We start from the raw sequence: 124,599 nt of genomic DNA on the forward strand, positions 1-124,599 counted from the left end.
TCTCTGCCTGCTAACCATGACAAAAACTGTTAACATGTTTATTTGTATCCCTTTAAAAAAAAAGAAATACTTTTTGCCAAATGAATCGTATCAGCCTATCTTTTGTTTTCAAATGGCACACAAAGATTTGGTGATTTGGCAATTATGCCAGCAATTTCACAGATTATTAGTTTAATCAAGAGATACATTTTCTTTTTAAATGAAAACAAAGTCACAGCTTTAGCAGTTCAAAATCCACATTTGGTTGCTCTGTAAAATTTGTGTGGACACAGATTCTACTTACTGAAACAGCCAGTGGAATCTCAGTATTTTACATTTACTACATTTAATACCACAATTTTACCATAAAAACTGAAAACTGATGTTTCAACAGGATCTGTTTAGAAGAAACACAGTAACAGGGAACCCCGAATGGGCGACTTTGGGAGCTTTTCAGGCAGGTTACTCTAGCAGTGTTTTACAGGTTAATACCCTAGGGCGGTCCAGTTAATCAACTCACCTGTTCAGCGTCCTATTTAAGTCCAGGTGTGCAAGTTGTTCTCTTCCTTTACCGCAGTGGGGGGCTAGTTATTACCCTAAAGTTTTATGGAAATTTTCTTTCATGGAATTGTACGGAGCCTTATGCCAAACTAAAAGAATGTGAAATAAAAGAATGGCAATGCCAAGCTACAAGAATGTGAAAATAAATATGTTTTACTGCATGAGTTGTCTGACTGAAAGGATGTTTTACTTCTACTAAATACTGACACTTACCTTGGTAAATAAAAAGTTGAACTCTGTCTTACTTTACTGCATTTTTCCCACGAGCCATAATGTTTTCCATATAACCACACAGTAAAATACAGATGTGTCGACCCCCATTAGCCTTTTGTTGCTGCTAAATCACATCTCTGCTGATAAAAAGGAAAATAGTTTTGCACATTGGAAAAGCAATTGTAGAGGCAGAGATGCTTGATAAATTTGGACTGTTTAAAGTACATACATTCATGGACCAAATATGACAGTTATTTACTTCATCGCTCAGATAAAATTGGGTTGTGTGAACCTAAGTTCACATTTTCATAACTTTGTGACGTTTGTGTGTCTGTTTGTCTGACCTTTTTTTTTTCATTTAGAGTCAGACTTGTGTTATTTTTATCCAGGTTTGTTAGCCGTGCCGGAGCTAAAAGCAGAACATGTCAGAAATCTGCATCCTGAGAGCTGAAGAGCTGCTTTTCTGTCTGTGTAACTTTACTCAAGGATTCATTTGATCAAACCGTGAAGCTTTCAGGTTTTCGGAAATCTTACATTTTAGATGGCAAAACCACAAAACGTGAACTGCTGTTTTAAACACATCTCCATCAAATAGTTTGCTCCGGCAAACCGTCTCAGTCTCTGAGGTCCTTTAAGGTCCATTGTCATCGTTCTCTTTGCTAGGCGACGTGAACCGACTGCACAAATGAAAGTGCATGATTTTAGCGCTCTCTTATCATTGTCTGAACCTCATTTATTAAACTTTTTTTTTTTCCAGCAATTGATGCTTTGGGAAGGGGATTATGTAAAATGAATAACTGTGAATGTTCTGTCAGGGGAAAAGTTGCAATGAAGACAGGGGAAAGCGATTGAAGGAGTAAATGAGATTATATGCCCCAGTCCCCCTCAGATTAACTATGTTTTATCATCTCACACAGGGATTCGCACACATTTATCCCTGTGGATTGGGGCTGAGGGAAGAGAGCCTGGTTGATGTCTGAAGCAGATGGGTCCAAAGAAAAATGTTTTTTTTTTAAAGGAAAGAAAAACAGGGATGAGACAAAAATGCAATGAAATTTGCTGCGTGAGAATGTAAACAGCTGTTCCTATGCATGCCTGACAACCAACAGTAGGATCCAGATGAGGGGCTGGACTTTAGAAGTTCACCTAAAAAAAGCAGTTTCTTCTGTTCTAACTGCCAGTAGGGACATTCATCTCATCTTTGAGCTGAATTCTTCAAAAGCCTGGCACAGACTTTTACATAACTAGATTGTGACGAGAAATGCAAATGTTTCAGTTCCTCTCAGGATAACCAGAAGCGCAGAATGTGTCCGCTTCACATTTAGCAAGAGAGCAAGTTTCTTGCATGGTAAACAGAAGCTTGAACAATAGTGTTTATGTTTTTTTATTTTTTTATTTGGGCCACATAGATGGTCAAAGGACCTCACGAAACAATGAGGTCAACAATGACTTTTGAGGGTTTACAGAAACTGTAGCCTCTGCATCTCACCGCTTCTTTTCGGATCAGTTTTTCAAATTAATATTGTGTGTTGAAACATGAAGTCGACTGCAAAACAAGTCCAATTTTTGGTGTTAATGGATTTAAATGCAGGCCTAGTTGGGGCTGGCAGTTCAAATGGTTTGAGAGTGGTGTCGCTCGACTGAGTTCCTGTTTACAAAATTGAGGTCAGTGTAAACAACATCTGCGGCTGGCGCCGTTCAGAGGTCAGCCAGTCACTGCTGGAGTAGATTGCACCTTCAGAGCAGGCGTGTGCTCGTGTGCGGGCTTTTGTTTCACAGAGCAGAGGGTCGTATGTGCAGCATCCACAAAGCTGATGGGAGGTGGTGTCTCCCATCTCAGGAACGAACACAGAAGCAGCATCTCAGACTGAGTGGAAAGGTGAAGTGGGGCAATGCCTCTTTAGCTTGGCGTGTGATTGAAAATGGACGAGTGCATCCTGAAAAAAGCTCTGAATCTTTGTGACGATCCTCAAGTTTCATTGTAAAGATATTCAGATGATGCAGAACACACATAAGAAATACTGTAACGACATAATTATAGGCCGAGGAGGGGACAGTAGTAACTGAGGGTTTGTTATCATCATTTAAATCAAGACATCAGTAAAAAAGAGCAGTTTTATCTGGAAAAGAGAAAGGCTTCATTTATGTTTGAGTCCAGAGTCGCAGGTGGCCTGCACGACTGCTCTGTGAATCTGTAGATCAAACATATTCATGCACATATTCAGTGAGACTTAAATTTTTCATAGAATCTTTTTCATATTTACACTCATTTAAACAGAAATCTGTCATGTTATTGCGGCTGTTTTTCAGCAAAAGGGACCAGGACTCATGCAAACATGTATGAAACATACACCTGGAAAAAGACATAAAAGAAGAAAACCTTGACTTTTTGTATGGACAGTATTTTTATACTTGAACTACATATAACTACATATAATACATACTTGAATACATACTACAAAGACTACAGTATTTTTGACAATATTTCCCACTTTTCAACAGGGAAGAATGTATCTTGCATAGTTGTAGTAGGTGGTTAACCCTTGTGCTATCTTAGATGACCCCCCCTTACATTGGCGTGTTCTCCCTACCATGACAAAGGTGGGTAAAGGTGGAAAGATTTCATGTAATCCATGGACACCAGTGAAGATCACAAATCATTGAAGAAAAAAGGTTCAGCGCACTGTCTAGTGGGTCTAGATGACCCAACTCCCAATGTTAAAGTGCCTAGGATAGCACAAGGGTTAAAAAAAGGTGAAATCCAGCCCGAAGTTACGCTACTAATACAAGATTTGAAAAAATAATTCTGTTACTTATATGCAGCCGCTTTTGAAAATGTCCTAACGTTTTTTCTAAGGAATAAATTTGGAATAACTTTACAGCATTTATGGACATATCTCAGTGTGTAAAGTCTGCAATAAAGTTGTATCAATACTTTGGGAAATTGATGATAGAGAGACATTTGATTATCATTACGAGCCAAAAAAAACCATTTGTGTTCTCACGCTGACATCAAAAAGTATGTCATCAGTTTGGATGATTTGTCATCAACAGATACATGGTTCCATTCATTCTTTTCTTTACACGGATCAGTCGTCCTGGTCCCTTTTCTGAAAAACAGCCCAAAACCATGATGTTTCCACCCCCATGCTTTACAGTAGGTCTGGTGTTATTTGGAGGCAACTCAGTACTCTTCCTCCTCCAAACACGACGAGTAGAGTTCTTACCAAAAAGCTCTTTTTTGGTTTCATCTGACCACAGGACACTCTCCCAATCCTCTTTTGGGTCATCCAAATGCTCTCTAGCAAACTTTAGACGGGTCTGCACATGTACTGGCTTTAGCAGGGGAACACGTCTGGCTCTGATTGTCAGATTGTCAAATCTTCCCAGTTAAAATGTGGGAAGGTACCGGTATTTTTGCTACAAAGCTGAGGAACCTAACACTATGGGGACAAGCTCTCTGAGAGTCACTTTCTCCAAAATAACTTGATGACATTTGCTTTAATTTCTCTTAAAGTAGTCACATACAGTAAAATTATTTTGTACAAGTTTGATTCATATTGGGCAAAAAAGACGGAAAGCACAGAGGAAGAAATTTGACAGTAATATATTACTGACAATATAAAAAAACGACAATCAACTCAATCAAACCGTCTCATAGAAATGATTCTGAATCCATCATCAGAGGTTTTTCTGTCTGTGGTTTGAGGATTTGATCTTCAGAAAACAGTCCCCAGTCCCCAGTCCATCAAGAGGATTTCCATCATTCCAACTGAACTTTCAGGGTCATTAAAGGCTCTTTGCAGAGAAAACACCCTAAGGCATCAGAGCAACACCAGATCAACTCACACAAAATCTATACGGTTGACTGCTTTGAGTCACACAGCAATCACAGAAAAGCAACTAGTTCTTTCTGCGTTTGTCTGTGTAGAGAAATGAGGGATCAAGGTTTTCATGACGTCAAACAGCAGCTCATGCTTCTGTCAGCTGGACCTGCATAAACCCTGTCAGCCATGCTAACAGTTGCCTCAGTCTCTCCACTTCATTCTAAACACCAAATATAGTAGAGGAAACAACTAAATTGTATTAAAGTTAACATCTTAGTGGCTAAAATACAACTAAAAGTGGTAGAAAGACTAAATAAAACTGTTGTGAGAACGTCTGTAAGGGGCTAAACCACATTGAACAGCAATGATCACACAGTAATGTCATCAATGCGATGTTATTGTTTCAAAAGACCGCTGTACCAGCTTTTTCTGTGTTTAATAAAGAGAGACACGACATCATGAACAGGCTGCTAACTTCCCCCCTGTCCTTGAACCCACATCTTAAAAGTGAGTTCATAAATTTCATGTCAGGGTTAATTCCTCCAACATGTTGTTACATTGAATTCGGTCCCCTTTTCCTTGAACCCCAACCTCGGTGATTGTCGAATCTAACAGGGAAGAAGGTCTCAATATTTATTAATTTGTGCCTCAAACCTAAAGTTTAGCTCAACGAGGATGACGAGCTGGAGATGTGAAAGCTATCCCAAAGCCGTTGCATAAACTCATTCCGCAATCCCTGTTGCTGAGATTAAGGGGCTAACGTGTTTTTTCTTTTCACGTTTGTTTTAAAGATTATGGTCTAAAGACACATTAAAGGGTCCTTTTTCTGTCTTTCTGTCTTGCCATGTCAGACAGCCACAACATACATTCTGTACATACTGAACGGAGAAAAATTGGTCGTAGGTGAATACATGTGGAAAAATGGAGAAAAGTTGTGGTCTTAATGGGAAATTTTCACAGGTGTATCAGAAATGAACCGGATTTAAGTCATGAAAGAAGTACGAATAAACCCCGCAAAGAACACTTAAATCAACGTACAACATGAACCGTGCGATTATTGTGCTGTTTATATGCAATTCATTAGTGATTTGTCATTGTAATGTGATATGTGCGCCGTATACGTGGTATAAAAGTTATACATGTGTGGTTCATGCGCAAAACTCTGTTAGACGTCTGTGGAACGGTCGTGGAAAGACAAACATTTGCCCATGCATCTCGCAAAAATCACTAACAATTGCGTACAATTTATGTACTAATTGTGATTAAACCACGTAAAATACGCAAAAACTGCGTAATTCTCAACCGACCAAAAATGTTCAACAGCTCAAAACTGACCCGTCAGCTGAAACCGTCAACAGACATCTGAGCACATCAACCAATGACGAACACTTATGAATTAAGTATGTCACCCATGTAAAATGGCATGAATGGCAGAAACCTGTGCAGTGCTTTTTCTACCTTTCTCGAAGGCCCAAAGCTCTTTACAGTCACCGTCCCATTCACGCTTTTTTACACACTGATGGCCGCTCTGCCGCCGAACACTGGCGCCAATCTTCAACCAGAAGCAAATATCAAAAAAGTTTGAAATTTCATACGTGCAATATGCACAAAATTTATGAACTGTCAGAAGTCAGAGCTCTGTCTCCCCCTCTGGTCATTGGTGGGAACCATCTCTAGAGTTCTAAACACCCTTCGTTTCCCAGCAACCCCAGCGCAAAATTCCTGGATGCCACATGTGCCGTCTCTCATGTGCTAACACTTACAGTCTACTTAAGCACTGCACTGAGCCTCACACAGGGTGAAGTATTGGTTGTGCCGCTCTGCCTGCATTAGCGACTGTTATATCTGGATCTGATCTTCTGATTTCCTGACCCTGTTTCTGTTTGCCCGCCGCCTGCCCTGAATCTCTCCTGGATCCTAACTACTCTTGTTTCCTCTCTGATGCTCCCATGCTCATTATCGACCCCTGCCTGCCTGACCCTGATTCAGCTTTGTGGACTTTTAGCTGAGCTAAGAAAACCTGCAGCCGTCTGCCGGTTCTGTGACACGTAGTGGCTGTGTGACATGGCTTTTAGCATAAACTTTCTAAATTTTGATCTAAATCCCACAAAGATTTTGCAACTAAATCCTTTACGTGACATTTTCTTCATAGGATCCTATGCTTTGTGAATGATCATCATGAGTACGAAGGCGTTAGCAAAGCTCTCTGAAAGAGACGAAGCCAAACAGAACAGCCTGAAGGCACCTTTTGGACTTGCTTCAGAGCTTTCTAAAGTTAGACATTACTTTATAAAAGTTCAAGTTTAAGGATGATTCTTTGATGACAATACGTTGACTTCAAACAGATTTTCCGTTTAACAGCCACTAAATAAAATTCAAATTTTATCCAAATTGTAGTAAAACGAATAATTAAAAAACTAGGCAAAACAGGATTTTTTGTATTTTATTGATTGATTTTCTGATTTTTTTCCAAAAAGGATTTTATTACTGATTAAAACACTCTTTGAAATTTCATTTTTTATACTTGACCATAGAGTTTTTGATGTAAAGCTCATTGAAATCAGCAACGATTTCATAAGCCTACTGTCCCGACACACTGAGCAGCAGAAAATCATCGATTGCTTTTGGCCTCTCTGGAGGACCTCTACTCCTCTCAACGCCTGTTCAGAGACAGGAAAATCACAACTGACCTCTCTTCTGCCCCAGTCACTCATGTTTGGCTGCACTCTCAACACTTTGCTGCCCTCGGGGTCGTGGTTTCAGAGGCACGCTAAGCTGAGTTATAAAGACTTTCCTTTCCTGGATGCTTAGAACTTACAGAGCTCAAAACTATCAGTTTGGAAAAATGTTACTATTTATTATTAATACATTTTTGTGGAATGACTTTTTTTCATGGAGAGTAAATATTCATTGTTTACGGAGAATTGATGTGCTTTTTTTATCCTATTGTCTCAGCTGAATAAAATGCAGACAAATGTACACACTTACAAAATCCCATCATTTGTTTCTACATGTGGTAGTTTTGAGATTCATTTCCCTTTTTTTGAGTGCGGCCTGCTGTTTATGTGGTGGAAGCCTGGAAAACCATCTTTAAAGAATAACAAAAAAATTACCTTGAGCTCAACCAACAATAGAGGAAATAAGTATTGGATCCTTGCTGGTTTAGTAGGATTGCCCATGTTTAAAAAAAAGAAAGAAAACTGTCAGTCTGTCATCTTCATGGTAGGTTCATTTAAACAGCGAGAGAAAGAAAGATTTATTTGGATTCCATTGAGGGAAATATGTATTTGAACCTTCTTGCCAAGAAAACTTGGTACTTTGTGGCAAACCCTCATCATCATCCTCATCATCATCAGCAGCAGCAGCAGCAGGTCAGAGGTTTCTGGTCGTTGATGATCAGGTTTCTGCACAGATCAGGAGGAATTCCGCTCCACTCTTCTTCACAGATGATTTCTAAATCATTCAGATTTGGTGGCTGTTGCTTAGCAACCCAGAGCTTCAGCTCTCTATAGGTTGAGGTCCAGAGACCGACTGGACCGCTCCATGACCCTGATCTGCTGCTTCGTTTTCGTTTCTTGGTCGTTTTGTATGTTTTGGGTCATGATCCTGTTGGGGGACCCATCCACCCCCCCATTTAATCCTCCTGGTGGAGGGAAGGACGTTCTCAATCAGGATTTGACGGTCCATCCACATCCTCCATCCACACAGAAAAAGTAGCACTGTGAACCCCCCCCCCCAAACCAAAATGCTTCCACCTCCATGCTTGACAGTGGGGACGGGGTTCTTGGGTCATTGGCAGCATTCCTCTTTCTCCAAACATGACGGGTTGCGTTGACGCCAAAGAGCTCCATGTCTCATCTGACCACAGCTCCTTCTCTAAATCATGAAGGAGTTCAAACTGTAAAACCAGGGGGCGGCAACCTGGGGCCCGCAGAGGGAAAGACAGTGGCACGTGGGGGGGTGACAACAATAGCTGCTTGATCTGTCATCTGTTTGTATTTATTAGATTTGAAAAAACAAAATTGGGTTTAGGTGAAAATCTCTACGCTTTTTTCGGGGCAGCCATCCACCCGTGAGCTTTTCCCCCCATGGGATCACAAGGAAATCCAGGTCCAGCACTGTTACTATATAAATACTGACACTTTCCTAAGTCAGGCTTCCTGAACGGCTGATTTAGAAAAACGGTGACTTGAAAACGATGTAATGATGATCCTGTGTTGCCGGTGAGATGGCCGGGGGTGTGTGTGTGTGCGTGTGTGTGTGTGTGTGAAATGAGCTTCTGTGGATGGAACGGAAGCGCATGTGTTAGTGGTGGCAGTGGTTCCAGCTGCTTTGAGATCTTCAACTAACTCCTGATTTCTCTGTTCTCATGATCACAGAAACCCCACCAGGTCAGATCTGGTTTGGAGACCCAGACCTCCAGGTGGGTTGATGGTGATGTTGCACCAACAGTTGCTGAGGGGTTTGTAGTCCAGTCCAGTAGTTCTCCCTTAAATCCACTGAAAGCTCTTTAGTCTGTCCATGTTGCAGAGTTTAGAGTCTGACTGATGGACTGATTCTGTGGACAGGTGTCTTTTCTACAGGTGATCACTTTAAACAGGTTCATTAAGAGAATCTAACAGAGTCTGTGTGAACCAGAACTCTTGATGGTTAGTAGGGGTTCGAAAACTTTATTTCCATCAATGAAATAAATGCAAAAGAATTTGCATTCATTTTTTCAAAGGGGATTTCTTGATTATTATTTTGCAATTTTCTGTCTCTCATTGTTCAAACAAACCCACCATTAATATGACAGACTGTCAATTTCTTTTTAGGTAGGCAAATCTACAAAATCAGTATCAAATACTCATTTTCTCTACTGTCAATGTTGGCAAATATGCACAAATATATAAAGTCAGAGCAGAAAAGGTTGGATATTTATGCATTTTAAAGTAACTCAAGCTAATGGAACCTTGTAGGATAGGATCCATATACAGTCCCAACCATGCTAGAGGAGCTTGCTCAGCTTTATGTGAAGTCTTTAGACACTGCCTCAATAAAATTCGGAGCTGACATGAGAATGGCGAAGGTGCAAATGATGGAAAAAAGGGAGAAGGCCACCAGACACAACCGATCCACAACGGCTGCCGCAAATTTCCATTCGCTGCAGATTTCCTCGCCCTCGTCCTGCTCCCTGAAGCGCCTGGCGATGTATTGCACCTCTGCCAGAATCTGCGTAATTTCTGGAACCTGCTCCAGCAGCAAAGTCCTCGTCTGGTCGAGATCGAGCTGGGAAGAGCCGTTGAGGTGGTTTCCTCCGTCGCCACCCCCGCACACCATCACACTGGAGTTGGAGCCCAGGGGAAAGGCCGGGTTTTCCGTGCCCATGGAGTGGTAGCCAAAGTACAGGTTCATGTTTCCATTGGTTGAGGTCGCTTGGGTGGATGGCTGTCCCGGTATGGTGCTCATCTGAATGCTGCTGGAGCTGGTGTGATGAGGAGAGCTGCAGTATTTGTAGGTCTGGGAGCTCACAGCTGTTTTTCTATCTTCCCCAGGTTTCTTCATATGGAGGAACCAGGCACACCAGTTCAGTAAAACAACTCTGACCTACATTCAGAGAGGAAACATGGACAAAGGTAAGAGAACCCGAAAGACAAACAGCAGGGATTAATAAGATGTGGACATTGTTAACCTACCCACTTAGGCATCTTTCCTCCTCGTGGGTCGTGGTGGTGGAACTGAAGAACCAGGACTGTTACCACCACAGACAAGCCAACAATCATCATGGTGCTGGCAAAGTACTGAGCTGAAAGGTAATCACAATCATGACCCCAAAGGAAAAAATAGCCATCAATAAACCTTCACACTCAAGAGCCCTGGCAGGATGGAGAGGATCCTGCATGCATGCATGCATGCATACACTCTACCCTGTCTGCACACATCTGATGCAGCTGTGACCCTGGGGGCAGACAGACGGCTCAAAATACTCCACATACATTCTACTTCAAAGCGTAATTTAAAGCTGCGTTCAAACCTGCCAGTCTGAATGTTTTCAGGACTTTTGCTCCAGCTGTAAGTAACCTTTCCGTCCTGGATTGTAAAGGGAGCCCAGTATAGATAAGCATCTATTCCATCTGAAACTCTCCCATCCATCCAGCTATTCTTGTCTCATGCTTTGCAGCTAAGTCTGGCTGCAGTGGTTGCACGATACCCTCCCCAAGCCTCTGCTTCTCACACAACACATCGCTGTGAGAGGAGTTCTGTCAAGTCACGAGTAAATGTTTTGGCACTCAGAGTAATGTGACAAAGTGTCCAGTATGAATAGGAAAAGAACAGCCATCCTGCTGCTCCCAGTAAGGGATCCCTTTTGGGTCAACAAGGATGATCAGCAGGGATTTCTTTGTGCAAAAAGAACCAAATTGTTAGAATTCCAAACTGTACGTTTGATGTACTGTAATGAGTATTCGAGTACTCGGATACTCGCAATCTGCTCCTGAAAATGCGAGTACAAATATTTGCGACATCCAAAATCGCTGATTCATGATCTTTATAAATATAGCAGAGTATAGTAAAAATACAGTTTGGGAACAATATGTAGAAAAATGTTGGATTTTAAGTTTATAAACTAAAACAAATCTGGATGTGCAGCGCTACCGTCACCGGAAGTAAACAGATCTTCCAGATAAAGTGTTGGTGAAGCTTCGCATTTTCAAAGTAAAAATATTGAAAAAAAACTAGACTGAAGTTCCGTTTAATGACATAAGTTCTGAAAAACTGAACTTGTTTTAACTTTGCAGCTTTAGCTCCAGTGTTTACATTCTTCTAAATACGGTAACTCTTCAACAGTTGACGCAATTGACGTAATTCCAGTGGATTCAGCCTAAGGCTGACTTGCTGCACCAAACAGTAGTAAAACGATTACGTAATTCCCTCAATCAGCAGAGAAAAGGGGCTTTTCATAGCGGCTTTGCACCGATGTGCACAGTTTGAGAACATAAAGTGTTGCAGAACTTTGAGGATGGAAAAAAGTGTAGAGAATATTTTCAGGATTTGTTGTTAAACGATCCAAAACAACAGTGACGTTTCTATGTTTTATGGTTCTGTTTACTGCTGAACTTAACCAGAGGGTTGACAGAAAAAAAAAACTTGTTTAAAGAGACAAACGGTGAAATCTTTGGGTTTTCTGTCGGTTTCACTGATTCTGATCTCCTGTTTTAAAAAAAGAAATAAGTGGTGGGGATTTAAAACATATAATTTTATGTTTTCACGTAAAAAGACAAAAACAATGCAACTCTACAAACATATTATATTAAAAATTAAGAATCTAGGAATTATTGAGCTTTATTCGTGAATCAAAGTAATAAGTAATAATCCACAGCATGATCATCAGACATTTGAAGTCGTTTCTTTATGACTTGGTCACAACTACCTGTGGGGGGGAAAACGGGCAAACCTGTACGGGGGGGCAGGCAGGTGGTCCGCAGGAAATATTAAGATCGCAGACCGCTCAGGGCAAAAATGTTCACGCACGTTTTTTTGTGTGGGCGTGCTGCAGGCGACAGGTCGTAGAAACACTTATACAGAGTGTTGCCTAAGGACATCGTACAACAGTATCCCCTGTACGTCCAAAGTGCGTGCAACTTTCATAAACCCTACAAACACACAAAAATCGTACATTCCATTTTTGTGACGTCACTCGAGGTGGAACTGCAGGACACGCCTGCGCTCTCCATGCGGCGGCTCCTGTCTATCACCTTCTACGGGCCCAGACAACCCAAAAACCATAAAGCCATGAAGGAACAGATTAGTTTATGATATGAGACACACAAACAAACATTTCCATAGCTTTAACAGTGAAATGATTCGAAAGAGTACAAACTTAAGCAGATAAAAGTCTGTTACCAATCAGAGGGACCGAGTCCGAAGTGGCAGGCATGATCTCCGCTACAAGCAGCATGAACACCGTCAGAGACAGCAGGACTGTAATGCCTGAAATCAGAAACACAGGAGAGAAATTATTCCCTTTTTTCACCACAGTGATCTGAGGAATCTCAAATGTAATTTTACTCAGGAAAATGTTTGGATTTTCTGACCATTCCCCCCAAATGGCATTTGAAAACAGATGGCCTTTTCAGGTCTGGTGTTTATAACAGGGCTTGTCTTTATCTGGCTGAAACCAGAAATGGCCATTCTCAACCTTAATGTCAGCATTAGCATACGGCAATGACCGATCAGAGGCTCAGACAGCAGAGGGATGTGATCACGCAGACGTGTCGATTGCTGTGTGTCGTTGTGCAGACATGAGGTATGCTGGTGAGTCCCGCTCTGTACCCAGAGAAATCTTCTCTCCGGAGTCGGCGGGGAGCAGGAAGACCAGCAGGGCCAGGCCGGAGATGAGCACGCAGGGTATGAGAAGGTTGAGGCCGTAGTAGAGCGTCCTGCGGCGCATCGTCACAGTGTACGTCACATCAGGGTAGGGCTCCTTACAGCAGTCGTAGTACAGCTCGTTACGCTTTGCCGGCACTCCTGAAACACAAATGAAGAAAAATGTCAAAATCCTAGATGTCTGACCGGAGAAATTAGTCCTGCCTTATCGTCTATTCTAAAAAATGTTAAGAGAAGTATTCTGTACTGCTGGACTACATACTTGAGAAAAAATATTTATGATCACAAAGGCACTTTTTAAAATGAGTAAAATGAAAAACAAGTTATCAAACACACTTTAGCACTCTGTTGGTGGAAAACAGTGTACCAACTCTGCAGTCAGTACCATTGTACTGCACAGCATTTGTGTTCATATCAACTGCAAAATCAACTTTTTGAGCTTTTAAGTTTCTTATAAGGTTCATTCCTCATGAAAAGAAAACCCAAAGTTGTGTTTTGATCCATTCATGCATTTCTGAGTATTCCTCTAAAAACCTGCACTCTGAGCACCAGCCCCTCCCAATCCATGAAAACGAGGGATTCCTCACATTGTGACATCATAAAGTGAAGCACAGGCCCTTCCAGGAAGAGTCTGTGCTGCTAGCCCCGCCCCCTGGCTAACTGACACGCCCACTTTCTCAGTGAATTAGCGGTGATCAGCTGCACGCTGTCATTTTCTATGCACATCCATCTCTGCTAAAGTTCAGGTGTTTGTTTTCGTGGGAGAAACGCAGACACGCTGCAGAGGCCGGCTCTAGGATGAGGTCATCAAACGGGCGGCACCCACAAGGAAAGAAAGGCGGAGCCTCAGAGATCGAGTCATCTTACTTCCGTGTAGGAAAATGACCTTCCAAAGTAACTCTTATTTTATTTAAAAAAATCGTTTGTTAGTTGCCAAAGGTAACATATGATCATACATATGGATATAATTTACTCTGAAAGACTGAAGAAAAGCAGGATACAGGCGCTGTATTGTTACAGGGATTCAACAATGTGTTTTATTGTCAACATAGTTAACAACAAACAACATCAAGTTGATCCACCGACTCACAAAAAAGAGGAATTTTCCTCATATTTCATTATAATTATAAAAAAGTGAGAAAAAAATAGAAAGATGGTTACTAAAAACCAAACATGTTCATCGTTTTAACTTGGCCTAGCCGTCCACACTGTGTTTCCCGAAAAACATCTTTGAGGGCGCAGCTCTGAAAACGGTCACCTTCATAGTGTCCAGCCACACATCCACCTCTGTTGATCCTGGAATTGATCTCCTTTCACTTGGCCATCATCCTTTCATCACCAACAGAAACCATTGTCTTTGGCCACAGTGATAAAAGTCCAAAAGTAAATGTGATTTGTATAACACATGTAGTTATATTAAAGAATAAATGTGTCTTTGATTGATGCTGTAATCACTTCTAAATGTAATTCTGGCCCTCTTCTCTCGTTATCCTGATTGAAATACAAAGTCGGGGTCACAACTGTGTGTGCACATGTATGTGTGAGTTTGTGTGTGTCTGAGGGAGCGACAAGCGTGTGAATCAGCAATCAGGAAAAATAAAACCTCAAGCCCTTAAGATTTGATTAACCATGTCGGCCATTTCAAATCTGTTATTTATTTATTTTTGGCTTCTTCGTATTTCTGTGGTGCTTGTGACAGAAACTCGACGGTGACACGGCCAGGAATGCAATCAAAACAGAATTATTGTGCTGCTTTTGCTCATGTCACACAAAAGAACTGATTGTCCTCATCCCTGTCAGTTGGTATCAAAATGTTGTTCAAATGAATTCCACGGATCCAATTTCTTTCATTTAAAGTCTGTCACCTGGAAGCCGAGGAGAAATCGTCTTTGTTAGCCACCTATTAATTTGATGGATTGCAGACTTGCAGATGTGTCATCCTCTGCGTGTGTGTGTTTGTGCGTCGGTTTGCATTCTGTGTGTGTGTTCTCCAGTTTGCACATAGGCATGTGCGTAGGCACCAGGATGGTGTGTGTTCTTGGCCAGCTTGCTGCCTGACTGGCCTGAATTAAGTGAATCATCCTTAGGCCAGCTGTCACCTCACACAAACCCATGCCCCCTCCATCCTTGGTTTCCCAGGCCAGCTGGATGGACTCCCTTCAGCTGGAACTCTGTTTATGTCAGTGGAGGTGAAAATTTCCACTGACTTCAAACAAGAGCGTGTGTGAAATGTGACACATGCAGATGGAAAATGTCAAAAAAAATACAAATAAAAACAGAAAGACAGGTTTTCTCAATCCGTAACATATTATAGAATATGACACAGTAACTCAGGTACAAGCAGAAGTCATCCAAAATATATAAGTAAAAGAAGTGCTGCAAAAACTACCTAAGAACAAACATTTTGAACTGACTTCATTAAATATTCAGAAATGATTAAATAAGTCAGACACGAAAGGTTATTATACAAAAACGTGTGTATTTCTTACCTACAAGGTCCCATTCTCCATTTGGAATGTAGGTGGAGATGTCAGCGTCCATCATCTGGAGGTCCAGCAGCCAACCGTTGTGGGTCCAGGAGCCAAACTTCAGGTCACACTTCTGTACATCAAACGGGAACCACCGGACATCAATGTAGCAGGTACTCTTCAGGATACCTGCAAAATTGCATCATTCCAGGTGACAGAGTTACTTTTGTGTCACTAGTAGGAAATTACATACCACAGAAAAAAGTGTGTCAAAGTGTTTCATTTGAGGCAAACATGAAGAGTCATCTTCATTTTATAATCTAATCCACTAATCATTTGCTATCTTAACACTGTAAGTCAGCAACAGTGTTTTCAGTCAGAGGTGTCTTTGAATCCACTGTTACATTCATCACTACAGGAGATCCTTCCTGCCCACAGCTTTACAATGACTTCCATGCCGGGTTTCATGAATCATCATTCAGTGGAGCTGAACTGAGTGGAGAAATTATACAAAGATTAATCCTGTTTGTTGATGACGCCTGAACTGATCTTTGACAGCTTGTTCTTCTGTAGGTTTTAGTAGCGAGGTTGAAAAATATATGCCAGAAGGTGAAATTAAAAGTAGTAAGAAGTGCAAAATGCATGTGTAAAAGCTCACACCTGAAGATGATCACAAACGCTATGCTTAAAAGCTAAAGGAAGGTCACACAAAAGTACTTTTTTGCTAAAATTAGCTGTAGAACAAACAAGCAATAAGTGTAGTTATATTTTTTTTTGACAGTGGAAGTCATGCTCTGAAAAAAACCCACGATACACAAAATGTGCAAAGTAGATCTTCAAATTAAATCTTCAATCGTCATGAGATCATTGTTGTCATTCTATGAAATTGGACTTGTTTTTCCATGAAAGTTTGAACTTTGAGAGTTTGAGACAGTGAACTCCACCCATCCCCTCCACCTGCTCCTGGATCAATACAGGAGCTCACCATCAGCGAGACAAAGACCCCCTAACTGGATCTGAGCGCCACAGAAGGTCTTTCCTTCTATAAGAATCATCTTACCTTATAAATCAACATGACAGTACTATGTATTTCATTTTCCACACTGTTAACTTGAACACTGCAAACTGCACTGCACTGTATATTGTAAATAGCTTACTCTCTTTGTTCTGTATTTTTATTTGACCTTGTAGAATTTTGGTGTTTGGAGCTCTGCTGCAAATCCAATTTCCCCCTGGGATGAATTACATATTCTGATTCTAATTAAACAAGAGAGAAAAGTGTAAAAAGGTTAACGTCTGTCTGAGAAAACATGTAGAATGTGTAGTGAGTGGTTTTACAGCCTTAAACATAAATTAAACCTAAAAAATGAAGATGACTTCTTTGCAGATTTTAGTTATCGCAAGTTATTTTCAGAAGGTAACTCGCGATATAGTAGGTACCACTAGAGAAACCGATGTTTTAAGGCTGTTAAACCCCGCAGTTCACACATTATACACATTTCTCAGACAGACATGAATATTGTCACACTTTTTTCTCTAGTTTCAAAACTCAAAGTTCAAAACTCAGAAAAATGTCAAGTTTTATAGAATGAAAACAAAGATCTGATCGATATGTGTATATGTGGTGAGCTGAACACATTCTCTGAAGCCAACATTGCATGGAGGAGATTGATAGACAATGGTCTACAGCCAAACTGGGCGCAGAACATAATGTGCTGTAGAAACATCAAGACCATGAAAGATGAACAGCGTTTTAGCAAGGGAACACTATTTAAAATTCTAATGTTCTGAAAGTTGAACCAAAGACTCTAACTTGTCTAAAGAAGTTGTAACAAAATGAATACTTACAAGTTGTGCTAAATTTGGTAGGAGGAATAGTAAATGTCTAATAAGGTGGATTAGCAAAGACTGCTTCATTAGCAAAAGTTGAGAATATCTTTTGTATGCAGGAGTTTCTGACCCTTCACGATTTCTTTACAAAGAGCATTACAATCCATCATTCCAAACACTATTAACGAAAACAAAAGAAAAAGACCCGGAAGGCAATGAATGTTGTTAATACCAGAAACGCTGAAGCAGCAGAAAGCATGGGGCAGATTTGATAAGCAAAGAAAATGGGAATGTGTGAATGCTGCATTGAAAATACCTGCACTGAATGTGTTCATTGACCTTCAGGACAGGAAAATCTCACCTGGTGGCAGGTACTGGCAGTATCCGGAGGAATTGACCAACACATTTGTGTGGAATGTGGCATCGAACCTTTCATCTGCACTGTGTGGAGGCAAGAAAGGTTGGACATTAAAAGCACAATTTGATCAGTTACAAAAGCAGTCAAAAAATGACTAGAAAGAGAGACTGACATTTGAGGCTAACGAATAGACGAGACCAACTCTAGGGGTGATCTTTGTGACAGAACTTATAAAGCAGTAAAGATCATTTATTCACATGTGCACAACAAGGACACTGTTATATCACACGTTTAGATGCTGTGACCTGCATTAATAAAGCAAATGAGGAACACTGTTAACTAAATGCAGCTCATTTTCTCTGATGAATCGATCCTCACCCAAAGTCAGACTTGATCTTGACTGAAACTGTTATTAGTTATTGTCTGTTTGGACATTTCTGCCTCTCAAAGCACACGACTGCAGACACTCAGAGAGTGTGGGGTATACTTAAGCTCTTCCAAGTAGGGGTTTGCTTGACGAGTAGGACATAAATCTCTGCAAAGTGCGCTGGTGCTGAGCCAAAAAGGCTCATAACGGGACAAGGCTTCGCCCGGTGCCGGCACATGGCCTCTAAATCAATCACTTACATCCAATCAGTCCATTCACTTGGCACAGAGAGGAGAAACAAGGAGGCTGGGAGAATCCTATTAAACAGCAATAATCACTTCCATTCAGTGCGTAGAATAAATGAGCTATGGTAGCGTTTGGCTTTAAATGGTGTTTGGAATGCTTTCATCTGATGTGAACATTGAAAAGTCAAATGAGAAGGTTTAATCCCCATATTCCTGAAGAAAACATCAATTACAAGTAATGTTGAGAATAAAAAGGATTCAAATGACATTGATTTAAACATGGGCCTGAGCTACTGTCATGATAAATGCTACCACAGTTAAGAAAAAAATAAAAAACCTCACCAGGACTGGCATCTGTGTCGCTGATAACCCCCCACGTACATGTGACCTTGTGACACAATTTCAGTCTCCCAGCTTTTTACCAAACAGCAGTCCTTAAAAGGAAGCATGCTGACTGCAACACCACCATCCTAAAATTGTCTGTTAAAAATCACAATGAAATGCCCACATGAAATACACTTTGTCTGCTTTAAGCACAGAGCACAAAACAGGTGGAAAAGAAGCGTGCGGCCTAACCCTCCTTACACAGTGCACGAAGTTTGGGGGGATTGAAAACATAAAAAGCCTCCACGATATGGCTGGGCTTGTCTTACTTATCCTTGCATGTTTAAGTGTTCGCTATGACCTGTCGCCCGCAGCGTGCCCATGGAAAAACTTTTCATAAACATTGTTGCGTTACAGGCTTACAGAGTGATCTACAACCTTAAAATCTATGCAGGACACCTATGTCGCGGAGCTCAGCACATTTTTCACCCGCAGACAGGCCGTATCTACCCAATATCCACCTGTAAGGGCAGTTGTGACAATTGTAAAGCTGCATCCTCCGCCTCTGTTTAGACACGCCCCGGGGCGGGCACTCTCCCTCTTTTGACATTCCATCATCCACCTCAGCAGAACATAAACACCCACCTGAGCAGAGGTGTCAGCTCACCTTTGCACTAATAGTATGTGTGACAGAATGAAATGGTTTGTATGCATATGTGTGTGTGAACTGCAGTTGTGTTCAGTACAAGTTGGCATAATTGTATGTGAAGATTTTTGGAAACCAACAGGTACGTTTGTAACAACTGAGTATGTGTGTGGACAGGCCCCGCCCCTTTTGACTAACATTTTGAGTCCGGTCCAACAAAAAAAGAAAAGAAAGTCTAAATTAAAAAAGGGTTTTATAAAAATATACACCTTGTGTGTCAGAAGATCCACAACCCCCCGTAGTAACAGTAAAATATGTCCAACACAAAAGGCCTTCAGCTCCTATCTGTGAGCTCAGCTGTTAGACAGGACAAGTAAAAAAAAAAAGACACAAATGGCGTTGAGAGATCAGGTTGATTTATTTTAAACAGCTCTACAAAAGTGTTGGTAATCACGTCTGCATGTCTAGGTTCATGACATTATTCAGAGCTTCACCATCTACTGCAGGAGCTGCGTCCGAATGACACGTTCTGCAGTGTCTTAGTCTCTATCTGACCCAGTTTGACGACTTACTGTCCCGCAATTTCTCCTTACAATAGGAGAAATTCGGAACCATCAGATTCTTCGCCATATCGGTTTCTGACTCCACCAACTGATTGCGTCACCAACACATCATGGACCAAAGGTAAGTCCCTGATTGTTTGATGAGAAGTCAAAATTTTAACTGCATTGCAAGTCACACCTTGTAGTCGTGTCGCCCAAAACATGCTGTTGCCAAACTGCCTATTCATGGCCGATGCTCAAATTGCACCGCAGGACCTCAGCTGGCGTCTATACGTTGACTAACATTGAGACTGGCTACCCCAGCTGCGTGAATCGCGTTTGGCGTGAACGCAGCTTTAAACACAAGATGGAAGACCTGCTTTGTTTACACCCACCAAAAAAAAGCAACCTTTTGGATCCTCCCAGTAGGACTATATGAACTCTGTCTTAGATGTGGTGATATTCCATTACAGGTCTGCAGAAACATGCTCAACAATAGGATACAGTGCAAATTCACAAGTGTGTCATACAATTCTGCATTCAAATTGACTGCATGCAAACTTAAAAGTTCAGTGGTGTAATTGTCAAGCTATGGCTGAAATCCCCTTACACTTTTCTTCTAATGGGAGCTTTAAACCTTAATGCCTGAGGACTGTGCTTCATCTGACTGGTACCTTCAAACAGCAAAAAACATCAAAGTTGATCGCTGATCTTTGTCCAAAGATGTTACTGTACAAGTTAGCTCAACATCAAACTGAATTTCTGTCCCTAAACAGGCTTCTGCTCTGAACCCCCCCCCTGGGTTTCTTCTTTGAAATGCAGTCTGTTGTACCAAGACAACAACCAGAGCCTCCCGCTCCACATATGCACCAAAACAAGCTCTTTGAAACTCTGTAAGCACTGCTGAGCCAAAAACTGAACTCTTCTGCTGCAGAGCCAGAACTGCTTTCACAGTAAAAGGTCTTCTACTCTGATGCTGACTGCTCCAACATCTTCATTTCTTATTGATGCACGAACGATTAGTCACTTTGAAATAGTCTTTAAGACTCTTATTTCAGTTTAATTGTTTTGAAATATTAAATTGTTGTTATCAGATAAAGGCTTAGTTTACAGCAGATTATACAGAACAATTGAGCACATCTTCAAAGCTTCCTCTCAAAATCTTTACTAGATTTTGCTTCAGTTTGTATTCAAATCCTTTTTTAAATTCATTCTCAAGTCTTGCAACTGACCTCATCTCCCAAAGCAGATCATTAGATCGTCACGTGATAATTTTTATCTTCATCTTCTTGATTCATAAAAATGGGGGCAGATGAATTTATCCAGGATTTACAGAGAATGCATAAAGAACATCAGATTCTATCTGGGTCTGTGTCAGGAGTGTTGTCATTATCATTTGTGAACGGTGGTCCTGACAGTAAGCAGCTTAGCTCTCTGTGGCATCTCTGCTCAAAAAGCAATCGTCATGCATCTCTGCTTCGCTCTCTATCCTTTCCTCACACACAAACAGAAATCTGCCGCAACCGCCTCCTCTCAACTCAGACATCCTTGAAGGTGCTGGCAAAGGTCAGATCTGTCTTTTCCACGCACTGTTCCGTCATTGCCCATTACAAGCGCATTACTCAATGTACAAACCGGTATGTAAGACAAACAGAAGGGTGTGCTTTGTGAAGGCATGACAATAATTAATGGATTAAAAGAAGCCGTTTGGCACTTCTGGAGTTTCTTCACAAACCATAGACTTCAGCACTTCATGGAGAAGCTGTCAAAGACACAAGAACGTAACTGGCAGACATACCAACGTGGTTCATCCTCAATGGATGTTCACTGCCACATTACTATGATTGATGCTCAGCAATAAAGGGTTCTCTCTGTCTGACGATAACTGCAATCCATCACCTATTTACAGTAAAGATGAGTTACTTTGGTAGAAACCAAAACATACCATTTCACATCCTTTTCTCCGCTTATAAACAGAGTAAACTAAATGAAGTTTTCAAATGAAAACAAACAAAAGCAGCAAAAGGAAGGATAATTACATTCTTCTTTCTTCAAGATGTGTGAGCACTTCATTGACTTTTGTCCCCATAATGTCCTCTGGGACAACATGGTCCTCATGTGTGCCAAAGTCTCAGCACTCCTGGGTAATTTCTGCTGCGACTTCCCCAGGTCCCAGCTGTTTGCAAATGCCCTCACGCTCCCGCTGTTCCTTGTTTTCCACATGTGCACCTGTCACTAAATGTTGGGAAAGCCAACAACTGTCCTTGCTGACATTATGTCAACTTTAATGAAAAACTGCATGTCTTTGCAATATTTTTCTTGGTGTGAAGGGGATTGTGCTGCAACTTTACTAGTTGTGATTTTTCAAATGCATCCTGTTTGTGTCAGTGTTAAGTAAAAAGTGACAACAAAACAAGACCAAAGATCTATATTTATCTCAAGATTAAGGGTCCCTCTTCTTCTGCTCTCATGTATACGATGACTGTAGTTGTTTTACTTGCTCTTACATACACTCACTGGCTACGTATTTAGACACACCTTGCTAGTGCTGGGTTGGACCCATCTTTTAGCTTCAGAACTGACTTAATCATTGGTGGCATGGGGAAAGGGATAGACAGGGTCAGCATCAGTACTCAAGTAGGCTGTGGCGTTATAACCATGCTCAGTTGGTACTAAGGGGCCCAAAGTGTGCCAAGAAAATATCCCCACACCATGACACGACCACCACCAGCCAAAACCATTGATACAAGGCAGGATGGATCAATGCTTTCATCTTGTTGATGCCAAATTCTGACCCTACCATTCGAATGTGGCAGCAGAAATGGAGACTCATCAGACCAGACAATGTTTTACAACTTTCTTTTATCCAGTTTTGGTAGGTTTGTGTGAATTGTAGCCTCAGTTTCCTGTTCTTAGCTGACATACAGTGTGGTCTTCTGCTGCTGTAGCCCATCTGCCTCAAGGTTGGACGTGTTGTGTGTTCAGAGATGCTCTTCTGTAGACCTCGGTTGAAACCAGTGGTTCTTTAAGTTCCTGTTGCCTTTTTATCAGCTGGAACCAGTCTGTGCAAAGCTGACATGAAAAGCATTTTCTCTCCGTGCCAGATTCAGCTGATTTGCATTGATCGCCTAAATGATCAAAGATTTACTGTATGTCAAAGAGCGTGTGTTATTTAGATGTTGTCTGCAACATCTCCAGTAAAAGAGTTAAAAGCTTAAAAGAGATGCTATAAAGAATGTGTAAGATGTCAATAACTGTAAAAGTCTGTGGATTTTGAATAAGTACCAGTCAGGGAGAGAACCAATATTTTCAAGTGGTTGTTCTTAAAAGTTACTGGTTATTTTTTGTCTTTGTAACTTTCTTTTTTAATAAATTATGTAACAGAAATATTCCTTTACTGGCCTTTATTTTTAACTTTTCTCTTTACCTGAGAGTAACTTACCTGTTATAGAGGAGGATATCTGGAACCCAAACCATGTTGGAAGGGAAACGGAGGTTCTGAACACCTGGGTAGCTCTCTGGGCTCCATGACAGGTAGATGTCTGTCCAGTACTAAAAACGACATTATAGAGAGAGCACACACACAAATTTCCTCAGATCACACCTGGACTATCAAGAGTCATTGAACTGTTGCACAGACACTGTTTTTCTACATAACACCATCAAATGTTTTGCCGTAGGAACTCCTGCTTTTCTTCTTTTTTCAGAAGTCCTGAGAGCAAAGTGTCATAAGTCAGACATGTTCCCCCGACACACACTGTTAGCCGTTGGCTGCTACACTCTTTCTCCCGCTCTGATAATGAATGTTGGCAGTGAAACTTTGCCAAGCCAACAGCTGCTGGCCCAACTCAGAGAGCACGGACCCACTGGGCAAAGTGCAAGCCTGGTCCAACATCAAAGCACTTAAAAGCACCATGTAACTGTGCTGATTCTGTGCCACCAAAGAAGGACTATTTGGGATCTGTTGAGACCAATGAGTAATTTACTTTTACTGGCTTCTGTGTATCTTGTCTTCTGGGCTGTAGAAGTCAATGTAAGCATAGCACATGTTTGCTGTTGGCATTTTTTTATAAAGATGAATCTTTCTTTAGATGTTTGGTCCCCCTGAAGTGTTGTCAAAAGTATTGGGCTCAAAGAAGGTTTACAGCAGTAGTCCCCAACCTTTTTAACACTACGGACTGGTATGACGTCACATAACGTTTTCACGGACCGGTCTTTCAAATTTAGGCTAATGAGTAATATAGCAACACTACAACGAAGGGGGAAGAGAGATGTGACAAAACAAACTATGAGCTTTTATTTTGACATGCATGACATTGTACATCGCACAGGTGTCATCATCCTCTCCCCTTCCCACACTCATGGTGCAAAAAAGAAGTGCTGTCTATTAAATGGCTCCTCTTCTGTCTCCTGGCTGGGCGTTTTCCCCTTGGCAAAGAAACTTTCCAAAGATGTTTGTTTTTTACTCATTTTGCTCCTTGGTTTTATTTTAGCGGTAACCTATCACGTAACCGAGAAGAGCACCTTGACCTGCGTCTAGAATGACATAGTAATGATTTAAGTAATTTTCTTTTTCTTGTGCTTTATTGATACTTCAAGATTCTTAATCCTGTCTGATATAAGTTATGAACCGGATATTGATAAATCATGTAATAAAATGGTTACGGTAGAACAGGGGTGGGATTATATAAGTTCACGTCCTTCCACTCCCTTTCAAGCAATATTTATTAATATGTCTAATTATCCTAAGTTTTATTAGTTACTGTATGAATGTATAACTGATGATTGTATTGTTTTTATGTATTATTTCTATTTGATTGCTTGAAATATACCATTTCAAATAAAATAAAAACATAGACGGATGTAACAGACAATTGGGCAATTTTTCAAAATAAAACATCTTTCAGATTCTGAAATAATAAGACGGAAGTAGTGTAAGTTATTTATTCTTTCTCTGCGGCCCGGTACCAAGTGACCCATGGACCGGTACCGGTCCACGACCCAGGGGTTGGGGAACACTGGTTTACAGCAGTGTTATTGTTGTTCTGCAGTGCATGTTTTTTCTCGTCCTTTTCCAGTTTCCTACTAACTACATGATGAGCCACAACCTTAATTGAGTCATGTAAGGCATTTGCTTGTTTCTATGTTGTTCTGCATCCCCAATGTTCTTGTAGTCCATACAGTATAGTTTGTAGGGAAGATTCCCCACTGTTCTGAGTTTTCTCCATTTGTGAAGACTGGTCTGTGGGTGACTGTAACCCTTCAGTTATTATCAGCAAATGTCAAAATTGTCAAATTTTGCCATTTGCCATGGAATGGCCACCAAAGAGTAGGTTCTGTGGTCATCTCAAAATAAGTTCAAAATTACCTCTTGATATCCACAGCATGTGCGTTTTCATTAGTGGAGTTCTATTTTTTCACCAAGCTCTAAGTATGTTCAAATCTCTAAGCATGTGGCGGACACAAAACTTTTGCTCTAAGGCGCAGCAGGAATTGCAAAAACAGTCTTGCAAGACATAAAACAGTGTAACACAAATAAATGAAGTCGATTTGGACTCGTATTTGTTTCTTTCAGAGGTTCTGTCCATGTGAGCTGAAACTGCCCACTTATGTCTCCACTAATGTGAATAATGATTCAATCCTTACATTTGTCATCTTGGAGCTTCTGCAGTCTCCTTCTTCCTTTTATGCTCTTGGGCTGCCGAATCTCAGCTAGAAACCAACATAACTAATCACATCTTCTCTTTTAATGTGTCAGACACAGATGAGCAGATCACAATACTACATAAGGTAACGTGTCTGAGAATAGGTTGATACTTACATAACTGAAATTCTGAGAACATGACTAATTGGAATTACGGTGGCCTGATTTTAGGACGGTGTGAAACACGCTCTTCAAATTCCAGCTTAGCTACAGTTCAAACAAATGGGGAAGTTTTTAAAAATGTTGGCCAAAGTGGCCACAAATGAATTTTGTGGTCAACATTTAACAGAAAGGGGGCTTTGGATTTCTTCCACAGTCATAGTGGTTTTGCTTGCAGCAGACAGAACCCACATACTTCAATTCAATTCAATTCAATTTTATTTATATAGCCCAAATTCACAACAACAGTCGTCTCGATGGGCTTCGTATTGGTAATTGAAAAAGTTACCTATCTATCTTCACCATCTGAAGATTATCTGCTTGTTTCTGTGGATCATCAAGATTAATAACAGCAGTATTCCTAAAAATGACAAATCACAGTTCTTTTCATTTGATATCAATATTTTCAATCCACTCTAGATTAAATCAGTGTCCAGGATCAAGGCTGGCATAAATCTCCAACACTGCTTTTATGGAGTCAGGACACTTTCTGGCGATGTCGTGTGTAAATGTGACACGCATGTGGTGCTTCTTAAGTCACCTTCAAAACCTGCTGCGTCTGCAGAGCCTCACAAGTCGTTGCCTCAGAGCGGAGGCGAGTATTAAAGAGGCGGCCTGCTGAATAATTGATGCCTTCTTAACCTGTAAGCAAGTCAGCAGTCCACTCAACCTTACTGGGACCTCGTTATCCCCCTCCCCCCGAACAAAGATGCTGTGATCATTAGACTGTTGATCAGATTCAAACAGGATTTCACTCAAGCTGGGGAGCACTATGATTCACACTGTACATTATTTTAACTGCAAAGCAAAGTCAAAATGCTTGTATCCTGATAAATGGGGTATTGAGATTCCCACTCTCATCATCTTTTGATCTATTTTCACGGCGTTCCTAGTTCTCTTTTAATTATGACTATGCTGTTTTTAAACTAAAAAAACTGTCGTTTTGTAGGACAGTTTCTGCAGAGCGGCAGGAGTTCATTTGAAATTTGGCTCTCAGTTGTGGGTAGGACTGTTTCTGCAGAGCAACTCCGCCCCACTTCCCCTCCCCGTTGCTGAGAGCTATCTGTTCAGTCTTTCTTCTGCCAGGGGGGGTGGAGTGGGGCACCATATTTTCTACTTCATAAATAGGATCTTTGTCAGGTGCCATTATTTCATCTGCGATTCACCGTCAATGAATGGTCTATTTTCAAACTTATGTCATATATAGGGCACACCAAGTTGATTGATTCCAAGCATTGTAGTCAAAGTAATAAAGAATTTACACATATTTATCAAACTCATTACAGAAATGAGAAAATGCATAGATAAAAAAAATTAAAAATAAATAAAAAAATAAAGAAACTTAAATTACATATGCTTAATTAATAATAGTGATCATTAACTAAAGTCAAGTAGAGCTTGATTTATTGCTTGAAAAGGAGTGGGAAGAAGCGAGATTCGATAACCCCACCCCTACTGAGTTACTTGATCTTATAGTTTTACATGGTTTTTGTAATCCAGTTCTGATCCGATAGATAATTTTCAAATTACAAAATCCAGTGCCTATTAATTATGCCTATTATCTTCAGAAAACATTCATTCATGATTTCATTAAACAGTAACCATTACGGAATAATCATTGATTATTATGAACACACATTATCACATTAAACTAATAATTATTGCTACACATTGGAGATCAAGTAAAGAAAATCAATAGCTTATTGATTGTAAATTAAACATTTCAGTAATCATTATTGCACATTACACTGTGTAATACTCATTGGTTGTAATCAAAAGATCTCTGACTATTTCACAACAAAAAAGTTCATGTATTTGGAATTATTCAAACACCTGTTGATCCTTAACTCCCCTTATCTTTATATCATGAAATCAGAGTTTGTTTAGGTGGACAATGACAGAAAAAAAATTGTTAAACAATTAAAGTAAGTTCAAACTGATTTTAGTCTTTGTACTTCCGTATTGAAGATTGACTGTAGAAAAAAACATCTTTTATAAACATTTTCCATGTGAATTATAGCATAAAGAACACAGAGAGAGACTCACCATCTGCAGCCATGCGTTGGTGATCAACACTTGGTTCTTTTCATCCTAGACAGGAACAAGAGGAAGCACATTAATAAGTGGAGCGGCTTAAGACGGTGAATGACTGATAGGATAGCTGGACAGAGAATAGGAAATTAATCTAGATGGAATTCTGGATGATAAAAAGGAAAGGAAGTAAAATATTTTATAAAATGAAATCTACAGGTGTTCATTATTTCTCATCGTTATCTCTTCCTATCCCTCTTTCTTCCCTCAAAAAAAAAAAGCGTTGCCAGATTGGGGTAATCCCTGCACAATTGGGCGGTTTTGACTCTAAATTTGCGGGCATACGTTGCTTTGGGCAGGCAGACATAATTTGGGCGGGTTTGAGGTCGGTTCAGTGGTTTTTATTTCCTCATTAAAATACGTTTCAACCAGGGACGTGCGGTCGGAGGAGGCAAGTGAGGCAGTGGAACACCTGTCATTGTGCTAGCCATCATAAGCAACTAATTATAAAATAAATGTGTCCTCTAATCTGTTCTTTAATCCCAATTTATTTGTAATTCTAATCTTTTTAATCCTTATTTTTGTTTAAATCTCTATATTTTGTGTTTCCTGTTCAATTACAGAGTAGACTGCGAGGTGAAGCAGTGCAGGACCACACTTAGTTCACGCGTTAAGGTAATGCTTTATTAATGATTTGTTAATTCGTTTATTTTTAATGCATGGTAAACATTTAATTTCCCCGAAAAAACAGAGGGTGAGGAAACAACTCATTTATCAAACAATTTATATGTCACTTTTTGTGATATTATTAATGAAACAATAAACCTTTTTTTTTATTTATAAAAGTAATAAACTTTTTGAGAGGACTTTTACTGTTGGTGTTGCATAAAATAAGGAAGAAAAACAATTAGTTTTTCAAGTAATCTCAGGTGATATTTGATATAGTTTTTAATGTTTTATTAATAGGCTATTTAAATTATTTTATTCACTAGAAAAAGGTTTTTTTGAAGTGCTTACCGTATTTTGTGGACTGTATGCCGCTACTTTTTCCCTTGGTTTTGAACCATGCGGCTTGTACACATTTGTAGATTGACATATTTTGAAACAAGCAAGTAAAAAAAATCTTTTCCCAGAAAAATCACGTCCGCTGACCTGGACAACTCAAAAACCTGCATACTCGAGCCCCGTACTGGTGCAGGTGACCAAGGCAGAAGGCAGTTCACCATTCAGACAAAGACAGACCACAACACCCGTCCACACCTATAAGGGACACTTTTGTGTCACCAATCAACATGTAGAAAGAGGCTGAAGTGCTGACAAACAACCCACACATGCACCAGGAACACATGCAAACTCCACACAGAAAGAACCCAGCTGGGATTTGAACCAGTGACTTTTAACCGTGAAGCCACAGTTATAACCACTCCACGATATAAGATAAATTGTTGGCACAAGCTGGGAATTTTTTTTTTTTTGTATATGAAAATAATGTTATTTTTGGTGACTATTTTTGCACTCTTGCAGGAATTCCCTGCAGCATGGTGTTTGATCCGGAGCTCGTTTGCTTGAGTCCCTGTCAGAGTTGTAAACTCAGTCTCTCTACCTGCCCTACTTCCATGTTTATAGAGTTACCCATGAGCAGATGGGAAACGCGCAAAAAACAAGCAAAGCCAGCTTTACATTATTTACAGCTGTCCAGTAAACATGGGTTCCTATGGATTTGGCAGTTTATTCATTATGCATGTGCTCAACAGCAAACAGTTGAAAGGAACACACAAACAGGAAATGCAGGGAAAGGAGGAGCTAATGACAAACCCAGAAAACGGCACAAATGGAGTTACTCAGGGGAACTTCCAGCTGTGTGTGGGTGGGTGTTGATAAAAGAGTCTTATGTCACTTGAAATTTCAAAACCTTTGTGTCTTCTCCTCTTGACGTGGTGCACATTTAATAGAACAAGCAGCCAACATCATGGGTTCATTTGAACCAGATTGTCTAGTTCATGCATGTACAGGGATGACAGATTTAGTTCTTTGGTTTAGCCAGTGGCAGACTTAGCAGTTTGGGGGCCCCAGGCGAACAATAACATGGGACCCTTTGCAGTGGTAGTAATATTTTTTTAACTATTATTGGTACCGTTAGGGTAAATCGGTCTAAAACTTCATTACTGGTCCACTTTAAGACAACATCAATGTCAAGAATCCAAATATTTTGATAAGAATTTAAAAACTGAAATCACTGTTAAATACTTAACCCTTGTACAATTCTAGGCACTTTAACATTGGGAGTTGGGTCATCTAGACCCACTAGACAGTGCTCTGAACCTTTTTTCTTCAATGATTTGTGATCTTCACTGGTGTCCATGGATTACATCAGGGGTGTCAAACTCATTTTGGTTCGGGGGCCACATTCAGCCCGTCTGATCTCAAGTGGGCCGGACCATAATCTAAAAGCAAAATAACAGCTTTGTTTTAGTTTTGTTTACATTTTGGTCATTAGGGTGTTGCTACTGATTATGCTTATAGCAAGACAACAGCAGTAAGGCTCATAGGGAACCAAAGTGCATCTTACCCAGAAACAGAGCTGTTATGTTTCACTTTTGGCACATGCAGAGATATGCTGTTTCACCTGTTTTGCCTTTCCTTTGCTCCCCCTAGTGGCGGAATTGCGCATTTCGGTTATTTCTTTAAAAAATCATAACTCGCCACAGGAATGGACTAGAAACTTGCTTTCTTTTTTAACCGTCCTTATGATTTTTACTCTTCATGTGTGGGCCCGTGGCGGCCCGTGTGATGCCCCTGGATTACATGAAATCTTTCCACCTTTGTCATGCTAGGAATAACACGTCAATGTATGGGTGGGCTTATCTAAGATAGCACAAGGGTTAAGAAATGTATTTTATAATATTTTTACTTGGAAAAACATTACACTAAATTGACTACTGTAATTTGTTAATCCCTCACCTCCAGAAGGAACAAATGACAATTTTTTGTCTTTTCTTTAATTTGCCAGGTTTTCCTAAAGAAGTAAAAGAAACAGTTTTACAACAGTTTTATTCTGTTCTTTTTTCCTATTTTACCTGTCTTCCAGCACTTTTGGAAGTTTGGCAACAAATGTGTTGCTTTCTCTTTGCCTTTTCCTCTTTTCACAGCCCCTTGGATCTTTTTGCTTCCTTTGACTACTTTAAAAAAATGCTTTGAATCGTCATTTAACCTCTGCCAATGTTGGCAGATAGAGTTATGGTTTTCTAGCCCAAAAGTCATTAAAGACCACCAGACCCAGAAGAAAAACCTCACCCAAAATATCAATTATTGGTAAATTAGCATAAATTGTTCATGTGTTATTTGTTCCTGTTTTGATTGAAAATCCAACTTTAGGCTCTATCATTTTCATAACTCTTTGCATTGCTAAAAAAACTATTTTAATAAATTGGAAAAGCAAAAAAAATATAAATATAAGTCAACACAGAAATCTGCTGCTTGATCATATCAGCTTGGAAAAAATGTCAGCCCAAAGTTCAAGTAACTTCGAAAGAATTCGGTCTCTCTGGTCTCCCATAGCTAACTCCGTGACTTAGGGGGTGGGGGGGGCCTGGTCGTCGCTGCTCCTTGCCCTTCTGCCGTGGGCCGGGGTGGGGGTCGGGGCCTCCGGTGCCTGGCGGGGGTTGTTGGGGGCTCCGTTGGTCGGGGGATCGGGTCCGGCGCCTGGGTGGGGCGGGCTGGGGCGCTGCGTGGTCCTTTGGGCTTGGGTGTGGGGGTGCGTGGTGGGGGGGGTGGGGTGGTGGTCTGGCCTGGCTTGGGGGGGTGGTCCCTTTGCCTGTGCTGGGGGGGGTTGGTGGGGGGCGCTGCTCGGGTGGGGGGGGGGGGGGGGGGGGCAGCGGCGCTGGATGGGCTTCCCATCTACGCCTGGGGCTGGGATCGGCCCTTCCCTGGCTCTGGGGCGGGACGGGACAACCCTCTTGGGGCCCCCGGTCGCTCTGGGTGTCCTCCGCTTCGGCTGCGGGGTCTGGGGGGGGTGGGGTGGGGGGTCTTGTCGGCCCTGACCTGTGGGGGGGCATTTTGGGGGAGGGGGAGGGTCCGCTATTGGTACGGGGCAGGGGGGGTTGACGGGTCGGGGTCTCCACTGAGGCCATCGGCGGTTTCCCCGGCCGGTTGGCTGCCTCGGTCCCGTCGAGGCCTGACCAGAGCTCTTCTAGGGCCGGCGTTTGGGGGTGGGGGCCTGGGCTTGCTCCGGGGGGGGCCGGCGCTTTCTGGCTCCTCTCTCTCTGTGTGGGGGGGGTGGTGCTTGGCCTGGGGTGTCGGCGCCTCCGGGGGTGGGGCCCCTGGGCTGGGTGGGCCTGGCCCCCTCGCTGGGGGGGGGGCGGGGGACGGCTGTTTGACCACCGGGGGACAGTCTATCAGCTGTCCCCAACTTACCCCCTTCCTCATATAACCTCATAATAGGGTGAGGGGGTGGGGGGCTTAGCCTGCGATGAGCCTTGGGGGGGGGTTTACTAGGCAGTGGCCCCCCTCCTATGGTTGCCGTATGGAGTGGGCCCCCCCTCTTTCGGTTTTATTTGCACCTTAGACATGTAGGGCCCTTGGTAGGGGGGGTGCTTGGACATCACTGCCAGCAAGCAGCGGATGTCCTCCTAGCACCCTACCCGCCAATTTTAACCGCACCTTAGACATTTAGGGCCCCTTGGTGGGGAGGGTGAGGGGACGTCACTGTGAGTAATCAGGAGATGTCCCCTTAGTGCCCTACCCGCCAATTTTAACTGCACCCCCCTTAGTACACACACCCCTCCCCCCTCAATATATACATCCCAACATAAACACACACACATGCACACACACACCATCTCAAACACACATACACGCACACACATTTTGCAAGGAAGGTGGGACCTGGGTCCATCTGTCCCCTGCCTCTTCCCTGGTGGGGGGTGCGGGCCCCCCTTTGCAACGGCGGCCGTGTCCCCGGGGTGCCGGCTTCCTGGGCCCGGCGGTGCTCTCTCCGCGCGGTGGGGGAGTTCACATTACATCTGAGCCGGGGGTGTCTGGTCCCTGGGGGGTGGGTTCTGGTCCTTGCTCCTGAGTGCTGGGCCCCGCCAAATTTCCAACTGTGGCCGAGCCTGGTCGGGCCATATTTATAACACCCCTTGTGGGCCCTCTTTTTTTCCCCGGGGTTCCCCCCTCCTGGGCGGGGGCGGCGGGCCCACTGCCTCGCTCCTCCCTGGACCAACCGTGGGCCGGGCGGATGGCTGCCTGGAGTGCGGAGCGGGTCTCCCTTGGGGGGTCCTGGCTCGTACCTGGGGTTGGGGCGGGGGGATGCCCGGAACTCCTGGGCGGTGGTGGGGTGCTCGTTTGGGGCTGTGGGCGTCCTTCTCCGGTGGGGCTCTGCGTTGGGTTCTCCCGGCGCGGCGGGGGGGCTGCTCTCCTGGTTGGGCTGGGGCGGCGCTCTCTTTCCCTCCGTGCTTCCCTGGCCTCTGGCTCTGGGGGCCTTGCGGCGGCCCTGCTGGCCCTGGCCTGGGTGGCGGGCTTGGTCGCCCGGGCGGCGGTTGTTCCCTGCCGGTTCCCGTGTGGCGTTGGGGGGATTCCGGCTGCCGCTGCTGCTGCGGTGGGGGTCTTGGGGTGGGGATGGCTGGGCACTCTCCCTCCTTCTTTTCACGTTCCACCATCCATTTTAGAAGAACATAAAACCTCACCTGAGCACTGGTGTTAGCTCACCTTTGCACTAATAGCTTGCATGACTGAATGACTGAAATATTTCACACTAGTTGGTTTTAAGGCATAAGTATGCGTGTGAACACAATCGGTTTTGTGTACATGTCGACAGGTGGACATTTTTGCAGCTAGCAGGTGTGTTTATAACATTTGAGTGTGTGTGTGGACGGGCCCCGCCCTTTTTGTACTGCATTTGAACCTTACTATAATGATTAACAACCAGTAAACTTGTTGCTGTATGCTGCTTCATGGTCTTATCCCCCTTCCCCTCCTATTATCACCCCCTACCCCCCCTCTCTCTAACATCCCTCTCTCTTCTTCCCTCCTTTCCTTTTCCGTCCGGTCCAACACCAAAGATTTTCAGACATGATTGAAATTAATAAAGTTTGGCCTCAATTACAAAAGGGGTTTATTCAGACATACCTTTGGTTTGTCAGAAGATTAATAACCTCTCTTGTTAAAGCAAAATATGTCCAACACAAGAGGCCCTCAGCTCTCGTCTGTCTGCCCAGCTGTTGGACAGGACAAGTTAAAAAAAAAAAAAAAAAAAAGAAAATCCAACTTTACCACTTTTTTAAAAACATTACATCCTCGATTTTTGCAATCAGAGAAAAACATGAAATGAACGATCCTAGGAGTATTTCAGGCAGGCAACTCGAGCAGTAGGTTTTCCTGGTTACTCCCCCCCGCGGGCGGTTCAGTCTATTAGCGTTCTACTTAAGTTCCAGGTGCGGTCCCATCCCTTTTCTTCCATTTCCGTGAGCTCTGCGTTCATCACCGGTTCTCCATGCCCGCTGTTCTCCTTCTCGCTTTTCTTAGCGGCATGATGTCTTCCCCCCGTTCTTCTTCAAACTCAATGGTCCCCCTTCTTCTGCTCAGGCAGTGTCGCGGCTCCCGCGTCTTTCGGCGCAGTAGCGCCCGCGTCTCAGGCATGCATCTGCAGGGGGAGAGCCCTGCAGTGTTCGGATCGTAAGTGGCGCTCGATCGGGAGATCAGGGCCTTCCTAAAAGCCGTAAGCACCGGAATCTCTATGTTGAGCGTCCCATGCAGCCGTCTTCCTCTGTGTTTTTACATGTTGAGGCTTTCCCACATTGCGGCTCTTCTTGGTTCTCTGCTCGAACCGGTCATCGGTGACGTGACACCCCGAAGAACCCTGGGAATTGCAGTTCCTGTTCTTGAAAGTAACGATGTGCACCTGGTTCGGATACTGCTGCGTGGCTCTGCGTCATCCAGTTCCCGTTTTGGGGATTGTGGGGGTTTTTCCGTGGTTATTAAGGCTGGGGGTCCTCGCTAGGATGGGTTTTTTATGCTGGCTGAACTCGTCGTGACTTTTGGCGTTTTTTTCTGCTGTTGTTTACCCTTTTGTTAGTTAGGAGCTGGATGTGAATTTGGCCATCATTTTGGTGCTGGCTTTGTTATGGCGGCTCTCTGGTTTTTTTTTTTCATTTTCTGTTAAGGCTACTGTACATTCTATAGTTTAACCAGCCATTGGATTAATCAGTCATTGGACCTGTCCCTCTTCTGTGGACATTTTCTTGTCTTGTCTGCTCCGCCCTACCTCCATGATTATTTCCACCGGACGCAGTGCATGGACGGGAAAGGCTGATATCACAGAGAATTTCGCTGTTCTGCCTCTCCATCCCTCCCAGTGGCATATTTTGGTATTGGGTGGTGCTACGCCTGCATATTAATCGCAAATTTATCGTTATCACCATTTCAAGCTGTGCAATATCCATATCGCAAAAGTCGGCGAAAATCGCAGTAAATGGTAAACCTTAAATGTGATAAAACAATCTCCATGGCAACGTGAACTATTTCATGAATTGAATAAATCACTTTATGCATTTGACTAATCGGATGGAGCCTTTCACGTTGTTGACCAATCGGTTGGAGCTTTTATGTTAGATGTTGCCCTCATAATAAGACAAGGGTGATTTGGAGAATAATTTAAGGTACTTTGACTCTTATTTAAATTAACCTTTGCAGTGAAATGGAAATGTTTTGTTGTTTTTGCTATTTGTTCATTTATTGCAAGTTATATCGTCATCGAAATATTGATCACTAAAATCGCATATCACGAGCAACCTGTCCAGGATGTCCCCTGCTGTCACCCGCAAGTGGCTAGGATAGGCTCCAGCAGTCCAGTGGCCCCGAAAGGGAACGAACAGGTTGGAAGATGAACGACTGTTCTTGTTAAAATAAAATTTATATTAAATAAAACACTTAGAACTAGATAAAATATCATGTGAGATGACTCCAGAAAGTACATTTTGTTTTTCTAATTGTATATTAAAAGGTAAGTAAAAATCTTCCCAAAAACATATGATTCTTATTATGAGTGAGGACCGGTGACGGACATTCTTCGCACATGGGGTGGTGGTGGTTCTCCGTATTCGTAGATTTTGAATTTTTAGTGGTTGTGTCTGGTCCCTAACCCCCGTGAATATGTGTGTAATACTATATATATATATATATATATATATATATATATATATATAAAACGCCCCTCTCACCCTCCGCGGGTGGTTTCTCCTCCAAGCTCGGGTCCTCTACCAGAGGCCTGGGAGCTTGAGGGTCCTGCGCAGTATCTTAGCTGTTCCTAGCACTGCGCTTTTCTGGACTGAGAGGTCTGAGGTCTTTCCAGGTATCTGTTGTAGCCACTCCTCCAGCTTGGGGGTTACTGCCCCAAGTGCCCCAATTACCACAGGCACCACTGTCACCTTCACTTTCCATGCATTCTCCAGTTCTTCTCTGAGTCCCTGGTATTTCTTCAGTTTCTCATGTTCCTTCTTCCTGATGTTCCCATCGCTTGGCACTGCCACATCCACCACAACGGCTTTCCTCTGTTCTTTATCCACCACTACAATGTCTGGTTGGTTCGCCATTACCATCCTATCAGTCTGGATCTGGAAGTCCCACAGGATCTTTGCCCTCTCATTCTCTACCACCTTCGGAGGTGTTTCCCATTTTGACCTTGGGGTTTCCAGTCCATATTCTGCACACATGTTCCTGTATATTATTCCAGCCACTTGATTGTGGGGCTCCATGTATGCTTTCCCTGCCAGCATCTTACACCCTGCAGTTATGTGCTGGATTGTTTTAGGCGCCTCTTTGCACAGCCTACACCTTGGGTCTTGTCTGGTGTGGTAGATCTGAGCCTCCATTGCTCTGGTTCTCAGGGCTTGTTCCTGGGCTGCCAGGATGAGCGCTTCAGTGCTGTCCTGTAGGCCAGCCCTTTCTAGCCATTGGTAGGACTTCTTGATATCAGCCACTTCAGTTATGGTCCGGTGGTACATCCCATGCAGGGGTTTGTCCTCCCATGAGGTTCTGCCCTCCAGCACTGTATCCTCTGCTCTCCATTGCCTGAGACATTCACTGAGCACACTGTCAGTTGGGGCCTTGAGCTTGATGTACTCATGGATCTTGGATGTTTCATTCTGGATAGTGGCTTCTACGCTCACTAGTCCTCGGCCTCCTTCCTTGCGGCTAGCATAGAGTCTCAGGGTGCTGGATTTGGGATGGAACCCTCCATGCATGGTGAGGAGCTTTCGTGTTTTAACATCCGTGGTCTGTATCTCTTCCTTTGGCCATCTTATTATTCCTGCAGGGTATCTGATAACTGGCAGTGCGTAGCTGTTAATTGCCCGGGTCTTATTTTTGCCATTGAGCTGGCTTCTCAGGACTTGCCTTACTCGTTGGAGGTATTTAGCTGTTGCAGCTTTCCTTGTTGCCTGCTCCAGGTTGCCATTTGCCTGTGGAATTCCAAGGTACTTGTAACTGTCCTCGATGTCTGCTATTGTTCCTTCTGGGAGTGAGACCCCTCCTGTGTGGACTACCTTGCCTCTCTTTGTCACCATCCGGCTGCATTTCTCGAGCCCAAATGACATCCTAATGTCAGTACTGTAGATCCTGGTGGTGTGGATCAGGGAGTCAATGTCACGCTCGCTCTTAGCATATAGCTTGATGTCATCCATGTAGAGGAGGTGACTGATGTTGGCCCCATTTCTGAGTCATCCATAGCCAGTCTTGGTGATTATTTGACTGAGGGGGTTGAGACCTATGCAGAACAGCAGTGGGGACAGAGCATCACCTTGGTATATCCCACATTTGATGGACACTTGTGCAAGTGGCTTCCCATTGGCTTCAAGGGTGGTTTTCCACAGCTTCATTGAGTTTCCTATGAAGGCTCTTAGAGTCCTGTTGATGTTGTACAGCTCCAAGCATTCAGTGATCCATGTGTGTGGCATCGAGTCATAGGCCTTCTTGTAATCAATCCAGGCTGTGCACAGGTTGGTGTGTCGTGACCTGCAGTCTTGAGCGCTGTTCTGTCGACCAGGAGTTGGTGTTTGGCTCCTCTGGAGTCTCTACCAATGCCCTTCTGTGTGTTACTCATGAATTGATCCATGTGCCTATTTATCTTGGTTGCAATGATGCCAGACATGAGCTTCCATGTTGTGGAGAGACAGGTTATTGGCCGGTAGTTGGATGGGACTGCACCCTTTGAGGGATCCTTCTGGATCAGGATCGGTCGCCCTTCCGTTAGCCATTCGGGGTGAGTCGCATCTCTTAGCAGCTGGTTCATTTGTGCTGCCAGGCGCTCGTGGAGTGTGGTAAACTTCTTTAGCCATTAGGCATGTATCATGTCAGGGCCCGGTGCTGTCCAGTTCTTCATACCTGAGTCTTTTTCTTGGATGTCTGCCACTGTGATGGTTACTGGATTCTGTTCAGGGAGGTTGCTATGTTCTTTTCTCAGAGAGACCAGCCACTGGGCATTGCTGTTATGTGCTGTCTCTTTCTCCCATATGCTTTTCCAGTACTGTTCAGTTTCTAGCCTTGGTGGGTCTGCTCGGCTGTTTTGACCCTGCCACTGAGCGTACACTTTTGCAGGTTGAGTTGCGGAGAGCCTGTTTATTCGTCTGGCTTCATTGTCTCTTGTGTACCTCTTTAGGCGGCTGCTCAAGGCTAGGAGCCTTTGTTTGGCAGTTTCCAGTGCTTCAGGTATGGGCATCTGGCTGTATCTCTTAGGTACTTGCTTTCTCATTGTACCTCTTTGAGCCTCTGTCAGCTTACTCACATCCTTCCGAGTTGCCTTGATTTTGGCCTCTAACCGTTGCTTCCATGGTGGGTACTGTTTTCTTCCATGGTTGCTCTTGTAGCCAAGCATCTCAAGGATCACTGCTGCTGAAGTGTAAACCAGTTCATTGGTTTCTGTGATGGTTGTGGTAGGAATTGCCCTCAATGCTTCATTCACAGTTTCCAGTAGACTTTCAGGTACGTCACTTAACCGTTGTAGTTGGTGTCGGGGTTGCCTAGTGTTCATTGTAGACATGATCTTGTCTTTCAGGTCAGTTGCTGCCTCGCTCAGCGTAATTGTGGTTGTTGGGGCTGTGTACCCAATCTCAGGGTGGGAGTGTGGCATAACCTCCTCTCTGACCTGTTGTTCTGGCTCTCCCGTGGCATTGTATTGTATCGCTTCAATGTCAAGTTGTGATAGGAGTTGCCGTTTGTGGATGTTAGAGCACTGAGCTACCAGTTGTTTGGCAGTTAACCTTGATTGTGGGTTTCGAAGCATCCATTCATTCCACATTCTCTGCATGTAACCCCTCTGGGTGGGATTACTTGAGTAGTAGTAAAGAGATTAATGTTTTAATCTCTTTATTTTCATGCAACTTTAATTCAGTAGTTAATACATTGCTTCAGTTCTATATTAAGTAAAACTCCACACTGAAACAAAACCATAAATAATTTTAACTGTGACATGAAAGGTTTTGTGATCCGAATGGAAAGCAGGAAGCAGGGCGGCAGAATCAGTAAGAGATTAACTAGAAAGTTGGAGGCAGAGATTGAGAGGCCATTTCTCAACTCAGACTGATTGAGCTCAATGCAGACCAGAGAGACGTCTTACTGTTCCAAAGATGAATGTTCACTTCATAACTTTAAGGAGAAGTACATTTCATACTACTCTGTACTCCTCAAAATACCCTCCAAAACTCACCACATCAATGATCTGCAGCAACGTGATCCCGAGTTCCACCACAATGGGTGCAGAGTCATTCTGGACTGGTCTCTCCAGCCGATTGTAGTTCACCATCAGGTCGCGATACAGCTTCCTCTGGTACACACCACCATGGCATTCTGGTGAAAAACATTAGCAGGAACAAGGAAAATCAAACCAGGAGATATTACAAAAGTTACCGATAGTTATAAGAAAAATATAGGAGTTAGACTCCCATAGCTCTCCAACAGGAAAATACAGTCAGGACCATAAATGTTTGGACAGAGGCACATTTTTCCTAATTTAGTTTCTGTACATTACCACAGTGAATTTTAAATAAAAAAAATCAGATGCCATTGAAGTGCAGACTTTCAGCTTTTATTCCATGGGTTGAACAACAAGATTGCATAAAAATGTGAAAAACAAAGGCATTTTTTAAACACAATCCCTTCATTTCGTGGGCTCGTAAGTAATTGGACAAATGAAATAACTGAAAACAAAATGGTCATTAGTAATATTTGGTTGAAAAGCCTTTGTTGGCAATGACAGCCTGAAGTCTTGAACTCATGGACATCACCAGATGCTGGGTTTTCTCCTTCTGAATGCTCTGCCAGGCCTTTACTGCAGCGGCCGTCAGTTGCTGTATGTTTGTGTCTGAAGTTTAGTCTTCAACAAGTGAAATGCAGGCTCCATTGGGTTAAGATCAGGTGACTGACTTGGCCATTCAAGAATATTCCACTTCTTTGTTTTAATAAACTCCTGAGTTGCTTTGGCTGTATGTTTTGGGTTGTTGTCCATCTGTATTATGAAACGCCGCCCAATCAGTTTGGCTGCATTCACCTGGATCTGCGCAGACAGTATGTCTCTGAACACCTCAGAATTCATTGGGCTGCTTCTGTCCTGTGTCACGTCATCAATAAACACTAGTGTCCCAGTGCCACTAGAAGCCATGCACGCCCAAGCCGTCACACTGCCTCCACCGTGTTTTACTGATGTGTTTTACTGAGGGAGGGGAGTGGGAAAATCCGTGCTCCTGTACCTGGCCGTGTAACTCGTCTCTGGCTCACCTCTACTAATGCTCCTACACTTGGCTGTAGATCCTGCCTCTGGCTCGTCTTGTGCCCCCAGCCTTCCCCTAACTCCATCTGGATAAATCTCCTGGACTTTAAATATGTAGTTGTAGAGTTAGATGAGTTAATTCTTCTCTATGAGTTCTAGTACATCGCCTGTCCGTCCTGGGGGAGGATCCCTCCTTCATGTGGACACCCCTGAGGTTTCTTCATTTTTTTCCGTAATGCATTTTTTAGGAGTTTCTTCTTACTGAAAAGGAGGGTCTAAGGGCAGGGATGCCAGTTTAGTTTAGTCTGATTAGTTAGTTCGGTTTAGTATTATCCTATTGAATTCTATGTATTCATCATCCTTTTAATTTTATGTTTACTTTACAATTACCGGTACGATGCCCATTGAGACAACTGTTGTTGTGAATTTGGGCTATCCAAATAAAACTGAATTGAATTTTACTGCTGTGAGTCAGAACATCATGTGCCACATCATATGTCAGAAAGAGCAGGCTCAGCACGAGAGAGGAAGGTGTGTCTTGAGTTTAGTTAATTTCCTCCCAAAATCACAGCCATTTTTCATGTTAAAGGCTGTCCAGTTCAGGGTGAGGTTTTTATTGACTCTGGAGCTCTAGAGATGTTTCATGGATGAACTGTTTATCCAGACACCTGGAATTTCTAGCTGGCAGCTGTCTCCCTGCAACATGCCTTTTACAATCATCTTATGTATCTGAGCACCACTGTTATTGACAAAATTCAAGTCAAGATTGATAAAAACGAACTTACTGAAAAGCAATGAGTTACAGCTGCCTTCAATAGGACAGGGTACAATTAAAAATAGAAAAGGTTAAAAAAAAAGTTTTCCTGAAATTCTTAGTTTCCCTTACATTTTTCAGTAATTATTAATTGATATCCAAGACAAGGAATAATAAAGTTCAAAGGAGGCATTTTAACATCTGTCCCGGGACAACAGACAAAAAATAGCCGCTGGGCTACTTCTGGCTCATTGCAGCGATGCTTTAAATGTGCACTGTCCCCAAGAAATAAATAAAAAATGAAATTAGCCAACGAGGAGTAAGCACAGATCTCTGTGTGCTTGTATGCATTGTCTGGGGTCACATGGGGTATCCCTAAATTTGAGCATGAATGGTAATCTGCATAACAGCCGAGTGTAGCTGGCAGCAAAAAAATCGAAAGGCACAGGAGGGAAGTGAGCCAAAGAAAGCCAATCTGAATACTAAAGAGGTCTGTCAGAGGGATGCATCCAAAACATGGAGCTATGGCTGTTAAAATACAATTTAAACAACAATATAGTATGCATAATGATGGCAGGACCTCCCAAGCCTCTAAAGAGAAACAACCACTACAGGTGGAAATGAATTGTAATACAAAGGTTCTCATTAAACTTTGTACAGCTTAATTAAAACTGAGTAAAGTAGAATAAATAAAAAGTAAGCAAGTAATTAGCCCCTGAAAACAAGCAAAAATTCTATTCCTCAAAAACCCATTACTACTTCTCTAGGAAGCACCTCTATCCTCCTCTCATTACCTGTAATGTCAGGCGCACAAAAAAAGTTCAGTGAAAATGTGAGATGTTCACAGGTTCTGGTCTCAGTAAGTCTTGTCAAATGATTAAAACTGACAGAAAGCATCTGTTGGTTTTTCTTGGGTCAAACAATGACCTACAAAGGCATTATAACAGATAAAATATTGGGTTTTTGTTTCATTTCAATGAGAATAGCTCTGTCTGGGCTTTTCTACCTTCATCAAAGGCCCAAAGCGCTTTACAGTCACAGTCCCATTCAGCCATTCACACACATTCACACACAGATGGCAGCTCCACTGCTGAACACTGCCTCCAACCTTCCACCAGAGGCAAGGTGGGGTTTAGTGTCTTGCCCAAAGACACTTCGACACATGGGCGGGCAAGGTGGGAATCAAATCTGATGCACCATGGCCACAGTGGAGTGCAAGCTCCACAAACAAGTTATCAAAAATGTTCTATAGTTCTAAATATACTAAAGTTACCATCACCAAACTTTCTCAAATGACTAATTATCCCCTATTTTATCCCTTGTGCTATCTTAGATGACCCCACCCTTACACTGACGTGTTCTCCCTACCATGACAAATGTAACCTATACGTGTATCAATATCTGAAACACAGTGGATATTTAATAGACACAGGGCTACATCAGAAGATCTCTGGTTCAACTCTAGGAGAAAGAGACTGAAGCTGAATTGCATTTGTTGGTACCATATAATTGAAAAAAACAAAGGAAAGAAACAATTACATTCACACACATAGAATGGCCATACTATATTTACAGTAAAGAATGTTTCACATTTGTAAATTATCTTTTTTCTTCAAGAAAGTTCAGTTCCTCAAGATTCGACTCAACAGTTCATTCGCAAGAGTTCATTGTTCATTATAACGGCCAAAGTGTCCAACAGAGGGTAATCCAGAGGATAGGGGATTGTGTGGGTGGAAATATGAATGGCCTTCGGACTAGTTGTCCAGAGTTCCGGTTTGGTTCTAGGTCCTGGGCTGTAGCTCACCATCCAAAATAATCACCTAACCAGTTTCGTTCTCTTAGTTTCGTGTTGCACGCTCGTCTCCGGACAAATCGGCACCAGTAGTCGGCTCCTCCAGCTAAACACCCGAGACTTCCCCACATGCTTCTTCCGGCAACCTTCCCACAACTGTTTTTAATGGCTTCGGATTGTACGGGCCGAATCACATGACCGTGTGACGCACCGACGCACACAGTGTGGTGACTTCATCACGCAGGAGATGCGAGAGGAGACTAAATGCAATTTTCCACCCAGGTTACACCCTCCCCTCTTCAGAACATGCAACTCCGGTGCATGCTAAACGTCATAAACACAAGGGCGCGAAAGGGTGTCCACAGCAGAGGCACGCAGCACTTCACTATACACATCAACTAACCCATGAAAGAAATTGTGAACCACAGAGACTAGCGGATTACCCAACGCAGAATATTGCAAGCGATTGGGAGGGTGACGTTGACGACCGGTACGCCGGTCAGTGGAACTAGAATCAACATCAATGCCTGAAGAGTTTAGTTCCTCAGTAATTGTCTCATTGAAGTTGAGCAAAGGCTCACTACCCTGAGTTCAGGTTCTGCCTCTACCTGGTCAGTGAGTTCTGGTCCTTCAGGTGGATTCTCAGGAACAACGGTAAGTTTTACCTCTTCGGCAAAGTCCTCATCACCAGGAGATTTAGAATCTGCAGAAGAATCCCCATTAGTAGCTAGGTCAATTTCCTCAGCTGCATGCAAGCCCGGTTGCACAGTGGGGATCAACTGAGGGAGATCAACTGAAAGGGCAGGCCCAAGAGCAGTTGGTACAGGACGCTCTCTTCTGAAAGTGAATGAGGTAGAATGGATCAGAGATTGAGGTAAGCCCAGCTCTACCTCTATATCTTCTTGATCGTTGCTTGGATCAGAGGTGGCAATTGTCTGGCTCCGAGTTTGAGGACGACGGTTGAGCGGGTTGGCCGATGATCAAAGGGTTGGTGGCTCGATCCCCAGCCAACCTCATTGAGTCCTTGGGCAAGACACTTCCTCCTCCCTGGCTCCAGGATTCCTTCACTGGTGTGAGAATGCGTATGAAAGTCCTGGTGATGGTCAGAGGGGCTGTAGGCACGTACTGGCAGCCACGCCCCCATCAGTCTGCCCCAGGGCAGCTGTGGCTACAGCAGGAGCTTACCATCAGCAAGTATGAATGAGGAGTGAATGAATAATGTAAGAACTTTGAGCATCTGGACAAGTACAGATTAATCTAACCCATTATTATAGTTAATAGATAACTATATTTTGTAGTTGATAATATATACATTTTTTCATTTCTAGTTGATTAGTTGGTATCAAGTAGAAAATAACTAGCAGACGCTCAAAATCAAATGAGTCGGTATCAAATCAGGGCCAAAAAAAAAACCTGATCAGGACTTACTAACACGTCAGGCTCCAACATGGCAGCGACCAGATCACATTAAAAAAATTACTGCAAGACTGACCTCATTGGTTGAAGCCGGAAATAAGCCTGTAACTGTTACTGTATGTATGGCTGATGTCAAACGTAACCCTCGTGCCATCCTAGGCACGTTGACGTTGGAAGTTGGGTCATCTAGACCCACAAGACAGTGTGCTGAACCTTTTTTCTTCAACGATTTGTGATCCTCACTGGTGTCCATGGATTACATGAAATCCTCTTCACCTTTATCCACCTTTGTCATGGTAGGGAGAACATGTCAATGTAAGGGTGGGGTCATAGGATAGCACAAGGGTTAAGGTGGACCAGCTGGTTCTCAGTCAAGTCTAAGCAAGAAAGAACAGCTCGACTGGATGAAAAGGGCCTGATAGTTGACTGAATACTTGCCGGAGGGTCTTTTTCACATAAAGGCTCCTTGTACAATTTTCCTATTTCATTCATTATGTCCCACCGCCCCAAGGCACTGTGCGCGACACTTTTCTGCTGCTTTTCCATAGCCCCACTTGTGTTTATTTTGGTAACCTAGAAACATGTAAACAGTTTTCATTGGTATATTTTAATAAACCGGTCTGTAAATCTCAAGTAATAAACACCAAGTTTAGGTTATTGTGTTGAAAAAAGTTTGTGTTCAATCAAGTTTTACTTTACTCTTAGAGACTTTCTGTTATTCATTGTGTCTTTATTTTTGTATTGTGACATTGAACTTTCTAACCTCTATTCCTTGGTCACAGCAAGTGTGTTTGTCACATTTTGTCTTTCTAGTGTAATGTGTTGGGTTTTGCTGGCTGGTTTTTATTGTGCATTTTTGTGTATTTCTTTATTCAGATCGCGACGGTTCAGGAGAAGATAAAAAACTCGTGGTTTGAAAAAGCTCAGGTTTGCGACGCAGCAACAAAAAAGCAATTAAATCCTATCTGTCTCAGCTTTACAGAAAACTGAATGTTACTTTTGTGTTTGTTTTTTACTTTTTTAATCCCTCCTGGCGTGTTTTTTTTGGGAAAATGGATGTACAGTTCATGTAAACATTCAAAATATATCATTTTAGCATATCACCTAACATGAGTAGGGATCAATCATAGAAGAACATACAATCTTTGCTCCCTTGAGATAAACTCAAATGTAGACATTTTCCGTCTTAAAGTGCACCATATTGCTTTGACTGCCCAGAAAGCTACCCTTAACAGCTTGCAGCTTTCTGCAATAAATGGGACATTTTAGGTCACTAGGCCAAAGACTAGAAAGGAATCAATTTTTAATGCCCCCAAAAGGCAGTTTGGTTTACAGGGAGTAGTAAAAATTGAATAACATGAGGCAGGACAATAAATACAGCAGCAGAAACGCTGTAACGGTGACCGAGTCGAGACTGCAGAGGAACCAGGGAACAATCTCTGCTCATTATTTTCAATGAGAATTATAGCTTGTTTGAGACCAGTGGTGACCATGCAGCTGTTACTGGTTGCTTTTGAATGATTGAATCTCTGTCTAATTAAACTACAAACACTGAGAAAGTTCTGCCAGGTTTGGCCCATTATGTCTCTGTAAAATACTGTTTAAGTTTATGTTTTATGAAACATTGTGGCAACAAAATCCAATGTTTGAGCGTTTGGATTATTTGTTGATCCGGTGTCCATCAGATCAAACTCCTGCAGGGTCGTCTGAGGCAGAGGAAACAGTGGGTCAAAGCGACTGAAGGTGCTCACATTGACAGTGGAGAACTGGAACTTCCATTGAAGTCACTTTCCAATCTGGAGCTTGACCAACGCGGTTTTTCAGGGTGTATCACACATGTTCTGTATCACTGCGCTGGCATTTTTAAAACAAACTTTAGATTCCAGCTCAGATGAGGAAAACAAAGACGTTCATGGATCGATTTTTCTACAGAATGTAGTGGAGCAGCACTCTGCGTGTCACAAATACAATGTTTTTCAAACTACATTTGTTTTGTCTGCTCCTGATTCACAATGATTTCAATAAAGAAATACAGAGAAATGCAATTTTAATCTCAATTTTCTCTATCGATGTCTTCCACCATGAGTAAAATGTCACAAAAACATGTTAAAAACAGCAAAAATACAATTTTCACGGGAGTGGGTCTTTAAAAATTTCTGTATCCATGTTTTGTGTTTTGAGATCAGCTGGGCTTTTTTGAGCCATTCTGTAACCCTTGTGTTATCTTAGATGACCCCACCCTTACATGGCCGTGTTCTCCCTACCATGACAAAGGTGGATAAAGGTGAAGAGGATTTTATGTAATCCATGGACACCAGTGAAGATCACAAATCATTGAGGAAATAAGGTTCAGGGCACTGTCTAGTGGGTCTAGATGACCCAACTCAAAAATGTTAAAGTGCCTAGGATAGCACAAGAGTTATATCTAAAGAATTCAGTGTGTGATTTATTAAAGCAATAAGTCTATAATCTATAAGTCTATAATAAGTCTCTAATATGTCTGCTGCTGACAATTTGTGAGGTTTGAAGAATCCTCAAACGCAATCCCAGAAAGATGTAACAAACAAAACGCCAGCAAAGGTTGTCAATTATCCAGGTATCTTCAGTTTGAGTCACGGCATCTGGATGTAAAATCTTCCTCCTTGAAACGTTTCTCCACTCATCCAAGTGCTTCATCAGTCTGAGTGCTGCTGCTCTGCTTTCCCCTCTTTGTTCCCCTTACTGAGCCTTTCAAATGCAGGCATGCGGGTGCCCACCTGGAGGATGTGTGGGGGCTTGAACCCTGCACCACTGAGACTGACGAGGACGATTGGATGAGTGGTGAAACGTTTCAAGGAAGAAGATTTTACATCCAGATGCCGGGACTCTAATTGCCAACACAACAAAACACACAAGTCATTTCTCCTTTACGTTCCTTCTTAGTCATTTTTTATTCAAGTTCATTTTACAACCTAACATTGACTGACTGACCTCAGGAAACCACAACCACTAATCAGCTGCCACCAACACTTCTGTGATGTATTCTGAATCCAGAAGCTCAAATCACCCTTGTGTCATATTTACATCCTTTCAAACCGAAGCAGCTCAAAACTGAAACAATAGTGTCTGTCTAATGTCACCCAGAAGGAACTTTATTCAGTGTCATTAGCAGAAACATTTTCTGGGGCTTTCAAGCATCTACACGTGTGACCTTGTGGAAAAGCTTTCACCAGAGACTCTAAAGCTGTGGCAGGTTTTTCCTTTTGATTTCTGAGTGCCATGCAGCTTCCAAATGTCCACATTTACAGTTTGCCCCTGCAACCTTTGTCATGGTGCCCAATGATCCACATTCTTTAGAACAGTGTGTGATGAGCATGCATCTTTGTTTTATGATCTTCATTCTGTTCCTTTCCGTTTCTTTCTGAAGCTTTGAAGGTTGCACCAGCAGAACGCAGTCCACCACTGCTCCGAAGGGCTCAGAGAGCCGCACGTCCACTCAGCTCCCTCATATGAAGCCTGCATCATGGGCGCATCTTAAAGATGTGATCCGGGAGAAAGGGAGCTCCTGACTGCATGTTCTCTGTCTTTGCAATAGAAACTGTTTCAACCAAAATAAAAATAAAAAAGCAGATTCAGCACTCTCCTATTAAACACGCCTGTAGCTGCAATTCATAATGAGGGACCCTTCAAGTAACAGGCACGAGGAAACACTGATCCAGCAAGTTTAAAGACCCCTCACTCAATAGCAGAGGAGCATTCTTCACTCTGAACTTCAGACCAGCATGATGGTCAGTCAGAGGACAGAAAAGAAACCTGCGCGTTGCTTTTAATAACTGGCAAATGAGAAGGAAAGGAGAGAACAGCCCACCTTGACAGCAGAAAGCCGCGCACAGAGAAACTCCGAGCAGCAGGGAAGCGGCGCGTCTCTGAGGCTCCATGACAGCAGGAGCAGCGCAGCAGAAATCTCTGAGACCCCCAGAAAACCCTGACAGGCTGCTGCTCCGGCTCCTTCTCTCTCCTTAACCTTGTCCGATGTTTGGAGCAGATTGTGCGCGCACATCCACGCGCAAGCGCGCCCTGGGTGCCACTTTAGAAGTCACTCTGCGTTCGGGTTTGCTCCTTTCCCGCTGCTCCTGGCTGTGTGCGCGCATGCATCCAACGCAGCCAGCCGCGCGCTTCCTGGGACGTCTGCACAATAATGATGATGAGGAGGGTGATGATGACAGCCACCTGTCCGCCGCGTGACAAACCCCGCTACGCGCTCGCGCGCATGAGATAACTCTTTAAGAAGCAGACCACCACCCCCACACACACATGCACACACACTTAAGTAAAACTTTCTCTCTAAAGCAAAATATTTATTTGTTTTAATGACAGCACATATATGACCGGAGGAAGGGGGCGGTCTATTGTGTGTGGCAGGAGGGAATGGGACCTCTGCCCTTAAATTCAGCAATGTGCCAAGTCAGAATTGCTTTCAGAAGGTCTCAGATGCTTCCTCCAGTCCTCTTTTACAGCATCTGTCCTCTGATCACAATGTGAACTTCATGGTCTTCAGAGTAGCGTCCACTGTCCTTCAGATGCAGGAGAACTGCTGTGTCCCGCCCTGATGATGTGGGTCAACCCTGTCCCTCCTTAAACGCTAAAAACACTTTAACAACCCTATACCGATCATCTGCAATATTAACAGTCTGAAGGGAAATAACAATTCTGTGCAATACGTGTTAATTGTAAAAATGTATATATTCATAGTTCCACATATTTTCTATTGTCTACTTCATTTTAATATGTATGTTACTTTTTTTTATTATTTTGCTCAAGCAGCTGGAGCGCACTAGAAATTTCGTTGTAGAAAGTTTCTAGGGTACAGTGATATTAAAGGATTTCTGATTGTGGAGGGTTATTTAGTTTCTCTAATGGACAGATCAGATTAGTCCTGGTTGCTCTGAATGGCATGGACCACTTTCCTCTGTATTTTCCTTGACATTGAACAGTTTTTGTCTCTGTGTTATTGCTTGGTTTAAAACTAACAGGGGGTATCAATCAAGTGTTCTGTTCAATTTAATGGAAACCTCTGAAAAAGCAGGAAAGACATAATTGTTTCTTTTTTTCACAGTCCTGTGAGGTCCTTCTCAGAGCCCCAACTAAAGTCCATGAAGCTGGAGGGAACATATGCAGATCAGATTTTGTCCCTTCAGATTGCAGATGTTGTTTCTACTGAGCGCTGCAATGTTTTAACTACTGGTGAGATTAGTACATGAGGCAGTGACCTGTGTAAAGGCTTCCTGTACACATCAGGGCTGAGGTTCATGTGATGTTTGTTGAGCTTACCTGAGATGGGGTTCCATTTGTGCCAAAAATATGTTTTTGCGTCCACTGTCTCGTACATACAGCAGACATAAACAAATCATTAGAGTGGGCATAGCCATTGGAGCGTACACAGGGACAATCAACCAAAGACATAGACAGTGGACAAAAAAAAAACGTATTTTTGGCACAATTGGAACAAAAGACTGGGTGTAATTCCAGGAAAAGATAGTGGAAAGGGCGGATTTCTAACACTTTACACACATGTATTGGTGTATCGGTGGTTCTACAGAGTGGGGTTGATACTAGGGGTGTAGGGAAAATCGATTTGGCAATATATTTATACATTTCATTTGGCGATACTTGTATCGATTCAAATGCTGTCAAGAGGATATTTATTTAATAATTTATGAGCATTCTTCAGGGTCTAACTCACGTTTTCCGCTTCAACCTCCGGCATCTAGTTTGCAGCAGAGCACACTGAGCCTCTTTGAGTCGCTCTACATCGCACCAAAACAACAAGGTCTCACGAAAATCAGCTTGTGTTAGATGCTAAATGTTCAGTCAGCCTCACAGTTTTTGTTTTTATGAGACATGCACTACTTAGTTTTAGCTTTGGGTGGGTACCGAACCAAAAGTCTGTGCCACGTTGTTTCCAGTACCTCAGAAAAACTCAGATTGTGGTGCTTGGTAGTGGCTCCAGATGCTTCACCCCTGACACTTTAGATGTATCCCGATACATATTGCCAGACTCTTACAAACAAAATAGTTGATACCAATGTATATTTATATGGTGGACCTTTCTGGCTGCACAGATTAAGGCTCATGAGGTGTTTGGAGATGATTGAATGCACAACTCCTCGCAGAGGAGCTGACTTCTAGTTTTTTGGATTCCATATGTGATGGCATCTTCTGGGCAAAGACTGAAGTAGAGAAAAAGCTTTAAATCAAATCAAACTTTATAAAAATAAAACTAAAAAGGCTTCTCATAATTGGGTAGCTTGAAGCACTTTACAGTTAAAAAAAATACAGAGAGAAATTCAAATAGAAACCCATATTTACATCATATCAACCCATACATATAACATGGGATGTATGTGTAACTGGAGGGGAGGGGAAGTGTTAAACCCTTCTCAGCCACAGGAGCATCGCCACAGTGCCCACTCAGACCGAGTTCGCAACGGAGTCCATTCCACAACCGTGAGGGTGCAACGTTGAACCAGAGCCGCCAAGCCCTGGCATAAAGGATCCCCACAGGAAAGAGGGGCTCAAATCATAATAAGAAAGAGGTTAAAATGAAAGAAATCAAATGTATGGAGATGCATGAAATAAAAATAAATACACTGAATAGATGAAACACAAAAAAACTATGTATGATAAAACAAATAAAACGAAACAAATAAATAAATAGGTAAGTTATCTAATTTTTGCGATGTGAGCAACACTGTAGCTTTAAAGAAGAGAAATCCTAAAAAAACAATCTTGGAAACTTTTTCCCCAAACGGAAGCTGGAATCCTTTTCTCAGAAACTCTCTTGTTTCTGTAAGGAACAGGCGTTCTGCATCAAAGTGATGGTGCAGTTTTCAGTGGCATCTCATTTTGTCACAAACGTTGCTCCTCTGGCTTATGAACACTGTTCGCCAGCTGCAACACGGATAATGCATGAAGTTGAATGAACCAAATTTCATGTTAACATGCTTCACTGCGAGTATCTTGAATCATGGTGAAAACCGTGCACTGGGTTACATCAGGCAGCACGCTCAAAGTTGTAATAACATATTGCTTCATAATTACCTCCAACAAGACGGCTGCCACGACTTCACTGTGATGCTGTCAGCAGGATAAACAGCCTCCTCAGGCACACGAGCATCTCATCTCACGCAGCGATGACACGCAACGCCTGGCTCTGTGTGTGTGTGTGTGTGTGTGTGTGTGTGTGTGCTGCAGCCAGTGTGGCGGCTCATTAGCATGCATTGTGGGCTTCCACGTGGTTATTTGGTGAGATGCACTCATGATCTGCTTCCTCATCACAGCTCACTCATTCTGTCTTCTCTTCCTCACTCAGCCACACTCCCTTTCATGTTTCTCTGCCTGTCTGCAATCTGTCCCTCTTGATCTTGTCCATCCCTTCTCTTTCCACCCTGCAGCTCTGCCTGTGAGCATCAGTGATGTCCTCAGACAATCCCCAGCACGCCTGCAGCGACTTTCAGTTCTCTTCCCTTCTGTGTGGATGTGAGCATCTCCCTGTGTTTCCTGCTCCCTCCGCTGCGCTTTGGTCGGACGCAGTGCTGCGTGTGGAGAGCAGCTTTCAGCCTTTGGCTGAGGCTGGCTGGGTGTTTATGGGATCATGCTGGATCACACTGGTTTCTTTTATGTTTGCGTTTGAGTGTATTAACTCTTGATATTTATTATTTTTATTTTGGTTAAGAGAATTGTTGTCCCTCCTTGTCAAACTCATTTTTCTTCTTCTTCATTCATTTGGGCTTCACCACGGACAGTTCACCATTTCATCGCAGGGCCACACAGAGACAGACAACCGCATGTACCCACATTTAAGGGACAAGTCAGAACCACAAACCTTCAAGTCAATCACAGGTACTGCTCCTCTCTTACCTCTCTGGTTTGCTTTAAAAATATCCCCCCTAACGTCCCTGCGTTCTTTGAACCAGTGTGTGCTTCTGGTTCCAAGAACCAAACACAAGTTCCGGAGGGGCCGTGCATTTGCTGCGTTGGCTCCTAAATTCAGGAACAAAGTGCCACCGGCTATTAGAGAGTTTACCCTCTATGAGGTTGTAAAGCTAAACTGGTGCCGAAGTTTCTGCCTAGCTGACCTTTTATGTTTTGAATCTTTCGTTGAACTGTTATCTTTTCCAGGTTTAATCACTTTGTTCTCAATTCTCGTCTAAGTGTTTTTATTGCATTTTGTTATTTATTGATTGATGTAATATTGTGCACAGCACTTATGGCCACCTCGAATGGTGGTGGAAGTTGCTTCATAAATGAATAAATGGACTAAAGCTTTAGTCACATGCAAACAAAGTTCAGAAGACATCTATGAGTGGTACCTGAAATGAATTACAATATGGGACGTCAGTCCGGAAATCCTGGCAGCTGGAACTGGTCAGACTTCTGTTCAACTGTGAAATAATAAAGATAATTCTGAAAGAAGTGATGAAATACTTCATTACTTAAACCCAAAAGAACAAACAAACAATGAATTTAAGATACCAACTCTTTGCATTCAAACACAGAATTTCATTTAATGCTGTAACGCTGTAACATTTCTATGACAAAAGAAAATCAGCAATGTTGAACTTTTGCTTCCTTTAAGGAGTGTCTGGATCCTATATTGTTGATTAAATCAATTCAATGTGACTGCACATTCTTTGTTTGTTTGGAACATTGTTTATTTGTCAACCTAACATAGTTTAGTGTATCAATAGAAATGAAATAAAAAACAATTCTTTTAGGTTGATAAATGCCTTTTTTTGTACCGATATGTCGTACAGAATTATTTGTCAATCTTCATGTCTGTCAGTGGTTGGTATGAAATGATGCATCTGTTTTCAGTTCCTCCTTTGTAATGAAGTGTTTGACCTAAATTGGAAAAAAAGGTCAAGTTGCTTATAGATTATTTTCCCGGAAAAAAATGAGTGGTATAACGAGTAATCAATGAATCCATTTCAATTCCTACGATCCAACCAGGTCGATCTGTCTGAGGCAAGTTCATAATCAAATCCAATCAAATCAAATCCAATCAAATCAAATCAAATCAAACCAACCTATACCATTAAATCTTTGTTTCAAAATACACAAAATTGATAACAATCTATATTGTCTATATTATAAACACTTTGAATTTAGCAAAGACATGTCACCATCCACTGTGCTGGAATGTTGTAATAATATTCCCTTTGGATTCTTTGGATGAGGAAAATCAACAGTGGACTGAACTTTAGGAAACTAAAATGTGAATGGATTTGACATTCATTCTAGTTTACTTGTTTGTTTTTATGCATATTTAACACTTCTTATCTTGAAAAAATCCAAGGAATCTGGAAAACTTTACTGTTCAGCAGCAGGTATTTCTCTCTGAGTCACTTTGGTTGAAGTTTTAGCTAAACACATCCTGGATCCATTGTAGGTCAGTGAATCAGATCGTTCAAAATGAACAAATATTGACTCTGAATCTTATTGTAAACCACTAAGAAATGAATTGAATCATGGTTTAAACCGATCACTACACCCCCATTTAGTCATCTATGATAGTCAGGTTTAGTTTGGTTTTCTGTCCCTGCCACTCAGTCATTCTCACAACAGGTTTCAGGCAGAAATCAACACCGCTGCTTCTGTTTTCAGGTAATTAGTCCCCTATGGATATTTAAGACCGTGGTCTCAGTTGTTCAGTGTCTGATCACCTGTCTTGTCACCTTTTTAAGCTGTTGGTGTTGTCATGTTGACGTTCGGCTTTGGGTTTCTGGTGTTTTGAGTCATGCTTCACATATTTTTGTTAGATTAAGTTCCTGTCCAGCAGTCTCTAATCTCCTCTACTGGATTCTCTCCACCTCCCATTTCAAGATGATGGTTCATAAAACGAGAATGCTGTTCATTCTTGCCTGATGTGGGATTTAGACAGATCTGGGTTTGTTTTTTTATTCCATCATGCTCCATTTGGTTTCAGATGTTGAAAATTGTGGACTGCGTGCAGACCTGCATCCAATCAGAGATGGAGGTGGTTGAATGGAAGGCTGATGCTATGTGAAATGCTTAAAATCTTTAGTTAATTAGTGGGCTTTATTCTCATTCCCTTCCTGGAAGGGGCAGTTTCTCAATTTGTGATGTCACAATGTGAGAAATCACTCGATTTCGTGCATTGGGAGGGGCCGGTGCTCAGAGAGCAGGTTTTTAGAGGAATGCTCATAAATGGATGAATGGATCAAAATACCACTTTGGTGTTATGTGAGGACTGAACATTGGAATACACTTAACATCTTAACAAGTTGATTTTGCATGGTATAGGCCCTTGAGAGACGTCCAATCACAAGCGGGCTTCTACCAAATTGGGTCAATTCCATTTGTAGGGAGTTGAACAACAGCGATGACTTATCATAAACATCTGATAACCTTTTTTTTTTTTTACAGATGTTTAAATAATACCTAGTTTAATTGTAATGAAACATTTTTTTTGACCACAAACAAAAATACCCCAAATGTCAGGTTTTTATGTTTGAAGCTGTTATGTCCTTTAGACATTTTGTTTTTGTTGATCTAAATAAAAAGTAAAAAATGATGGGTCTTCAGTTAAATCACATTTTCATTTATAGTTTTAAACTCAAATGAATAATAAATATCTAGATTGTATCCATTTAGATCAAAGAATTAGACAGTTTTGCCACAAAGTTGAATCTTTTATGTCTCTGCTAGTTATATTTATTCAAGAAAAAGCTCCCTGAATTCTGCTGTTGCATTGCGGTTCCTGGAGACCTTTAGACCATGAGCTGCTAATTCTAAACCTGCTCATTCGGTATCACACAGATTTCTTTAAAAATCTTGTATGTTTTACCAATGCTAAGAGATCTGTACACTTTAAAACGTTATCCTCATAAATATCGCAAACTAGCTCCGCGGTTAATAGAAAAGGGTCTCCCATGATCAGTGAATGTCTGCTCATGCTAATCTCTTGATGACTCTGTCTTTAAACGATCTAACACGTCACGTGACTGAAATGAGGCCAATTAACCTAATTTGTTCTCGTTTGCTCCTCCGTGTGCATCCTTTATAGCTCCACTGACTTTTCTGCTACATTTTGCCCGTTTTAGTGTGTTAAAAATGTTCTCATCACGTTTGGAGAAGGTGTCATGAACTGTCTGTTTTATCACCTGTTTACATTGTTTTTATCTGTGGTAAAGCTTGGTCTTGAGATGCATTTCAGTCTTTCCATCCAGATGAACCTCAGCTGCGACGACAGATGTCAACCAGAAAATTGAGTCCTTCTGCGTTCCCAGCATTTTCCCCAAGAGCTTCCATTATCACCTTTTCAATCTTTTCTTGCTTATTGCCCCTGCATTGGTACTTTGTTGTCACAGAAAAGAATTTATGCACTTTTCAAGTCAAAATGAAGCAAAGAGGTGGCCTGCTGATGTGCAAAACAGAGGGAGCTTTTAGTCTGCAGTTGAAGTCAGTAATCCGGAGGAGATGCAGGCAGGTCAGGGTCAGGTGTTGTGTGATTGTATCTGCTCTTCCTTGTTGGCAGTTTGAGTCGTATATGGTTAAGTCGTTCTTTAAGACAAACTGAAACATGCGTGTTTTTAGGAGGAACTAGACTTTCAGGACAAAGCCATTCAGCACAAAAAAGAGAACACTGAACCAGGAGGTTCACAGTTGTAAAGCATCTATGATGAACAGAACACCACAGTGCAGCTTGATACGCCACATTGTCTTATGAATTTGAGTAAACATTTCAGTGAAAGTTGTAAATGATATATAGCATATTTTTCTTTGTATTTTTTGATCTATCCAGCAAAGCTGAGAGCCTTCTGTGTCAGAAAATTCTTGTTGTTTTAACTGCGGTTGTGTGATCTGTGTGGGAGACACAACACATATAACTGCACACATCTGTTTGTATTTTAGGCTCAACCCTGCTTTATTCATCAAGTTATTATTGCTCAAATGAATAAAAGGAACACATAATGAGGCTGCGAATGGTGTCCTGGAGGATCTCCTCCCACACCTGGACCAAAGCATCTGCCAACTCCTGGACAGTCTGTGGAGTAACCTGTGATTGGTGGATGGATCGAGACATGATGTCCCAGATGTCCTCAATTGGATTCAGGTCTGGGGAACAGGTGGGCCTGTCCATTATATCAACACCTTCGTCTAGCAAAATCTGCTGTCGCACCCCAGCCACATGAGGTCTAGCATTGCATTAGGAGGAACCCAGGGACAATCACACCAGCATGTGGTCTCACAGGGGGTCTGAGGATCTCATCTGGGTACCTAATGGCAGTCGGGCTACCGCACATGGAGAACTGTGTGGTCCCAAATCCTTACTGACCCACTGCCAAACAGGTCATGCTGGACGATGTTGCAGCAGCAGAACGTTGGTCACATGTGCTCAGTGTGAACCTGCTTTCATCTGTGAAGAGCACAGGGGACTGGTGGTGAATCTGCCAATCCTGCACGGTGTTGGCCTGTTAGCACAACTCCCACCTATAGGTGTTGGGCCTTCATACCACCTTCGTGGAGTCTGTCTCTAACACTTTGAGCAGACAGATGCACATTTCTGGCCTCGTGGAGGTCATTATGTATCCAGGACGTATCCAACGTATCCAGGACGGCACATCAATGCTCCTCGCATTGATGTGCCGTCCTGGATACGTTGCTCTACCCGGGCCACTTGTGTGGGTAGCAGACGCCATCTCATGGTACCGCTGGAGAGACAATACTGTCGCTTTTCAAAGGTCTCCAAAACATCAGAGAGAAACCATAACGACGGAGAAGATGTCTGTGGTCAGCACTTGCAGAGCCACTGATCGCCTATTATTTCCACCTGTTGTCTATTTTACTTGTACAAAAACTTGTGAAATTGATTGTGAATCAGTCCAACTTAATAATTGGAAAGTTTGATCATGCAGAAGTAGGATTGACTTGGAGTAACATTGACTTGTTTAGGTGTTCCCTTTATTTTTTGAGCAGTTTATGTATACATATAAATTCTTTCTAGTTTATCATTACTCAATGAACTACACACAAGCCAGGTTTTTCTATTTTTTAGGAAACTTGATTATCAATAGGTTCTCTCTTTTTCAGACATTTCAAATATTATGGGAAGAAGAAGACAGATGTGGAGGATTTTTTCTCATGTTGTTGATAATTACAGAGAAAAGAATAATAATAAGGGCTTAAAGAGTAAAGAAAAGCAGAATCATCTACATTAAGACTAAAGCATTTTTTCTTCTGTTCCGGTCTGCTCATGTCACATGAACACTTTTTGTGCACTCACAAACACACACCTGTCCGCCTGACTCAGATCAGTAGCTGTGAATAATACAACAGAAAGCTGAGGTCAGACTCTTCAAGTAAGTCATTTACATTTTTAATAACTTAAATAAAAACATCTTTCCCTCCAAAAACTAGGTCAAGGAGCAAAACTCTATGACATCATTGAGGAAGACTATTAGTGATAACTGTTTTTCAAATTAAGGGCATTACAGATAAATAAGAAAATGTACTTTTGTTTTATCATTGTAATTTGCTGTAGTGGGCTCCATCTCACTTTCTGTTGTTACAATTAAAAAGAATAATTTCTGTCATTTTTTTTATCTGTTCATTGTTCAAGAAAAAAAAAACAGGAAAACCAAACCAGATGTTGATAAAAAGGAATGTATTTGCTGCCTTTTAGTGGTGGATTGCTGTCATTACACTCAAGGTGGTTGTGCATTGCGTTCTTTACACTAATGTTAGGAGAGTTTGTAAATGACGCTTGCAGAGAGTGGGAAACATGACTACTGTACTTATTGTTTGCATACAGAGAATACTGCAGAGCTCCACTTGTTTTTCTCCTTTTAACCCTTGTGCTATCTTAGATGACCCCACCCTTACATTGACGTGTTCTCCCTACCATGACAAAGGTGGATAAAGGTGGAAAGATTTCATGTAATCCATGGACACCAGTGAAGATCACAAATCATTGAAGAAAAAAGGTTCAGAGCACTGTCTAGTGGGTCTAGATGACCCAACTCCCAATGTTAAAGTGCCTAGGATAGCACAAGGGTTACATGAGGTGAGAGGCCTCAACTCTCTGCTAAACGAAATGTGAGGGATATTTGCCACAGTCAACAACTGTTAATGTTTTTGTTAATCAGAGACAACAGCAACTGGGGAAAATCATCAGAGGACTGGAATCCCTAAAGAGCAGAAACATCAGATGAGGATCTTGTGTAACACAGCAGTGTTTCTAGAAAATCTTGGGCAGACTAACATTGCTGAGTGTTATGTGCTGCTGCTGCTGCTGCTGCTGCTGCTGCTGCTGCTGCTGCTGCTGCTGCTGCTGCTGCTGATCATGCTGCTGCTGGCTGCTGCTGCTGCTGCTGCTGCTGCTGCTGCTGCTGCTGCTGCTGCTGCTGCTGCTGCTGCTGCTGCTGCTGCTGCTGCTGCTGCTGCTGCTGCTGCTGCTGCTGCTGCTGCTGCTGCTGCTGCTGCTGCATTCCAAAACAATGCTCACCTGGCAGGTGAAGCCAATAGTCTTGATCAGCACCTGCCAGTTATTTAAGTCAGGGAAGACATGCAGAAGGGGCAGGCAGGAGGCTGAGGAGCAGTTGTTTTGTGTTGGAGCTGTGCTGGTAGGTTGTTTCTCTTCTGATTCCCTATAGGTCCTCAGCAGTCTTATACTTCTGGGTTTTGTTATTTTAGTTTGGGGTTGGGCCTTGGTAGTCCTCATTCACGGGCTTTGTTTATTTCTTTTGGATAGATAGATTCTGTTAGGCAGCCTTAGCAGGGAGCTGCTGACTCCGACGGTCAACGTGGCTGGGTCAGTAGTCTCCCTGACTTATTTTATGTTTGGCCAAGGTTCCAATCCCTCTGTTTTGTCTTTTGTTGGGACCAGCACAGTAATTATCTATTTTCTTTTGTTTCACAGGATACAGGTTACTTCTTCCTCATAATAAACTGTTCCTTAACTTATTTGGTCCATTGTCCATATGTTTTGGCCCCTTTTTGATTTACCCCTAGACTGGGACAGGTTTGCCTGTCGGGGGGGCCGTAACACTGAGCATGATTGTGTACCAAAAGTTGAGAGTTGCCAATAAAATATGTCAGCACAAGATTTGTAAAACCTTCATTGTATCTGAATTTTATTTTTTTGTTTGACTCTTGCCCAATCCCCATTTGATTGTTATTGAGCAGCTGATACCTGACCGTTATAGACGTGTGCAAAGGCTATCTGCGAATGCCACCCTTCCAGTGCTATAGAAAGTGTTCCAAAGTCCATCAGGTTATTTCAGTTCATGGTCCTGCCGTTTGGGTTGCACTACACTCCTGCAACCTTTCAGCTTCTAATAGGTCGAGGTAGATACAGTCTCCTAAATTTTCCACATTATTCTTTGATGACATTTACATTTTCCGTGCCACCTGGGAGAAACGCCTGAAGCATTTGGAGTACATCCGGTGGTAAATCTATCATTATAGCAGCTGGATGGACTGTCAGTTATTTTTGCTAGATATGAGATTGGAAATGGGAAGACAGAACTGCAACCTGACACATTTTGTGCTGTTGATACCTAATCATTGCCGGAAAAAAAGACTGTTGAAATATTTGTTTTTGGCAGGATCTAAGCATTGATTTAGTTCATGTTTAGTTAACATGGGGGGCTTCATCCGCCCTAAATTGGTCCCATAAGTATTGATACTCAACAGTGGAAAAAGAAATTCTGGGAATCAAATGGACCCAAAAATTTCTTCACGTTTTAACCCTTGTGCTGTCTTAGATGACCCCGACCCTTACTTTGACGTGTTCTCCCTACCATGACAAATGTGGATAAAGGTGGAAAGATTTCATGTAATCCATGGACACCAGTGAAGATCACAAATCATTGAAGAAAAAAGGTTCAGCGCCCTGTCTTGTGGGTCTAGATGACCCAACCTCAACAAGCCTAGGATGGCACAAGGGTTAACCTCCTAGGACTAAGTTTAAACTGAACATAGATCAGAAGGCCTTACAGAGGATGGAAATTATGAAGGATAGAAATGGACTCATTACCAGATGGCACCTGGAAATGTATCCATTCGCTTCACTAATCATTACATTCCAAGAGCAACTCCACAGCAGACTTTCTGTCCCAGTGAGACTTTAAATGGGGAAAATGTGAGGGCAGGGTTCACCATTGCACAGGTGAAACCCAGACTCCTTTTCAAAGCAAACAGGATTTACAAACTCAGTTATTGTGATTCCAGAAAGCGTTGGCTGATGCCATGTTGTGTTTATTTGCTGGCTTTGCCTTGTTTCATTACTGACTATAGCCTTTTGTTTTACCGTAACCCTTGTGCAATCCAAGGCACTTTGACATTCGGAGTTGGGGCATCTAGCACATGTTTTAGTAATATAAGTCTGTTTTGTCAGCTACGGCAACTAAAAATGACACCTTACATATCGGGAAACACTTCAGACAGCAGCACACATGAGAACTTGTCATATTTAATCCTCAAACTCAAGACAGTCAACTTCGACACATGAAGGACAGCCATATATATAATAACACCCCTGCAGTCCCCCCTGTAGTGCCTTTGCTTAGACTCAACACCTAGATTAAGTCTAACACAAAAATTGAAAAAACAAAATAAATATTTGATTTTTTATTGTGATTATATTTAAACATACAGGAGAGTTCAGTTGACAGCAAAGTGCATTTGACACATATGACATTGTATTAGTCATGAAGGTATATTGTGCATTTTATTTAGAGGTTAATGTTACAGTTGTAAAAACGTGAACATTCTAACTAATTTAACTGGTTATTGCTCTTACTCCTTTTCACCATTGTACATGCAGCATGACAGATCAATAGAATTTCCAACATTTCCATCCGCAGTGTTTATTAAAGATGAAAAATACGCTGTAGGGCAGATAAGGATCACAGTTCGAGCCTGCCTGTGCCAAGGAAGTTAATGCCAGAACATTTCCTTAAACAATTTCAGCAAATCAAGTTTAAGATGGACAAATATGTGGGAGACAAATAGCTCTTTAAGATTTGTACAGAGTTTATATACATTAAGGTGTGCTAAGGTAACTTTGCAGAGCTGGAGTGAAAATTAAAACGGTTCCCAGAATTGACACTGTCAGGAACGCCCACAGGAAGATCCGGTCCAACACCTGAGCCACAAATTTCCAGTCCTGTACAACCTGTCGACATTTAATCAAATAAAAAAAAGATGGCAACCAACAAAATACATCATAAACCCCCCTCCTCTGCCTTTGTGACACTCTTCTTTTGGCAGAAACAGCCAAAGGTCAGGCCGCATTTGGTCGAGTTACACAATAATTTTGTCATTTTCATGAGAAAGAAAAGAGCTGTGTTTTTGTTACACATATGTGCAAATCTTGATTGAAATTCTAGAAATGCTGAAAAAACACAATTTCCTAATTACACTGTTTCCATTGAATCCTAATTAAGCGAATAAACGCAAACCAACTCACGCAATAAGTCATTCAAAAACATGGATGTGAACAATACTTTGACTGACAGCAGATACGTTTAAAATTCTGCCATGGCTTCAGCGCTCATCATCATCTATCCAAGAAGACGACTGCGTCTTCTTCAGGACATGAAGCGACGAACTCCTTACATGTGGGAGGAGCTATGGATGAAGCCATTTTTGGGAAATGGCAATGGTGATTTTACGGAGAAGCTATGGATCCATCAATTCCACATGACACGCTCAACTTTTGAGGAGCTGTGTGACACTTTGGGTCCTCTGGTGGCATCCAGTTCCTACCTAGAAGGGCCATCGCTATCTATCTGACTCATTATATAAATAAAGAAAGTGATTCCATTGCAGTTTTGTAAAATACACCCAAAAACACCTCCAAGTGCAAAAACCTTTTTTTAGATAAATCCAAGTTTTTTTCGAAATTGTCTTGTTTCCATTAGGCAAATTATTATTGCAAATCCAAGTAGCACTATTTCATAGTCAATGGAAATGCAGCTAAAGTCACGAAGAATGAAACTTATTGAGTTAACCCTTCAACACCAAAGTTAAGGGTCCGGTTTTGATGTTTTTTTATTTACCAAAACTCTTCTACTGTTTACGCAATCAATGGAATTCTAACGGATTATGAAGGTGAGAAAAGCAGAAAAAGAAATGGTTTAAGAGCTACGGTAGTTCCAAGAGCATATGGTAATTCCTGTCACTAATGACAGATCTTTGGTTAAAGAGTTAAGTACTGTAATGGTGCCACCCAGCGTGAACCCCAAACATACTGTTGGCCTCTTTCTGCTTACCTCTCGTATGAAGTGCTCCTTCCTGATATGGCGGCTGATGTAGTGCACTGAATTTGTGGCTTTTTCCAGCATTGCCAGCCATGCTTGGCTGTCATCCTCCATGCCTCCGAGAGCTCCTTTCTGTTGACCTCCGGGAACCGCTCTCCTCCCCGCGCCTCGCCTGGTCTTTAGCTCTGGGCTTCGCATCTCAATATCTGGAAAGTGATACCTGAAGACCAGGACACCCCCTTTAGTTAATTATTGTTATTGCGACTTCTAGAATCATAGATCCAGCTACCGCTTGATTTGTTGACTAACAGTCCAATAAATCACAAGGCAGATATCATTGACCCCTCTTCTCCTTTGAGGTCTCCAAAGGATTGCTGCAGTGCTCAATTCAGGACTCAGTCTTTTTTAACATGATATCAATAATTAGTGTAATAGCTTGAAAAAATGCCAACTTTGACCTTCATACTTATGACTTAGCATAACATTGATCATCTTTCTCACTTGCATAGACATGAGAGTTTGTACAGTTGGAGTATTTGTTGCTGTTGAGTCACGTCATTAAAATGAGTGTCATATGCAGAAAAACTTTTTAGAATTATGATGTTTTTACATAAACACAAATGATTATATAACATTCCATAAATAACAACCACCCAAGGGAAGATGCAGGAATTAGTTTTGTCATTTATATTTATTTACCACTAGAGCCGCCTTTTCCTCCTTTCAAATTAATAGTAAAGCTCATGTTTCACTAAAATTACCAATCTTCCTTCTCCCAAAGATCACTCAAATTTCTTGTAGTTGTAATTCAAACATTCTTCCATAGCAAGGATAGCAAGGCCAGCAGCCTAATCAAAAATTCCGAAATCTTTCTCTCCACAGAAACGTCCTCTAGCTCTGCAAAGGTAATGCCGGAGCACTCCCAGGCCAGCAAAGGGAAATAGTTTCCACAGCCAATCCTAGGTCTTTCCCAGGGCCTCCTCACATGGGTCAGGCTCAAAATATCGCTCTATTGAGCATTCAGCCACCCTGCAGAAAACAATTATTTTAGCCTTTAGTATCCAGGATCTTGTTCTTTAGATCTAGACCAAGTAAAGATAGAAACATATATGAACCGAAAAAGGGGCTGCATTTCTGCTGTTGCTGCGCCTATCCACCTGTCAATCTCACGCTCCATTTTCCTCTCATTAGTCAACAAGACCTCAAGATACTCATCTTCTTGAGGCACTCTTCAGGCTTTTGAGGAGTTCTTCACTTACACAGAGAGAGCAAACCACCTATTTCTGAACCTTCACTTAAAACTTGGAGGTGTTAATTCTTATACCAGTCACCTTCACCCTCAACTGCAAACTGTCTCAGTCCACATTGAAAGTCTTGGTTCAATAAAGTAAACAGAACATTATCATCTGCAAAAAGAAGAAATAAAATTCTTAAGTTTCCCAAACCCAACTACCACCAGCATAACTTCCATCCATTCAATTATGAATAGAACCAGTGACAAAGAGGATCCCATTCGAGTCCAACACACACTTGGAACAGGTTCAACTTGCTACTGTTTATTTATTGACTGACTTTACTGAGTTTTTTTATTCTAAAAAGTATCAACTTGGAAATTGGAACAAGAAGGAGGCTCTAAGTGCAGGGATGTCCAGGATCTGTTTAGTTTAGCAATTAGCAATTATTCATATTTTATGACTGATTCTTTGTTTTTGTACAATTATTGGTGTGAAGCCCGTTGAGACTACTGTGTTGTGATAATGGGCTATATAAATAAAATTGAATTGAACTGAATGGCATTTTTTGCTCACGTTGTTCAAAGATCTGCCTGACAAACTTGATTTTCAGTTCAAATTGTATTCTTATAGAGAAGAAATAAAAAGAAGCGTTTAGCCTTGATGTCTTTATTACCACTTCATGTTACCTGTCAGTGTGTCCCCTCATACACAGCAGTCTGGGCAGTTTTTGGAGAAAGAGGCTCTTTACCCAGGGGGCCATGGGATGGTAGGTGGCAGAGGAGCGGTGGTGAACATTGATCACAAAGACAGTTACGATGATGGAAAAGGTGACAAAAATCATGATGAAGAGCAGGTACTCTCCTATCAGTGGGATCACCTGCAGATGTGAAAAAGGAAAGCCACATCAATTTAACTCTGCTAACAGTTTATTCTGATTCAAAAAAAAAACCTCATGTGGAAATGAGAAGCAGATTTGCAACATCTAAGTCAGTTTGTAAATATACCATTTGAACAAGGAGTTACTGGTGTCCCATACAGCAGTAAAATACTATTTAAAAAATATCAAACAACATTGGATGACACAACAGAGGGCAATGTTCACTAAACACTGCTCCTGGTTACAGGTTAGTGCCAGTGTTGGGCAGTGAAGACGCCTTCAGCATGTGAATGTGTAGATGGAACTGTGACTGTGAAGCCCGTTGGGCCTTCAAGGTAGGTAGAAAAGCTCAATATACGTATACATTGCTTAGTATTTACCATTTAAAGCTGCATGGCTTAGTTTGACAAAGAGCATTATTTCTAGGGGTGTAGGAAAAAAAAAATCTATCCTGTCGTGATATTTGTCGATTTTTGTATCGATTTAAATGCTATCAAGACGATATTTATTTAATTATTTATGAGCGCCCTTCAGCGTCTGACTTTTGTTTTCCACTTAAACCGCTAGTTGCCAGCACTGCACACTGAGCCTCTTTAAGCAGGTCTACAGTAACCAAAACAATAAGATCTTGCGAGAATCAGCTTGTGTTAAATGCTAAATGTTCAGTCAGCCTCGCAGTTTTTGTTGTTATGAGGTTATGAGACTAAGTTTTGGCTTGGGATGGGTACCAAACTAAAATTCTATACCATGTTGCTGCCAGTGCCCTATAAAAACACAGATTGTGGTGCTTTGTTGTGGGCTCCAGATGAGAACGAAGGACACTTGAGATGTTTTTCGATCGGGTATCGCCAGACTATTGCTAATACACACCCCTAATAATTTCTAAATGTCGTCACATATCCCAAAGTGCCACCAAGTCAAAGGTTTTACAGCAAAATCAGCAGGTAGCTTTACGGCATCATTTATAAGCGGGGGCTCAAAATCTCAGTTTCAAAAATTCACTGTGGGGCAAAATGGCTCTGTTTATATAAACTGAATTTTACTGTTGTGGGCCGGCGATCCTGCTGCCACCCCCCTTTGGCCATCCGGTTTCGTAATGGCATCATCCCCGGCTGACTGACTGACACTTGACAGCCACCATCAACATTCATGCCCACGCCAATGACTTTCAGAAAATCATGCGGCAGCATGAAATCCTAAAGATTCTGCTGATGCATCCCCATTGTGCGGTAGCAGTTGCATTTGTAACTGTAGCATAAGGGTAGGATGAGACAGTCACTGAAAGTTACTTTATATCTAAAAAAAAAAAAAAATGTGGAGAAAGTGGACATTTGCCAGTTTCAAAAAATGATTGTAAAAGTGCACTACAACTTTAATTTTCAGTCCAATCTTAGATACCACAGGGAGAATTTCAGTGCATTTCCTGTGTTTTGAATTATTGGCTGGGTAGCTCGGTTGGTAAGGTGAGAGACTACCACGCAGGGTTCGTTTCCCGCAGGGGAATGAACAATGGTACGCGAGCAGTTAACATCATCCAGTGAGGGGCATTGGGCAAGACCCTTAATTCTACTGCCTCCCGAGTGCGGTCATTAACTGTCATTTTGAATACAGATTGACAGACTGATAGATTTATCTGTGACTGGAATACAATTTATCAAAATTTTTATGGACTGTTTTCTAAAAGAAGAGATAGCTCACTTGCATTAGCAACAGCCTGATTTGCTAAAGTAGCAGTTATTGACAACAGATGAAAAACCAGTAATTAACCGGCCTCTGCGGGGACAGCTTACAAACCTTTGAGGATGAAGGAATGATTTCCTCTATGACCAGCAGGAACACTGTCAGTGACACTAGCACAGATGTAGAAAGGGACAGTTTCTCCCCCTCATCAGAAGGCAAATAGAACACCAGCACAGTGAGAAATGAGAGCCCAAGACACGGGATGATGAGGAAGAGGGTGTAGAACAAGGGCAGCCTCTTGAGAATGAATGAGTAAGTGAGAAAAGGGTACCAATACATTTCATCTCTTCGACTTCCCCTTTGTCCTGTGGCATTGAGGATTTCCCATTCTCCATTATCAAAGAAGTCTTTACGGTCCACATAGTGATCCACTAGAACCAGGTCTACCATGTTTCCATCGTAAGTCCATGACCCAAACTTCATTGAGCAGTTCTGCCGGTCAAAGGGGAAGAAAGTGACATCCATGGTACAGGAGGATTTATAGCTGGCTGGTGGAGTCCATGTTATTGTGCCATCCCAGCGCACAATTGCTTTGGTCATCAGGGAACCTTCGAAGCGCCCATCCGCACTAAAAGAACAATTAAAAACATGAGAAGCAACCATAGGATTTGCCCTTAAACGGCTAATCAAATTTACCAAGCCTGAGCTTAATGAGTGGTCCAAATGTTTGCAGGGAGCTGTGTTACTCACTTCTCATACAGAACAATGTCAGGTAACCATATGGTCTCTGACGGCACTCTGATGGAGGTAATGCCCCCATAGTCATCCGGGTTCCACTTCAGCTTCACATCGATCCATTCCTTGGAAAGGGTCACAGCACACAAAAAGCCTTGCAGTGTCAACAATGAAAGCAATAATGCTTCAATTTTCATTTCAGACTTATAAAGCAGAGGTCCCCATTCCCACTGGCCAAAAATCAGTACCAGTCCCTGCATCACTCGGTACAGGAGAAAAATTCTTAAATTATTATCGTCTTATTTTTTTATCTGACTCTGAAGGAAATGTAGTTTCTAAAACTACCTGATTCTCTCCATTGCACCCATCCATGACTCACTCTTGACACATAAAAAAATGTTCCTCACATGTTTTAAATGCATATGTTACCTTCTTGAAGAAGCTGCTTGGACTGCTAAACTGACAAGAATGCCAGACGACCACTGCAGGTGACCCCACTGACACCAAAACATCACCGGGAATGTTTGCAGTGGAGACAAGACTGTGTGACCCGGAAAATGCAGCAAGGTTCTACCGCCCTGTTTACTGATGAGTGTCGGATCACCTTGCACAGAAATGATGGTTGTCAGTGTAGTTGGAGAAGGCAAGGTGAGCAATATGTTGAGGTCAACATGGATTGGGTTTGGTGGAGGAGGAGCAACAGTCTGGACCGGCAAATGGTCCAGTCACTGCACGTTCTTACCTCAGATACATCACAGAACCATCATCATCCAACAGTTCCACCAGAACACCCCCAACTTCCTGTTCATGGATGATAATGCTCTGCCACATGGTGCCACAATTGTCTCAGCTTGACTTCAGGAAGTGGGAGTGTCTCAAATGGTATGGCCAGCAAGGAACTCTGACCTGAACCCCATAGAGCATGCCTGGGGCCAGCTGTAGCAGAGACTGGATGATCGGACCCCATCCCTAAATGACCTGGCAGAACTGCATGTGGTACTTGTGGAAGAGTGGAACGCCTAAAAACAACGTGAGGCTGGTGGGGAGAAGGAGACGTTGCTGTCAAGCTGTCACTGCAGCAAATGGTGGAAATACTCGCTACTGACATGGTCAATGTTTGTTATTTGGAGTTATGGCAGGGCTCCAGACTGCGACCATTTGGTCGCATTTTGCGACCAAAATTTGAGAGTGTGCGACTGAATTTTACATCCAATCGCACATGTGCTACCAGTAAATTTGCCTCCCCCACCCTCCGTATTTTTTATGCATTAAACGTGGAAGGGGCACGTCAATGATCAATGAAATGAGCAATGAAATCATCAATGAGACACGAGCGCACACGCACGCAGACAGACACACACACTCGCGCGAATACTCCTGAGACTGGAGCACACGCGAGCACACACTCGCGTGTCATTGAGTGATGCCTGAGCATCTTCTCACACGCAGCCAATGCGTGTGAGAAGAATAGGGAAAGTCACTGTAAGTGGCTAAAATATGTGGAGGGGCGGGGCCTAGAGATAATAGAGCGCACGTAAACATCTGTGGGAAGGAAACTGAGACAAATATCATCACAACCTGATATGTGCGTCTGAGCTATGGGCAAGCGAACTATTGATTCGTTCTTCCGACCTGCGGCTAGTGTACCAGTGCCAGAGTGTACAGCAGGGGTCTCTAACTCGCGAAGCAAACCACGGTTCTCATCATGCACGGCTGTTACGGCAGCACACCGTTCCCGCGGGAGATGGTCAGCTGGGGAGCACAAAACTATTTAGTCTTAAACACATTTAAAACACGTGGGGAAAATACAACGATAGACGTGTTTAAGATGAACCAGCGCCCTGGGGGGGGGGGGTCATGAAGGCGAAGCTGCAGCGTGACTGAAGGAGAACAGGAATTAGGAGTTGTCCTTAACATTCAATTTAGTTTTAATTTGCCTCTGCCCCTAAGTATGATCTGTGATATTACATCTTTTATAATTGTTTTAATGTGTTGTAATGGATGTAGCCTTTTTTAATCAGTTGGTATTTTAAATTATTTTAATTGATCAGTGAGCTACAGAAACCCATCAGGACACATGTCCCATAATGCATTGTTTTGTAGTCTGTAGGGCAGCTTTTAGTCAGTTCAGTACTAAATTTCCAGCTGCGTTAGCTCAGGTTGGGGTCTTGCTTCCGCCCTTTTCTGGTGATATTTTTGTTTTGATTGACAGGTGATGTTTGAGCAAAAACAAAAATATACATCTCACAACAGGTGATCTGTGCAGCGTTGCGTCCATCTGGGTGATCTCAAACACGCTTATTGTGCATCTTGGCTGCACCTATTTGGTGTCGCCAACATGTATTTCCATCCCCTAATGTTTACATACATTTAAGTATTGTTTGAAACTGTGAAATGACCGAAAGGTTACTACGGTAATCACTTGTTACGAAAAACTTTTTTTTAATTATAAATGTATGGTATTTTGTTTACTATTTGTACTGTCATGACAGCGATGGTGATGTCAGTTTACCTCGTTGTTGCATCTTCAAAAGTGCAGATTAAAATGTGACACTGAATTAGAAACAGCACATTGTAATTTCTGCATCTATTATTAAAGTATTTATTAGTAATAGAGTGGAAATTAGTAGATTTGGTTAGCATGTTGATTTACGGTATGCGCCCCTAAATTTTCTGGTTGTGCCCCTAAAATTTTCAGTTGGGGGCCACAGTGCTCCTAGTGAAAAAAGTTAGTCTGGAGCCCTGTATGGTCACTGTCTTCATGTTTGGGGTAATAAAAATCAAACTAATAAAAAATCTGTTACTTCTCATTCATGATTAGTATTATCAAAGGAAACTTTTATGTATTTTATTAAAATTAAGACGATATAGGAAAAACCCATGTACATAACAATATCCTTAACTTATTGTGAGTAGTGTTTTTAACAAAGGAGAAAGATGAACATTTCCCTCAAATTTAAGTGAAGTCAGAGGCTAAAAAAGAAAACTGACCCCAACTTCAGCCTTCCACTGGAGAATCCATAAAAATATTATCTGACATTAAACTGCTCCATGGCATAAAAAAGGGGTTGGGGACCACTGCCTTAAAGCACACGGAACTAGAACACAAAGTAGAGATTTTGCAATAGATAGACTTTTACTGAATTGTGTTTATTTTATCAATATGGTTTTGGTTAAATGGCTGCAGGCTGCACAGTGGAGCAGTGGTTAGCGCTCACAGCAAGAAGGCCCCCGGTTCAAGTCCCAGCTGACACAGAACATCAAGGGGGGACGTTTCTGTGTGGAATTTACATGTTCTCCCCGTGCATGCACGGGTTCTCTCCGGGGTCTCCGGCTTCGTCCCACCGTCCAAAAACATGCATAACATAGGTCAATTGGCAACTCTAAATTGTCCCTAGGTGTGAGTGTGAATGGGTGTATGATTGCAGCCCTGCGACAGACTGGCGACCTGTCCAGGGTGTCCCCTGCCTTCGCCCACAAGTGGCCGGGATAGGCTCCAGCAGCCCCGTGACCCCGAAAGGGATAAAACGGCAGAAGAAGAAGATGAATAAATGGCTGCAGGACAAAGGCAGCAGTGAAAAACATAAAATGTTTTCCTCACGTGGGGAGAAAGTTAATTGAGTTTATCTCTACCTGCCAGAGCCAGACATTCGTAGTCATCAGCTGATTCTTTTCATCCTGCAAAGAAAAAGACAGTAAAATTGTAAAACGTTTTGGCAAAAGTCCAAAAAGGTATACTTTCACTTTTTTTTTCAAAACAGCCATCATAAGTGACTGCAGGGCACGGATGGAGAAAAATCAGTACTCAAAAAACCACTAGTGTAATTATGAAAAATATAATTAAGATATGATAAGATAGAGATACTTTATTGATCCCAGCTTGGGAAATTGGGTTGTTGCAGCGGCCGTGTTAGGCTCAAAGATACAAACACACAAACAATGGGTGACAATAGAAAACAGAACAATCAATCAGAAAAAGAACCATCATTGAAAAACAAGTGGTTTGCATGACAGCTCTGGAGAAAACAGACAGACCTCAAATGAGTTTATCTATTGCAAATGGATGATGAGTTATAGAGTCCAATGGAGTGAGGCAGGAATGATCTCCTGTAGCGGTTGGTGTGACGACTTTCTCCTGTTAAAATGATAGTTTTGACATGTGGAAGTTTGTAAAGTTACTATGGCTGGTTGATCTAGGCCCTCACATTTTCCTTTCCTTTCCATTTTCCTTCAACCTGTGACACAAAGGCCAATTTTGGGTCAGTCATTTAAGTTTTCCAACTTTTTATAATTTTTTAACCACTTTTCTTTTCTTATTTTTGCATTCGTTGTAGACAAAAGCCTGACATCTAGCCTAGTTTACAATCCTCTTGTGATCCCTGTCCTCTGCCTTCTTAATTGTAGGCTTCAATACCCCCCCCAACCCTTGAGTCATCATACAATCTGATACAGATTTTAATGTGTTATGGTATATGAGAAAATTCATTCTGCAAAGGTCTCATAAAGCAGTGAATGAAACATGAGACTCTTCAGTTTAAGTACAAGTGGGAAAAAAGCAGATTAAGTTCTCCTACATTATACATAGTGTTTGGTAAGAACGTCACTGGGGCTGCCGATGGGAAACTGAGGTCATATCTTTTTTAGTATACTTTAATTTAGTTTTAGACATACAGTACAGTACAAGCCAAAGGTATACTCTTGTGCTTTTGCTCAGGTATAAACAAAGACACAATGGAAGGATTTTTGTTTTTCACATAGTGTCAATATGACAACGGAAAATACCCACTTTTAATAACAACTGAAAACGTATTGCTCCCTATGAGTGTTCCCATCATAAACCATTGGAAATATTGGGAAGAAAATATCTTACAATTCTATCAACTCTTGAGCCTTGTCATCATAACAAAGGTATGATCAATGTGGCTTCAATTGTACATTATAATAAAAAAAGGAGCTAAGTCATCTTTTATTTTTTTATACCCATGATATTAATATGTTTTTGAAAGGTTGGGAAACCCAAATATATGTGTTGTTATTGGACCATCAGCAGAAATCACATGACCCAGGAATGTACAAACAATAAAAACAAAACCTGTAACATTTATGGGCAGAGGTCCCTTAATTAAAAGAATCAGGTTAAATTGTGATCTACAAGGATGAGTGGATAAGCGATTCTGATTTTGACCTAATATTTTTACCTATATGGTTTCCTCCAACAATTTCAGAAGCCGTGTCCCTCAATATATTTTTTTATGTTTTCCTACATAGTTCCCAAGTTCTATTTTTGTAAATAATCATTTAAACTTTGAAAGTGTTACATTATTACATTCTCTATAGGGAAATCATGTAATGAATGAGTGAATTGCAATGGGACATAATGTTTGCGGTAGTAAGGACATTTCTGTTTATACTATGGGTTATATTTCCATCTTTTTTGAAAAAGAAAATAATCAACAACTAGATGATCACAATCCTTATCATCCTTTCCTCCTGTTATTGAGAAATAGTGATCTTGTCTCTGAGATGAGCCACAAAACCTCTCAAAATAGCTTGTAAGATTTTTCTATTACTTCTGCTGTTGTTCAGATTATTCGATTCAATTTCAGTTCAATTTTTATTTGTTATATCAATTATTATATCAGTTCTATTTTCTGAAAACTTGCAGAAAATAGTTTATTCTGTAATTTTGTTTTTGTGCTATTGACATTTACTGCTTTTGTTAATATATATTTTTTTTTACATTACAATCTAAGAAAAGCTATTTGACCGTAAATGTTTTGGACCTCTTTATGTTATCAGCTGAAGAGCTTTTCCTTTTTCTCTAGAATATGCTCACAGTCCCATTAAGCTGTCCAAAGTGTGTGATCTTGTTTGATGTGTAATCTTCTCACCACGTCAACCAGCTGTGATATCTTCAATCCAAAGCGTACAGTGATGGTGTCGTTGGCATGCTGGACCGGTCGCACCCACTTCTGGTAACCTTTGAAGAGATTCCTCAGCAAGGAGTCCTCCAATTCTGCCAGCGATAGAACATTCTCCTGGACTGGAAGCAGAGGAAATTGTGCAGAGGTGTTAGGTGGACATTGTAAATGATCACAGTGATGACTCTTTAAGTCCCAGAGACAATGAAGACTACCTAGATTTATAAACCCAGTGTTTTAAAGCAAGGATGTTTGTCTTATAAACGTATATTTCACAGTGAGAATGATGACTGGTGATACTCTCTGATAATGAGCCTGTATTTTCCCATCGGTCTCTCTTTTAATATACCCTGCCTTTCTTACAAGTCAATGATTTTTTCTTGTGTTGTATATTCTCTCAATAATCATCAGAGACTTTTATCCAATTTGGCCTGAGACCTTTGGAAGGCATATGTTTCTGTAGAAAGCTTCCTAAAGTAGAGATGGCTGTACATTAAATAACACGCTAAGCTTTTTCTACTTGTTTGGACAACCTGCAGAGAAAATACTCTTTTATTATACATTAACGGAGAAGGCATAACCGGGCTGAAGATACCAAGGACAAGATACCGCTGGTGTCTTGTCCTTTCAGCCTTATGTAATTTAGTTTCAGTTTTTAAACATTAGGCATTTTTTGCAGATTGAAATGGTTTAACAAAAGCAGATTTGTTGCAGTTTGTGTGGATTATAATCTCATTGTCTGTACTCAGACATGTTAAAGAAAAGTGTACCACTTAATGTACCAGTTGAACAATCAACAGAGTGAGGGGAAACTAGAGTGCGGTAGGCAGCGCACACAGATAGACGGCCTTGGACTGACAGCTGGCAATGGCCAAACGGACAAGCTCCCAAGGCTGACGGCGTGATCACATTGACAAGATCACCTCAGACAGATCAATCACCAGGGGAGAAAAAGCCCAGCACTCACTTTGCAGTCAGACTTCATCGCCACTTAGAGACTGACTCCCGCACTCAACCGTGATGAAGCAGAGCTTTTTTTTCGCCCGCCTTCATTTGTTTATGAACAGCTGTGCATATCGGGTCCCCAATGTGAGCATTGACAAAGAAGATCCAGCAGAAATCCACTCACTAGGTTCCTTTTTAGTACACATGCTGCAGTGGGCACCAAACAGGCTGCTGAAGGACAAGGCAGTTACATAAAGTGTTTTTTCTTCTTTTTTATTAAAGCAGGAGTGCTTGACTTAGTCCACAAGAAAGCCCCTAAAGCTCTGCTAATTACTGTATGTGAGTCAAATGCAAATGACGGCTGCATTTGCTGGACGCTGGAAGCAGAATGTGGTATTTGTACATGAGCAGCACACAAGAGCTTTCCTCAGTAACACAGTCCCTTTATCAGCTCAAGCTTGGAGCATTTGTTCACATAAAAAAACACTTGGCTGAGCCTGTGGTGGAGTGTCGCAGCAGAGGCCCGTCAGAAGTTTAATCATACAGCCGCTCTGACAAGCAGAATGCACTAGAGGAATGGAGGGAGCCGATAAAGAAGAAGAGAGACAGAGTGACCTCCGGCAGATCCTGCAGCGTCTGGGAAAGACAGAATGAGTTTGGAGGGCAGAGCTCCATCCAGTAAGATGCCTTTATGGGACATGGGGCAGAAGAGCACATATAAGATCAGATAGAAAGGGGAGAACTAGTCTTCATTTGTGCTTAAATCCAAACAAATAGACCCCGTCTTCTGACTGAAGACACCAATCTGTGATATGCTCTGTTGAGAAAAAGAAGGCACACTTTTCCCAAACCCCCTTTCAATCTCTGATGATGTGTGAGTCGGGCTGCTGCATAAAGAAGACACTAAAAAGGAATCAGTCCATGAAGGAGAGTCTTCAGTAAGCAGATCAGGAATTTTCTGGACTGCGATCTTAGAATAAGTACGTGTCACACTAAAGGAGGATCTCCTCTGTCGGTGCAGTGATTGATAAATAAGGTGATACGACTGATGAGAACAAAACTACCATGTAGTGAATCTGGGTATAAAAGTGCAGAAATTTGCAAGACTTAAGCTGTGTCCAAATTCCCACCCTAACCCCTAACTACTAAAAACTATGTAGTGCGGCACTATGTAGTCCCCTGGATTTCAAAAGCAATTCGGACACCATGCTCTTTATTTATTTTTTAAACGGCGAATTGACATCATCGATTTCATTCATCAAAGTAAAAATCTAATTGATATGAGTGTTTTGCGACGACCATTTATGAATCCACCGTGCTCTGAAGATGAAAACGTTGAAGGTCCTTTGCAAAAATTGTTATAACGCAATGCATTGTGGTCTATATTGGCCAATCTAGTGAGCATTGATGCACACTGGTTTTTCACAGAGACTTCTGGGAAATTTCTAGGGCATCCGATTTTGGAATTTTAGATTTGGACAGCACGAGAAAATGGTGAAGGGGGTATATATTTCACTATTTTCATTTGTTCGTTTGTTGCCTCATATTCGTTCTCATGTTTCCATGTTTGTCTTTTTCTTGTCCTCTCTGACCTTCATGTTCCACCAGCAGATGGTCACATTAATGAGGAGGTTTCCTTCTTATTCTACTTCCATAAGAAGTCATTTCTCTGTCCAAGTTGCCTAACAGCGTTGCAGTAGTACACCAAAAATGTTTGGGTGTAGTCTGTCAGTCATGTTTGTGAAAAAATACAACAATAACTATAGCTTTTTTGAAAATCATATACTGGTAAGCTAAATTGGATATCTTCTTTTTTTTACTTAATATAATAATGAACATAATGATTTGATGGAATCAAAACAATCATTTGCAGGTTAATATACCAGTTTGACATTTTTTGCGACTTATGTGTTGTACATTTTACATGACTTTGGTTGCAAATGAGAGCTGTAAAACTATTTAGTGCATGGTTTATACTTTTTTGACAGGAAAAAAATTTACAAGCACCAACATCAGTAACTGAATTCTGAAGGGAAGGCACATGGAGTGGACTAACGAGGACTATAAAGAAAAGGAAACGGGTTGAGTGACTGAGAATTAATATATTATTTAATATAATATTCTTCTGTGTTGGTTTGTTTTTCTTTTGTCACATCAAAGAAACTGAATAAGAAAGAGTCTGTAGTGTAAATATATCACTTTAAAGAATTCAGGTACCCTTAAAATAACATAATGAGCACTAAAGTAAATACCTGATCATTACAAAAGAAATCCTGTTTTGTGTTCACTAAAACCTGGAATGAACTCCTACAATCCATCAGGACTTGAACATCACTCAGACTATTTAAAAGAGCATCAAAACTTCATTTAAAAGACGATCCAGCTGCAACTACTGACTTTGCTTCTAACTTCCCCTCGTGCTTTTTATTCTCAAACGGTTTATGATTGTATGATTATTCTGGTTTGTCTTGGTTCTGCAGACCAGTTTTTAAAGAGAGTCAGGCTTGATCGAGTTTAAGCTTTTCCTGTTTGATAAATGAATGAATGTATATCTGCTGGTGTTGGCCACCAATGTAAGCTAGTATGACTTAAAAAGTCCCCAAGAGATGCAGGAAGTACACTCAAAGTTTCCTCGGTGGCCGCTGTCCCATGAAGAATGAAAAAGTTTAATCTGCTTGCCAAAAGTAAAGTGCAAGCCGCCCTTAGACTTCAGATTACCTAACATTGCATCACATCCCCGTCCGCTTGAGGAAACGTGAAATGAGGCTTTCAGTCAGCTGAATTCATCCACTTAGATCTCTACAGGAAGCAGCTCTGTGTCCAGCTCCTCATGAAAAAAATTGTGCGAAGCACACCAATCAGGCTCCTGCAGAAGCCTGCCCCCTCCCTGAGAGAGAATTACTGAGTGTGTTGTTGCTCGGACAGAGGTAAAGGGGACCAGTATTGATTAGAATGTGCTGTGATGGTTGCGGTGGGAGGGGGCTTGGTGCTCAGACTCTGGAAGATAAATTATGATGCATTAGTGTATGCGTGTGTGTGTGTGCGTGGGTGTGTGTGTGCGTGGGTGTGTGTGTGTGTGGGTGTGTGTGTGTGTGTGTGCAGGCATCCATACAAGAATGCAAGCAGAAAACCATCAGCACTATGCCTATCCACCTATAAAAGCTCAAAGAAAACCATTTTTATGTAGTTAAAATGTAGTTTAAGCCTTCTGCTATGGTCTGTCTTGTAGTTTGGTTTACATTTGAGTTGTTTGTAGCAGTTGACACCGTTGGCTGTTTATGAGAATAAGACCTGGCCAGTGTGAAGTCATCCATAGCAAATGTTTTACCTTGCTCCAACCACATTAAGTCAATTGAATCGCCATTTCCTAACGAAACCGATGCCGCCGTGTTGGAGCCAGACAACGTCAGGGAGCTGTGAATTGGTTCGAGTCAAACGTTTCTATGGCAACCACTCTTGTCAATCAGGACTGAGCTTATTGGAAGGCCACACGATATCTGTCAATCAAACGTTTCAAACATTCAACATGAGACCAACGACTTTTATTGAGGCATCTGATTGGTCAGTTTATAGATTGAATAACGTGAACAACAGAAAAAAATATCATGAAAAAAATTAGGATTAGCAAGGAATGGTTCTTCTGACCAACTGAATGACTGTGTAACAACTGTTGGTTTTTTCTATAGAAGTCGATGGGATTTTGGATTCCTGGAGCCACTTCCTGTTTGGAACGTGATAGTATACAGTTAATGGTTGACACGCATCAGGGATGTCAGCTAAATCACCTAATTGATGTTTTATTTAGCTAAAATATCCTCTTGCAGCACATTTGAATATTGTGCTGCTAGATGTGCATCCACTAAACTGTAGCAGTAAACTGCTCGACAAAACACCAGAGTCACAGTTTGCTTATTCATGCACGAGCATAGAATGGAGCGATCCCACTCTGCCAACAAGCTGCAGTCTGCAGTCAAATGTAATCCGGCAGGCAACCAATTATTTATTATGACTGTGACCTTAGGGTCACAGAGTGGAGCTGGTGCTTTAATGCTGCTCGAGGTTGGTCACAACAAAAAAACACCAAAACTTCTGGGAAAATGCTAAAACACATATGCCTTAGATTTCATGTATGTAACTGTCATAGTTCAGCCAAAAACCCAAACTTTAAAGGCCCTAATTTGAATGAAGAAAAACATTGGAGCTTCATGACTTATTTATTTTAGGAGGTCGGAACTAGACCCACAAATTAAAAAATGATAGCTTAGTTTTAAGTTGTAGTTGATTAGAGGATGGATCACATTTTGATCTGAACAGGACTGACAGCTGAATCACAAATCATGATCATTCTGGAAAGTGACTCCATCGTCACCAGAGCTTTGTTCATGCCCCCAAATGGAGTTTGAGGCGTGTCGAACGTTTCCATGTCCCTTCCTCCTGTAAAAAGGCTGCACTGCCATTGCTCCTTAACTCAAGTCCCAGTGCAATAAGGACCGTGTACACCTGCAGCTTTTCGTCACATGACTTTCGGTTTGGTTGGACCAGCATCATCCCTAGAGAGGTGATTCATGACTGAACCTAACTTCAGTCCAAACCTCCAAAGCTAAAGGCTCTTTTAATGACTGGGGTGTTTTCTGCTCTTTGTGATAGTTCAAGCCCTCTCTTCTCATCCAGTCATTCATTTTCATACTGTAGAGTTATATTATTAGTTGATACTTTTTTTATATTCTCAACAGTTTCTATTTTTGAGGATCACCGCTCAAAGCTTTTCTTTAGTCAGGCTGAAGATTACAGCACAACGATTGGTTTTACTTTTCCACTCCGATGATCTTTGGATCTACTTTCAAGCATTTCCAGTAGTCTTTTAATTAGGATTAAAGGAGCTGGCAGTTTGTGGCACGCCCACTGTTTTTTCTGCATCACAATAAGCTCTTTTTCAAACAGCGGTTTCTTCATGTGCTCCGGATTCACAACATTCTGGATAAACAAATACTCAAAAATGCAATTTTGAGCTAAATTCTCTAAATGAAAGTCCTCCAGCATTAGAAAAATACCATTAGAATATGTTAAAAACACTAAAAACATGTTTTTCATTGGAGTGGATCTTTAAATATTATTTTAAAATCACCCTTAAGTTTAGCAAGCATAAGAAAGAAAATCACATTAAACTTACCAAACAAACTGTAATATCATAAAGTGAATGGAAGGATGTATCTGATTATTAGCCACACATGCAGAACCAGAACATGCAAACAGCCAAGATCAGAACCAAAAAGCTTCTCGCCAAGAGCCTGCAGCGCTGACCACCACACCAACATGCAGCGCGGTCACACCAGCATGTTCCTCTGTTCAATTATTCATTTAGAATCAAACCTGTGGCTTTTTTTCTCTACAAAATTAAACTCATGAATTAAAAACATGCTTAAGACATTTTTTTTCCTCACTTTTTCTGCCCGGCCCACTTCTCCCATGCAGCTTCAGTTTTTTCGCCACTTCTGCTTTTGTATACCACTAAAACAATGTTTATTTTGTGATGGTAAACTGAAAGGTGCTGCATTAAAGCTTCAATGCATGAAAGTGCGTTTTTTTAATAATAATGGATTGGATTTATCTGCGCTTTTCAAGACACCCAAAGCGCTTACAGTGTGTCCATTATTCATTCACTCCTCATTCATACTTGGTGATGGTAAGCTATGGTTGTAGCCACAGCTGCCCTGGGGCAGACTGACAGAGGCGTGGCTGCCATTTCGCGCCTACGGCCCCTCTGACCATCACTGGGATCATTCACGCACATTCACACACCAGTGGAGCCACACTGGAGGCAAGGAGGGTGAAGTGTCTTGCCCAAGGACACAACAACATTTTGGCTGTTGGGAGCGGGGATTGAACCGCCAACCCTTCGGTCATTGGACGACCCGCTCAACCTCCTGAGCCACTGTCGCCCCTAAGCCTTTTAAGCAATTTTCTTTAACTTTGTTAATTAAAAAAGGTATGAAAACTGTATAGCTCTAAATACTATGATTGCAGTTCCGGTGAAAGTGTTCTACTCTCATTTTTCATCATTACTTCTGTTGGATTATGTCTTCCATGTCGTATTGATGCAGTGCAACACTAAAGTCAGCGTTAAATGTTGCTGTTACAACCCCCCCCCCCCCCCCCCCCAAACAAGGACAGTCTTCCGTCAGCAGATCTCTGAGGCTCCGCCTTTCGCTCATTGTGGGTGCCGCCCATTTCCTGACATCGACCTAGAGCCGGCCTCAGCAGTGTGTCTGCATTCCTCCCACGAAAACCAACAACATCCAAGCTTTAACAAAGATGAATGTGGATATGGTGCATTTAAAAGGAAAGCGTTTAGCTCCGCGGAGAAAGTGGGCGTGTGTGTCACCCTGGGGGCGGAGCTGGCAGCGGAGACTCTTCCTGGAAGGGGCAGTTTCCCAATTTGTGACATCACAATGTGAGGGCTCGCTTGTTTTTGTGGATTGGGAGGGGCTGGTGCTCTGAACGCCGTTTTTAGAGGAATACTCAGAGATGCGTGAACGGATCAAAATACTGCTGTGGGGTTGGGTTTTTTTGTGAGGAATGAACATTGGGAAGTCCATAGAGATGAGCATTCTTGTAAATAGTGGGCTTTATAAATACAACTGAATCAAACAGGAAATTTTATATTTGTTTTAGCTTTTTTCAACAGCCAAGCTTGTTTTTTTGTAGAAATAGAGTTGTTATTTTTTGTATTCATACTCTTTAATTCCAAATTGACTTTTTTTTCTAATGCAATTAAATATTGTTTTTAAAAAAGGTCATCCAATAACCTGATCCAAAAGCTAAAATTCTCACATGCAGGTATTAGGGTCACCAACAGTCCCCCCATATCTGTAATCCCCAGCAGAACAAGATGTGCTTTAACAGGAAATTCCCAATAAAGGCTCCAAACAGGTACAACCACCTCACAAAGCAGTGACTAAAACACACCTTATCCACTCCGTTGTACAAATGAGCCACATATAGAGAAAGGAGCTGCTGCATCAAAGTGTCATCTGCATTTTGACACATTGGTCCTGCTCGTTTTGCTGCTTTCTGCCTGTTTGCCCCCTTTCCTCCCCTGGAGCGTGGCATGCAGCTTTACCCCCAGGCGCGCAACCCCTTGGGGGGCGCTGCGCTCTCACTCTTCAATAATCTTAATCAATGAATGTGCTCCTCTCAGCTGACCACACCGTTTTGCCCCCCCCCTTTAATATCACGGCTTCTGTTCGAACACCGTCACGCGGAGCCACTGCGCGCTTCCTGGAACCGAACAGAGCCCGTGGAGGTGTGAGCAGATCCCGTTTGCTGCGCCTTGACTCCTCCAGCATCTGCTTCTTCTTCGGAACCTTTCAGATGCGTCCGGTCCACATTCTTACCTTCTTGAGCGGCGGTTTGCTCCAGAACCAGAGCGGCGCACAGCAGCATCCACGCCGCAAACTTCATGCTTCCTCCTGTCCGACCGAGAGAAGATCCCACACAATCTCACTGCTGCTCCGCGGCGTGCCCGTGTCCAGTGGGAGCTCCGGAGAGTCCGGTTTGAACGGTGAAGGCGAGCGTGCTCACCCTCCCGGCTGCGGCGCGCACGTGTGCTTCCGCTTTATGCGCTCCTGTCGCCTGTTGTGCTTCCCTGCGGCATCTTTGCGCGTGAGTCCCGGTGTGAACGGAGCCAAGCAGAGGCAGTCAGGGCGGGACGGAGGAGCAAGAGGAGGGAGGTGAAGAGAGTAAGATCAGAGTAAACAGAACGCAAAGAACGCAAAGAAGAATCACGCGAGTTTCCCGCCTCAAGCTTTTCCAGGTGTTTTAATGGGGAAGGAATAAAGAGTAAAAGTATTGAAAAAATCCAATGATAACAAGAGCAGCATATGAAATGAGAAAGGTGGTACATTTAAAAGAAAAAAAAAAGTTATGTTAAATTGTCCATAGCTACTGATTATGAATAATTTAAATATGGAAGTCTGGAGGTTGAAAGAAACAGGACATTTCAGTCAGACAACTCATGCAGTAATAATAATATTTATTTTCACATATTTTGCATTGCTTTAACATTCTTTGTTTTGCATTCACATTCCTCTAGTTGCCATTTCACATTCTTTTAGTTTGGCATAAGACTCTGTACAATTCAATGAGACAAATTTCTATAAACTTTTGGGTAATAACTACCCCTAACGGAGCTCACAGGTGGAAGCCGGGGATGAGGGGGGGCGACAAACGCAGCGCTGAAATATAGGACGCTGAACAGATGAGTTGGTTAACTGAACCGGCCTAGGGGAGTAACCGAAGTAAACACACTGCCTGAGTTATCTGCCCGAAATTGCTCCCAAGGTCGCTCACTACAAGAACGTTTTACTTCTTCAAACATAATTTTATATAAATAAATGCAGAGATTGGAAGATGTCTCCAAATGTTTTTTTGATTTAATACTGAATTATATACATTTTATAATACTGTTGAAATTTCCTTTTTCCTATGTTTATATTCAGTGAACTTTGATGAGTAAAATTTTCTCATGTTATATTTTACTTATTATTCTCTGTTTACACTTTTGTTAACTTACATTTCTTATCAATATGTCCTTTGCTGAATCATTTGGTGTAAAAAAAAAGGGGGGGGGGGGTAATTACAAGAATCAGGGATATAAAACTACTATAATCCAGATGCACATTTCTCCCATTTCCCTTCCCCAAAAAGGCAGAATTCACATGTCGTAAAGCAGCAAAACAGTAGAAAGGCGGAGACATGGAGGATGGAAGTATTTTTTATTACCTGTAATCAACTCATGTTATGCCACCAAGGAGACCTAAGGAAAAAAATGTTTCTACACATATTAAATTACATTTCTAACACGTATAAAACTGCACTGCTTCCTCTTGCCAGTTATAGATCTACTGCGGTGCTTTTCATTTCTGCAGATTTACTGAATTCCTTGATGTTGCAACAGATTTGATTTAAGGGAATCGGTTTAATCACCTTCTAGGAAGCAGCAAAGTGTAGGGTTTTCCAAGGAGCTCATCCCCCTGCTCTGTTGGTAGCACTTTAACATAAATCAAAGCGCATTCTGGGGTATCATTCAGTCAGCAGGCATTTGTACATCCTGGGACATGTCCTGCTAAAACCTCTCAGCTGCAGGTAAATCCATTTGTATCCACCTGGGAGGTTTTGACAAGCCGCAATAAATCTGAATTTATTCTTACAAATGTGAATTACTACAAAGTACAACTTTGTATCAAAGAATGTGAAGTAACTTTGCATTGAGCTACATTATAGGAAGTCAAAAGCGACAAAAATGCATAAAGATCAATAATTATTTTGACACTGATTTGTTCTGTACAGTTCTAGTCATTATTGTACAAATCTACTGGATCTGACCCTAAGGAGCAATGTCACAGTTCTAATTTATACACTTCTTCAGTAAATGAAGAAGACGTTATGGAATACTGGTTTTGGTTCGGTAACGATCATGCAGCTCTTTTGGACCTTCATACACACTGAGAGCAGTAAAGACAGATTTAGCCTCACTCACATGCGCTCCTTAACTTATTTCACTGTATTCTCATGTATGGCTATCACATTCTATATCACATATATCTGTACTCTAATCAACATAGAGCAAGAACCGTGCGTGATCACACAGCTGCTACATTTTGTGCATTTTCCACGTATGACATTTTGGACTTTTGTGACACGTGTGACATACGTAATTCATACATTTTTCGTGTGTTTGTCATTCGTCAATGTTGGTCGACCAAAATGCTCAACAGATCTTTGCGTGAATTCCATTTTAAGTTGTTCAATATTTTTGGCCAGTTGAAAATTATGCAGTTTACGTGTATTTTACGTAGTTAATACCCAATTAATACGTAAACCTCACGCAACTGTGAGTGATTTTTGGGTGATGCATACGCAAATTTGTGGCTTTTCACGTCTACCGGACTTTCCGTGCATGTACCACTGACGTATAACCTTTATATCTCATTATGGTGCACATCTAACATTAAAATTACGTAATTAACGCATGAATCACTAATAAATTGCATATAAAGAGCGCAATAATCACGCACGGTTCTTGCTCTATTGATTTCTTTGCGTGGTTTATTCGTACTTCTTCAGTGGTTTTAACATGGTTCATTCATGATAAATCTGTGTAAATTTCATGTAAAGACCAAAACTTTTCTCACTTTTTCCACGTATATTCACATTTGACCAATCTGCATCTGTGCAATATGTTCAAAATGTACATAGTGGCTGCGTGACACGGCCTTAAAGTGGAAGATATATATTCCAGCAGCAGAAACATTGACTTCACTTTAGAAATAGGGTGAGCGAGAGTGACGTCACTCATAGAAAACGGTTTACTTCCACACTAGTGGAATGAAGTCTATTCAGTTACAGTTTTTTCGTAATATGGATTCCACCATGTTGGAGCCAGATGATGTGAGGAAGGAGTGATTGGTCCAAGTCAGTCTGAGTCAACAATTCTGTAGGAACCACTCTTTCCAGTTAGGAGTGAGCTTATTGGAAGTCTACACCCCCTATCACTAAAGCCGGTGACGTGAAATCTGTCAATCAAATGTTTTGAACTTTGGACATGAGACCACCTACTTTTATAGAGGCATATGGTTGGTCAGTTTATAACTTGTATAACTTGCACTATAAAAATATCTTGAAGAAAAAAATAAGATTAGCAAGAACAAGTTTAAATATATGTTTTCTTAAGAAATATAAATTTAATGAGAACCCCTAACAAGTATTAAACTATTTGGAAGGTTTATATTCTTTTGTGTGTGTGTGTGTGTGTGTGTGTATTATGTTTGTTATTTTACTTTTATGTACTATATATTTTTTATGTAAAGCAATGGTGATTGTTATTCTTGGTAACGTTGTTTATGTAGTTACTGTTGTTCTAAGATAACTCAATTGTTAATAAAGTTTTTTGGAAAACCTTTTTTAAAAAAAGTTATTGACAGTAAATATATTTTATTTATGTTAAATTTAAAGTATCCAAAATGTTTGACTTCAGTGTTTTTTAATCTGGTAAATCAATGAAAATGCTGTTCACTCAAATACTCATTGAGGCAAATAAGTATTTGAACTGCCTGTGATTTTGCAAGTTCTACCACTTAGAAATCATGAAGACACATAATCTAAGGGTGGATTTAGACTGGACACATTTGTTTCGCTTAAAGAGGACTAGAGTTCATTTCCCCCGATAAGCCAGAAGAAAGTTTCTGTCAGGAACTGGTGGTGGAGGACCCAAAATGCAGGAGACCAGGCTTGGTGACAGGAAATAAAACATTTAATAAACAAATTGAAACACGACAAAACTATGGGGCAAAACAAAAACGCGATACAGCAGAGCAGATGACCTGACAAGGATGACCAGAAACCAAGACACTTAAATAGACTGAGAGTAATTAACTGAACTGAAGACAGCTGTGGATCATGAACCTAAAACTGGAGTGACTGACTAAATGAAAACCAAAAGCATGACCAAGAACAAAACCACAGAATCCTTACAGTTTCAGTCTAAATACACCCAAGCAGACCCTGGTCAGGAACCAGGAACCGCTCTTGGATCCCTCTTTGGAGGTGGTTTCCAATGAGACTGAGCTCCAACGCTCAGTCCGGAGCGCAACAACTGGACTAAAACGCCACCGTAGCTGGTTGTCACATAATTAGGAAGGAAACAATGGATGAGCCGCGGAAAAATGTACAGCAATTGTCATGCTATCAAACAGAAAAAAACAACTTCTTACTTGTTAGAGCGTTTCTTTTAACACAGCTAAAAACGCTAAATAGATAGACAGACAGACAGACAGACAGACAGATTGATAGATTGTCATTTGTCATGAAATTAAAAGTGCCTTCTGGTCAATGCAACATTTATACTCTATAAAATTAAACAACTTACTAAAATAATGCATAAAACTACATGAAAAGTGTTTTTAATTTGTGTTAAAATTGTTAAAAACCAGATAATAATAACAATAATAAAATAATTAACAGATCTATAAAACCACAATGATGAGTCACAGCAACTCATTGAAGACTCATTAGAACTAATTTTAACATGATACTCATTGCTTCTCACTGTTTTCCAATGTGCTTGTCAAAAACACATATCCGTGTACCTTCATAGCTGACATCTCCACAGTAACCGCCTTGCAGCATGTCTCCACCAGAGAAAAAAAAAAAAAAAATGAGATAAAATTGTTGAGCCTGATGATAACACATGTGATCTGATAAAGTCTGAACCAGTGAACTATCCCGACTACGTTTACAAAGCGCAGAAGTTCCTTAAGTCTGGCCTCAAGTTGCTTTGCCCCACCCTTCTAATTCCTGGCCAATGACTGAATGACTGTTCTAGACACCACTGGAAACACAAATCAATATGATGGTTTCTCAGATCGTAGCAGCATTTCCGCCTCCGGTGATCGGGAGCTTCGTGCTTCGCTATGCAAAGGCAGCTGCCGAAGACAAAAAGCTTGTCCGCGGTGAAGGAGGACCGCAGAAGGCGGAAATGCTGCTACGTAGTCCTGAGAAGCTGTGTAAAATCCTCAGAAGTTCACAACTGTCACAAAGCCCTCTTCTCTGCCGCTAACACAAAGCTACACTGGTCCTAGCATGTCTGTGTCTCTTAGGAGAAGGCACTTACGTCATCGCCCCGCCTCCTCACTAACGCTTTTTTGGAATGAATATTGTGACACTATTCGCAGGGTGGATGTGAAAATGCAAATGCAATCCCCTCTTTGTATTTTCGTTTTAATTATGAGACAGAATAAGCAGTTTTAAGTATAAAATGAAAAAGGATATTGAAGTATTGATTTTTCATTTTAATTTTGAGTCATTTGATGCAGTTACAATTTGTAAATTAAAAAGCATTTCTGTTAATCCATTTTAATTGTCAAATTAGACATTTCTAAATGAATTTTGCTACACATTTAGCAGAGAACATTTTGAAAATGAAGTGTCATATACCATTTTCATTCTCATTTTAATTAAGTGACAGAATAAGCTGTGTTTAAGAAGAAAATGAAAAAGCATTTTGAAGGATTGCTTTTTCATTTTAATTTTGAGTCAAAAAATGCAGCTTCATTTTGAAAATGAACAGGCATTTCTGGTTTTGACTTTTATATTTAATTATGCTACATAATCGCTTCCATACTGGAAATCACATTGCATGAATTTTTAAGTGTTGTGATATGTAAATCACAGGGTGTTGAAATAATTATTTGCCTCATAGCGGTGTGTGTGTGTGGGGGGGTATTTCCTGATTAAGCAAAGGGGTAGACATAAGATAAAACGTTTATTCTTCATACTGCTCCTTTCCAGTCATGGAGTTAAAACATTGTAAAGTTGATGTTGCATTCATGGCATTTCTTTGGACTTTTGATGCTTCCTGAAAGGAAAAAAAGGTTTCAGAGCAAAAATGGTTCTTGTGACCCATAGAATGACTGAGTAACAGCTTTTTATTTCTCTATAGAAGCCTATGGGATTCTGGCTTCTTGGAGACAGAATCCAGGGGGGTGGGTCACTCAGTCCATTTCTCATATACAGTCAATGAGCAGAACCTGCTGGTTCTGTACCTCAGTTTTTTTTTTTTTATTGCAATTTGAAACAGCCCCGCAAGGTAAGGATCTGTCACAGATGCAATCAGGCTTCACTCTGGAGCCGGCGGTTTGAATAGAACACGCTATGCATCATGAGGCAAAAAGAAAGACAGCAGATAGAATGTGAAGAACAGTGCCGGACAACAGGACAGAGAGCAGCTTCATCTGTTTCGTGTCATTTATTCGGGCCATTAAATTAGCAAGCAGTTGGTCGACTCGCAAGCAAGTCATGGTGAGCTGTTGAAGAAGATGAAGTGCTGCTCTGTCTTTTTTAATTTAGTTTAAACTAAGCATAGCCAGAGGAAGAACGGAAAGGTGAATCATTCCACTCCCACTCACAAACCCAGAAATGGGATTTGACGGTTCATTCATAATCCTCAGGAATACACACCTCTTTGTGACACAAAGGCAGGCTTGAAAATCTGCCACTTGGCTGCTTGTGTTGGCTTTGTGCATTTCATTAGAATCTGTCTAATGCGAGCACCTGATTGTTGCGCTGCGATTGCCAAGACTTGCCCACGGGGGGACACTGTCTCACATGCACACATCAAAAGGCGGCCAAAACACACCACCTCCTGCTTATCTAACATGAGACGGTGTCACTTCAACAGAAATGCAAACAAACTTGTTTCAGGAGTCTAGTTATTCACCGCTGGAGGAAAAAGGTGGATGGTCCTCAAATTGCATACTCCTTCAGTAATTAACCTCATTTTCATTTCTAGTCCAACTGAATGAAAGAAATGAATTCACAATGAGGTTATCTGTGGAAGGTGGGGAGGGCAATTAGTACTTTAATTAAGAAAGAAGTGCTTCATCCTTTAGCTTCTTGGGGATTGGGGGCACAGCAATAAAGTGGATGTTTTCCTTTTTCTCGCTCCAATAAAACATTTGTTTTTCTGATGTATGTTCTGCCTTCTCTAATAAGTAGACGTTCGGTGTGGTGGAGACCACTCTTGAGTGATGCTGCTGTGATCAGAGTGTCTTCGGCCAGGAGGCAAATATTTTATGTTCTTGTGCTCTTCATTCACTGGTGGGGTCCTGTTGCTGTGACCATAAAACACTGCAGCTTAATGAGAGGCGCATGCATCCGCCTGCCCACACGCAATAACAAATCTCCATGCCGTTGATTAAACTGCAGTCACGGCCTCTTGTCTTCAACGGACACGCTGCAGTGTGTGTTCACTGACCTTTTCAGCGCAAACAGTAATGGAAAGGCAGATGGACGACAGAGCTTTTCCTTTTGGCTGGGATTCTAATCTATATTTTTAACATCTTTCTAATCACATGTATTGTTCCTAGACATTCTAGGAAATGTATAAAATGAGGTTCTGAACCTGCAACCTTTCTGATTGTTTTTTTCTCATGATGTGACTTACAAAGGTGTTCAAACAGAAACACCACAAGCTTTTTATTGACGCTGCCGGGCAGCACATGTGCGGTTTATCATTGTGGTGGGGGTGTTATTCTTTTTCCTTCTTCCTGTTCTCTCTTTTCTTGCACCAATGAGGGTGTCGGGGAGGGAGGGGGGGGAGCTTTCTTTCCATTCCTTCTTTATGCGACTTCTTTTCCTTACTCCACATTTCCAAAGGGGCTCTATTTGAGCACATTGCAGCATTAGGTGTTTTGGGGACTTATTTGAGTTTTATTAAGCTAATTTGATGCTGTAATGTAACTTTTATTTCAACAAACCTGGTCAAACTGTTACATTATTCGTTTCTAATTGGATTGGAATTGGTTTATTTCAAGCAATGCAAGCAAAATGTACTAAGGGAGACAAACATTTTATGGATGGACGGACGGACGGACGAACGGACACAGAGAAAGAGAGAGAGAGAGAGAGCGATAGACAGGCAGGCAGGCAGGCAGGCATCATTTTGATACTTAAATATAATTATGATTTGGAACACAGTGTAGGTACAGTATATCAAGCTTTGGATGATCATTCAGGACTTAGTGGGAAAATTTAAATCCATGTACATACATCCACATGTACACAATGCCATTCTACTTTTTCTTAGTCATAAGTAGACATATTTGTACTTATAGATTATACACATGACACATTTAAAGCCATTAAATGTGAAGATTGTCAAAAAGAGATTAATTATCGGCTTGAAAATGAATGGGAGGAAGTGAATAAATATATAATCCAGCCCCTAGTCATGACCTGGCAACAGCTTCTCTCTCCACACCACTGTGGGATGATCTTGTTTTGATTTAGCACTTTTCTCTAGAAGTCCTCCTGATGTCAAAACGGAAAACGTACAAATCGAGCTTTGTTGTTTCTGCTTGAACTTGATGAAATTCAGTTTGCCTGCTGTGCAGTTTGGAAGGACTTACATCAAGATGTTCAAAAATCCATGTGAGAGAATCAAGCGATGGGTAAAGTTTCATCCTAAATCATTTAAAAATAATGCAAAAACTGTTGCTGGTGTTTAACATGTAACCTCAAACAGCGGATGTGCAAAGCCTTCTCCATCAGCAGTGATCCAAAGGTTGAGTGACCTATGACCCCATATAGGGGGAGCAGGTGTGAGGAAAATCCAGCTCCATCCTCATCACAGTTGAGTGATTTGTCTTGGGATACAAATAGAAAAAGTCAGGCAAAAATACCAATAGAATTTCTACCTATAGAAATACAGTCATTTTAAAAAGGACTAGAGGACTAGAATTAGAGGTTCTCCGCTATGATTCTTTTGAAAGTGGAAAGTCTTTATTATTTCAAAATGATAATCAAGGTTCAATGGAACAAACTAACGATGCAGAAATATGTTCATGCAGAGAAATGACAACACACAAACATCCTGGCTTACATATTTTGGAGCAGCAGCAGTATGAGGAATGACAAATTTCTTAAATAACTCACGAATTTGCACAGACAATTCAGTAAACAAAAAGGATATATACAAGAAGATAAAACCAAAATATAGAACCCAGATTTTCTGGGAGGCTAGATGCCACAGTGCTGATTATGACAGAACGATAAGTCAGATTTTCTGCCCCAGTTGCTGTGGCAGCCAGAAGCAGCTGCAGTGGCAGGACAGCATCCGCTCGGCTGTTGCTCGCCTTTATTCCCTAAGCTGCTCGATTATCAATGATTTGGAATTTTAGATTTGGAAAGATGCTGTTGGGACCAAGAGGTGAGGAGGAGATAAACATATTTTTGGCTCCTACTGACATCATCAGATTAAGGTCAAAAAGGAAAAATAACCAATTACATTCAGGAACATATTCCTTAACTAGTAGCATATCCTTCTTATAAGGTCAATTTTAATCCCATAAGGATTGATCTCATAGAGGTATCTTAACTATATGTCACTGGCTTGAGGATAGGGGTTATAGAAGGGGGTTATGAAAAATATCTGAGGTTACAGAAAGGTATTATGTATGCCCTATAGTGACTGGATAGCTCAGAAGGGGAATCGAGGTTTGATGGGTGTGCAATGAGCTTCATCCACTGTGGGTCCTTGGGCAAAACCCTTCGTGCTACTGCCTAACTATGTAGACACAAGGGGGTCTGAGTTTGGGTCTCCCTGTGCCGGTCCCCAGTCCGGCTAAAATACAGTATGTGTCAGGAAGGGCATCTGGCATGAAAGTCTCTGCCAAATCACCTCGCTGTTGCGACCCCTGAAAGGATTTGCCAAAAGATAAAGAACAACATTTATATATGCCCTATAAGCCTACCATCTTTTGTTTCAAAGGGACAGTTTTTTTTTTTTACAGATGTTAAAGGAACTAAAACACGCTTAAAGACACACAGTCTATAAAAACCCACTTCTATAAAAATCATGTTTTTGGGTGATCTTGTGGCATTTCTCTGATGATGGAGGACAAATCCAAAGAAAATTAAGCTCAAAATTACATTTCTGAGTATTTCTCTGAGAATCAGGAGCAGATGAAAAAATGCCAGTTGAAAAGAGGTAATTTGTGACGTGGAAAATATGTTGGGGGGGCCACAAATGTCCTACTCTAAACTCACAGCAACCAGGACAACCCAGTCTCATCCTAAAATGTGTAGTAGCTACATTTGTCCACATGGAAATACGTGACAGGTTCACAAAAACGGCCCGTAACTTGTGAGACACTTACGTTTCATTTTCCTATTCATTTTTTATTAGCCTTCTCAGGATCACGTGACTTCTGAGGTTTTGCCTGCCGTGAAAAAAAACATGGCGGATGCTCGTTCATTTTTCGGTAGAAAATCCCACAAAACAGGATTTTTTAAGGACTAATCTTTATTCTGACAACATTTCTAGTGAGAAATATACCATTTACTTTCAGAAGGCTTTTATAAAAATGCAGTTTTTAGTTATCTTTTTTTCGCTCTGTGAAAACGTTTTTTTAGGGGCTCTAAATTGTGAAAAACAAACGTTTACACCTACGTTAGTCCACAGGGCGAAACGTCTTTATTTTACAACAGTGGTCCCAAGCCACCGGGCCTCGGGACACTTGGCACCGGTACCGATCCATCCGCGGAACACTTGGCACCGGGCCGCGGGACACTTGGCACCGGTACCGATCCATCCGCGGGACACTAGGCACCGGTACCGATCCATCCGTGGCACACTTGGCACCGGGCCGCGGGACACTAGGCACCGGTACCGATCCATCCGCGGGACACTAGGCACCGGTACCGATCCATCCGCTGCACACTTGGCACCGGGCCGCGGGACACTTGGCACCGGTACCAATCCATCCGCGGGACACTAGGCACCGGTACCGATCCATCCGAGGCACACTTGGCACCGGGCCGCGGGACACTTGGCACCGGTACCGATCCATCCACGGGACACTTGGCACCGGGCCGCGGGACACTTGGCACCGGTACCGATCCATCCGCGGGACACTAGGCACCGGGCCGCGGGACACTTGGCACCGGTACCGATCCATCCGCGGGACACTTGGCACCGGGCCACGGGACACTTGGCACCGGGCCACGGGACACTTGGCACCGGTACCGATCCATCCGCGGGACACTTGGCACCGGGCCGCGGGACACTTGGCACCGGTACCGATCCATCCGCGGGACACTTGGCACCGGGCCACGGGACACTTGGCACCGGTACCGATCCATCCGCGGGACACTAGGCACCGGGCCGCGGGACACTTGGCACCGGTACCGATCCATCCGCGGGACACTTGGCACCGGGCCACGGGACACTTGGCACCGGGCCACGGGACACTTGGCACCGGTACCGATCCATCCGCGGGACACTTGGCACCGGGCCGCGGGACACTTGGCACCGGTACCGATCCATCCGCGGGACACTTGGCACCGGGCCACGGGACACTTGGCACCGGTACCGATCCACCCGCGGGACACTTGGCACCGGGCCACGGGACACTTGGCACCGGTACCGATCCATCCGCGGGACACTTGGCACCGAGCCGCGGGACACTTGGCACCGGTATCGATCCATCCGCGGAACACTTGGCACCGGGCCGCGGGACACTAGGCACCGGGCCGCGGGACACTTGGCACCGGTACCGATCCATCCGCGGGACACTTGGCACCGGGCCGCGGGACACTTGGCACCGGGCCACGGGACACTTGGCACCGGTACCGATCCATCCGCGGGACACTTGGCACCGGGCCGCGGGACACTTGGCACCGGTACCGATCCATCCGCGGGACACTTGGCACCGGGCCACGGGACACTTGGCACCGGTACCGATCCATCCGCGGGACACTTGGCACCGGGCCACGGGACACTTGGCACCGGTACCGATCCATCCGCGGGACACTTGGCACCGAGCCGCGGGACACTTGGCACCGGTATCGATCCATCCGCGGAACACTTGGCACCGGGCCGCGGGACACTAAGCACCGGTACCGATCCATCCGCGGGACACTTGGCACCGGGCCGCGGGACACTTGGCACCCGGCTGCGGGACACTAGGCACCGGTACCGATCCATCCACGGGACACTTGGCACCGGGCCGCGGGACACTAGGCACCGGTACCGATCCATCCGCGGGACACTAGGCACCGGGCCGCGGGACACTAGGCACCGGTACCGATCCATCCGCGGCACACTTGGCACCGGGCCGCGGGACACTTGGCACCGGTACCGATCCATCCGCGGCACACTTGGCACCGGGCCGCGGGACACTTGGCACCGGTACCGATCCATCCGCGGGACACTTGGCACCGGGCCACGGGACACTTGGCACCGGTACCGATCCATCCGCGGGACACTTGGCACCGGTATCGATCCATCCGCGGAACTCTTGGCACCGGGCCACGGGACACTAGGCACCGGGCCGCGGGACACTTGGCACCGGTACCGATCCATCCGCGGGACACTTGGCACCGGGCCGCGGGACACTTGGCACCGGTACCGATCCATCCGCGGGACACTTGGCACCGGGCCGCGGGACACTAGGCACCGGGCCGCGGGACACTAGGCACCGGTACCGATCCATCCACCAAGGAGTGGCTCCGTAAGAAGCATATCAAGGTTCTGGAGTGGCCTAGCCAGTCTCCAGACCTAAATCCAATAGAGAATCTTTGGAGGGAGCTGAAACTCCGTGTTGCTCAGCGACAGCCCTGAACCCTGACAGATCTAAAGAAGATCTGTGGAGGAGTGGGCCAAAATCCCTAATGCAGTGTGTAGAATCCTATTGAAGAAATAAATGAACCGTTTGACCTCTTTAATTGATTAACAACGGCTTCTGTACCAAATATCAAAGTTGTTTAACTGAAGTGATCAAAAACGTATTTGTCACAGACTTTTACAAAGAAATTGTACAACGTGATTTCTGAATGTTTCTTCAGATTCTGTCTCTCACTGTGGAAATGCACATATGATGAAAAATTTAGACACGTCCATGTTTTAAAATTGTGAGAACTTGCTGAATCACAGGGTGATCAAATACTTATTGACCTCACTGTATATAAGTATCAATGTTACTGTTTTTCTTGGAAAACAATGGATCACACATAGGATGTATGATCCATCCCCTTGGGTCCAACCTGAAGCTAAGTATCAGGAGCTGAACATACGTACATTATTTTTTGGGAGTAAATGACAATATGCAATTTGAATTGATCTCAAGACCTCATCTCTCACATCCACATAAACTTTTGATCATACCGAAAACGTTTAACCCCTTGATATCCATTGATGCACATTTGCATATCCATTCCAATATATTTAAATTTTTTACGCAGGTGTAAATTAATTTAGATGTTAATAGGTAAACAATGTATGAAATTCATAAATTATATATTTTAATGTGACAGGCTCTGAAAGTTTTCAAAGCTAAAGTTTAATTCTATATCAAATGAAAGTATAAAAAGGGGCCTATGCTTTGTTCTTGTGCGCTTGCTTTGAAGAGGGGGAGGGGCGGCAATGACTGCGCGTGAGTAGTTAAAGGACTGGCTTGCCAAGAAGCTGATGCAAGACTACAAACGGTAAGAAATGAACATACATCGGGAAATCTAAACTATTTGAACTTTAAAATAAATACCAATAATCTATAATTTTTTCTGGTCATGCAAGCTTTACCTCTTAGCTAATATTTCAGCTAACCCACGCATGACACAAGTCAAGCAGAACTAACCCCCCCCCCACGAACAATATTTTCAGTGACAGTTAACTTTAATGACGGTGTATTACTTTTGTAATTTAGAATTTTAGTTTATAAAATTAATACATCTCTAGACGGAGTCATACTGTTGAATGACATTAGCTAATCTGGCCCGGGTTCTGGCAGCACGCGGGTCGGTCGATGCCAGCTAATGAAACTACCTCATATATCGATCGCAAGGGTGCTTCTTTGTTGGTCAGAACCTAAACAAAGACGTAGGCAGCAGGGTAAGACACGACAACTAGTTCTAACATAAAGAGAAGAATGTAATGAGAAATTGTTTTTCCGGTTTCGGAGTAGTAATGTTTTTGAAATGCTGGTGGAACGGTTAGCACCATTTTGGTAATATGTCATAACTGATAATTACTACAAACAAAGTAACTGCCCATTGATTGCTGATTGACAGTACTGCCACAACACAATATCTGGTTTCTGCTATATGTAAATGCTATGTACTTTTGGGATCTTTGTAGTACGTAGTTGTGAAAAATATAATTGTCAATAACCAATAACAACCTACCACAAACATGTGCTTGGTTGTTTAAATTTACAGCTAGTTGTGAATTTCAATGTGAACACTACAATTTATCTAAACACCTTCTCTTAAGTTTTACATTTTAAGTAAATCATTATATAGAACATCTTTCATTTTGACTAATTGTGGAACATACAAAATAAAGTCAATGTATATCTGAAGAAAATTTCTATTTCTGTTTATTTTTTACATATAGTAAAAGAGTGAAGCAATTGCAGTTTATTTTGACTTAAAAGACTTCATGTTAATTTTCCATTTAACAGGGGTACTAAATAAAGTTAAACTTGACCACATTTAACAATGACTTTATTTTTTCTATTGTCATATCAAATTTGATATGAAGAAGTGTATTCTACAATTCATGAATGAATATTTTGAATAAAATATGAAGTACTAAAGTTAAGACTAGGTCCTCTGTAGGTTTATGTTATTGAAAGCAAACACCCACGAAATTAATAGGTTACAAACAAACAATTAAATGGAATTTCTGCTGTGCCCCAATTTCAACACCTTAGATAGAAACAGCATGTCATTAAGTTTATTTGTTTATATGTTTTTTATGCTGGAAAATAATGCAAATCCAGTGGTTCGACTCCAGAACACAAATGTAAGTTTGTTTGACTAGTCGATCAAATGTATAGTATATACTATTGAACTTAAGTGGGTTTTTTAAATTCAATTTCAGTGTTAATTTTTTTCAAAACATATTTTCTATATATATTTTATATATATTCACAGGTCAAGATGCCACGAGGATCTACAACAAAACTTTGTGTCAGCTGCAAAGCTGTGATTGGTGTGGCAACTAAGACATGTAAAGTATGCCAAACAATCCAGCCAATGAGGCAAAGGCTTGCCAAAAAACTGGAGAAGTTTCAATCCAAAAAGGAGACTTGGTTGCAAAAACACAAGAAAAACAAAACCACCACACATGTTTTGGATGAGGCATCGGTTTTGGTACGTGTTTTATGTCTGCAATTGTATTTTATAATTTTAGTTATTACTGATGATGTAACAATTTTTTTAGGTGGAAAAGTTGAATACTTTGGGACAAAAAGCTGTTGTGTTTATTGCCAGACCTGGAAAGAAAACATCTACGTGGCATACACATGTCATTCACCCTAGGTGGCAATTAACCGATCAAGCTGGACAGTGTCTGGACCGCATGAAAGACCTATATGAGCTAATGATCAATGGTAAGTATTTCTGTCTGAAAATGTTTATAATTTCAGCCCAGTTTGTTCCTAGGATTAGTGCATTCAAATTTGTCATTATTTCTAGAGGTAGAAAAAATAATAACGTTTGACTAATCTAAAACACTTGGAGTATATAGTGATATATTTTTCACGGTTATTGTGCTGCTTTATTTGTCACTTTTGATTTGATTAACTTTAGTTTTTATAGTACCGGTATTATTTTATTCTGTAGAAGGAATTGTAGTACATTAAATCTATCCAATGTGTTGGAATAAATGTATATCTGATCTAAAAAAGTAAAACAAGTTGTAAAATTGTGATATGTTTAAATTTAGCAAATGTATTTCAAGACAAAAAAAATTATATGCATAACAAGACAACTGCATTTAGATTATTTTATTTATTTTCCCCATTGAGGTTGGACGAGCCTTCAAATGCCCTCTGGTCCAGTCATCCAGCCTTCAGCCTCACCAGCCATTCAACCTTCAACTGCACCATCCATCCAGCCTTCAGCCTCACCAGCCATTCGACCTTCAACTGCATCATCCATCCAGCCTTCAGCCTCACCAGCCATTCGACCTTCAACTGCATCATCCATCCAGCCTTCAGCCTCACCAGCCATTCGACCTTCAACTGCACCATCCATCCAGCCTTCAGCCTCACCAGCCATTCGACCTTCAACTGCATCATCCATCCAGCCTTCAGCCTCACCAGCCATTCAACCTTCAACTGCATCATCCATCCAGCCTTCAGCCTCACCAGCCATTCGACCTTCAACTGCATCATCCATCCAGCCTTCAGCCTCACCAGCCATTCGACCTTCAACTGCATCATCCATCCAGCCTTCAGCCTCACCAGCCATTCGACCTTCAACTGCACCATCCATCCAGCCTTCAGCCTCACCAGCCATTCAACCTTCAACTGCATCATCCATCCAGCCTTCAACCAGTATGCAGATTCATAACATTTTAATAATATGGTGACGTAGTCTTCTGAAATACATGTTAAAACCACAAAATATTGTAAGATGTTAAAATGGTGTCAAAAGAGCATTCTTTTTGTTTATTTAAATCACACTGGAAAAACTGTGGGCTTAAATGTTTGCATAATATTAATTGAAATCAACAATATAATTTACAGAAAATGTTCTTTATTTCTAGCAGGTGTTCCAGCAAAGAAAAAGAAAAAAAGAGATAACAAGAAAGATTCACCTGGAGGTAAATGGGTTATCTTTTATTTGCTATCAACAGCTTCAGATACAAACATAGACAATGTTATTGTATCTTCTAAATGACATGCTTAATGACCTTAGTCAACTATTTAAAATTGAGGTTACCTTTATGTGGACTTAACAGAGTTATGTGTTCCTCACAAGGATACTTAAAACGCTAGCAGCAAAAAATTGACAAACAGTAATAACAAAAAGACTAGAAAAAGAAAATAAAAAGCTAATGTTCTATTAACAAAAAAGAAATTGCTGCAACATATCTAAAATTATATTTTATATATATACATAAAATATAATTTCAGTTATGTTGCAGCAATTTCTTTTTTGTTAATAGAACATTAGCTTTTTTATATATATGTGTGTGTGTATATATATATATATATATATATATATATATATATATATATATATATATATATATATATAAAATATACTTTCAGTTATGTTGCAGCAGATTAATTTAACTTTTTGATAGTTTGACTGTCAAATCTATATTAATATCATATATTTAATTGACATTATTTTTACATGTAACTTGTTCATGAAAAAATAAATGTGACATTCATAATCTACTTTTGCGAAGAAGGTCATGTTATCATTAGGATTTGTTAGTATGTTGTGTGAAATGTTTGCAAAATCACTCAAAAAGTGATTTACAGGTTTTGACTTAATTTTCAGCAACAGTTATAAATGACCTAAGGAAAAACTGTTGTGATCTGGCCATTTCTTTGTTTTTTTTGAACATATACAAATACTGTGTAGTAGCTTATAACCACAACTAAATGGTGAAGCTGTGCATGCTAGAAGTGCTTCTAATTAGTGATGGAGAAAACAAAGCTTCCCAAAGCTCTAAATTCAACTGTTTCAAAAAATAGTTTAGTGTTTGAGAAGCATTTGTCTCAATGAAAATCAGCTGGCCAGACTTCATTACTGCTTCAAAATAAGAAGACAATAAGAAGACAGTGAACTGAGATAGTAATTAGTTATTTGATGCTATACAGCTTTAAAAAAAATATATTTTTATAATTTAGTTGTCACAGACTATGTGTCCATGTATAAAATACATTACAGCATTTAGTGTTTGCTTTTGCAAAACCACAGACAACATGAAGTTTCATTTGGAAATTCATCATACAAATGTTTTCCCAAACATTTTCCTACTGTTTACTTTCTTTGAAACCTTTATATTGTGCTTTTTATATTTTCAGAGTGCAGCCATGGGGGAGAAGATCAGTTTTACCCAGTGAAGCAGGTCTTGAAGACAAAAAAGCAGAAGGTTATTTTTATTTCTTATCTGAAGTAGAAATGTGTACTTTTCATCTGCCTTTCATATGAATGTATGAAATACAATTTACGGCATCACAATTCTTAAGTGTAATAATATGATGGCCTATGTTTAAAAAATCATTTTTTAAATTTACTTTTATCAGGGGAAATTAATGGAGTTTGTTGAATGGGAGCCATGTTCCATGTGGTATGTATAATTTTTTTTTTTTGTTTATTTATAGATTGTATAAGAGGAGGCTGTGCATGATGTGGAGCCAGTGTAGTTATTAGCCTTGTAGCAGTGCTCTGGACCACCTGAAAACATTCATGTGATTTCCTATTTAAACATGTAGCTATTAAGTTACAAATAATACAGCATGATAAAATTAATGCATGGGAAATCATATCCCTTTCAGATTTTGATACAGTTGGACTCAATTTGACAATAGTTCTTATATGATTAAAAGACAAACACTGAACCAGAGACATGAGACAAGACTCTACACCAGGGGTGTCAAACTCATTTTCACCGAGGGCCACATCAGCATAGTTGTTGTCCTCAAAGGGCCAGATATAATTTATACATGTAAGTAAATGTAATAAAAAATAAATTTAGCTACTCCTTAATGTGGAATAACTTATTATGTATTTAGTATAACTTTTTAAAATGACAATTTCAGTTGCATAGAAAACATATGTTTGCTTGTTACTCCAGCATAAATCTTTTTAAATTTGATTCTATCAGGTTAGGTTATATGGAAAGTGTTTAAGTCCTAATATATAGCCCAATCTGATATTTCAAGTCAGATTCCCCCTAGATATGAATAAATACACACCAATTTTTTATTTTTTATTTAAGAAATTTAAAACTTTTATGCTTTTGGGGGCCACTTAAAATGACAAGGCAGGCCACATTTGGCCCGCGGGCCTTGAGTTTGTCACATTTGCTCTAGAGACTCTAGAGACAGGGTCCAGGGTTACCCCAAGGTTCCTGACTAAAGAGTTAATTAACAAATTAGGCAAGGATACTTAATTGTCGCAGGGACATATTTTCAGGGGAACAAACAAGGACATAAACAATATATAATATACATATGACCATACAAATGTGTCAGTCAAATTAGAAAATGATAAATGAATTTGCAGTAACGTAACTGTGAGCATGGTAGCATAAAGTACAAACTGGAGTTCACTGGAGCTTGTTGTCTTTTATTGTAATGTTGTCATTAACTGTTTTTATGTATTCATTGATTTATGTATTTTTTGCAGTGGGAAAACATGGTCTCCACAGTGGGTGGAAAAAAGGAACACCAAAAAGTAAACCCCAAAGGCACCTCTGTTGATCAGATTGACCTTTTAAATTATTATTGTTGTTTGTGTTACTGCTTTCTAATTGTTGTTAATAAAAATGTTCAAATGAAAGGGTTTGATCTACATTTTTTATTGCTCAACATGCTCACATGTATGATATACCATAGAGGTAGGACACATTTGTTGTGAAATTCTAAACAAAAGTTTACAATAAAAAACATACAAAAAATTTGTCATATAACCAGATATCAGGTTTTTGTGTTGGATTGTCACAGCTATGGCAATTGCAAATGATCATACCTCAAGTTATAATGATACATACTTAATAGTAAATCTTTTTTGGTATTTAGTATAATGAAATAAGAGCAAAGATGTAATGCATGGAGCTGTATTGTGCAACCTAAATAGATGAATGTATATTTGAGGTAAAAAAAACAAAAACACACTGTTCTTCCAGGTCGTCATTTGCCTTTTTAGCTTCCTCCATTTATTAATTATACAGACGTATATTCTTTACAATTTCAAAGACAGATAAAAGAAATAGCATTTATAAAAGAAAAACCTTGGAATCATAAACATAAACCAAGTGGTAAACGTAGATTGTCAGTTTATTTCAGTAAAGCAATTAAAACGAATCAAAAGTCAGTATGAATAATCAAAATAGCGTTTTCCCCCAAAACAAAAAGTTACTTCAGAACGCAAGACTTATGGGTAGTACCGTTTTAGTGGGTTGAGTTGAGTTTGTGAAATCTAATTGCATTCCTCTTGTGAAAAGCTGTTTTCGAGTAAAAGTAATAATAATTTGACACAATAATAACCGCAAATTAACCGTGGCTTCCTTCCGGTTCGCCGGTAGCGTCCGTAGCTACCACCATAGCAACATAAAAATGTTCCGTCGATACTATTTTGTTGAGTGATATGAAGGAATGTACGTAGAAAAAATATATAGGTATCAAATACAATCGGAAGCTACATAATGTTGAAAACAACTGTATGATTCTCGCTAGAAAATGCATCAAAACAAAGTGTTTATAAAGCCAATAATAATAAATTCACATCAAAAACCCAGGCGATGTCCGCTATATTTTGGGTCCTGGCTCCTGCTAGGAAACCTGTCAGTCACGTGACCCACAGAAATGAACGAGAAAAGAATGCGCAAGTGTTGTAAAACAGTGGTCCCCAACCGCGAACCGGTAAAACGCAAGACACGTTTACCGCGGACCGGTGGGGGTGGGGGGCACGTTTACCGTGGACCGGGGGGGGGGGGGGTATTTTCTCTTAAGTAATAATAATAACAATAATAATAATGAACGTAAATCCACTGTGTAATCATGTGCAACTTTATCCGGTCACTTTTCAAAATAAAATAAATTTCAAAATAAAAATAAAACAATAAAATGGAAATTATTTTTTCTTTCTGTGCGTCCCGGTGCAAAAATTTTCCGCGGACCGCCTAGTGCCTAGTGTCCCGCGGCCCGGTGCCAAGTGTCCCGCGGATGGATCGGTACCGGTGCCAAGTGTCCCGCGGCCCGGTGCCAAGTGTCCCGCGGATGGATCGGTACCGGTGCCAAGTGTCCCGCGGCCCGGTGCCAAGTGTCCCGCGGCCCGGTGCCTAGTGTCCCGCGGCCCGGTGCCAAGTGTCCCGCGGATGGATCGGTACCGGTGCCAAGTGTCCCGCGGCCCGGTGCCAAGTGTCCCGCGGATGGATCGGTACCGGTGCCAAGTGTCCCGCGGCCCGGTGCCTAGTGTCCCGTGGCCCGGTGCCAAGAGTTCCGCGGATGGATCGATACCGGTGCCAAGTGTCCCGCGGCTCGGTGCCAAGTGTCCCGCGGATGGATCGGTACCGGTGCCAAGTGTCCCGTGGCCCGGTGCCAAGTGTCCCGCGGATGGATCGGTACCGGTGCCAAGTGTCCCGTGGCCCGGTGCCAAGTGTCCCGCGGATGGATCGGTACCGGTGCCAAGTGTCCCGCGGCCCGGTGCCAAGTGTCCCGCGGATGGATCGGTACCGGTGCCAAGTGTCCCGTGGCCCGGTGCCAAGTGTCCCGCGGCCCGGTGCCAAGTGTCCCGCGGATGGATCGGTACCGGTGCCAAGTGTCCCGCGGCCCGGTGCCAAGTGTGCCGCGGATGGATCGGTACCGGTGCCAAGTGTCCCGCGGCCCGGTGCCAAGTGTGCCGCGGATGGATCGGTACCGGTGCCTAGTGTCCCGCGGCCCGGTGCCTAGTGTCCCGCGGATGGATCGGTACCGGTGCCTAGTGTCCCGCGGCCCGGTGCCAAGTGTCCCGTGGATGGATCGGTACCGGTGCCTAGTGTCCCGCAGCCGGGTGCCAAGTGTCCCGCGGCCCGGTGCCAAGTGTTCCGCGGATGGATCGGTACCGGTGCCAAGTGTCCCGAGGCCCGGTGGCTTGGGATCACTGTTGTAAAATAAAGACGTTTCGCCCTGTGGACTAACGTAGGTGTAAACGTTTGTTTTTCACAATTTAGAGCCCCTAAAAAAACGTTTTCACAGAGCGAAAAAAGATAACTAAAAACTGCATTTTTATAAAAGCCTTCTAAAAGTAAATGGTATATTTCTCACTAGAAATGTTGTCAGAATAAAGATTAGTCCTTAAAAAATCCTGTTTTGTGGGATTTTCTACCGAAAAATGAACGAGCATCCGCCATGTTTTTTTTCACGGCAGGCAAAACCTCAGAAGTCACGTGATCCTGAGAAGGCTAATAGAAAATGAATAGGAAAATGAAACGTAAGTGTCTCACAAGTTTTGTGAACCTGTCACGTATTTCCATGTGGACAAATGTAGCTACTACACATTTTAGGATGAGACTGGGTTGACCAGGAGGGTAAAGGAGGCGGGGTTGCTACACATCACTGCTCCTGCCCACAACTCAGAGGTGAATTTCTACGGCTGGTCTGCAGAAATTATGCCCTTAGATAGGACTAAAGATTTTAACAAAAAATGGCATAATCAGAATTAAAAGGCCGCTTGGAACGCTTTGAACAGTTGTCCCCAACCCCCAGGTCACTTGGGGTAGAAGAATTTCCAAGATTATTTACGCTTTGTTTATTTTGTGATCCTGAATTAAGTTTTATTTTAGAAAACCACCGGATTAGTCCTGGAACGAAAGTTGACTGGTAAATTAGGAGCTTTGCTTTCGCTATCCTGTTGTTTAAAAAAAAAAACTGTAATGTTCTGAATTACTTAACTGTTTACAAAAAAATCAGAATCGTCTTCAAATTGAACAACTTTGTTTCGTTGAATCTTTATCTGTAAAAAAAACAAATCTAATGTTTTCAGACTTTTTCAAAAACCCAATTTCTTGTCGTAGCCTTTTAATTTAAAAAATGTCTTTCTCAGAACACGGACAAAGATGAAAATTGTGAACAACCAAAATGGTCTGCGGCTTAAAAGAAGTTGGAGACCACTGGCTTTGAAAACAGATTAAAAAAACATCAAGGTGAGTCTTTAAAGCAAAACCCACAATATAAAATCTGTTATGACTATTCAGATTTCATTTGGGTTACTTACACTTTTGGATGTTGTTTTCTGCTATAGCCTCCTGTTTTCCTCCCTTTTTATGGTATAGTATCTTGTCCTACAAATGAAATTTCATCCTGATCCCCTCAAGATTCAACAGCTAATAAGTGTTTTTTCCTCTCCAAGTGACTGCTCCTGTAACCTGAGTAAACCTGTAAATCTGAGAGCCTAGATTGCCTTGATAATGTCTGTTTTTGGCCTCAGTTGAACTGTTGTCCCGTTTACTTGCAAAAACTATATTTCCTTTTCTAGTGTGCTTCTCAAGGTCAGTGCATTTTGGCCAGCAGTGAGAGGATTCACAATGCCCTACAGCATGAGAGTTCAATGATTTCTGCTGTAGCAAAGGAGGTAATCAGCTTGAGTTGAGGAGGTCCTAGGTATGCCAACAGCCCATTATAAGACTGCCCAGTCCAATCCCTGCTAAACGGTCCGCTATTCTTTGCTCGTAGCTCTGGAATAGCTGTCAGCATGGACTCCGTAAAAGAGACAAATGAGAGCCAAAAGGCTTTTTAGTTGCAAAATTCTGATGGGGAGAAAGTCACAGCTTATTCCTTGGAGGGAGAGACGGTGGCTTCTGGGGAACTGATGAGTCAAATGCAAAGACTCTGACTTGTCTGTCTTGTCAGGCAACAGCAAAGTCGGCCAGGATTTCATCGCCTAAAGTTTTGGAACCAATGAAGAGAGTAACTTGATGATTGCTCAGTAGTAGTAATAATAGTAGTAATAATAAAACATGAATTAAAAAAAAAAGAATAGAAACAGTGTTTTTAACTCATTTTCCTCAAATTTCAACTGGTATCAGAAGATGAACTCAAGTGGCCGCCTGAAAAGACATTTTTTGACAATTGCCGACTGACAACAATCATCAACATCCCAAATTTAAACCCACTACTATCTATTTCTGGATGTGCAAGAATTTGACGCATTTTGTTTGTAGATTTAAATGGTTTGTTTTCTGTGTTTTTCTTTTGCAGGCTGGATATGGCTCCAGCCAGGGGTTTTGGCCACTATCTGTTGTCCTTGGTGTTTAAGAGGTTTCATTTGTTGACCTTATTGGGATGATCTTCTTTTACTTTAAAAATGAAAGTAAAAAATTACGGTTGTACATTGAAACTGCTGTGCATTTACCAACCACAGGATTCTTTTACAGGTACCATCAACTGAACTGGTCTGGGTTGCCACCTGAACTGACGAAACTAACACATGTAACATCAACCTAATGAATAGCCCCCAACCTTCATTCACGTCATGTACCAGTTTCATGTAAACAATATTTTTTACAGACCAGTATTGGTTTTCTCAGTAACGAGTCAGTAGTACTCTAGAGAAATAGAAATATCTTTATTTGTCATTGTACATTCTACAACGAAATTACAGTGCAATTTTTCGGTGGAATAAAAAGGTCATAAAAAAAAAAAAACTGCGAAAAAAGACAAGTAGGTGACACCTTCTCCAGCTATTGCACACTTCCTTTAATGAATTAACTTTATTTAGCTGCGTTTAAGGCCATGATGGCTCTTGGATAAAAGCTGTAATTTAATCTGTTTGTCCTTGTTTTAATTGCCCTGTATCTTCTGCCTGAAGGCAGCAGTTCGAACAGAGAATGTCCGGGGTGTGATGGATCCTGCAGAATGTTCCAAGCCTTTTTTAGGCAGCGGAAACTGTACAGTTCTTCCAGGGATGGGAGAGGGCAGCCGATGATCCTCTGGGCTCTCATGGTGACTCTCTGGAGAGCTTTCCTAGCCGCAGCTGGGCAACTGGCAAACCAGGCACAGACACAGTTTGTTAAAATACTCTCCATTGAGCAGCGGTAGAAGGACACTAGCAGTTTCTCACTCAGGTTGTTTTTCTTTAGAAGACTGAGAAAGTACAGTCTCTGCTGGGCCTTCTTCCTCAGAGCAGTGGTGTTGGCGCCCCAAGTCAGGTCCTGCTCAATGGTGACACCCAGGAGCTTGAAAGCAGCCACCCTCTCCACACAGTCTCCACCAATAAACAGTGGCTGAATGCCTGTTTTGTTCCTCCTGTAGTCCACCACCAGTTCCTTGGTCTTTGTTGTGTTGAGGATCAGTTTGTTTCTTCCACACCAGACACAAAGCCGCTCAACCTCATCCCGGTAAGCAGACTCATCATTTTCATAGATAAGCCCCACTACTGTGGTGTCATCGGCAAACTTAATGATGGTATTGCTGGGGTGGGTGGAGGGGAAGTCTTGTGTGTAGAGGGTGTAGAGCAGGGGGCTCAGCACACAGCCCTGTGAGGGTGAGAGCTGTTGACATGTGGGACCCTACTCTAACCCTCTGGGGGTGGGCTGTCAAGAAGTCCAGAATCCAGAGGCATGTGGAGGCGGAGAGTCTGGGGGCCTCTAGTTTGGAAACAAGTCTCTGAGGAAGGATGGTGTTAAAGGCGGAACTAAAATCCACAAACAGCAGACTCACGTAGCTCCCCGGCTGCTCCAGATAGGACAAAGCAGTGTGGAGAGTGGTGGTGATGGCACCTGTGTGGACCTGTTCGCCCTGTATGCAAATTGGTAGCTGCCCAGTCTTGAGTAAGATCAGATCAGATCAGATCAGATCAGATCAGATAGGATTTTATCAAATCCCCAGAGGAAAATTGAGTTGTAACAGCAGCCAAGGTAAGGTACACAAGTTACTGAGTTAGCACTTTAGGCCTTAAATCATGGGGGGAAAGCACTTTAGTAAAATGTCATTTACCATAGAAAAAATAGCTTTTTGCTAGCAAGGGTGAATTCAGACTGGACTTTGTTCAGCTTGAACTGAACTAGAGGTCGTTTCCACGTATAGTTCAGACCAAATTTTCAGTCTGAATGCACCCAAGCGGACTTGCTTGGGTGTCCGTTCTCGGACACATTTTTTGAGATGGTCTCGGTTTGTTTCCAATCGGACTGAGTTTCGGTTCGCTCTGAGATTCCTTGGGCTAAATACAATTTGTTCCCGGAGTGAAACAACTGAACTAAACTGCCACCATAGCTGTTGATGCTGTAAACAGAGTAGAAATGTCATATAAATTGTTATATTATCAAACAGAAAAAAGGGTGCAACTTCATACTTAGCACATTTATTTTAACGCAGCTGAAAACACTTCATACATAATTTTCTATGTCTTGTTACACGGTACGTGCCCGACAAGTGCTGCTGTAACGTCATACTAAAAGCTGCCTTGTAGTTCCTTAAGAGAATTCTCTTAAAAACAATACCACAACACCAAAATGATGAGACTCACTGTTAATCATTTCCGACTGGTAAACTAAGGAACCAGTGCTTTTATGGAGTTAACTCATAGTTAGTGGTAATCAATTACATGTTTAATTACTATAGAGAAGAGTAAGAGGCCAACTGAATTTTATCTAGCTTGTTGTCTCAGGAACCAGAGTTTTTAATGGTACTAAATATTAGTATTAAGACTCAAACACCAGAGTGCTCTGAAACAAAAGAACACGATGGATCCCTAGAATTAAAAAAAATAATAAGAATGGCAGACATAGGTGAAAATCAAATATTGCAAAGAGTTTCACTTCACTTTACTTTAGCAAGTATTTACAAATACAGGCAACAGGTTTTAGAATTAATGAACATTAAAGCTTAAAGTGACTAAAAACATGACTGATGGTCAACGTTTAAACCATCTTGCACTATGCACTATGCTTTTATTTCAATTGATTACAATGTCTAAATATGAATGATGAAAATGAACAGGTTACTAACAAGTGCAGGAGGGATGGAGATCAAATGTGTTCTGTCATTTCTTGCTGCTCTAACAATATGTTCCCAGAACCAAATATGATACTGAGTGTGTGTGTGTGTCTAGATTACAAAATTTATTCCAAATGAGGCAGCCATGAACTTCACAACATGTCACTGTGATTGATTAATAAAAACATAAACTTTGTGCTACAGCCAGGTTTCTGTCAGACAAAGCAGATTACAAGCATTTCAGTTTTGAAACATTTACCGGCAAAGACTTTAAAGAGCGAAATCTGATAAGTAATAGTCCATAATTCTTTGTTTATTTTTCAAAGTTATTTTTCTTCATTTTCATGGGATGGTTTACTGACTCCCTACTGTATATTATTACAATATTACTTATAGCACAGCCTTAACGACAATGAAGCAGAAATGGCTGATCTCTAGTCTGGTTGGAACTGCAAGTTTGTTTTTTCTGCTCTGCCTTTTTATGAATGTCAAGGTTCGGTTCTTAGACGAGGCTTTGGTTCATGGCAGTTTATCGCCGCACAGATTTTGTGTGTTAGAGACCAAGTAGAAAGAAAGGAAGACTCAGGGAGGTTAAATAAAGAAAAGCTTTATTTTACCCCCAGAAATGCAAAATAAAATCTCAACTTGAAAACAAAGCAAGAAGAAAAAGCAAGAAAAGCTCAACATGACTGTTCTTCAAAATAGAAACTAAACACCAGACTGTTAACCAAACATTATACCGTGGTCCGGGTGAATACTCAATTCTGATTGGCTGCTGGGTGTGCATTAAAAAGAGATAACGCACAGTGATAACCACACGCCCAAAAAAGAAGTTCCGCTCACCTGTCTTAAATCTTCTATCACTGCGCCGGCTTCTTTAAAACAACCTTTATATTCATCATCTGGACAAAAACGAGCTGTAAGAGGTGAACTTTCTCTTCGATCAGCCTATATATAAATATATATATCAGTTTATATTGCCGAATCTTGACTGAAGCGGTGGTGCGGCGCCTTGTCTTGGTGACAAGGCGACAAGGCGTAACAAATAGTCTGCTTTTTGTGAAAAAAGCGATGCAAATTGGAAAAAAAAAAACAAGAATTAAGGACAAAAACTTCACGGAGGACGGTTCATGCTTCCACTGCGTGAGGTAAAAAGTAATAATACATACTTCGTCGGCTATTAACCCTTACATAAATGACCTAACCTACTGAGTAAGCCACATTAAACATTAAAGGGCCTTCATCCCGCAAAATCAATGTCATGGCTGCCTCTGTCAGTCACTCTCCCCTCCCCCGCCTGTTCTGCTCTGGACGCGACCAGCTGTTTCTACTCACCTCATCATTCTGCAGTCTTCTTAAGGAACTTCTGGATCTTCACTCGACGCCAGTTCGTTGTTCCTCCTATGGTGCATAGCCTGGTCAACTCTCATGTCTCTGAATATTGTCACGTTTGCCTTACTCATTGTGCTTCTCGCTCTACCTCAGGAGAAACCTCTCTGGATATTTACATGGTCGCAGTCAATTGGTTTCCCGTGTGCTCACGCTTGGAATTCCGCAGCAAGATACCTCCAGCCAGCAGCCGCGTCTCCACCTGGAAAGACTCCACATTCACCTACTTCGCCATTAAAATTCTAAAACTTGCTTCCTTGTCCGAGCCTCCTTCCAGCACCTGGGTCACCCTGAACTTACGTCCAAACATGACAATCAACTTTTTAAACTTTTAAGTTTATTATAATGTTCATTCCTCTCAAAAAGGAACCCAAAAGCGGTATTTTGATACATTTCGCACATTTCTGAGTTTTCCTCTAAAAACCTGGTCTCTTAGCAGCAGCTCCTCCCAACCCACAAAAACGAGCGGGTTCTCTCGAGCTGATAGAGACGCATGAGGAAGCGCCCCTTCCAGCAAAAGTCTTTGCTGCCAACACTTCCCCCCAGGTTCACACACACACCCACTTTCGCTTTAATTTTAAATTTGATTTTGAATTTATTGATTTATTTCAAGCATTGCAGTCAAAGCGATAAAGAATTTACACATATTTATCAAACTCATTACAGAAATGATGAAATGCATAGATTAAAAAGACAGAAAATAAAACAAAACAAAAACCTCACTTGAATCACATTTGCTTAATTAAATACAGTGATCATTAACTGAAGTATAAGTAGAGTTTAATTTATTGCTTGGAAAGGAGTGGGAAGAAGCAAGCTTATATAATCCCACCCCTACTGAGTTCATTCATTTGATAGTTTTACAGTGTTTTAAATCCAGTTCTGATCAGATAGATGCTCTTGAAATAACCAAAATCCAGTGCCTAGAAATGATTGATGATCTTCAGAAAACATTCATTCATGATTTCAGTAAACAGTAACGGTACCGATATGTAATAATAATTGATTATCATTAGAACACATGATAACATCAAACTAGTAATTATTGCTACACATTGCAGATCAAGTTAACAAAATCAATAGCTTATTGATTGTAATTTAAACATTTCAGTAATCATTATTGCACATTACACTATAATACTCAGTGGTTGTAATTAAAAGGGCTTTGATTATTTCACCACAATCAAGTTCTCACATGTATTTGGAATCATTCAAACCCCTGTTGATCCTTAAATCCTCTTATCTTCATATCCTGAGATAAGAGTTTCTTTATACATTTTCTTGAATATTTGAATATTTGAACATTTCTTGAGCTCATTACTTAAACCGTTCCAGAGTTTAGTGCCACACACCGACAAACAGAAACTTTTCTTTGTGGTACTTATCAATTTGATCTTGAAGTTCCTACATCCCCCCAGTCTGTAGCCTACTTCATTTTCTGAGAACTGTTTTTGGATATTGAATGGTAACGATTTCCCACTGGCTCTGTATAAAAGTTGCGCAGTGTAAAAATCCACAAGGTCATGAAGTTTTAAAAGTTTTGATTGATAAAATAGATTGTTTGTATGATCAAGATATCCGGCTTTATGTACAATACTGACGGCTCGTTTTTGAAGTAAAAAGAGAGGATGTAGTGAGCTCTTGTAATTATTCCCCCAAATTTCTATACAGTAGGTGAAATATGGTAATATTGAAGAACAGTACAATAAATATCTACTGTTGTATCCTAATATATGTTTAGATTTATTTACAATTGAAATACTTTTGGAGACTTTAGTTTGTATGTGTCTGATGTGTGGCTTCCAACTTACCGTATTTTCCGGACTATAAGTCGCACCGGAGTATAAGTCGCACCAGCCCAAAAATGCATTATAAAGTAGAAAAAAACACAGATAAGTCGCACTGGACTATAGGTCGCATTTTAACTTTCACAACCTTATATGACACAATCATAGCAGACTGTTTATCTAATAATTTCACAGTAATTTTTTCTCAAACTTATTTATTTATTCTTTTCATGAAGCATCATTGGCTAACTTATACTCTGTTTTCATCCTGTATTTGTAGAAACAGTTGTCACTTTTATTGCATTTCTGAATTTATGAAATCATTGGAAAATAGAATATTATGTTGTTAGCCTTCAAGATCTTACTGTAAAAAAAAGTTTGCCGATTCTCTGAGTCACTTAACATCCTCTTAACACTTAACATACCTCATACATCAAATTGACCCAGGAACATCATCTCTGTTCCTCACAAATAAACATAACAGGAGGGTTAACAATGTATATATTTCAATTTATTTCTAATATAAGTCGCTGCGGAGTATAAGTCGCACCCCTTGCCAAACTATGAAAAAAAGTGCGACTTATAGTCCGGAAAATACGGTAGTTTGTCATCGATAAATTTGATTTCTGTAACACTTTGGATTAAGACATTATTTATTTCAATTGAGAGCTCTTTATTGGCATTGTAGTTTCCAAAAAACATCACTTTGGTTTTATCTAGGTTCAAAGATAATTTGTTGTAATCCATCCATAATTTTATTTTGTTTAACTCTGTGTTCACCACCTTGATAAGTTCCCTGTGATTGTCTGTAGAATAAAATATATCTGTGTCATCAGCAAATAATATGAGTTTCATAAGCTTTGAAACATTGAATATATCATTTATGTAAATATTGAATAGCAGCGCGCCCAGAATTGATCCTTGTGGGACACCACAAATTATCTCTTTGGTTTCTGATGTATATTCATCAATCTTGACAAATTGTTTTCTTCCCGTTAAATAGCTTTTGACCCAAGTTAGTGCTAGTCCTCTTATCCACTCTATACACTTCCAGTTTGTCAAGTAGGATTTCATGATTGAGTGTCAAATGCTTTTTTTAAGTCAATGAAAATTCCAGCTGCATATTTCTTTTTGTCCAGAGCATTTGTGATTTCCTCCACAGCATCAAAGATAGCCAATGAGGTTGATCTGTTTTCTCTAAAACGATATTGGTTTTCATTTATAATGTTATGTTTTTCAATAAATAAAGCTTATTTATCATTGAATATTTTTTCTAAAATTTTTGAGAATTGTAGAAGAAGAGAAACAGGTCTATAGTTTGTAAATTGGTGTTTGTCTCCACTCTTATAGATAGGAATCACTTTGCTATCATTGTAAATAATGGCTATCATTGTAAATGAATACCGCATATCTTCCAATTGTGTACTGTGTCCAATAAATGTCGGGTCTAACAGGTGCTCGTTACTTTAGACTAGGGGTGTGCCAAAATATCGATATGGTGATGTATAGTCCCGTGATTGTTTCTCGATGCGTCTTCATCAAGTATCAACATTTTATATACTTTAAAGACCCTGTAAAACGTTATATTAATCATCCTTTGGTAAGACAATTCTTCGGAGGGTCGATAGGGGGCGCTCGTTGCGAGATTTTCTGCTGCGGGCGGCCGAAGAAGAATACACATTCAAACAAAGATGGCAGATGGGAAAATGAGGAGAATAACGAGAGCAGCAAGTTAAAAGACACGGCTGCAGCATTGAAGCTGCATCGCCCGGAGTTGTGTGAGAAAGCCGTGGCTGTTGCTGGCCTGAAGCCGACACAGGCCGGCGTGGATACCTTTTTCGAGGTGAAGCTACCGCCATCTTCTGTGAGAGCAGAGGCGACATCAAACGGGATTGCTGTTTCAGGGGCTCCGTCCCTGCAGCGAGGTGGAGAACGAGGGATTTGGGTTTTTATTGAATGTTTAGAGCCATACTTTGACATTCCCTCTCGGAAATACTGAACAAATGATCCCTGCACTGTACGACCAGACCAGAGCTATGGTTGAGATGAAAACAGCAGAAAGAGGGGCATCCCTGCCCTTAGACCCCCCTTCTCCTCTAAGCAGCGGTAGACGAGCGGCGTCTTGATGCTAAAAAGCCTGTGGTTCTCCAGAAAAACATGAACATTTAAACATACATCACATGCAGCTTTTCCCCAAACGTTTTGTTCACAAAGATGTTTACTTTTAGATGCACTTTATGTTCATGGATTTTATCCCTGGTCATTTATTTTGAAAGCCGTTTATGTCTTAAATAACTTAAAGGAAAGTTTCAAGCAACTTGATTTCATTTTTCTGGGTGGGAAACTGCCTCACCTGTCTCCATCCCCATATGACATAATAAGATGTACTATTAAAACCAGACAGAGACCTCTGAGGCCTATAAACAAGACTAGACCTGCTGTCCACCTGCTATTTTGTCACTGAGCAGACAGTTGTGTTGGAATTGTCAGCAATGGTTGCTAAGCTGCTGTTTGGATGCAGAAACATGTTATCTAAATCATATTTGAGTAGTAGATACAACTCTGATGACAAGCTGCAATAAAAAAAGAAATCCAACCATGATTCACACACCAGCTAATCCATTCCTTAAAACCATTAATTCCTTTGTTATGCACAAATGGATTCTACTTAAGGTCACTAATCACCAGATGCACATCTTACAGGTAAAAGGTAATCGAACCATGACGCTATTCTCTCCAGGATCAGTCTGATTAGCTTTTCTAACTAAGGCATGTAGAAATACAGTATGGACACAAGAACAGCATGTGTCAAAGTCAGTGCTGGAGATCTCCCATATGGTTTAAAAATGTTGTCACAGTTCTAACTCTCAGACATTACATTCCAGCTCTGGTTGAGTGCTGGAGGTGCTGCTTTTTGACTGCTTCCTCCAAAGCAGGAGGATTTTCCTGGCAGCGTGTCATGCCCTGAATGTTGAGTCTTATTACTCAAACCACATACATTAATGCACAATTAAGAATTCTTTGTAAGAAAAAAAGAGAACATATATTTGAAAAATCACACAAACAGTGACTGCTGCTGCAAGCGAAATACATAAATATATATGTTTACCCTGATAGATTTAATGCAGCTGACAAAATGTCACAGAATGACATTATACTGCAAATGTGGGGGTGTGAGGTGGAGAAAGTATTCAGAATCAGACGGGGGCTTCAAAGTTGGAAATGAAAAAATATGTTTCAGGAATTTGACCATATTTTCTGAAATAAATTGGGTACAATTTTATGAAAAAAAGACTAAATCAAAAATAAATTATGCTGCATAATTTAACTTGGCCTGTTTAAAAAACAAACAAACATAAAAACATTTCAGGAAAAAAAGCTCTGAGTTTTTTCGAGATCAGGGGTCGGCAACGTTTCACAATAAAAGAGCCATTTGGGTCAGTTTGTAATAGACCAAAACCCAGTGAGAGCCACAAAGTCCCACCTTCTTGTTTAGGAAAACACATGTTTTTAACGTTTCTGTGGCCATTAGGCCACAGTTGTTTTAAGATCCAATAATTGAAGTATAAAGTGTGATGTTTTTTTCTATATACAACAATCTAAGTTCTTTAACTGTTAAAGCAGCACATGCAAGCTTTTTTCAAAGTAAAATATGCCCAAATCTCCTGCTGCAGCAGAAACAGCAAAAAAGCCAAACAGGATATTTTCTATTATTATGACTTTTGATGCGCCTTCATCTGACGAGGTAAAGACAGAAAGGACTAAACCTAATTCACAAAAACATCATTATTTTTTCTAATAGTTATTTTTATTCAAGGCCAAAGAGCCACAATAGAGGACCAAAAGAGCCACATGTGGCTCTGGAGCCACAAGTTGCAGACCCCTGTTCTAGATGGAATCACCTTTTTTTTAGTGCTGTCTTTGAGTTGGTGACTGCCTTTTCTGCAGCCTCTTTCAGGTTTGTTCAGGGATAAATCCTGCTGAATCATCAGTCACCACAAACTGAACGGACTGAATGATTGATAAAGCGTGGTTTGTTCCCCAGGAGGACATGTCAGTGGAAAGCAAAGGCACCACAGGAATTCGTAACCTGCATGCTCATGGGTGCGGATCTGAAGAGGAACAGGAGCTGGCACAATGTGAAACCAAGTCTGTCATTTCATCTGCCTGTTTTACTGCAGCTGTCACAGAAATATCTTGATACCAAGACAGAGATCTGACTCATTGCACTAACTGTCTGCGCTTGAGAAGGCTATGAACCTCGACATGTGCACACGGTTGCACACTGGGGCACTCGGACATACACACTCCTTCTGCCCCTCTGCCGCTGAAGTTGTCACAAAAATGTTCTGCACCGAGTGTCGAAACAATGACTCAATCCAATTCCTTCCGTCCTCTTCCAACCTTCAATGGTTTACACAAAAACACATTTTGGGCATCGGCGCCTTTCCTCAGAACACAGGCACACACCTGCATAAAAGTCTCCAAGTTAGGCTGTCACAAAAATCCAGATTTTCATGTATGATGCAGTTGGACTGCTGGAACTCTATTGACCAACCTTCCTTGCAAACAGTAACACACACACACATAAATTCAAAAGTGGTAGGGATTTGCACAATTTATTAGGTACTGAATTTACATTTCTGATGTAATGTAAATCTTTCTTTTGGACCCGGAAGAACAGAACGAGGATAAAACCAATAGAAAACCTTTTTACACTGAAACAGGAAATGATTAACGAGGACACAACCAAACTACATGGCTAGATGGGACAATGTCACCCATTAAAGTAAAAACTGTACTGAGAAATTGCAGATGGATTCAACCATGTTCAGAGGACTTAGAAAACCATGCTGACCATGTCTTTGTCCTGTAAGATGGAGTCCATCTGAAGACTTCTTTCCAAAGAATAGAACAGAAATTCTCTGTGATCAGACTTAGACAAAGGGAAAGCCTTTTGGGGTTAACAAGTTAAAGACACACCCCAATGAAAATGGTGTTTTTAATTATGTTCTTGTGGCTTAAATTTGCATGTCTGAGTATTTCTTTATTCAAATCATGTGAATCAGGATCGGAGGAAAAAGTGCAGTGAAAAAGAGAAGAGTCGTAGAGAATACTTTAGCTGAACCAAAAGCTCCCTGCTCCGCTCCATTCTGGAGCTTTAACTTGAATTATTTCCAGACAGTACAGGTAAAGATGTGCAAAACTGTGCAAAAAAATGTGCAAAAGTCATCTGTTACACTGTGAATTATTGTACAGAGTAACTGTATTGGGTAGGAAGGATTTCCGGTATCTGGCAGTTTTTTGAGCGGAGCTGAGCCTCCTAGAAAAGGAGCTCAGCTGTTTGTCCAGAACAGGATGGAGAGGATGGTCTGGGTTGTCCATGATGGATAGGATCTTGTTTAGTGACCTCCTCTCCATCACTGCTTCAAGTGTTTCCAGTTTGCAGCCGATGGCAGAACCCGCCTTCCTGATCAGCTTGTTCAGTCTGTTGGCGTCTGTGACTGCAATGCTGCCTCCCCAGCAGACCACAGAGGAGAACAAAGTGCTGGCCACCACAGACTGGTAGATGAAAATGTCTTGGTTTTCTTCCTATGTGGAATTTGGTTCAAAACTGTACATTCTCTTTGCTCTAATATTGCTCGCCATTTTTGTTGCATCGCTAGTGTTAGGATGGGGTTTTAAGGGGCTGTAAGATAAGAGGAGAGGGTAAACTGAGCCAGTGGTCCCACCCTCAACTCAGAAGCGAATTTCCAATGAACTTCTTAAAAAAAGTTTTTGGATTTTTGCTAGAAATGACATGATCATCATTAAAATACCACTGGGAACACTCAAAAGATGATGGCAGTGGACTTTTAAAGTTCATTGCTCGTGATGTGCTATCTCAGTTTTTTTATTATTGTGAGAACTAATATTGTCTCAGTATTTTGGTTATCTATTCAACAATAGAGTTGGGTGCTTGCATATTGGCCATTGCCCCAGTGATGTATCCTTAGAAGACCCCCCCCCCCACCCCCATCTACAAAGCTCTGGATCAAATTGATGATAAATGCTGGAAATCAAAGCCTGATAAGCAGAAAAGACTTCCAGTAAATCCAATCAAATGTTTCTGGTTGCACAAGTCTCTGCTTTTTATACCTAAAAATAGCTGTTGGCATTTGTTTGATAAAATTACCTCTTTGAGGCTTTAGTTATGAAAGCAAGAGACACACCAATCGGCTGTGAACTATCCATGACTGCTGGATTATGGTTTATAGAATGATGGGGTTAGAGTTGGAAGGTGCATAAAATGTTGTCCTGCAGTGAATAAATTCGTCCTAACTTATTTTAGAAAACGGATAAAAGCACGCATAGCTAACAGATTGTATTGTTTTAGTTTGAGCCAGAGCAACTCGCCTCACTAGCTGCGTTTCCATCACACACATAAAAGCAAAACTATCAAAATTGGATGCCCTTCCTGACAAAAGCCTGTATTTTCAAGGCACGGGGAGACCCAGATAAGCAGCAGCGTGAAGGGTATTGCCTTTATAGCTCATAGCTTTTTACTTATTGCATTCCCAGGGTCTCCTGCGTGACAGCCCTAGACCCAGTCAACTGAGCTTGGTGTATAAAAACAGTAATAGAAGAGGATAAGCTGACAGGTTGCCACAGTATGGCAAACATAGTGAAGTTTACTTAAAACATGCTGATGTGATCACAGCATAACTATAATTGGCACAAACTATGAACAGAAATTTTCATATCGCCCAATACTGTTAATTACATTTCCTCATGAGAGTCTGTCAGTACTGAAAAATGATTGCTACAGTATATTGTACATTCCTACGGTAAAAGTTCTTTTTTTTCTATACTTCACAGAAAACAGTGGTTTTTCTGGACTTACTTAATAAAATTGATAAACGTTGTCAATGTTGTGTAACTAACCTCTTAAGTTTGCTTTGAAACTTGTGGTTTTTGTACTGTATGCAGTGAAACAGGGGAGTTTTAACCTTGACTTTACACCATCACGGAAGGATTATGATTTAGCTTTTGCTGACAGCACTCAGAAAAAGATATTTTTACTGCAGAATAATAAGTCATGCGCCTTGCATGTAATATTTTTGTGCAGCTCCCTCCTACTGTTCTGTATGAGGTGTGCCCTGGAGACTTACTCAGTTTAACATCCAACTTTCAGTCTTCTGATTATCTGTCTCTGCCAGCCATTACAGGAAATCCCCTCTACATGGACTCCAGTTCCATTTCTATTTTTCCTCTCTGCCTCCTCTCTTTCTGCCTTTACTAGCAAGCAAATTTCTTAAAAAGATAAATTTAGCAAATTCCACGCAAGTAAAAAGGCAGACAGGTCAGAAAATATTCTAAAAGACAATATTATTAAGAAAATTTGAAAACTGAGCATAGTCATCTTTGAGGGAAGAGCTGGTAGATGTCGTCACCTCAAGGATTGGGAATAATGTTTTTACAACCTTCTATTGTCCAGTTTTGGTGGGTCTGTATGAATTGAAAAACTTAGAAATGCTGTTTTTAGGAATTTTCTTAATATATCTCCTCCATCATGAAAAAAATGCTTCAAGAAAATGTTAAAAACACCATTTTGGGTCTTAAAGTCTGATAACATGTTGTCTAATTAATTTTTTTTTTAAGTCTTGATGAAAGCTGGAAACCGGTTGCTCTGGAAGAATTAATATACTCAGTCAAGACAGGGCCTGAATTTAATAAACGAGAAGACCACCATTCCCTGACCTGTCATCATTGACTCTGACTGTGGATGTCTTTCCAGTTCTTACCGCTGCTGCAGAAGGTGTGCATGTGTTGGAATCATGTGACCACACAAGCTGAACATGGTCACACACTTTAGTAAAATCCATCTGTTCTCATGACTTTTTTTTTGTATAAATATTTGACATGACCTAATGTGGCAGTTCTGTCATGATTCGTAAACTAGACAGACTGAGACGCTGGAACCCGGAAGGAGCACAGGAAAAGGAGAAGGTAAGTTAAAAGATTTATTTTTCATGGATGTATTTCCAACGAAGACAGGTGGGGTGGAGTCCGGAGCGATGAGGAACGGGATGCTCGGCTGTGGCGTGGCTGGAGGGACTCGGCAGAGAACGGACTGACGTGGAAGCAGACGTGGCGTAGGAAGAGCTCTGGAGCTGGAACCCAGGTGGACACTCATGGACGAAATTTCCTGAAGGCAAGGCGTAAGAACAAGATTAGCGAGAGGCATTAGGTATGTGACTGATACACATGGGCGACCAGACTAAGCACCGTAGAGGAGCAACGAACTGGCGATGACTGCTGGATCTGGATCTCCTTAAGTAGGTCTGGAGGTAGATGAGCTGAGTGTCCACAGCTGGTGATGATCAGGAACAGAGCAGAGAGGGGCGGGGGAGGAGAGCTGCTAGAGGCACCATGACAAGTTCTGTACAGTAAGGCAATGTTCTGTAAATTTGTTCAATTCAATTCTGTTTTATTTATATAGCCCATTATTACAGCAATAGTCGTTTCAATGGGCTTCATAACAGTAATTCTATAATAAACATGAATCATAAAGAACATAAAGTCATAGACTTCAATAGGTAATGGCTGAACTAAACTAAACAGGATCCTTGCCCTTAGACCCCATTCTCAGTTAGGAACATTTTCTTTAAAAATGTATCTGGAAAAAAAGATAAAACCTCAGGGGTGTCCACATGAAGGAGGGATCCTCCCCCAGGACGGACAGGCGATGTACCAGAACTCATAGAGAAGAATTAACTTATCTAACTCTACAACTACATGCTTAAATGGTCCAGCAGATGGGTTTTATCCAAATGAGTTGGGGGGCGCGAGACGAGCCTGTGTGAGGTCTACAGCCAATTGTAGAAGTGTAGCAGAGGGATAATGCATGAATTGCACTGGACCAAACAGAGGCATGGAGAACTGAATGATAAATAAATGATCAAGAATAGAGGAGAGGAGGAGAGATTACGTAGATGAGAGTAGAGTACTAAACCCAAGTGCACCATACTTTCCCTAGCTTCTGGTTAGGGTTAAGCTTAGGGCCCAGGTCAGGGCTGGGCTTAAAAAAAAAGGGATAGAGGGGAGTCCTGTCAGTAGACTGTAGGTACGGTTGTGGATAGATTGTAGTGCAGGCGGGATCCGGAGGTCCAGGATCTGGAGCAGCCTACTAGCAACTGATTGTTAATGTTATTAAGTTTAATTCAAACATGTTAATGGTAAGTCAAATATTCTCTGATTACTAGCTAGTTTGGCAACAAGCCTGTCCAAAGAGGATTAAGTCTAACTTTGAATGTGGATACTGTATCGGCCTCTCTTACATGAGCTGGGAGCTTATTCCATAAGACAGGGGCTTGATGGCTAAAGGCTCTACCTCCAACTGTACTTTTACAAATCCTAGGAACCACAAGCAGTGTAAATTTGGTCATGTGTATAGCTTTTTATTTTTATTTTATTTTAAAGAAACAGAATATTCATCATTGCAAATACTGCCGTGTAATTCCAGTTTTGCTTTGTAATATTTTCATTAAACCTCAGGTACTCAGCGCCTCACTTTGGAGAACAATATTCTTCCAGTCCATTAATGTTGTCGTTTTCTCTACATCTCTTTCTGCCTTAAGCGCAAATGGAACAGAATTAAAGTGAAACTCAAATTGAGCTCTGAACTACAAACTGGAAAATCAATTGTCGGAGTATAAAAAACCCCGGCAGCTGCCAGGCATGGATTATTAATGATCTGTGGTGCAATGACTCAATATAAATATAGATAACTCAATATCAATCTGAACTGCACAGTGATTTTGATGCCTTGACAGGAAACGCAATGTCATGGAAAATTAGTTGGATGTTAGTGTATTTATTTTTGGTGTGTATTTGTGTTTCTCCCTCATTTAAATTATCTACCTATCATTTTTTTAATAATTGTCTTTTTTCACACTTTGAGTCTTGATTAAACATCAACATTATTCCCACTTCTACCAAACCAGGGTTATTCATAAAGCATGTAAATGGATATCTTCAGAAAATAGGGTCATCATTAAAGTACTCTACTGTCCCACAGCATGAAACTGTTTGTCTGGATTCAGTCCTGCAAGTGCATCTTGTGTCTTGAAAAGCCTCTTTATGACAGTTTGTGAGACTTCAGCTCTGCCCCCTAATACAGTCAGCCCGCAACACGCTTGTTGCTCCTGTAGGTCAGTTCATTCACCACATTATCTTGCTACTTCTTTGTCTTTTTGCAAGATTTTCTTATTTTCATTTCAAATTCATGTCATATATTTTTTCGTGAGAAAGGTTGTCAATTGCACTTTGTCATACCTAATATGTATTTTGTTTTTATTTTCCTATTTATATATATATATGAATTCAATTGGATGTATTATTATTTTCAATAAAACACTAAAGGTGAAAATGTGTCAGCTCACTGACTCAATAAAGGGCATTAGGTTTTGAAAGATGGATCTTTTTCTGGGAAACGGGTTTATTTGTTCAATCTTTCAAAAATCACATAAAAGTCGCACTCCCAGTCAAAGAAAAACATGATTTATACCATGGTTTCCATGGTGCTGCCATACTCTTCCCAACTGATGCATGTTTCATTCATTTCTGCCTAAAAAAAGACATAAAAAGAGAACCCCGACTTTTTGTGTGAACAGTGGTTTGTTCATCTGACAACATCCTTTTGATCAGAGTGGGTCTTTTGGAAAAACCTTCGTATGGAATCCATTTGTCTCTGGATGAACCCGTCTGCTGTCTATTTAAGCATTTAGTTGTGGAGTTAGATAAATTAATTCTTCTCTGACAGTTCTGATACATTGTCTGTCCGTCCTGGGGGAGGATCCCTCCTTCATGTGGACACACCTGAGGCTTATTCTTTTTTCCCCAAATCCTTTTTTTTTGTTATTGTTGTAGTTTTTCTTTACCGAGAATGAGGGTCTAAGGGCAAGGATGTCCAGTTTAGCTTAGTCTGTTTAGTTTAGAATTTTCCTATTGTATTCATGATCCTTATGATTTTATGTTGACTTTACAATTACCGGTACAAAGCCCATTGAGACGACTGTTGTTGTGAATTTGGGCTCTATACATAAAACTGAATTGAATTTGTTCTGGAACTACTTCCGTGTATAACATTGTTTCTGTTGTTCTGATTCATTTCTCTCTGCTTGTATAAAATGTTTTCTCCGTGCTTTGATGCAGACGGTGGCCTGTGTTGCCTCTGGATGACAGTCCCATGTTTCTCTGCTCCGTTGGCCCCACTGCTCACTGCAGACAAGATTTTGCAATGACTCAAACTGTTCTGATCCCCTTGAGCCGGTTTTCCTGTGGACTACATTCATGTGCCAATATTCTGCATTACAGCTTTCCTGCGTAAAGCTCCTGCGTGAAATTGTTGTGATGCAAGTAAACAGTGAAATGTTAAGCTTTAAATAAACTGGCTTAAACCGTCTGCTTTCTAGTTTAACGTGTAACTTTATGCTATTAGATCAGTAACGGTTTCATATTTACACAAATCTGAAACAAATAGTAAACTAACAATGCATTTCTGTAGCAAATTTCTTTTGGGTCAAATTAAGCACAAATTTCTTTACAACATAAGACAAGCAAACATTTATATAATGCAGAACATCATGTACATAAACAAAGACATATGCTTATGTGATTAAACAGAACAACAATGCAAAACCAACAAAAACAATAAAGAACTAAGAAAAAGTGGAATGAATTAGTGCGGTTTGATGTTTCTTCCCTTTTGTGTTTCACCTTAAGGCCACATCAGTTCTGAAGAGGAACTAAATAAATCAATTGAATTAAACTAAATTGAATTTCAATGATGTATTAAAAGGCCAAAACAATTAAACCAATCCATTATAAATTCTTTCTAGAAGCATTATTTAAACATAAACTATGGGTAAAAAATTATAACACTTTTTGCACCACAGCACATGTGTAAATTAACAATGAAATTGTAAAATAAATTTGTTCAAATGTCTTATTTTATGTGAACGTCCAAGTTGAATAATGATTTTATGTTTAGCACTTTGTGCTACATACGTGTGAAAAGTCTTTTATTAATAAATTTTGAGTCAAAATGATTCAGAAATGCAGCTGTTAAAAAATGAAACGCTATGATTTAGAACGTAATGTTAAGTAACGTATTATCTAAGGCATGTCTAGATTTGGGTTAGGCTGAAGATAAACAGCTTTACTTAAATTTTGCAGCTGTGTTCCTGAATCAACTTTTACTACATAAAGTCTTGTTTTCCACATTTTACAAATGACAATAAGATTAAGAGCTAAGGGGGCCGAGCACTGACCCTTGTGGAACACCCCAGATAACATAGTGAGGAGACTTACCTTTTTTTTTAAGTGTCTATTTTTTTATTGGTAGCCTTCTATCCATCTTATCATCCCAGCATCCTGATTCCATAAAGTTATAGTTTTTGTCAAAGTACATCATGGCACATAGTTTTAAATTCTTTTTTTCTGGTCCATGAAATTTCTAAAGAACTCTTTGTGATCCTGACCTGTTTTTTGCTTGTTTTGCTTCTAATTATTTGTCAATTTGAATCTAATAAATAACTAAATTAAATCTAAGTACAGATTTCTTTCTATTAGTGGTATTGTTGACTACCGGTACTTGAATGAGCTCCATTAAGGCTTATGTAGTTGTTTGGTTACCGTAGCCTTGATTTAAGATAAAACAAAATGAAAAAATCATTGCGCCCTCTAATCTGGAGCTTGCAGCTCTAACCCCGAGGTGGTCAGAGCTGCAAAGTAGCAAGTAAACAACAACACCACATGATGGGAGAACCACACGGCCCACCGGAACCAACCACCAAACAGTAGCCCACACCTTGTCCTCCCACCTCCTTGAACAGAAGCAATAAAATTAACACACAGTAAAAACACCCAAGGAAATACACTGAACAATAATGGTAATCAAACATCAAGGGTGCTAGGTAAGAAGGCACCGCCAATCAGATGCTGATTGAGAACCGTCTACAGTCCAGCGAGATGCCACAGCAGCAAAATGGCATGCAGCAAAAACAGGTTTCTGGTGGGAAAACACTAGCTTGACAACATACCGGTCACTGAGAGGAGGCGGGTTTAGGTGAAACAGTCCACGTCAAGCTCGCAGGCCATTGACACCACACTGCAGATGTGCCAAAACCAACCGACTGTCCGTGTACAGGAAACTGTGAATCAGTTTCCACCCCGAGTTTAGATCTGAGCACTCACAAAGCCAGGCTTACATGCCGGCCACTCTCGCTTCCAATTCATGGCGACAAGGTGTGCGGCAACAGAAAGAGGTCGTGTCCGAAAGCGGGGGAGAGGAGGCCTTTTAGAGCACAATCTCATGACTAGTAGGCGTGTCCTAATTACCACACATGTGACCGTGTCAGACTGAGTTATTATTACGTGTTAC

At 41.4% G+C, this 124,599-nt stretch overlaps 3 protein-coding genes across 5 annotated transcripts; 1 reads left to right on the forward strand and 2 right to left on the reverse strand.

The window, feature by feature from the left end:
• Positions 1–4,235: 4,235 nt before the first annotated feature.
• LOC101167346 (neuronal acetylcholine receptor subunit alpha-7-like) lies at positions 4,236–48,548 on the reverse strand. Its single transcript, XM_004066284.4, has 10 exons — positions 48,185–48,548; positions 39,317–39,456; positions 27,634–27,678; positions 23,167–23,276; positions 17,604–17,683; positions 15,434–15,601; positions 12,891–13,085; positions 12,462–12,548; positions 10,256–10,365; positions 4,236–10,166 (listed from the first exon to the last, which is right to left on the reverse strand). Exons 1-10 carry the CDS (start codon positions 48,252–48,254, stop codon positions 9,588–9,590), a joined length of 1,584 nt encoding a protein of 527 aa, XP_004066332.1. The 5' UTR covers positions 48,255–48,548; the 3' UTR covers positions 4,236–9,587.
• Positions 48,549–60,957: 12,409 nt separating this feature from the next.
• On the reverse strand, positions 60,958–81,716 carry LOC101168098 (neuronal acetylcholine receptor subunit non-alpha-3). Its single transcript, XM_004066287.4, has 8 exons — positions 81,394–81,716; positions 73,025–73,176; positions 70,767–70,811; positions 67,149–67,258; positions 66,513–67,026; positions 64,528–64,718; positions 62,619–62,826; positions 60,958–61,519 (listed from the first exon to the last, which is right to left on the reverse strand). The coding sequence occupies exons 1-8, from the start codon at positions 81,458–81,460 to the stop codon at positions 61,388–61,390; spliced, it is 1,419 nt and encodes a 472-aa protein (XP_004066335.1). The 5' UTR covers positions 81,461–81,716; the 3' UTR covers positions 60,958–61,387.
• A 12,620-nt stretch (positions 81,717–94,336) lies between these two features.
• LOC105354973 (transcriptional regulatory protein AlgP-like) lies at positions 94,337–101,188 on the forward strand. 3 transcript variants are annotated; one of them, XM_023960882.1, is made up of 8 exons: positions 94,337–95,041; positions 96,491–96,709; positions 96,780–96,948; positions 97,366–97,896; positions 98,109–98,165; positions 99,385–99,452; positions 99,607–99,650; positions 100,712–101,188. In XM_023960882.1, exons 2-8 carry the CDS (start codon positions 96,497–96,499, stop codon positions 100,761–100,763), a joined length of 1,134 nt encoding a protein of 377 aa, XP_023816650.1. In that variant the 5' UTR covers positions 94,337–95,041; positions 96,491–96,496; the 3' UTR covers positions 100,764–101,188. The 3 variants fall into 3 exon arrangements, with proteins under 3 accessions (XP_023816650.1, XP_023816645.1, XP_023816647.1); XM_023960877.1 differs by lacking the exon at positions 94,337–95,041 and adding an exon at positions 95,957–96,359; XM_023960879.1 differs by lacking the exon at positions 94,337–95,041 and adding an exon at positions 95,957–96,359 and having other exon boundaries at positions 98,112–98,165.
• The last annotated feature ends 23,411 nt before the right edge of the window (positions 101,189–124,599 follow it).

This window comes from Oryzias latipes, chromosome 1 (assembly GCF_002234675.1).
Source record: "Oryzias latipes chromosome 1, ASM223467v1".
NCBI lineage: Eukaryota > Metazoa > Chordata > Actinopteri > Beloniformes > Adrianichthyidae > Oryzias > Oryzias latipes.

What these genes read in the sequence shown, in the direction of transcription:
- LOC101167346 (XM_004066284.4), bottom strand. Translation starts at nt 48,254, where the DNA reads ATGGAGCCTCAGAGACGCGCCGCTTCCCTGCTGCTCGGAGTTTCTCTG. An exon ending in CGCGGCTTTCTGCTGTCAAG is followed by an intron (nt 39,457 to 48,184) that starts GTGGGCTGTTCT and finishes GTTTTTCACCAG; the next exon opens with AATGCCATGGTGGTGTGTAC. An exon ending in GATATCCTCCTCTATAACAG is followed by an intron (nt 17,684 to 23,166) that starts GTAAGTTACTCT and finishes GCCTCCACACAG; the next exon opens with TGCAGATGAAAGGTTCGATG.
- LOC101168098 (XM_004066287.4), bottom strand. Translation starts at nt 81,460, where the DNA reads ATGAAGTTTGCGGCGTGGATGCTGCTGTGCGCCGCTCTGGTTCTGGAG. An exon ending in GCAAACCGCCGCTCAAGAAG is followed by an intron (nt 73,177 to 81,393) that starts GTAAGAATGTGG and finishes CTCTGCTTCCAG; the next exon opens with TCCAGGAGAATGTTCTATCG. An exon ending in TATCACAGCTGGTTGACGTG is followed by an intron (nt 70,812 to 73,024) that starts GTGAGAAGATTA and finishes TTTTCTTTGCAG; the next exon opens with GATGAAAAGAATCAGCTGAT.
- LOC105354973 (XM_023960877.1), top strand. Translation starts at nt 96,231, where the DNA reads ATGGAATTTCTGCTGTGCCCCAATTTCAACACCTTAGATAGAAACAGC. An exon ending in TGGATGAGGCATCGGTTTTG is followed by an intron (nt 96,710 to 96,779) that starts GTACGTGTTTTA and finishes CAATTTTTTTAG; the next exon opens with GTGGAAAAGTTGAATACTTT. An exon ending in CAAGAAAGATTCACCTGGAG is followed by an intron (nt 98,166 to 99,384) that starts GTAAATGGGTTA and finishes TTATATTTTCAG; the next exon opens with AGTGCAGCCATGGGGGAGAA.